The 135,413-nt window shown below is 33.1% G+C and overlaps 7 protein-coding genes, 1 long non-coding RNA gene and 4 pseudogenes across 9 annotated transcripts; 8 read left to right on the top strand and 4 right to left on the bottom strand.

Annotated features, from left to right (window-relative positions):
• Positions 1–10,827: 10,827 nt before the first annotated feature.
• LOC128185294 (eukaryotic translation initiation factor 2-alpha kinase 3-like) lies at positions 10,828–20,944 on the top strand. The gene is made up of 3 exons (XM_052854925.1): positions 10,828–10,870; positions 19,243–20,550; positions 20,861–20,944. The coding sequence occupies exons 2-3, from the start codon at positions 19,453–19,455 to the stop codon at positions 20,942–20,944; spliced, it is 1,182 nt and encodes a 393-aa protein (XP_052710885.1). The 5' UTR covers positions 10,828–10,870; positions 19,243–19,452.
• LOC128185293 (eukaryotic translation initiation factor 2-alpha kinase 3-like) lies at positions 20,876–25,540 on the top strand. The gene is made up of 3 exons (XM_052854924.1): positions 20,876–22,168; positions 22,690–22,762; positions 23,733–25,540. The coding sequence occupies exons 1-3, from the start codon at positions 21,071–21,073 to the stop codon at positions 23,786–23,788; spliced, it is 1,227 nt and encodes a 408-aa protein (XP_052710884.1). The 5' UTR covers positions 20,876–21,070; the 3' UTR covers positions 23,789–25,540.
• A 4,620-nt stretch (positions 25,541–30,160) lies between these two features.
• LOC128183983 (uncharacterized) lies at positions 30,161–40,640 on the top strand. The gene is made up of 13 exons (XM_052853232.1): positions 30,161–30,390; positions 32,444–32,584; positions 34,133–34,254; positions 34,563–34,655; positions 35,026–35,136; positions 35,455–35,559; positions 35,965–36,113; positions 37,346–37,583; positions 37,766–37,783; positions 38,410–38,661; positions 39,031–39,270; positions 39,603–39,671; positions 40,093–40,640. Exons 1-13 carry the CDS (start codon positions 30,323–30,325, stop codon positions 40,461–40,463), a joined length of 1,977 nt encoding a protein of 658 aa, XP_052709192.1. The 5' UTR covers positions 30,161–30,322; the 3' UTR covers positions 40,464–40,640.
• A 4,595-nt stretch (positions 40,641–45,235) lies between these two features.
• LOC128185291 (uncharacterized) lies at positions 45,236–48,636 on the top strand (annotated as a pseudogene).
• Positions 48,637–52,814, top strand: LOC128185290 (uncharacterized; annotated as a pseudogene).
• Positions 52,815–58,620: 5,806 nt separating this feature from the next.
• LOC128183984 (uncharacterized) lies at positions 58,621–61,076 on the bottom strand (annotated as a pseudogene).
• Positions 61,077–74,096: 13,020 nt separating this feature from the next.
• Positions 74,097–82,684, bottom strand: LOC128183987 (caspase-3-like). Its single transcript, XM_052853237.1, has 8 exons — positions 82,423–82,684; positions 79,055–79,290; positions 78,524–78,685; positions 78,318–78,398; positions 77,802–78,104; positions 76,451–76,673; positions 75,985–76,146; positions 74,097–74,474 (listed from the first exon to the last, which is right to left on the bottom strand). Exons 1-7 carry the CDS (start codon positions 82,515–82,517, stop codon positions 75,993–75,995), a joined length of 1,254 nt encoding a protein of 417 aa, XP_052709197.1. The 5' UTR covers positions 82,518–82,684; the 3' UTR covers positions 74,097–74,474; positions 75,985–75,992.
• Positions 82,685–83,565: 881 nt separating this feature from the next.
• On the top strand, positions 83,566–89,156 carry LOC128183985 (putative nuclease HARBI1). The gene is made up of 5 exons (XM_052853234.1): positions 83,566–84,242; positions 84,456–84,571; positions 84,749–84,860; positions 86,629–87,005; positions 87,999–89,156. Exons 1-4 carry the CDS (start codon positions 83,840–83,842, stop codon positions 87,003–87,005), a joined length of 1,008 nt encoding a protein of 335 aa, XP_052709194.1. The 5' UTR covers positions 83,566–83,839; the 3' UTR covers positions 87,999–89,156.
• On the bottom strand, positions 87,075–91,914 carry LOC128183986 (uncharacterized). Of its 2 annotated transcripts, XM_052853236.1 has the most exons (7): positions 91,666–91,914; positions 91,283–91,595; positions 90,556–90,623; positions 90,220–90,372; positions 89,180–89,242; positions 88,043–88,102; positions 87,075–87,478 (listed from the first exon to the last, which is right to left on the bottom strand). In XM_052853236.1, exons 2-7 carry the CDS (start codon positions 91,501–91,503, stop codon positions 87,297–87,299), a joined length of 747 nt encoding a protein of 248 aa, XP_052709196.1. In that variant the 5' UTR covers positions 91,504–91,595; positions 91,666–91,914; the 3' UTR covers positions 87,075–87,296. The 2 variants fall into 2 exon arrangements, with proteins under 2 accessions (XP_052709196.1, XP_052709195.1); XM_052853235.1 differs by having other exon boundaries at positions 91,283–91,914.
• A 1,824-nt stretch (positions 91,915–93,738) lies between these two features.
• Positions 93,739–103,078, top strand: LOC128185289 (uncharacterized; annotated as a pseudogene).
• A 13,157-nt stretch (positions 103,079–116,235) lies between these two features.
• On the bottom strand, positions 116,236–118,604 carry LOC128182887 (uncharacterized). The gene has a single exon (XM_052851655.1). It carries the CDS (start codon positions 118,570–118,572, stop codon positions 116,680–116,682), a length of 1,893 nt encoding a protein of 630 aa, XP_052707615.1. The 5' UTR covers positions 118,573–118,604; the 3' UTR covers positions 116,236–116,679.
• A 5,224-nt stretch (positions 118,605–123,828) lies between these two features.
• On the top strand, positions 123,829–124,859 carry LOC128185986 (uncharacterized). Its single transcript, XR_008243870.1, has 2 exons — positions 123,829–124,318; positions 124,552–124,859. It is a non-coding gene; the product is annotated as an uncharacterized LOC128185986 (long non-coding RNA).
• Positions 124,860–135,413: the final 10,554 nt, after the last annotated feature.

The raw sequence follows: 135,413 nt of genomic DNA, 5'->3' as shown, positions 1-135,413 counted from the left end.
AAAATTGATCGAAATGTAAATCTATTTGGAAATAAAATTTGGTCTTTAATAAACAAAATTTAATTTACAATGTGTTTGTTTTATTCTATTTTAATTATGGAATACATACCTTTATATCAAGAAGCCATCTTCAGAGTGATAACAGAATCGTGATATATTTTTTTTACAGCTCGACTGAGTCGAAGGCTAAAGTAATCTTTTCTTATGAAGGAAAAAAAGATAAACTGTTAATTGGCAGTGATTAGTCCTGATCATTGCTGTTGTAGGCTTTTCACATTTGAAAAAAACAACAAGTTTGTTAAATCAGTGAATGACAAGACCTTCTTCCAAGGAAAGATAATCAAGACTGAATGAAAACAATCTGATTAAAAAACAGATCTCTACATAAGTGCACATCTTGTGCTCTTATGTAGAGATCTGTATTTTAATCAGATTGCGGTTCAACATTCTCCGTTAGAATGAAAAAAAAAAAAATTTAATTGTTCTTTTTATGGGAATGTCTATTTAAGATTGAATAAAGAATCAAGCTTTCAAGTTAGGTAATTTTCAAGTAATCATCTAGATTCGGGAAGGGGATACATTTCAACATCTTTTTCAGAAGCATTTTATGGATAAAAAGGTTTAAGCCTATTTTCAGTAAGGAGAGATAATATATATATATATATATATATATATATATATATATATATATATATATATATATATATATATATATATATATATATATATATATATACGGGATCCACGTTGCCTGTACTGTAACTAAGAAAGGGAGGTGGGGGTAACAAAAATATTGCTGTAGAAAATGTATTTGAGACATGTTCATGAAAATGCTTTTTAGAGAGGTTCTTTTTATTTCAGTCATATTGTAATCCCTAGGAATATAGAAGCTCCAACAGGGGTGCAGATTGAGTTCATATTCATTTTAAAATTAAAAATGATGCTGCGATTCTGAAAAATTTGAATAAATACGAAGCAAATTCATTTATATATTTACCTAAAAGCCCAGAGAGAGAGAGAGAGAGAGAGAGAGAGAGAGAGAGAGAGAGAGAGAGAGAGAGAGAGAGAGAGAGTACAATTAGAAGTTTAAAAACAAAGATTTCTAAAGTGTTTTATAACAATCTAAATTGAGGCAGAGAAGTTAAGACGTCTTTAATTGTAACCTTTAAATATAACAGGTAATAGATTAAAAATGTTCATGTACCAGCTGCTATAAAACCATATGTTTAGATATAAGTTTTGTCTCTTAGTTAGATTAATTACACAATATTAATTGTAAAAAAAGTAACCAAACAAACAAACCGAAATGCTTTCATGTGAGAGGAATGTTAATAGAAGTGTGAAATATGTGTAATGTGTAAATGTTTATTTTTCTGGTATGTCATTACCATGTCTTTGTTATAAAAAAGCAATGCCTGTCAAAAAAAATAAAAAATAAAAAAGAGAATAGTTTTACAAGACCTCGAAGAGTACGGGTGGGTTTATTGTGCTGGAACCTCGCACATTAGTGGAATGTATGTGATGACGGGCTAGCTGTGCTGAATTTCCGCACGTTAGTGTCGATTTTATGTACAAAATAACATTGGACTGTCCGTGCTAGAATCTCCGCACGTTATTAATAAAGGTGTTCGAGAATCGGTTTTAACTGGAAGCCCATGTACTGTTCCTCAACCAAGTCACCCATGCGAATGTTATTGTCATTTAAATTTTAGACCACGTGGTTTTATTTGACCCTTTCAGTATCGCAGTAAAAATCGTGCCTCGTGTTTATAGTCTAGTTCATAGAATCTATAGGTACTATATAGTAGTCAAATATTAAATCTAGAGGTTTATTGATTTTAAACTTTATCTTCATTAATTGGTGAATAAAATGTGTTCTAGAAATAAATGTGACAATACAAAAAATAGTTTTTGTCAGCTGTTGCAACAATTAACATGTTAAGTAGACCCCCCCCCCCCCGAGGATTAGTTTTCTATCCGTGCCTGACCTAGTAATAGCATCAATAGTGAAACAGACTATACAATTTTATGCAGAATGTTCCTTGAAAATGACTCGATATACTAATTTTTTAATGCAAAACAGACATCCATTATTTTTCTAAAAACATGGTATTGCACACCACAAGCATCAAACATGGATATGATTTTATTAAGCCACGCAATGTTTATATTTTCAACTACTCAACACGTGGTTGAACACGAACAAAAACTCTGTTCTGAATATTATCGTTTAATATAAACAACCGCTAAATGGTGAAATAAGATTAACTTATTAAAAGAATTTCATGTTTTAACATAAACCAAAGTAGTCTACGATATGAAAAACGACCAGTACTTACGTATTTTGAGAATATTATCCGAACACTTATACTTCCGCTCGAAACTTCACAGGAACTGAACAAATCTCGGTGAAGTCTCGAGAACTTTCATTCGAGCACCTCTGGATTTATTACATACTTAGCAACGATAAAGAACACATTCCGAACACATTCGCAGGAGTGCAAGTATTAAATACAACTTGTTGAACTATTGTTTCATGTTGGAGCTTACGCGGGTTATGTATTTTTCCTGCAACGTCGCCACCTTCATATCCCAAATGAATCACCAAAAAGCATAATTACCGTTCGAATTATTGCAATTGGATTGGGCACAAGTTCTGAAACTCATGTTGCCATCTCCTTATGCAAAAATTGACAATACATTTTTTTTTCAAATGCATATAATCTCTTATATATGAGGATATACATGTATAAAGAATAAAAATTCAAAATGATTTACAATAAAATTTAGATAGCACATTTGGATACACATGCAAACACGTAATTGAAATCTTTTGGATTTTTTAGTGAAATTGTGAACTAAGGAAAGCAAGTGACCATTCACAGTGTTACAAGAAGACATTAATTCATGATTAAATCAATAGTAATTAGTATTCAATGTCAAGCAATTTGTTACTTCAAAACAACTTTCTTAAGATTAAAAAGAATGTCGTATTTATAATTTTTAGATTATTGCATTTTAATTTTATAGTCTCTTTTGATATGATATTCTTTGTAATCCGATCCAGGGCATCTTGTTGTAGCTATGCTGTAAAAAATATAAAATATCATTTATTTTAATGTGTAATGGTGAACTTTTGATATATTTTAAGCATTGGAACAATATCTGGAGTTATCAATAATTTTTGCTTACTTTTACTCGACCCCGCCGTTGTTTTCCCTATTTCTACTGTGAGAGATGTAGATGTAGAAAATGCATATTATATATATATATATATATATATATATATATATATATATATATATATATATATATATATATATATATATATATATATATATATATATATATATATATATATAAAGTAAGTCTATGAAACCTAAACAAAGAGGACTCACTCAAGATGGCCACGAGTGAGATGTGCGTGGACGATTCCATTAGAGAGGACAATATGAACATATGAACAAAGCTTTACAAAGTATGTTTGTTTCAAAAGGACTATTAAGAGCATATTGAAGAGTTTAATTATCGTTATTTTTCAAGACAAAATGCAAAAGTGTATAAGGAGGTGTCACAGTGATATTAGTCCACAAAACAGTTCACAAATATGTTACACTTGTAAACAACCAATGTAACACAATAATAATGGCTTAAGATCCGTGGCCTCCTGTATAACCTTATTACTGATCTATATCCAGTACAACAGCTTTGAATCATTCCATTCAAGTACCGTGTGATACATTCACAATTCTTTGATTACCTGGACAGCAGACGTTCACTGAGATAAGAAATGTTCTTTATTGTCAAATTGAATCTTAAACAAATATTATTCTCATAAATGTAATTTTTTGAAAACAACTTTGAGGTTTGGACATTATTATATTGTAAAGAATTATTTGAAAGGATATGATATGGTATAAAGTTTTTGTATATTATGATACTATATTGTAAAATATGATATTGTATTATATCATGTAGTATTGCATCACATGATATTGTATTATATGACATTATAATATATAATATTGTATCATATGATACGATATTGTTCAATATAAAAAATAAAATATTGGTATCTTATGTATAATATGTTTAATAAAATATTGTATCATATGTATAATATTGTTTATAATAAATATTGTATAATATGATTTTGTATTTATAATATAAATAGATTAAATTTAAATAATAATTGTTCATTAAAAAAAGATGCCTGACAACTGGCTGTTTTGACGTTCAAAAGATTACTCTCACTTTATCCCTCCGCGAGCCTTAATCAGTGCAAGTCAAAATGAGAGCATAAATAAAAAAAATAATTAAATAAAAATATGGTAAATTTTAATTGATAAAGCAAAACAATTACTTAGAGAATGATCTCAATTAATCATTTTGCATCTCCGTACAGCAGACAACGTTTGTTTACCTTCTAAGGCGGCGTAATAATACAAAGTGTATTAGACTTAAAACGCTCACACTGCTGTCTTACATTTGACAAATCGATCTTACACCAGTGATAATACGTGAAATTACTTTATTATATACCTATCAATTTTCCCTTTTTTGATACTGTCGATTTTACATCTAATAAATATCATATTTTATATTATTAGATTGATAAACATTGTATCTTACAATACCGTATGAAATGAAATGAACATATCAATATCATACGTTTTTATAACATATGATATACGATAATGTGTGAAAACAGTGTCCATGAGTATCCAAGATTAATAATTATGATTTTCATAAAATATGATAAAGGCGGTCTCATAAAGGTGAGCTTTGAAATCTATGAATGAAATGATTATCTATGTTTTTTACCTGTGAAGATTTCTTAATTTCCAACAGGAGGAAATAATGAAAGAACTTATAAAACATTGTACTTTACAAAAATCAATTTGATTCAATAAAATAAGTTGAAAAAAAATTAATTACAACAATTTGCTTAAAATTTATACCTACTTCTTTAATTGACGATGGGATGGAAACGTTGTTTTTTCTCTGTGTGAACAATCAGATCGGTCACAAGGTTATATCTTATTGATTGGAAACAAAACCGAAACAAAATGATTGTGATGTATATTGTATTTATAGAGCTAGTCTAATCTAGACTTACATGTACGATATAGTGTGTATCTCGAACGGTCACAGACACCAAATTGTTTTTCATAGTTATGGGGTCCCGTGAGGGGGCACAGACAGAATCTCCTGTGTTAATTCCTATAATACATTTGCAGAAAGTATTGCTTAAATAATGTTTAAATGACATTTGTAATATATTGATTCAGTTGTCATGTAAACTAAGTTTTGAGGAATTATTATTTATTTTCATTCACAAGTAAATGTACCTGAGCCTTGTGTGTCATAAGACATAGTTCAGGTAGCTAATGCATACATGTTTTTCTTACACAGCAAGTTAATACTTGCATCATATAATTTAATTATTTATTGACATGGTACATGTATCATTTAAATGTTGAGTACAGAAAGATAGATATAATTTTATCTACAGCACTTCATATTAATGTTAAATAACTATAACTATTTAAACAGGATGTACAGGAATTTAGTGGAATTGAAGAATGTATTGTTGAAAAAAAATGTTAATATTTCAATGTTGTAGAAAAATATATACTGCGTTTAATATTTGCATTTAAATTTACTATGTTCATGTGCATGCTATGCATGTACTTAACAATATGTGTATTAATTTATTTAAAAAAAAATGATGTTAATGATATGGTGGTGGTGTTAAAGAATAAATTTTTTTTATATAACTTTAATTTAATTTAATCTATATCATCTGTATATGAGAGCATGCAGTGAAATCACTTTTTGTTGTTGTTTAAAACAAGTTGTATTTCTAACAGATCTTGAAACATTTTTATTTATAACTAGGTAATTATAATATTGGTTGTCAATTTGTTTTATAAGGATATAATGTAAACATTTTTTCCTCTTTGTATATAGGACAATGTGGTTCTAAAATTTGATCGAAATGTAAATCTTTTTGGAAATCAAATTTGGTCTCTAATAAACAAAATTTAATTTACAATGTGTTTGCTTTATTATATTTTAATCATGGAATACATACCTTTTATATCAAGAAGCCATCTTCGGAATGATATTAGAATCATGATTATTCTTTTATAGCTCCACTGAGTTGAAGGCTCACGTAAGCTTTTTGTCCCCCGCCGCAACGCGGAGCGGGGACATAGAAATGCCGGGCGTCCGTCCGTGTGTCCGTCCGTCACACTTTTTTGTAAGCGCTCTCATGCCTACAAATGACGGATTTTCCTTAAATTTATACCAAATGTTTATACCACTATTACCTTGGTCAAGTTCGAAAATCAGCTTTGGTCGATACTTTTTGTTGGAGTGATGGGACTGACCACAAAAATGACTCCGTTTTATCCCAAAATTCACCTTGTAAGCGCTCTCATGCCTACAAATTTTGACGGATTTTCATTAAATTCATACCAAATGATTATACCACTAATACTTTGGTCAAGTTCGTAAATCAGTATTGGTCGATACTTTTTGTTGGAGTCATGGGACTTTGACCACAATAATTACACTACTCCGTTTTATCCAAAATTGACCTTGTAAGCGCTTTCATGCCTACAAATTTTGACGGATTTTCATTAAATTTATACCAAATGTTTATACCACTAATACCTTGGTCAAGTTCCTAAATCAGCCTTGGTCGATACTAGTATACTGCTTGACCGGCGGGGGACCCAGGAATTCTATTCTTGTCTAATAATAAAAAAAGATACCCTGCACATTGACAGTGATTGGTGTTCTCAGCCTTATCATTGCTGTTGTAGACTTTTCACGTTTTTATTGGACAACAATTAACAATTTCAACCATGTTTGGGACAATACAGCCTTCAGTAAAATGTTTTCAAGTTTTTTAAATCAATGAATAACAAGACCTTCTTCCAAGGGAAGATAATCAAGACTGAATAAAAATAGGATGCAGGGCTGTTTGAAAAAAAAATCTTCTTCATTATAGACCATATAACTTGTACTATATCATCTCCGCTTCCTAGGGGCATATGATTCACTTCTAGGAAGGAAAGCAGGTCATGAACCCTTTGTAAGCAAAGACTGTAAAAACTTAAACTCAAGCTTCCTGATATATGCTATCAACATTTGTGTTTTGTGTTTGTTCAAATCAAGACCCATAGGTGTCCGTGGGTAACCAACATTTTCCATGGTGCCTGGTGATGTAATTTTGTTGGTAGTAGGTCATCTTCAATAAATATGTAACAAATGCTTGTATACATATTAGTATGTTAGTTCGTGAAAATTCGTGGGCAAAGGTTAACCACGAAAGTCACGAACATTGGTCCCAAAGAACAAAATGATCCCACAGTAAACGAATTCAAAATTTACATGAATATGATGTTGACTATACAATATGTATTTCAAATTGACATTGAAAAAAAACCCAGCTTAAACTTACAGGGCCCATTTTTGGGGCTTTAACAGGTTTACAGGTTATAAACCAATGTACCTCTTCAAATCCATCACAAAAGGGTAAAAATGTATGAATTATTTATTTATTTCATAGTTCTCAATGGGTCAGTCGTATTATTTAACAAAGGAAAATTGTTTCCTAGAGGTTCTAATGACTACAATTTATATAAAAGAGAAACGTGTGTCCTGTAAGACTATGGGAAATATTACGAAGATACATACATTGTGTAAATCTGAAAACGTTGTGAACACACCCTCCGAGTTAACTTTCTTTGTCTTTAGACGACTCTTCAAAAACACAACTACCTTGCTTGAAAAAAAATTAAAAGATTCTTAAGTATTTATGAAACATTTGGGATACAATATCTTAATAGGCAATCTTTTTATGCCTGTAACTATACATATGTTCTGCCTTATGATCGTCTTTCGGCTCCGATCGTCTTCCAACCTTCACCGGATGCTTCAACTCTGTACTATGACATCCTCCAGTTGGTGGGTCAGCAGTGGTGGCCAATCCACAACTCGATAAATCACGACTTCCAGCACAGATCATCCCCACGGTGCCATATCCAACACGATGACCTTTCTGTCGTTTCACTCAGACTTGCTGTCTTTCGTGCTTTTCCTGATAGTCCTTTTTATGTGAGTAGCTTCCACATTGATTGCGCTGGGAACCATCTGCAACTGACGTCTACAGGAAACAGCCAAGCATTGCATTCTGCCATGAGGTCTGAATACTTGAGGGTTTTCTTCTCATGTGCCTCCTCACAATTTTATTCCCATGATACGGTCAGCTCTATTGCAACCAGCTTAGTCAACTGCTTGGAGACTGACACTGCGTCCGGTCTTAAATGTTAGGGAAAACTAACTTCCTATCTAGATCCTATTTAGATTTACTCCGAGATAATCCCAGCCATTTTCTTTGACCAGCAACGATGTACGTTGCCGCTCTTATTAATTGTGTCATCTGTAGATACACTCTGTCTCCCAAATTGTAGCTGTCTTTGCTTCGAGTCTGATGCTCGTTTTATTTTCCTCCCACGGGGCTTTGTCATGTCGCTATCTATATCTCCCCTGAGCCAGAGCTACTTGGCAACCTGATAGAATATGCGCCATGGCCCCACTCTTTCCACACAATTTATATTAATAGTGTGGGTCCCCACTGTTGCAAGTTTGCTGGATATGGTAGTGCGTATTTTACTTACCTCAAGAGGAATGATATCCCGAGCTGGTCTGTCCTCCACAGATCTTTCCAGGTTCATTCCTGTTCTGGTAGGCCCCACTTCGTCCAGACCCACTGTTTTGCAAATTCAATTGCTCTTGCTTTTCTCTGATCTTCCTGTGAGCGCCTTACTTCAGACTGAACCATAATGCTCCTCTCTGCTGCTGCTGAAGCTTTAGCCCACTGCTGAAAATGTGACATTCACACGCCTTGTCTAATGCTTGTCCAATGCTTGTATTGATTTTTATTTCAGCATTGAATCATTGTTTTTTTAGGTATTGTCTCATAACTGCAGCGGTGTGTGCATACAAAGATTCATAACACAAATATCTGCTGACCCCTACTATGTTGTAAAGCTTCGTGCTTTTATATACATTAACTTCAGCGCTAAAACTTGCTGATTCTTATGGTTTGAAAATATCAATAGATGATGTAAGAAACAAGATTATGCTTAATTTAAATCTTCATTTTTTTTTCACTTTTAACTGGGGCATATGAGTGCACGTGTACTTCTTGAGCATGTTTTAAAAGAACAAATGTAATATGCAAACAGTTCAACATATGCAATGTACCTGTACTTATTGTCAATACAAAACTACCATGTAAATAAATGAAAACTAATATTACTATAAATTAAAAGTTTATAATTTAAACACAAATTTATTTTTCTCCGTTCAGGTGAGTAACTAACCCCAGTGACAGAGGTGTAAGCTTGTGTTGTTTGAGGAAATGTGTGAATCAAGGTGCAGATAATTGTCCGATTAATTGTTTCTTCCTTATTAAGTTAATTTTATTGGAAATAAAGTACATGTTTACTTTTTCATACAAATATTAAGTTTCTAATGCTAGTATTTATTTTAGATAAAAATATTAGAATGTGTAAAGCCAGAAAGTAAGTATTGACCTTCTTGTATTTTGAGTCTTGAAAAGAATCTTTTAAAAGATTTTTAAATATTAACTTTGATTTGAAATAAGAGGTCACTACAAAGGATGCGTTGTGTCTACATTTGTTGTAATTGAACTCGTGGTTTCATATGAGAAGTCGAAAATGTTTAAAACATAAAGACAGGAAAACAGACAGACAAAATAGACAAAGGATTAAAAGTTTATATATAAAATTACAAAAGTAACTTTTTCTCGCAGCAAACATTTTTTTCCTAAAAATTACATATAAAAAAAGTGAATTATTATGAAGTTGGTCTCCCGCTTTTTTTGAGATCTGACAAACCAATGTGAAAATAAAGAAATTAACAGTAAAATTGAAGTAATGGGTATTTTACAGATATACCTCTCCCCCTCCCCCTCCACGGATTAGGATAATGATGTTCATGATTTGCAAATTAAACACCCCCTTTTTTCTTGTCAAGCTTTTCGGATGAGTCTGGCCCCTACTATCAACAACAATGCTTTATGCCTGTTACGCAATTTTTTTTGGGCAGTAAATTGATTGTATCAATTTGTTTTTTCAGCGAAGTCCTAAGCGATCGTTTCTTGTTTGTCATTTCCAGAATTTAAAAATGTAATAGATTCTAAATCGATACCGATTTCTTTTTTATTTATCTATTTAAACAAAGTTTTTGACACAATTGTTTTGGTACCTGATCCTGATTGCATGCAGGGGACACATGATCTTGACTCTTAAGAACTTTTAGACATTTCAGAATAAAACAAGTACAACCTACATATAGAGAAATAAATAAAATAGGTGGGGACGATTTCAATTTCTTTTGGTGTTGAAAATTTGCCCTTTTCTCACATTCACAACTTTATCAAAGTAAATCCGTTTCTTGCTAGTTCAGAAAGCAACAAAAAAGCGAGACTTAACCTATTGAATGAATGTTACACTTTTGGTTTTTAAAAAATAAAAACATTTCATGCTGAAAACATATCACATGCAAATCATTCCTTTAAAAGGAATACTAGTACTTATTATTTTTAACTGCAGTCCTTTTCTGCACAGTCATGCATTATATTCACCTTTAGCTTATTATAATATGAATTGGGATATTTAAAGCTCGGTAAAAATTGCATGACGTGAGACTATAAATACCTACTGTCTGATGCAAGATATAGAGACAGAGATCACATCTATATCAACCCAGGCGGTAACAACTCTAATAAGTATTCGCATGATTCAACCTTCCTCATGAACTGATCACTGTGAGTTTTTGAAAAAAGATTTTATCGTGATGTTTGTTTTGATAACACTCTTGCGTTCAGAAACTTTATTTAATTTTTCTACTTTCACTTTTTCATAATTTTAAAAAATTGCGTCCCTGTAATGGACTCATTTTTTTCTATTGAGATATGAAAGATAATATGCTTTTCGGTGTTCGTGCAACTGACCTTTAACAATCAAGGGAATCTGCAATGCTATGAAATAACGTTTTTTAAAACATCACAATGAATCCAAGCCCTCTTCCAAACCAAAGTAACCGATAAATAACCGTTCAAAATAATTATCCAAAAAGCCCTAATGGCAATATTCCATGAGTGTTAATAGAATACACGTTTGTAGAATAATTATCCTGTGTGCAGCTTTTCAAATGTGAAATTCTTTAAATTAATTTTAAAAAAAACCCCATTTTTTTCGAGACAACGATTCAAACTTATATTGAAGTAAAGAAAATGAGTGTTGATGTGTAATGTAAAAACAAATAAAAATAAACGTCATGTAAGGTAACAATGGACAATGTTCTTCTATTTTAATTTGCATTTTATCATGCAAATTTTACATGAAAAGTGGTCATACTTTTATTGTAAACATGTTAAGTTTTTGTCCCGTATACTTACCGCCCAACTATAATAAATAAAATGTTTAGATTTCACCACGTTTACAATTCACAAAAATACAGGTGTAGTTTAAAAAATAAATAATCCAGTTCTTAATGAGTCTTCTTTAAGTCCTCCATCGATATTGAAAACGAATATAAATCAGGGCAATAATTCCACATTTTTTATCCTTGTTTATACCGAAGATAATGTATATACGAGGGTTGTTCGGAAATTATTGAGACATTTTCTCTTATTCTTTTAGTAAAAAAGATAAACTCTTGAAATTTTACCAAAATGTAAATCAGGATAGAGTTTATCAATGTGAAAAGTTTCTTGTTCATGGCATGAATAGATCATTCCTAGTAAGCTGACCAACGTGCCTTCGTCCTGTAACCCGGCGCAACCGCAAACTTTTTGCAACGTCATTTTAACGCTTCTTATTGCTCCCGTGTTTTAAACACCTTACACACGAACTGATATAAGAATTATTCTTTATTTCTCATCTTTTGTTTTAATTTCAAGATGTCATCATTTACATTTTCTCTCATTCTTTTTTTTTTTTTTTGGAGAAAAAATCGAGTTATTTCTACCCGAAAGTCTAATTACTGTAAATGAATCCTACAGTCATTTTTTTTTTTTTTTTTACATATTTTAGAACTGTTGACAACAGTTAGTGTGTCAAAAGTTGTTAATTAATCCCTTTGGCCTAATTTTAGTTAAATAATCAGTGAAAAAAAATATGATGAACTGAAGTTCTGTTCCTTGTGTTGTCATCGTATAGTTTTTTACGCAAATGCGTGGCTTTAAAAGGTCTTCTTCTGAGATTTCCACCAGTTTAATGGTTTTCGTTGCGCCGCCTTCACGTCAAAATTCAATGTAAAGTCGCTGTCAGATTTTTATTGTTTGGTAAATATATGTGTACCATATCCGTATTTCAACTCGAACATCAGTGAAACTTAATCAACAGTTAGTCGCAAAGAATAGCAAAATGAACATATTTAATTTGATTTCTTTTATCATTAACTGTAATTTTACGGACACTTATAAAGTAGATGTTTAAGTTGTTTAATCTCCGAGTTCATGGCTGCGCCGGGTACCCCGACCACCGACTTGTTTATCTACTGTCGTAAACAAAATATTTAATATTCTTTTAATATTACTTTGTTTTATTATTTGTTGGTGTTTTTTCAGTGTCTATGCCAATTTTCACCAAAATTCGTCCCTTAGAAAAGAAAATAATCGATTTGTCTCAATAATTTCCGAACAACCCTCGTATAAGGGAAAATTTGTTCCGTCTTTAAATACTTTTAAATATTAGTGAGAAGTAACAGTATAAAACCAGAGCAACTTTAATGAAAGAGAAAAGAAAAATCTGAAATAAATAATCGGAATTGTTGTTTTCTCTCCTTCAAACCTACCCCCCCCCCCCGAAAAAACCAACTTATTACTATATCATGATAATTCTATTTCAACAATTTTGCAAATAATGAGCAGACGATGGGGTTGAGGTCCATCACGTCCATTCTGAAACAAGTCCTCGGGACCATAAAACATTTCAAGTAGTAAGCTTTTTATCCCAGTCTCACTTTTACGAAACGAATACAAAGCGAAAAATTAAATTGTCTGAATTCATTTGAATTTTAATATTCTATGTCCTTTCATTTTCTAAAATAAACATATAAGTGAAATGGTTGTATTTTAATTCCATATACTAAAAGCTTAATTCGTGCATGATTAAATAATTAACATTAGAGCTCTAATATTGATGTGGAAAAAAACTGCATGATTGCAGGGTTATGATGTCCACGAGCTCCTCTACCTACATTGTAAACCCTGGCTTAGGGGTTCAGGCCGCAAAGGGGGAGGCAATATGGTTAATATATAGTGTAAATGCATATAATATTTAAAAATCTTCTTCTCTACTCTCATGCATATGTAAGAAAACTGATTTCATAATTATGCCATCCAGGAAGTCCTCTACTGAAATTGTAAATTCCATGTCCCCTGAAGTATGGTTTTTGACTCAAGGACTGGACCAAAATGTATAGTGTAAATGCATATAATGTTTAAAACTTATCTGCTCTACTCCCACACACCTGTAAGGAAAAGTGAATTTATAATTTTGTAGACCAGGAAGCACTCTTCCAAAATTTTTAATTTCATGCCTGCAGATTTAGGAGTTCTAGGGTTGGGTAAAAAACATCATATAGTGTTAATGCATTGAATGTTTAAAAACAATCGTCTTTACTTCTGCTGATAATAATGTTACAATAAATTTAATTTCGAGCAATCTTTGTGTCAAATTTAAAATTTACCTTTTAATCATTTCCATTCATGGAAGACATGCAAATATAATAAATAAGTTTTTTTAAAGAATGAATTTGAACTTGCCAAAATGAACTTGGGTCAAGGTCTTGACACAATTCCATGTCATAAGCAATCTCTGTGTGAAGTATGAACTTCGAATATCTCTCCATAGGAACGATATGGACCGTACACAAATTTTGCACTTTTCTGCCAGACACCTTAACCTTGCCCGGATGACCTTTGGACAAGGTTATGATACACTCTCAGATTATGAGCAATCTTTGTGTAAATTATGAACTTCCAATGTCTCTACATAAAAAGATATAGACCGGACACAAATTATATAATCGTTCTGCCAGTGACCTCGTCCGAATGACCTTGAGTCATTAGCAATCCTTGTGTGAAGTAAGAACTTCCAATGGCTCTTCATATGAAAGATATTGACTACACACGAATTATGCAATTTTACTGCCAGTGACCTTCACCTTGCCCGAATGACCTTGTGTCAAGGTAATGACATAGCCTCAGGTCAAAAGCAATATTTCTCCATAAGAACGATATAGACCGTACACGGATTTTGCACAGACAGACGGACAGACGACGGAAGGACGGACAAGGTGATTCCCATATTAACGAAGTCTGGGGGATGGTTTAATAAAACATGTATACTAGCCACCTTGTTTTAGTTTATCTATGAATACATATACACATAAAACCCATCTTGAAAGTTGACAAATATGGAGAAATTATTTTCCATCACAGTCTTGCACCTTTTCAATATCAGGTCATAATTCTATTATAATTTTTAAGTTTTTCGTAAGATAATAGGTTTCATTGTCCTTTTTGAAAGATTTCAGGCAGGGAGATGGTCATCATTACAATATAATAATTTTCCTACTCCCGAATGAAACTTAATTAAATGCATATATGGGACTCCTCGATAAGTTTGTGTAGGGTCTATGGTACTCAGGTGACTGTTAAGGCCTAATGGCCTGTAATTTCATGAATCCATCATTGTTCGATTTATTTTTAGGATTTTATCATGATGTTTGTATTTATACCACACCTGCATTTGCTAATTATCTACTTTTCCGAATCTAGTTTCACTTTTTCAGTAAAAATGGTGTACCTGTAATGGACACAAAGGTACTTTTTTAGAGAATGATGTCTCTCTATTCAAAATTACCAAGATTCCCAACTCATCGCCCCTATTAAGACGAGTGCTTTTTATTTCATTATCATAATTTGTACTTAATAATCTCCAGAAAGAACTTTAACTAGACTCTTGTTGCTATAGCGGCAAAATAAAATTCCGTTCCTCATATATTAATCTTTAAAAGGAACTGCGTTCCTCTTGTAAAAAGAAAATGGATATAATATATACTGTGAAGGAGTTTTCCAGCAATCATTTCTATGAAAAACAAAACAAAAAGACAAAAAGTTAAAATTTGAGTACTTCTTGTGACGACCGTAAGTTACGCCGGATAAACAGAACATGGAAAACTTCTACTCATACATTTTTTAATTTTTTCTCAAAGTTTTGTTATTCAGTTTTTGTCAGTTTTGAGATCTCCTTGAGAAAAGTTCACAGGGCGAAAAACCATCTTTAAGCAAGTCCTTAAAGGTGGCTTAAATGTGACTTAAAGGAGCTTAAAGGCTATACAACCTTTAAGCCGCCTTTAAGTCACCTTTAAGCAAGTGCTTATAGGTCCTTAATGTCCAAACTTCTTTAAGCCACCTTTAAGCATCTTTAAGTGGCATTTACGCTCTCTTTACACTGCCTTTACACTGTCTTTAAGTGGCCTTTAAGTCAATATTGATCAAGCTGAACAATAAAAACATATATTAAATGCAAATTTAAAGCTCTTTTATAGGGATGGGAGGGGGTCATCCGAGTGATAATATAATTTCCAAGGAAGGGGGGGGGGTGTTCCAGGCGGTTTTAATCGTCGCTCCATTAAACACTGATCGCTATCATCAGCACCGCTCCGATGGACACAGATTGCCGTTGTAAAATTCTTTATAATTTTTGGGGGGTTTCAAAATTTTTGTAGGGGTGAGCGCAGTCTCTGTATCTTAATATGTGCATAAAACTAATAAAAGTATGTTTGTTTCCTATTATAAATTAATCGGTGAAAAAAATCTCTCTCTCTCTCTCTCTCTCTCTCTCTCAGTTCATCCGGTTATTAAACAAAATAAAGATAATGAACCAATGAACCAAAAAATGCATGATTTAATTTGATAATCGGTTTAAGGTTTGTATTTTTTTTTCAATTTTCATTATTTCTAACTCTAGATCTGTTAGATACATGTTAAAGATAAAAAGACTCTCAACTGCCTTTGTTATATCAGGCAGGATATTACTGCTTTGTTTGTCTAGACATAGTTTTGTTCGTTTGTGTATATCTAATTAGAGTCTATTGTTTGTCCAACTTTAGAAAACCCCTGGAACTAACACAGAATATTCAAGATATACACAACAGTTGTGTCGTGTGCCCAGGTGCATGTTTGTGTATATCTAATTAAAGTCTATTGTTTGTCCAACTTAAGAAAACCCCTGGAACTAACACAGAATATACAAGATATACACAGCAGGTGTGTCGTGTGCCCAGGTGCACGTCGGGGTTTCTAAAGGCGTTGAATCTTAGTATGTACGAGTATACGATAAGTCTAGTGAATAAAAGTTAATTTACATTTGTAATTCATTTTCAAAGTATTATTTCCTAGCTCTGGGTTTCAAAAATGTTACGTCTACAAATTAACGATACATGTATGTAAGAGTAAAATCTTGAGGCTAATTAATTAATGTACCGGTGATCATAAATAGGGGTTGATTATTTAAATATATGTATATGGGTAAATATGTCAAATATACCCGGCCTGGCACATCATACAATTGTATGTACAAGTCATTTGCAATTGCCACATGCAGTAAATACGTCACCGGTAATTGGTAATTTTGTTTGTTATAGAATTGATAGTTTAAAAATCATGTACATACAATTACATGTAAATATTTAAACATATTGGAAAGGCGCCGCGATCATGAAAACCGGGAAATTGCGGGAAATTGAACAAATAACCTAATAGTATCAATGCATTTAATAAAAGAAATGATTTCATTTTCTTTCTTACATTTTTATATCTATAAATTAGATGAACGTATATCTACTCGGTTTAAATTTATTAACTAAGAAAGCCTACTATAGTGCACCAAACGGTTTCCATTTAGGTATAATATATTTTTGTTCACTGAAGACCAAGTTCCGTATTTCATTCTAAATACATGCATGCATGTAATTTATAAATTAGATATAATTGATTGTTACAAACTGAATGGTTTGTCAAAATCTTTTCAAGTAAACACATTCAATACAGTGATTCAATATCCACTGATATATAGGATATAAAAACGCTCATATATATGTAAGTTGCCGTGGCGCAGAGAAATGTGGTGATGCTAGTAAGCTAAGGGTCCCGGGTTCAATTCTCGCCATGGCCGTTTTTTTTTTTGTTTTTTTGTTTTTTGCATTTTTTCTTTCTAGAACAAAAACCGTTTTAATACCTTTTCTTTCATAAAGTTAATACATTTTGTTGGAAATTAAGCACAATATTGAAAAAATTTTTTTTAATGGCTTAAAGGTGGCTTAAAGGTAGCTTAAAGGTGGCTTAAAGGTGGCTTAAAGAAGTTTGGACATTAAGGACCTATAAGTTGTCCTTAAAGGTGGCTTAAAGGTGGCTTAAAGATAGTCTTTAAGCTGCCTTTAAGCCATCTTTACGCTTTCTTTAAGCCACCTTTAAGCAACAGATATAGCTTAAAGGTGGCTAAAAGATCGTCTTTAAGCTACCTTTAAACACCTTTAAGCTATCTTTAAGGAGGACTTAAAGATGGTCATTCATCCTGTGGTTTTTTGTCTCGGGACCGAAAACGGAGAAACAGAAGTGATGAAAGGCATTTGAAGAGATACATTTACCTGCGATATACATACATTTTTACACTGAATAAAATAGTCAAAGAAAAAATCTTAACTTATAAAACAGCTTGATTTGTTTAAACCCTTTCGGTGTGGACCGGAAGTCACGGTCGAAAAATGAAACCCATGAAACACATCTTTAGTCAAATGTCTATCATCCGAGTTTCGTGTCTTGGTCACTTACAGATTCTGAAACAAAATTTGTTTTAAAATAGCTATCTGAGATATTTTTGTTATATCTCATCGGAGGTAGGATTGTTTCTGTTTATTTAACCATGTGTAGATGCTCTACTGTATTTCTATTACTAAAATTTTACTTCCATAGTAAATAACAAAAAAGAATTAAAAGCTCAAATTTTGGACTACCGGAAGTTACGCTAGATAAAACAAAATAGTGTAAAACCATGTACAAACATAGGTCTATCAGCCAACAATGTTTAGTTTCTCAAGTCTATACCATTTTTGAGATACACTGCATCTTTGAGAACAGGTTTATGTTATGGGACAGAAAACCGACAAACGGAACTGCTAAATGATAATAAGAACTGGCTTTTTTGAAGGTATTTTCCTACCTAATAAACTACCTTAAACTGTCAAAAACAAACAATTAAACTTATAAAAAAGCTTGATTTGTTTGAACCCTTTCTGTGTTGACCGGAAGTGACAGTCGACAAAATGAATCCCGTTAAACACATCTAGTAAAAATTCTGAAAGATTTCGTCAAAGTGAGTAAACGAGAAATGAGTTTTTTCTTCATCATTGAGAGAAGTTCAGTCAAATGTTTATCATTCAAGTAAGTTTAGTGTCTTGGTCACCTACAGTTTTTGAGATCTCGCGGGTACAAATTTTGTTTTTAAAAGGTTACCTTAGATAATTGAGACTCTCACCGGAAGGAGCATTTTTCTGTTTATATAACATCGTTTGGATGAAATATTTAAGGATTTTTACTAATATATTATTTCTATGTAAAATAAATTAAAAACATGAACAAATTAATTTTTGATTTTCCGATGACGACCGGAAGTGACGACGAACAAAACGAAATAGTTTGAACACGTCTGCACATACAGGTCTATCAATCCACAAAGTTTGAATGTTTATGACAGGAAATAAATTTTGAAAAAATGAAAACGTATTATCATTCTCTTTCATCTCAAAAAAATTCAGAAAAATCTATTCAGCTATTTCTGAGAAACTCCGACAAAAAAGGGGGAAAAATAAGAAAGAAAAAACCACTACAACCACTGTAAGGTCTTTCGTTAAAAATAGGGTCCTAATGAATTCTATATATATTTGCTCGAATATTGTTTTATCGGTTTATCTAGAATTAATTAGATCAACATCTGAATATTTACGGATTTTCTCTTTTAAGATGAAATACATGTACAAAAATAGTTAAGACACATACATTGGCTATAGTCGCTAACCAATAGTTAATATATTCAATTGTTTATTCACCTCTTTTTTTCTTTTTAGACTTGAAATATAAGATATGACATTACGTCAAAAAGGTTCCAATTTTCGGAGAATCTGGAACTCCAAGTGAAAATGGAAATATGAAACTTGATGTTTTGACTTTTTGGATCATTTATAATATAAATCAAAGGCGATCATGGTCAGTGCATTTAACCCGACATAGCATTGACAACTAAACACATTTTATTTCTTGTAACTTTCAATGTAAAAATGGTAACTGATGATGAAAATTCGACGGAGCTCGAGGAAACAACATCGTCCGATGGAGAATCTTCAAGTTGTTTTTTCAGTGAAGAGGAAATTGACAACTGTTTGGATTCCCCGCATATTGAATATAATTTTACTGATTTAAAAAAAATAGGTGCTGGCGGATTTGGGTCAGTGTATGAAGCCGTCCATACCATCGAAGACAAAAAATATGCTCTCAAATTTGTGAAAATATTTTCTTTAGATTTTGATAAACGGGAAGTTAAAATTTTGGCTTCACTTAATCATCCAAATGTCCTCAGATATTATACTTCTTGGATAACACCATTCCATAAATGGAGTTCTTGTTCAGAAGGATCTGGAAAAGAAAATTCCGATAGTATTGTATCTTTTGAAAAAGAAATTCCCCCTTCTGAAAAAAATAATGCAGTGGTTAGTACTGACTCTAAATCGAAAAATAGTAAAAGTTCAGAGTTCATTTATGATGCCTGTTTGGTTATTCAAACTGAGCTTTGCAACCCTAATAAAAATCTCGAAAGTCTAATCCATGAAGGAGAAATATTCACAATGAGTGATAAGAAGAGACTTAATCTGTTTTTGGATATCGTGTCTGGCCTGGAGTACATGCACAGTAAAGGCATCATGCATCGTGACTTGAAACCTTCAAATATTTTATTAGACATGGACAATCGAGCAAAAATAGGAGATTTTGGATTTGCCAGGAAATGCAAATTGTCTCCTGCAGGTAAAACATCTGAATATGAGTTATCTCAAAATGTGGGAACATGTCTATATGTTGCACCAGAAGTTAGAGATTCGACCGTCTATGATAAAAACGCCGATATCTACAGTCTCGGAATGATACTGTTTGAGATGTATCATAAAATGGGATCACGAATGGAAAGAATTAAAATCATGGCAAAACTTAGAAATCAAGAATTTAGTGATTTAAAAAATATTCCGGCCCAGTTTAGAAATGTTCGACTTTTGGTTAAAAGTCTTCTTAGCCACGACCCCCAGTTGAGAAAGACGTTAAAGAGGATAATAAAGTTAATGTCACCATCAGAACAACAGCGACGTTCTAGAAGGATTACAGGATATGTAAGTCTTGGTCATATTATATATATATATATATATATATATATATATATATATATATATATATATATATATATATATATATACAATCGTTGGAAATAGGGTCCTAATGAATTCTATATATGCATGTATTTGCTCGAATATTGTTTCATCGGTTTATCTAGAGTTAATAAGATCAACATCTGAATATTTACGGATTTTCTCTTTTAAGATGAAATACATGTACAAACATAATTAAGACACACATACATTGACTATAGTTGCTAACCAATAGTTAATATATTCAATTGTTATTTCACCTCTTTTGTTTTAGGCTTTAAATATAAAAAATGACATTACGACAAGAAGGTTCCGATTTCCGGAGAATCTGGAACTCCAAGTGAAAATGGAAATATGAAACTTGATGTTTTGACTTTTTGGATCATTTATAATATAAATCAAAGGCGATCATGGTCAGTGCATTTAACCTGACATAGCATTGACAACAAAACACATTTTATTTCTTGTAACTTTCAATGTAAAAATGGTAGCTGATGATGAAAATTCGACGGAGCTCGAGGAAACAACATCGTTCGATGGAGAATCTTCAAGTTGTTTTTTCAGTGAAGAGGAAATTGACAACTTTTTGGATTCCCCGCATATTGAATATAATTTTACTGATTTAAAAAAAATAGGTGCTGGCGGATTTGGGTCAGTGTATGAAGCCGTCCATACCATCGAAGACAAAAAATATGCTCTCAAATTTGTGAAAATATTTTCTTTAGATTTTGATGAACGGGAAGTTAAAATTTTGGCTTCACTTAATCATCCAAATGTCCTCAGATATTATACTTCTTGGATAACACCATTCCATAAATGGAGTTCTTGTTCAGAAGGATCTGGAAAAGAAAATTCCGATAGTATTGTATCTTTTGAAAAAGAAATTCCCCCTTCTGAAAAAAATAATGCAGTGGTTAGTACTGACTCTAAATCGAAAAATAGTAAAAGTTCAGAGTTCATCTATGATGCCTGTTTGGTTATTCAAACTGAGCTTTGCAACCCTAATAAGAATCTCGAAATTCTAATCCATGAAGGAGAAATATTCACAATGAGTGATAAGAAGAGACTTAATCTGTTTTTGGATATCGTGTCTGGCCTGGAGTACATGCACAGTAAAGGCATCATGCATCGTGACTTGAAACCTTCAAATATTTTATTAGACATAGACAATCGAGCAAAAATAGGAGATTTTGGATTTGCCAGGAAATGCAAATTGTCTCCTGCAGGTAAAACATCTGAAAATGAGTTTTCTCAAAATGTGGGAACATGTCTATATGTTGCACCAGAAGTTAGAGATTCGACCGTCTATGATAAAAACGCCGATATCTACAGTCTCGGAATGATACTGTTTGAGATGTATCATAAAATGGGATCACGAATGGAAAGAATTAAAATCATGGCAAAACTTAGAAATCAAGAATTTAGTGATTTAAAAAATATTCCGGCCCAGTTTAGAAATGTTCGACTTTTGGTTAAAAGTCTTCTTAGCCACGACCCCCAATTGAGAAAGACGTTAAAGAGGATAATAAAGTTAATGTCACCATCAGAACAACAGCGACGTTCTAGAAGGATTACAGGATATGTAAGTCTTGATCATATATATATATATATATATATATATATATATATATATATATATATATATATATATATATATATATATATAATAAAAAACTTTTAAAACACTGTTTTAAACAGTGTTTTAAAAGTTCTTTATTATTCATTGAAAAAGAGACTTTGGATATATATATATATATATATATATATATATATATATTTATATATATATATATATTTATATATATAAAGTTTTGATTTGTTTTAATTTGTACTATCATCTTTTCAATGTAAGTATAATGCATAAAAATGAATCAAAACATTTGTTAACGAAATCGAATTATAATTTATTTTTAACTGCTAAACCTAAGTAAAATTTAGCAACTGTATAGTTTACACTTTGAGAATGGTTTGTATAAGTGTATAAATACACAGGTGTGAAATAGTGCATGACGTGATTAATTATTCATCGACCGCACGGAACACTCTTTCTGGTCACATGTATACAAAATCATATTGAAATAAAGATACTATTTTGATTTCTAGGCTCAATCAAGACCAAGGGCTCTAAGAACAAATAAACCACCTGATGGAGCTCATGAAACGTTCCACTGGCAAAGTTCGAATTATCAATCGATGTAAGCAAAATATGCAAAACATTTTGATTATTAGATAATTTTTCTTTTTCTTTTTTAAAAGCGAAACTTCAAGAAGTATATTTTTTTAGAGATAAAAGCATTTATAATTTATTTACTATATTTTTTTTATTTTTTACCATTCATGAAGAAAATCATCGATATGAGTTTTAATTATAGTTTAAATCTGAAAAGAAAAATATTTTTTAAACTCTTTTTGAAATACCAGTTTCATAATTATAAGTCAGATTTATTTGTTGAACAATGAACATCAACAAAAATGCACTAAACATAATACTGTCTGTAAAAATTAAATTAAAAAGGGAAAGACTTTAAATTGCCCGTTTTCGAATAAATCAAAGTGTTCACTTTGCTAGAATTTACAGTTCAGATTCTTTAATACACTCGATTTTAGCTTTTGATATTGTATTTGTCTCGTTGATGAAAAATCACATATCAAATCATAACTTAATAGTATTTGCTTAATAGACATGACATCTTTGAACTAGCCCGATAGTCATTACCTTTAAATAAATTTTAACTTAAATAGTAATTGTATAGTCCCATGCTTGTGGAATGGTTTGTAAAAGTGTGAGTTAATCAACACACAGGTATGAAACAGTTCAACTTCATCACTTGATTAATTATTCATCGACGCATGCATGTAACATTCTTTCCAGTCACATGTCTACAAAATCATATTAAAAATGACGATACTATTTTGATTACCAGGTTCAATAAAAACCTAGGGTCGTCCAACAGGCCAACATTTGAAAGATCATACGAACATTTTAATAGTAAAATATTTTTTTTTAGTTAAACTTCTAGATCTAGAATTACATTTCTTTTATGTAAAATAAAAGCATATATAATATATTTACAGCATTTTCCGAGAAATCGTCTATCGTCGATTTGTATTGGAATGTGAAGAGTAATTGACGGAATACTAGTAAGACGGAAGACTAGTACTAAGAACCATGGGAATGATGGAGACAACTCATAAAAGCTGAGACGTGCTAGGTTAGCAAGGGACAGATTTGTGAAATTGAGAGTTGCTGTACTTGAAGGCTTATGAGTGTTGCTAAAATTCATGAAATGATTTTTAATGATTATCATTAGTTAGACTTTTGTGACTTGCTGAAATTGGTCTGCAATATGTAGGCCCCTTCTGTTAAGTACATGAGAATCAAAAGTAACATGCGAAGCTTGCGGCTACATGTATCACTGTTGTGTTAAATTTACACAGTAAAATTGCAAGTCACAGACGGGAAGTAAAATAACGCAAAAAGTAAGTGGGTGGATATAGTAAACTGTACATTGTTAGGTTTTTGAGTTCTGTGATGGTGCAACATGCACACAGTACGGAATGTCAACCCTTTTCAGGGAATTAGCCGGGGAGGTCTAAACAGCTGAAAAATCATGGAAAATGGGCATAATATGAATTTTAAGGGTCGAAATCTCAGAAAAACCAGTATGTAGAAAATTTTACACGTTCTGACTAGTAATTTTCCTCAGAAATAGGTTGTTGGCCTTATAAGTAGTAAATTAAAGGTACTTGTGCTGAATGGGAACTGAGGAAATTCTAGGTACAGAATTCCAAAGACACACATCCCCTGACTACAGTGAATTGGATTAAAATAACTGTCCCGTGCCACTTAAGATACATGTTTAATGAGTCACTTGAGGTATGCAGAAAAATAGAAAATAGTACAGGAATCTTTTGAAATACCAGTTTCGTCATTCAAAGCTGTTTATTTAACACAACAAATCAACAATTATGAATCATGCATAGTACCGTCTGCAAAAAATAAAGTGAAAAGGAAGGACTCAAAAGCCTGTTTTAGCATAAATTAATGTGTTCATTAAGCTTGTAATTTTTAGGTCAGAAGCCATTGTGAGAGTTCTCTAGAAATTGCAAACATTCAACGAATGACGAGGCATTTTTTTTATGGTGGAATCTATAGTTGCTCTAAATGCAGATATTATTACAATTATAATCCTCAAAGGAGTATGTTTGTAGAGTCTTTGAAAATCCCAGAAATGCATTCTGTATATTAATGGTATCTTTTGAATTTCATTACATATAAACATGTAGCTTAATAACAAGGATCATGCCCTTACATGTATTATATATATTTCGATGCAATTATCATAATTGTGTAGATATATGACTGTTAAATTGTTTTGTTGAATAGTGTGCTTTATCATTATTTTTTCAACATGGATTTGCATCCATTGTATTGTTAAAGTGATTCACGATATAATATGTTGATCAAAATAAGTCACGTGACAAATTTGTAGTAAGGCATTTGTATACAAAATAACAAAATGATTCATTCAAAGCTATTGATTTCATTGAAAGCATGAAAATTTATGCCCATGAATAAAAATAAAACCACAAGAGCAGACGGAATAATTAGATCAATTGTCTAGGACGTTTAAATTAATATATTATGTCAATTGCATATTTTAAAGTATTGTATATAGTCTATTTAATTCAAGAAAAAAAACCGGCATAATCTTATGCCAAGATAATACCGTATAAACACATTTAATGGATATTTTTATTGTAAAGAATAAATTTTACTCAATATTTTGATATTATATTCTGACAACTCAAACCTAGTGTAAACAACCTCCTTAAATGCTACATGTCCTAGTTTGTCAAAAAAGTTATATTTATCGTAACGTATTTGTTCCTTCGTCACAAATAATCAAATATCTTTAAAAAAAAGTTGATGATTATAAATTCGTTGTAAATAAAAAATTAATTGAAATATTAATATGAATAAAAGAGTTTGATTTATCGAATTGTTTTATCTGTTTTTATTAATTAAATCTTTATTTTCTTCTTGTGGAAATTCCATGTCACATACAATACAAATTACATATAATTAGAAAACATAAATATAATCAAAGAATATAGAACTACGCACAAAGGTAGGTTTTATATATTTTAGTTAACCATATACATATTCGAAGCCATTGCTCTATTTAAAAAAAGGCGATAGCACCACACACGAATTTTTCCCATGAACAAATGAAATCTTTGTTAGCGTGTTCTAATACTGTAGTTGGTTCTACCCCCCCCCCCCCCCCAAGTTATATGTTATACAATATATTCTCATTAAGATGGGTTAATTCTATTTATGAAAAAAAGTCAAAACTAATAATAGGGTTGTCGAAGAATGAGTGCTTTATATAACAAATAGGTGGTCACGCCAACACAGAATGCTGAAGCTGATTATAATAAACAGTGTGTGCAGGTTTCCTCCAAAGCGGTAGATGGAATAGTCCAGAATTTTGCGAGGAATCTAATAAATCGGACTTCATCTAAAGAATAGTTCGATTTCCAAATGCTAATTAGAGTTGAAAAATTCTAAAGTCTTGGTCAGTTTGTGTTCGAGTTCTCCATTCCTCAGTTTGGTGGTGACTGATAACTTGTTTACAACCGATTTCCACTCATTTCTTCCTAAAAATTGACTTGTTTCAATATACGTACGTAAATGTTGTAATAAATTATTCTTGTTAAAAATTCCATACAAGTCCTTCAGGAATCTAGAAAAAAAGGTCTTTTAATATTGTTTATGAAATATTAAAAAAATTCTTTTAATCAATTTTATAGGTTAATCGGACAACTGCCAAGCATACTCTCACACATATCCTAGAACTTGGAGATCTGACTGTTTCAAATCTTCCAAAGTTCACATCCATATTATACTAATATCCGATAGAGGTTGACAAGAATTAGTTGGTTGGTTTTGTTGGACAGATCGTTCCGAATACTGCGAGGTAAGCAGCTGTTTGTTGTTCGGTCAATAGACTTCAATCAAATGCCCTGATTTATTCCCAAATTGTTTATTGTTGTCACAAAATGGAATTTTCTCTTCACCTAATTTCCAAGTTTGCAGTGTTCGGGGTTTACCTTTACCAGACATTACGACATAAGACTTTTGAGCATTTAACGTAACACGCCATTAACATGAATACGTATATGCAACCTTTAACATTTGTGGTAACCCCATTGGGCTTAAACTAATACAAGCTATATCGTCGGCTAACGCCGCGTTCGTAGATTTCACATGTAAACGAAATTTAGTATCTACATTTCCTAGACAATTTAATGAATTATGGGCGGCGGAAAGGGTAAAAAAAGACGTCAATGCAAAACGAACAACTTATTTTTAAAACCTTGCTAAAATACGAAACAGACCAGCTTAAAACAAAACAACAGCCTCTTTTACAAAATCAAGAGACACTGGTGCAAAACAAACGATCACCGATGCAAAATCAACAGTCATGCACTGAATAAACGCTAGATGGCGTGCAAAGAAGTATTAGGAGAAATCGTACCTTGGAGAAATCGTAATCTGGAAAAACCGTAACCTTGAAAAATCGTAACCTGGAGAAATCGTAACCCGGAGAAAACGAGTGTTTTTTGGGGATTTGATATGCTTAGTAGTAGTTATCCCATATAACACCCCTGCGAATGTAATTGTCATTTAAATTTTAGACCATGTGGTTTTATTTTACCCTTTCAGTTTCGCATCAAAAATCGTGCCTCGTGTTTATAGTCTGTTTCATAGTATCTAGGTACTTGTGATCAAATATAAAATCTAGATGTTCATTGATTTTTTACCTTGATTTATATCAAATATGAATAAAATGAGTTGAGTAGTAGAAATAATTTGACAATAGAATTAAATATATAGGTTTTTTTCTGTTGTTGCAACAACTAACATGTTTAGTAGCGGATTAATGTTTGATCCGCCCCTGACCTAGTAATAGCATCAATCGTGACACAGACTTTACTATTTTATGCAGAATATTCCTTCAAAATGGCGCGATATCATTAGTTTTTATACAAAACAGACACCCATTCTTTTTGTTTAAAAAAGCATGGTGTTGCACACCGCACGCAGTAACTATGGTACAACTACTATTAGAGAAGGTTTAATCTTTTCGTCCAAGAATTTTATTTTAACACCAGTAAGTATCCTTAAACGATACTTTAAATTTCGAATCATTAGTATTAATATTTGTTTCATAAGCCATGCAGTTGCTTCATGCGTTCCTCTAATCTATATTGTACTGCTGTAATGCAGGTCGTCTCTGTCTCAAAGTTTTTAAGTTTTATAGATACGGCGCATTATTGTTAATCAATGCATGTCACTCTAGTTTCTAATTCTTCCTTCTATTAATTTTCTGATTCTCAAACCTAGCCAACTTTATAGTTTTCTCTAATGAGATAATCTTTTCTAACATTCTTTTTTCATTTTTATTTTTCTTATCAAAAGTTTCTTCAGGCTTAGTAACTCTCTCGTTCAGCTTGTGAACGAGGAGAGAGAAGCTGTACCCTAGTCATCGAGTCTATACGTGAGAAGTTCGAAGTTGTTTCTTGATCTGACTTTATTTTGCTGAATATATCTTGCATACCTGCGTTTCCTCTGTCACTAACTGTTTGTAATATATAGCAATCGGAGGCGCTCTTATTTGTACATGAGCTTCTATATATTTTTTGTCCTGGAGTTTATTAGCCACTCTTTTGGAAACCCCTCAATGAGCCTTGCTTTACTCAATAAACTGCTTCTATAAGTTTATATACTAGACTCCTCGTTGTTTTTTGTGATTGTGATAAAATTTTCTATGTAAGGGTCCTTATTTAGTAAGGATTTAAGTTGGGCATCAATACAATCGGCCCAGTTCTGACTATCATCGTCTTGAACCGAGAAGCTGTCTGAATCTGAGTGAGAACTCAGGATTTTAATATTTATCGATTCTCCTGTTATCAACAAATCAGACTTCTTAATTTTACCTATATAATAATAAATATAAACGAATACTTGCTGGATTTAAGAGTCTAGACACCATTTTGTTAGGTTAATGTGTGCTTCTCGCGATTTTTCTCTGATATTAATTTCTCGCGTTTACTTAAAATCATTCTTTAGAAAGTGCAGGTATGAAAAATCTGAAGAAAATTGAGGCTTAATTGGCATAAATAAATAAAATATGGGTTCAAAAAGCCGTTATAAGAAAAGTTAAGTTTCTCGATAAAGATTTAATTCAGTAATGTATACAAATATCGCACGCGCTTCCACAATTTTATAAACAACCCAACACCAACATATACAATAAAGCCTCCGAAGCTTCACTAGCTTTTCCTGAGTTATCGCTCTTTGTTTCTGGACGATTTTCAAAAAAAGCAAAGCAAGGAAAAAAATTAAAAGACTCCTAAGTACTTGATGTAATGCCCCTTTAAAGAAATAACTTGCAATAATATTAGAATTGTAGTTGAATACTTTTAAAATGTGTCCTAATATTATACAATGTTATATTAAAAATCAAGTTCTTTTTGACATACAGCAATTTGCTGATGTATGACTGTCTGCATTTTAAAATTTTCCTAAAGGGCGGACAACTCTATCAAAATATTTATAAGTGCAAAAAGTTCATTTAATTGACTACATACTCCCGAGTTTGGTTTATGTCAACCTCATAATAACATTAAAATACGTATTTGATGTAGTATAGATAAATCAAAATCGTTAAATTTGCCTTAGTTATGGATGGACTACCTTAAGAAGTATCATTTAAGTTTAAGGTAGACTTTAATTGGTTTTGTGCAGGGCGCATATTCCGATTCATGTAAGTGATTTCTGTGTCAGATAAAGAATAGAAAATAAGGCCAGAATTTAGCACACGTTGTTTTAAAGCATTTTTTTTTTCAAAACTCCAAGGCGCTTGTTATTAAGAATTCACCTGTAATTAAAAATAATTCAGATTCTGAATCAACAAGGTAGATAGCCTTGTAATTAAATATCCTAATGATAAAATGAATTTTACGTTGTTAAAGGTTTTCTCCCAGACCAAATAGATTTGAATGTTGTACTTTATGACATAACATGATGAACCGATGTTCTTCTTAATTGAATGCACATTTCTGTCAATGTCCCTGTAGATGTTTTACTACAGGATAAATACAGCTAATTTGAGTAAGCATATTTCTCTCTAAACTTTTGTATGTGAAAGCTAAAAATATTTTTTCCTCAATCTTAAAATATTGTTTTAAGATTTTTATGTTTTTGTCTTAATCCAGTTGTTTTACTTTTTAGGGGAAAAAACGTTATTCTTATTTTTGTTATAAAAAATTTGAATCATTGACTTAAAAAACCCCGGAATAAATGAACTGAATTTGAAATGTATCTTAATCATTGACTAAAAACGGGATAGATAAATTTAAATTTGAAATGTATGTTTATGTCACGAATTTTTACCTAATAATTTTTTTTAAAAACGCATATATAAATAGCACGGATCAATAAATCTTTTTAAAAAAGGAAGCTTAAACCTTGAAGTTATCTAATGTCCTGTTTGTGACTAACAATAATGTAGCATGGCCCGCTCTTGACTCATGCCTTGGTTGGTAAACACGTAGGTTTACCTGAAATCCTCAAACCAACTATCTACAGGCAGCGCCGTTCGTAAAGGGACCCTTATCTCAAATATTTTTCCGTTTAAATCGATTTGTGATTGCTAAAAACAAGATGGCGCTTAGCGGCGCACCTTTACTCCTGGGACTATCGTTAGTACACACTGTAGCGGGGTTGTCATGGTAAGACATTTTGTGATTTTTCAAAAGAGGGATTTATTAGAATACTTTTAAACGGGTTTTCATGACATTAATGTGGTTTCTTTTAATGACAATCTGTAGTACCATACATGATGGCCTGTAAGATGTTGTATTTTTTACACACCTTCGAGGATGCTGTATTTACATGTACTAGTGTCGTTTCTGATTTATTTTAGCAAATCTAATATACAACATGACTATTTTTTTCATATAAAAATACACTAAACTGATACAATTTTACCTGCGGTCTTGTCAGTATTCAAACCAGTGTAGATGCAAAATGGTGAAAACTGCTGAACAGTATATTTAAAATAAATCATGTAGCGATTTTTTCTTTACAAATCATCGATCATTTTTAGACAAAGTACTCTTCCATATAGCGTATATTCATAAAAAAAATTGTTCTAATTCCAGTTCACAAAAAATTCTGGCCAGTAGAAATCAAATGAAATGATTCGAAAATACTTATAGGGGTAATTTTTAAATTTGATTTCGTTAATAAAAGTAACACCTCCCCAATTTATTTTGTGAAGATTAAAACAAGGTTCTGTTGGGTTTTTATAATGAACATTATGTCCATGTTAATAAGTGGAGTGTCTGCACAGTATACATTTACTATAGCTTATTGTATATAAATTTTGATGTACATGTACATAAAAACAATTTTTATTCTCAAAAACAAAATATTTCCGCGTTCCTTATTTTCTTGATATCCTTGTATCAGTTATCTAGATGCAAATCATTCAACTCTGAAGTATCATCCCCATTTACAATATACATGTAAAACTTCCTTGTAAAGATTTCGTTTAGGGTACATGCATACCAGCAATAGATCGCAAGATCGTCTGGGGTTTAATCCATATTTAAACAGACATATGAAAAGAGAAGTAATGCATAAAAATTCTATATTAAAGATATGTTTAGATTTTTATTTCATAATTATTTTTTTAATCCTTGTGGGAATTTGTCATTTTTGCGTTATTTCCACTAACAATTTTTTTTCTAAAAATTGGAAACTTTGAAATCACACATATTTTAGTATTTTAAGAAAATTGTAACATTCTTTTCGAACATTTGACGACTTTATTTTCAATTTCATGATTCAGAAACCTTTCTTTTTTTAACTTTTTTTTGCAACTGTCGAATTAAGTATAATTATAAACTCAACATCAAATATTTCTGATAAAGAGATTTTGAACGTAAAATGCACAGGTGAAATTTTGCAGGTATAGTTTCAAAAAAATCTTTTAAATTTCTTCTGAACCCAGAAACGCTTATTTTGCTCTTTATGCATGTAAATGCAGTGAATTCAACGTAAGACGTGAGGTCAATAGAATTCGTCACTTGTATTTACTGCTGTCCTTATGTGATCAATAAAACCCCCTAGAGAGAGCCCTTCTCGCTGTGTGGTTACATGTAATTGTCCCCCGTAAATCTACCTCAATTTTAATAGAGAGAGGCAAACAAGTCGGAGATATCTCGGAGAAGGAAGCCGATATCCTATATACTAACCTATAAGTTATTAATAGGCAGTTTTATGACAAGGAAACGTGTTTTGCAATACATACTTAAAAGTTTTGATATATATTTGCTTAAGTAGTATAAATACTGTAAATACACAATATTTTTTTCCAAGTCAGGTTGGCATGCACAATTCTTTGTATTCTGTTACCCAAAACTCATTTAAATCACAAAACAATTATTCATGAAATATTTATTGTCAAATCAAGATCTTACGCGATTTGGTAAACGAAGAGTATATTAGTATTACATAAAACTTTTCAAGCTGGTAGGAATTTTTGTATCCTAACATTTGAATATATTTTCTATTACAATAACCAAAAATACGATTCAAGATCATTTATTTAATATATTCAGTGCTTTCAAACTTGCGGGTTATTCAAATGTTTTAATATTTTTATCAGAAGGGGGGTACGAACCATTGCTAATTAGTGATGGTATTCGGAAAAACTCTGCAGATATTTGTCACAAGACAAAGTAAATGATTCTACTATTATTGATATGACTTTTTTAGGTGGCAAAGATTGGCTCCACTTCAGCCAAACCATTGCCCATACTCTACAGAGGACAACGTTTGTTATGAACTGATCAAATCCAGCACCAACTGTTCCTACATCTGTGCTTATGCCCAGCCACTGGTTCTCTACCCCGCTCTGTGAGTAGAAATGCAAATGTATATTTATCTACCACCACAAGTCACAAAAAACATTTCCATTTAATGTATTTTATATGTGTTATTGAATATAATATTATTATACCTCTGCTTATTTTTCACGATATGAAAGTAATTCGATATATTTCGCTGTTTCCATGAGAATCGCCGTAAACAGACTGATTCCCTGCAAAAAGTCCAGTTCCCCTCAAGCTTGCTTATTTCCCTCGGCTTCGCCTCGGGAAGTAGACTTGCTCTCGGGGAACTGGAATCTTGCTGACTCCCTCAATGGTATACTTTAATTGTATACTGTCTTTCAACGTTACAAATTCATTGGTGCATGTATATTACTTGCAAGACCTACTTGGAATTCTCAGCGTTCCCCATTTCATAACAGGTTTTTCAAATTATTTCAGTACAGTTATCATACATATAGTGTAGATGTGTTAGAATTGTCCCGAATTCTGGTATCTTTTATATACATGTACCTCTTCATCTGAGTGGGAAAAAACCATAAATATGAAAGCAATTCGTATCTACATGTACTTAGTTTGTTTTTTACCATGAAAATTTGATAGTAGGATTTCCACCTTTCTGTCGTGAGCAGAAACTCATTGTACATATTGAGGAGGGTCATAAACCACCATAAACCAAATTTGTATTTACTGTGCGAGTCCGATTATTGATTTTGATCAGAGAAAAAATTCTAGAAATTAAAAAATAGAATGTTTTCGTTTTAACTTTCATGCAGCAAAATTTTATCAAGAACGTATATGTGGTCATATGCCGTACCACTTTTCTCTACGATCAACTACCTGTAATATAGGAACAGTTTATTACATTATAAAAGAAATGTACAGTATTTCTTCTGCATAGACATTCGTATTACAGGTAAAATAAGTTATGCACCCTAACACGAGATGTTTGTGACGTGGAACAATCGACCCGTTTCAAAATGCGGTGAATTATTTATGACTTTTTCTCTTGTTTTATTTTCTATGCATGCACGCTGTCGGATGTTGATAAGATAGATTTTAACAATGTAATTTTGGAAAGAAAAAAAACTACCTTTAATGTTCTACCGAAAATCGAGAGAGAGAGAGAGAGAGAGAGAGAGAGAGAGAGAATTGTCATGTTGTGAATTTTGAATTTACCGGGTGGCAGTAAATACAAAATTTACAACATGACAACTGTTGTCATGTTGTAAATTTTGTATTTACTGCCACCCGGTAAATTCAAAATTTACAACATGACAGAATAACGAATAAGACCCTTTTCAACATCTAGGAAAATAAGCTATACTAATAGGGTACGATACAAAGTTGAAATACACTGATATATTATATTAATAAGGTACATCACAAGGTATTTTCTTTTGATGAAAAAGTGCAATAAAGGAGCAAATGTTTCACCCATTTCATTAGCTGCAGGACTGTAGCTCCCGGTCTGCAAAAATTCGGATGGACGACCTGTTTTCAGACCGGAGCTACAGACCTGCAGCTACTTTTTTATTAGTAATACATGTATTAATTTTTTTCCAATTCGTTACAGCTATGACTTGTGTGGATATAACGATAGGGTTTTCTACGGACATGCCGAGTGTCACTTTTATGAATGTCAGAAAAAATGCTGCAAGGGGTGGTCCATGGATGAATTCGGAAAGTGTTCCATAGGTTTGCCACAGTTTCCAATTATTTCTCGAATCAGATTTACTGTTTTGAAGACCATAGCTCTGTCATTTTATAATAATGTTTGGGGGGGGGGGGGGGGTGAAGAGCGAGAGAGAGAATCAAAACTTCAATTCTTTTTATTTTCTTTAACAAAAAACATAAGGACATGAGTTGAAATTTCTATTGTTTAAATACTGCAAATGATAAAGAAAGGTTTTTATGATAAATGCATTTCTCTTGTGCAAAATCGAACACAATATGGATTCTCACTAAAACACTCTCCAGATTCTAATGTCGTTGATATCTTCCAGAACGCTCGGGAATTGATTGTTTAAACGGTGGAACACCACTCGGCGACCTCTGCCTGTGTACGAAACACTTCACGGGGAAGAATTGTGAAAGAGGTAACAAATTTTGATTTCCGATAAGCTTAATCTAATTTTTTTAAAAGGACAGTACTAAACAAAATCAATTTATAAAATTTTCATGTTCATATTAAATTTATCAATTTAATTATTTTTTGATCTTTTTTTTTTTTTTTTACTTGACTTCAATATTTAATGTAATTAAACATGTATCATTATTATTTTTTTTTAAATTATCACTTGTAATTACTATTAACACTGCCGAAACCAGAAGAATTGCACTTACAACATAATTATATTGTATCAACCTTGGCACAATTCTTATGTCTTTGGCCATTATCATGTTATTATGTCATCCCATTTTCTCTTTGATATGTAAAATACATTTCTACCATCTTTTTTTAAAAAGCTGTTTGCGATGGAGAGTGTCTTAATGGAGGGGAGTGCAGAAAGGTAGACCCATATCTGCCTCCAAAATGTGTATGTACCGCAAACTTCACGGGGAACTACTGTGAAAAGCGTAAGTATTTTAATACATTACTAAAGAATCAACGGATTTGAAATTTTTCTAAATTTTTTTACTCCATTAATATATGTGTGAAATGCAGAAATTGATACCTTGTACCCCCTCCCTCCCCCGCCCTCGAAAAAATACAATAAAGTCTTGGCTATAATTGTTTTGTGCATGAAATATAGTCAAAAGAATTCTGAATTCCTGATTCACATACAAGGCACATGTACACCATAAAACCCCCACAGTTACAGTGCTACATGTTGCATTCTTTGAATTTCAAATATATGTGAATGCACCTGAACCTGTCTTTTTCTTTATTCTTAGCTGTCTGTGGTGAAGGGTGCTTGAACGGTGGTACCTGTCTGTCTAATTATTACGGCGTCGTCTGCGCATGCTTAGAGGGATATTTGGGACCCCGCTGTGAACAAGGTGAGTACAAGGCACGAGTTGTCGTTCGTATAACACAAATTCCGAATATAATCGTTTTCATATGCAAGTGTTTTATCGAAAATATCATTAAGATTTTAATAAGTAGGAAAAAAGAAAACGTTTGATAAGCATGTGTATAAGAAGAAAATTGTTCCAAAATGTGTTACATATCATAATTGTTGAATTAATACAAACCTTCAGTTATTATTTTTTGATGCTAAATAGATATTGTGTCAAACGATTCACCACATATGATGATATTTATTTCTTCTTTTCAATGCTCCGATTTTATTAGCGTGAAAATCTCCGTTAGCCAAAAAAAAAAAAAACAACACAAAAAAAAAAAACAGTTAAACGCCCTGATTTATATATGATAATTGTTTAATTACTTTTCGTCTCAAACAGAGTTTGCTCCAAAACTTGACAGCTGCCGAATCGTCCACAGTTCCTATGACACTAACTGTGCCCCAACCTGTAAAAGTGACAAAGACTGCACAAAGGAAGAATCTTGCTGCGATCACGAGGGGAGAAATATTTGCGTTGTGCGACAGGAGGTATTAAAAAAAAACGACAAAACATATATTTATTAAAATAATAAAGGTTTAGCGACCGAGTTTGCGGACTTTAAGTGAGCTCTCTGTCAATGTCTTGTCTCGCGATAACTATCTTAATATAAACATGATTTTTCTTTAAATAAAATCAGAAAAACAAAGATTGTAGATTTTATGGACCTGAAGTGAGCGTTCACTCTTAATCATTTACATAATTCACTCCGAAATAAGGTATTTAGAGAACACTTTGTTAAATAATTATTTCAAAATTTCAGTACAAAATATACCTTTAAACAGGCATTTTGATTTTTTTAACTTCGGAATCCTGAACCCCCCCACCCCCCCCCCCCCCCAAAAAAAAATAATGAGAAAACACCTTTTTTAAAAATAAAGATATTGCTTTTAAAGGGGGCTCGTTTGTCGATTATAAAAGGGGGGGGGGGGGTCGGATTGTATTGATCTGATTAGCTGAAGAGCTCTTTATGAAAATATAGGAAACTGCCTAAATTTAAAAGGAAAAAATTATGGCCTCTTTTCTTTGCTTAAAGATTGTTTAAACAAACCATATTTTAAATATTTAGGTAGATCTGATGGTTAGTTTGCTGACCACCCGCCCTTCTCAACAGAACATTATTTTCGTGTTTTTAAATCATATACCAACGGTGCATGTTTTTGTAATGCTGATGTTGTTAATGATGAACTATTTTTATTTATTATGAAATGTTACATGTAAGCTGAAATTTTTTATTTAAACAAAGCGTAAATGTACATGTTTGCCATAATCCTTCCGTCACATCGCAAAATCAAAAATTAATTAATTAAGGCGATTTGATTCTATATTCTTGTAAGTTTGGAACCCTTAATTTCATTCTCTGAATAACAAATAGCTTATTTTATCTCAATTGCATGTGGTCCTTTCCTATACAGTCGGAAGTACACGTACATTATGCAGTCACTTACACGAGAACGGCATTTAAAACTGCAAGCACAATAAGACAGTATTAATATATTAACACATTTACAAAATCAAACTATTTAAAAGAGTTAAGGAAAAGGGTTACTAGTTTTTAACTATTAATTGTTCAATGTAATGAGCCCCCCCCCCCCCCCCCCCCCAAAAAAAAATCAAAACCCAAAAAACAAAACACTGTTAATGAAAAGATATTAAAAAGGATGAAGTTCACTTGATTGTGCCTTATTCAGTGTATTTAACTGTCTTGTTTTTTGGATTCCAGAAAGCGTATCAGACTTGTGAGTATGATGGATTTATCCCAAAGTCAAGGTTACGAGTCGGCCAAGTTGTCAAGGACGCGTGGGGTAAGACGTGCCGGTGCATGCCGGGATACGTGGACGGGATCGTTCATTGTGGAGATGATGAATGCGGGACATTCGACCCCGAAGAAAACACGTGTAAAAGCCACGGTGACGGGGTCATGTATGACGACGACCACGTGAAAGATGAGGACATTGGCGGTAATCATTATATTTATATCGATAAAAAAATGTTCAAAAGAATTATTTTTACGTCATCTATTTGTCCCGCGATAACTATTTAAGTGAAAATGTGTAATTGCTATATTTTTTTTCAATAAAGGAAACATCATTTTTTTTGGTTGCGTAAAAAATGTACCATATGTTATCTGTTTCTATTTTAGGTGATAAAGAATACCACCGTAAGTACAATGATAATTACGTATCCTAAGACCGAAAAATTAGTTGTTTTACTGTATTCACTAGTAAAGCTTTCTTTTCTCAAACGTAAATACATTAAGAATGCCGTTTATTCATTTACAGAAGACTAAATGACGTATTGATATAATAAGTACTCAACATGCAGCATCTTAGTGAGATGTGTTTGATAAGATCGTCCAGAGGATGTTGTGTTTTACAATGACAAACATGCACAAAAATCGCAAATAAAAACACGTTCAAAAACTTAACTGGGGTGTTTGAACGAAAATTTATCCAAATAAGATGCATATGATTTTGATGCATCTGATTTTTCCAAAAAAAAAAAAACCCAAAAAACAAAACCAAAAAAACCCAGCAAAACAAATTAGTATTTTCTCTAAAATGAATCATATACACATGTAATTATACTGATGTACATGTATATAAACATACCATTGTAAAAGGTGGTGATTTTTTGCATCAGATTTTTTTTCTAAAATAAACGATAAACAATAACTTAATGCGTGTACATAACCATACCAGGATGGTCTATCTTTGTGTATCAATTGGATTTACTATTAGCGATATAGCATAGAATGCATTAATTTTCACTGTCAATTATTTGCAGCGCCTAGGATGATCAACTGTCCCTCTAAATACAGCAGGGTCTTGGTCGAAGTCCAAGAACATTCAAACGTCGGTCTCCTGTACCACAGGTTCGGTGCACGTGACTATTTGGGGGAAGAGCTGCACGTGCATGTCAGCCAACAGAAGTTCTTTGCCTGTAATTGCTCCTTTGGTCAGCGAGTGAGAGCCAATGCCACGGCCGTGGACAGACATGGCGGGAAAAGCACCTGTTGTTTTACTGTACAGATTGTTGGTGAGATGTTTATAAAGCGGTCGGTTCTTAGTTAAATTTTAAGGCAATAGCATCTCCCGGATTACAAGAGTTATGGTTCTTGCAACGTTGACGGTATGTGAGCTTTTTTAAAATAGCCTGGATTATTCAGATATTATTAACTTTGCTAAGAAAATTCTAATGCATGCACATGTGCGAAAAACTGGTAGAATTATCTTTTCTAATTCTGGTCACACATTATTTATTTGTGAATAATATAGTCCAGAAAATTGGTAGAATTATTTTCCGCAATTCTGGTCATTTATAAATTATAGAATTTCCCTCTATCAATACCGGGAATGTACATGTATTTGCATTTTATTTTTCATTCTTTATACTCCATATTTTAAGATCGCCATCCACCAAAGCTGTCCCACTGTCCGACGGATATCTATGCTGTTGTCGGAGAGCGGATATCCTGGACCGTCCCAAAAGCCACGGATAACGTAGGTATCCGGGACCTTTGGCTGGAACCGAGGGTTTCCGATGGCTCTCGGATAGGTCCCGGAGATCACATGTTTCGTTACGTGGCAGAAGATTGGCATGGCAACAAGGCGGAATGCCGGTTCCTTGTCAGCGTCAAAATTTCAGGTAATTATACATGATCGTATATTCCGATGTACATGTCTTGTTTTAATTATTCAAATCAATACAGTATTTGTTTGTGAAAAAGGTGGTTCCACACAAATTTTGTACTCTCTCATCATCAAACATTCTTACACTAATTTAAAAGAATGTAATTTGAATGTATATTACTATTTAAAGCAAGCTTTTCTAAAAAGAACCGTATTATCCATGAAAAATTAATTGATCCACACACCTATAGCGACAAGATATTATTTGCATGAATCATGCGTATGACGCTTTCAAATCTAAACTTTAAGAATTATAAATATTTGAATTATAACGCCCTTTTTTCTCAGGGTCCCCAGAAAGTGGATGGCCTACCGAGCTGAAGTCCAGAATACAAACGGATACATCAGTTATAATCGGTACAGTATTGAACACCATTAATATGCCTTTTTGATTTTTTGATTTCATGTTGCAGTGGGAAACACTTGCCTGTACGGAAGCAAATTGAAAGGGGGTAGTCTTATTCGGAAATCTTCACAAGCAAAAAAAAATCCTCTTTGGTTATGGTTATGTATAACTTTGCAAAAAAGCTAAGCCCCCAGCCCCCCCTCCCCCCACCCCATCCCCTCCGATTCCGACGCCTATGCTGTATACATGTATATAGGACAGCCCACCAGTAATTTCATTGTAGCATTTTTGCACGTCACTGTTCCCCTTGGCAAATCTTGCTATGGAAAATATCCCCCTGTTGCATTTTTTGATTATTTCTAATAATCAAACAATCATTTTTATTTATTGATTTTTTTTTCTTAATTCTTTTTCTTGAAATCTCCATTTCAGGAGCATGTGTGGTTGGAATATTGGCCATCGCTCTCCTCGTCCTGATGGTAGTGGTGTTCCGGGTATGTAGACGGGCCAGGGTTTTCGAACGTCGTACACTGCGCAGCTTCCGGTCCAGTTTGTCCCAAACTCCAACGAATCAGATCGACGCATCTTTGTCCGAACCTCCGCCGTATGAGGTCGCTGCGAAAGATAAACTTCCGGATTACAAGCCACGTGACGACCCACCCGTGTATGACGACATATGTAAGGAGGATTCCCGTACTGACGAAATTGGCGGCTGCAGTAATCCTATTTATACCATCTCGGGATCTAATGAAAGGATCTACAGGGCTCCTGTAAATCCCAATACAACAACCACCGATGTTTGAAGCACAGAAGACAGTGCTTTAAAGTGTGTGCCAGTGGTTGATGATATATCATAATATGTGTTATAAAAATGACAGAAGAAACTTAAGATTGTTGTTAATGACATCGTTTTGTATATAAATAACTTTATATTGTTAATACTACCAATCAATGTCTTAACATAAAAATTAAGAAGTAATTATGATTGTTCTTTTATATGCCTGTAAATATTTCAATTACTTGTAAAGGCCGAATTTTTTAATCTTGATTTTTTATGGCGTAATGTCATTGTGATAGAAAATTTTTTAATATTGAATGAGATTTGTAAAAATAAATTATCTTTTGTATAATAATCAATTGTAAAATTCTTTGAACAATAATAAAAAATTATATTTATCTTAGTTTTATATACTGTGTTCATTCGATACTTACAAATAAAACCTGAGCCGATGTACACTGTGGACACTAATGACTAATACCAATTGGGGATATCATTGGCCGAATTTATATTATTGGTATTCATTTGGTTAAAAAAGAACTGTATTTTCTTCAAAACTTTCAAGTTTGGCCATGCCCCCCCCCCCCCCCATTTTTGACATAACAAATGTAGAATGGAAATTCAACTTGGACATGTATTTTTTTCCCCTGGACTGAAATATCACACTTTCATTGGTTTAAACATAGCACGTGATCGTCTCAAATATCTCCATGTTAGTTACGTGAGAATTAAGCAATATGGCCGTCATTTCATATTATCTAGTACAGAAACCGTATGCCGTATTAAGTTCTTAAATATTTGGAGTAGCTGCCCTTTGAAATTCTTTAAAACTAGAGTAGTTGCCCTTTAAATATTGACGTCATATTGTGTCTGAAGCAGAACAAAATGGCAGCGTTGAAATTTGCTCAAATCTCTGCAGGGGAAAGGAAGAAAACGTTTATATTGAATAGGAACAGAACATTGTAAGTTAACATCGGTGAAGCGAAGATTTTAAAAAAAGTATTTGAAAGATGAGAAAAATGTTAGGCGCCTCGCAATCTATGAGATTGATCAACCCTGTCCCAATATATTTCTGTAGTCATTCAGTAAGAAACCTATTTTTATAATAAGCCTTAAGTAATATTATTAGGGGCTTGTACAATAAAGAAATACATGGCATACACACGATGATATATATTTTTTTACAAATCCGGCCGGTAATAATGCCAATATACAGATACTGACACCCAGAGAGAGAGAGAGAGAGAGAGAGCAATCATGTTTGTTACATCAGTCTAAATTTACACATGCAATATGAAAGAGCTAGGTTTTCGGTGCTTCAGTACTTTGATTCAAAGCAGGAATTAAAATATCTTAAAATGGTAGCAATGTTATTGTTGACAAATGACACACACCATTCTGATAAACGAACGATTACGCAGGATACACGGACGATCCCTAACATATTGATTTTTTTACGAAACATGCACGAACGATCACGATAAAAAACGCAAACGAGCGATCCACCCCTGAAGAAACTCGTAGTGTATACTCAGTGGCTGTCTAGCGAATACTTGAGTTGCGCCCCTTGCAAATTTACATTTTTAATGAACACCTATATTTATTTTTAGCATAATGATCTTATGTTTGGTCTTGTAAACTAAAGTAAACTGTTACAGTGGCTTCAGCTCTGTAGCTCTATTGCTAAATTGTAATATGGAAGTCAATATTTCTAGTTTTCTACGTTTTAGTCTTATTTCAAAAATATAATTAATAAAAATCACCAACGTTATTTAAAAATCATTAACGTTACATTGTAAAAGGTATTTGCTTAAAAAGGAAAAAAATCGAAATGATTGATCTTTGACATTATGACGTTATTCATTGTGTGTTGTCATTCATTGTGTGTCGTCATTCATTGTGTGACGTCACAGAAGCTTTATTGATAGATGTGCTAAATGCAAACAAAGAGTGTTCACCTTTGAAAAACATCGATTTCGTAGCGAAAATGGTAAGATTTTTTTTCTACATGTATTATATACTGTTCTAACCTTAATCGATGCTTCTATCGTCAATTTTGAGGTGAAATTTTCAAGGCATCGATGTGTTTTGCTGAAAAAATCTAAACTTCAATTTTTGGCCGAACTGTTCTTGTCCTCTTGAAATTTTTATATTAACGTTTTCCATTCCAAGCCTCGCCAGATTGTTTCAATAACTTCTTTTGTAATCAAGTGTATACTATACATGTGTAGAATTAAATGTACTACAGTATATTAATTCATCTATTTTCGCTAATAAGTTCATTTCTATTTTACATGATTGTTTTAAACAGTAATTAGTTGTAAAACATTTTCCATCTTTTTGGCATACATACATAATTCAACATATGCGCGGATCGAGAAATTTTTCATTGGGAAGGGGAGGGGGTAAATTGGAAATTGGGTCCAAATTATAATAATATGAGAGCTTGTTTATATATTTTGGTACACATAAGTTTACTAGGATGAGGGTTTTTTTTTCAAATTTTTCGGGACCTTTCTTCTCTAAAGGTTCGCCGCTCGCGCATGCTAAGGGTTCATTAGGATTAATATTACTAGACTTTGACCCGTGCTTACATGGGTTGACATTGCATATCGGACATTTACGTAATAGGTACATCGACACAGTTTTTTATTGAAATTTGCATAACAAAGCTATAAGCCTACAATAATGGTATTAATTTCACTACACTTTCCTTAGTTTGATAAATCTAACTGTGTCTCGGGAAAGGCACTCCCCACAGTTAGAATGCCTCCCTTATACCCGTAATGTAGCAGAAAATTGCAGAATCGCTCCGGAACGATTATGGAGAAAGTTAATGAAGTTGCCTTGAAAATAAGTCACATTCATCACAACAAACCTTTTTCAGACTGCAAATAACTTAAGTTTTATCTCAAGAATTTAATCCACAGAATGGATGAATTCAACACCTTTTCATCAACGTACACGGATTTTTTTTGTAAAACTGGGTCCGTAGGACATTATTCATTTTTACGATAAAACATATTCTATCTTCACTCTAACAATTATAGTGTAACTTTTTTGCTTGTAATAAAATATTTTTTGTCATCACTAAGACAAAAGTAAGACTTTAGTACTTAGTTGAAATGTATATTTGTTATTTTATACTTTCTCTCTTAAGAAATCATTACTATATATGAACAGAATATATAGCAAAAGTCCAATGAAAATTTACCCGTATATGTACATGTATTATCATTTCTCAGTTTATTCATGCAGATGTGATATTGTGGAAACGTAAACTAGAGATCCCGTTAGCGTGAATGTATTGCGCAAGCGCAAGATTGTAAAATCAAAAAAATCCAGGTGATTTCCGGGATTTTTTGAGGAATTTTCGTTGATTATTAATTAGCGAAGCTTAACTGAGAAAAAATAAAAACAAATTGGTAATCTTCAAGTACCAATGATGTTTAAAATATATAAAATTCTTAAATGAATTCTTAAATGACTGTAAATTTATAATATAATTGATCATGCACATAATATAATATGTTTTACGGTGCGACCGTTGGGGCGAGCGCAGCAGGTGATCAAAAATGAATTATGATAAATCAATAAAAATACAAGTAGTGACGTAAAGTACACGTAAATGAAGAATGCAAAATAAAATAAATATACCAATTTCCAGTAAATTTTCATTATTCATAATTCATAAGATTTTTTATTTATTTATATACCAATCTGATTAAAATCAGATCTTAATAACGCCCCGAAATTCTGATAGTCGCTGAACAAAGTGTAGCGACATCAGAATTTGTCGGAGCGGATCAAAAATCTGATTTTGATCAGATTGTTTATAAACTGGTCGCACGCCAGTATAGAATTTATCTCAGATAAAATGTTGTTGAATAATAAAGATTTTAACATAATGTTTTAACATAATATTTCCTCTTTTCTTGCAGCAGACATTTTTCTTAAACAAATAAAAAATTGACTTATCACAGAATCCCCCCTCCCCCGTTTAAAAAGAAATCAAATTTTACGTATAAAAAAATTTGTTGATCACATAAGGAAAATGGATCCCCCGGTAGCATGTAATACCGTAAATAGTAGTGAAAATAAAGACACTTTTGAGCAGCTAAAGAGCTAAAGGCATACCACACACTCCCCATTCCTCACCCCGATTTGAATTTTCCTGATTTTGAGAATTTTATTTTTCTTTTTGCTTGTGAAGATTTTTTGAATGATGTTGCCACGCCCCATTTAAAAAAACGTTCCTGGAAATTACCGTAAATACAGTGAATAAAATAAATGTGAGCATTCATCCAAATGAGAGCAAGTTACAGCTGTTTCCTATCTCTGAAGAAATGTCTCGATTCGTTAGCTTTGCAAGATTTTGAGAAGATTTTGGTATTTATATTTCAGCAGATTTACAATAACTACTTAGAGTTGTTTCCCCTTATTGTGACGTCAAAGTTCACGTCGGTCAAGTGTAGTCTGTCTCTTTGAAAACACACTAGAAAATATTGATTGTTTACTTAAAAAGCATGATGTTCTGGAAATTACACAATTTATCTGTTTCTCAAAAGTTTTACTTTGATTCTCGCGAGATGGTATCCAGTCTAGTGAGATCAGCCGACATTGAGGAATTGCATTGTGGGTCGAAATTTACTGACTCCGAAAAATTTTATTTCGTAAACTGAAGTAAGGTATAATGATGTATACTTCCGCGTTTCCTCGATTCGCAAGCCCTTTAAAGTTATCGGGATCGAGATCCAAATATTATTAAAACTTCCTTCTTCCGCTGGTTTCGCTCTCGAGCAGACGTACTTTTTTCAGACGAAGTATAAAATCGGATTTAATCGACTTGTTTTATCGAAAGTTTTCGATTTTTTTTTGCGGTGCAATACATTAAACAGATAATAAAGGCACGTTGTGCATTTCCTTGACACGTTGTGTGTGTTTTTTGAGGCACGTTGTGCATTATATTGCAAAATAAATTGCAACATGAATGACTCGGAGAGTGACCCGTACGAATCGGGACAAAACTCTGAGAGATCCGATATCTCTGATGATAATGATAGTAATCAGGAAACAGAGTTGCATGACAACTCTGATGTTATTTCTTTAGAGGCAGAATCTGATGGAGAAAGATTTGATCCTACAGAAGGTGAGAATTCATTCTCGCTTGATGGCAGCATGGCTGCTTATTGTCAGAAATATTTTTATCAACATCTGACAGAAGACAGCATCAAACGTAACATTTTAGATGCTGCCCCTGTGCCTGCGAATGCTTTCTGCACACCTCCCAAAGTTGATGATTTTGTGGAGGATTTCATAGATTTTAATGCTATGAAATTTTTGAAAATGCAGGATAAAAGCCTGACATTTATTCAAAAGAAAATCGCTCAGATTATGGGGCCGTTGGCAAAAATCTGGCAGGCTGTAGATGGGGCACGGAAGGGTCAGGAAGAGAATTCAGAGTTCTCGACATGCTGAAACTGGTAGAACAAACAGTTGTTTTAGTTGGTCAAGCTAATGCCACTTGTTTGTACGAGCGGCGTGTTAATTTTCTGGCGAAAATATTGAAAGGTGTTAAGAAAGCGAAAGAACATCTTAAGACTAATGAGCATGATTTGAGTAGAGAGAAGGATGTGCTCTATGGTGAGACAGTATTTAAGGCTCTTGACAGAAAGAGCAAAAGCAGAAAAAGAGCCAGAGAGATCTCTAAAGAAATGCAATCAAAAAAGAGGCGCTTAGACCAGACATCCCAACCGCCCTTTCGTGCAGGGCCCTCACGTGGGTATGGAAATCGTGGGGGCAGACAGTCTACATGGATGTCAAAACAAGGTAGTCAGAGTAACAGAAAACCTGTGCAGTCTAACTACAAGATTCCAAAGAAACCAAGATCAGGAGAAAACAGGTATGAAAATTACCAATGGTATTCCTCTCGTTATGGAACAAATAACAAAAATATCAAGTCTGAACAACCTACATGCCTCAGTGACACATCTCAGGTTCAAAGAAATTTGTCAAGACAAAATACCCCTAGGGGGAAGATTAGAAGCATTTCGAGAAAACTGGGAAATGATAACAAAAGATCAAAACTTATTGGAGAGTATTTCAGGTTACAAAATAGAATTCAGTTCAGAACCAATTCAAAGATTTCAACCAAAACAAATAAAATTATCAGAACAAGAAATGCAAACTCTAAATTCAGAAATAGAGGAGATGTTGGTCAAACAGGCAGTAGAGGTTGTTCAGACAAAAACAAATTGTCAGTTTGTCAGTCATTTATTTGTACGCCCCAAAAAAGATGGGGGAATGAGACCAATATTCAATCTGAAAACTCTAAACCAATTTGTAGTATACAATCACTTCAAAATGGAGGGGTTTCAGGTAGTAAAAAACTTGATACAGAGAAGGGATTGGTTATGCAAAGTAGATCTGAAGGATGCATACTTTTGCATACCAATATGCAAAGATCACAGAAAGTATCTAAGGTTTCAGTACAAAGGACAGATGCTACAGTACAAAGGACTGCCATTTGGACTGGCATCAGGTCCGAGACTTTTCACAAAAATAATGAAACCAGTCATTGCGCTATTAAGACGCATAGGAGTCCGCCTTGTGATTTACTTAGACGACATATTGTTGCTAAATCAATCACAAGAAGGGCTCTCAAGAGACAGAGACACACTCTTATGGTTGCTTCACAATCTAGGTTGGTTAATAAACTGGAAAAAATCCGTTCTAACCCCATGTCAGCAACTAGAATTTCTGGGTCTAACAATAAATTCAGTGGAAATGGAGATAACTCTATCAGCAACCAAAGTAGAGAGTATCAAAAGAAAATGTACAGACATGATCAGCAAAACAGAAGTGTCAATACAAGAGTTATCAAGTTTAATAGGAACACTGAATGCTACAGTAGAAGCTGTCATCCCAGCCTCACTGTATGTGAGGGAGCTTCAAATGTTTCAAACAAAATGCCTGCTAAAATCAAAAAGAAATTATCAACAAATGATAATACTCCCACAAACTTCCAGAGGGGAGATAAACTGGTGGCTACAGCAGCTGGAACATTGGAATGGAAAACAAATTCGACTGTCCTCAAACCCGGACTTGGTGATAGAAACAGATGCCTCGAAAACAGGGTGGGGGGCAGTATGTCTCACTCAGAACTTAAGAATGGGGGGGCCTTGGAACCCCTCAGAGAAAAAATTGCATATCAATGTACTGGAACTGAAAGCAGTACAGTTTGCAATTCAATCACTGACCAAACACAAACAGAACATTCATGTTCACATCAAATCAGACAACACAACAGTTGTTGCATATCTGAACAAAATGGGGGGGGGGACCAGATCAGAACTGTTAGTACAAACAACAAAGCAGATTTGGACTCACTGTCTATCCAAAAAGATCATGATTACTGCATAACATTTACCCGGAATACAGAATGTTCAAGCAGACTTGGAGAGTCGTCAGATGAGGGATACCAGCAACTGGATGCTGAACAAAGGAATATTCAAACAAATAAATCAGATGTGGGGGCCATTAAACATAGATCTCTTTGCAGACAGGTTGAACACACAACTGGAAAATTACATGAGTTGGCGTCCAGACCCATATGCAATGGGAATGGATGCATTCCAGATACCCTGGAACAACAAAAGAGGGTATGCTTTCCCTCCATTTTGCCTAATAACAAGGTGTTTGTCCAAAGTTCTGAAAAAAAAGTCAGAAATTGTCATAATAACTCCAGCATGGCAGACTCAACCATACTATCCACTACTTCTGACCTTGTCAATAGACAACCCAATTCTTTTACCTCCCATGAAAAACCTGCTACTGTCACCAGAGGGAGTAGTGCATCCACTAGTCAGCAATCAAACCTTAAAGCTAGTGGCTTGGAAGGTTTCAGGAGACAAAAACAAGCAGCAGGAGTTTCGGAGCAAACTTCCGAACTCTTGGCTGCAGGTTGGAGACAAGGAACTCAGACAGCTTACAACAGCTGCTGGAGACAGTGGGATAGCTGGTGTCAATCAAAACAAATTGATCCATTTCAAACCTCTGTGGAATATGTAGCTGATTTTTTGGCAGAGTTATATGCAAAAGGCTATGAATATAGGACAATTAACAGCTACAGGTCTGCAATATCTGCATTCCATGCGGGAATTGAAGGCAACAAAATTGGTAAACATGACCTCATTTGAATGAATGTGAAAATAGTCCGAATTTTCTATTCACACACGCCTTGCCGGTAGAGCTCGCTTCGCGCCGGCGCTGCGCGCCGGCGAGCTGCGCTCGCTATTAGTTTGACATCGCCCATAACTGTTAACATGATTTTTAAATAATAGGATGAACAGAAAACCGATGACTTTGAGGAATTTTTTGACCTCAATCAAGAACAGGCCGAAGAATATGAGAAAAACGAGAGCATGAATGAGGATGTTGACAGAGGTAGGAAAAACCTAGTTTAATAATTAACGAATCACAAAAGCCAACAACAACGTAACGACCGGGTTCGTATTTCCGCTTCCGAGTCGCTTATTTCATTTATATCTATCCCTAACGAGTGATACAGGCACGTAGCATTAAAGGGGGTGGGGATGGCCTCCCACTTTTTTCGCAGCAACTAAGTTTTTTAAAATTACGTATGAAAAATTATCATGGAGTCCCCCCCCCCCCCCCCCCGCCAGTTTATGTGGAGTATGTAAAAAATTGGATTGAAAAAAGAAAATGAAGAGTGAAATTGAAGTTATAGATATACCCCCCCCCCCCCCCTAACAGATTTTGAAGATTTTGGAAAGATGCCTCTTTTTTTGGGGGGGGGGGGGGGGGGGCTTGTGAAGATTTTTTAGGTGAGGCTGCCCCCTTTCAAAATCGATGCTACGTGTCTGTGATATCACTATCTAGTAATCACACAGAAAAAAGAGTTATCACGTTTTTCAAAGAAGTAATAGCACAAACATTTGTAACAAACCTTTAAAATCATACAGCCAAATGGTGATATTTGCAAAACAGTTAGAAGAAGAACATGACATTGTACATATATATTCGAAAAGGTGAAATCAGCATTGTTTATGTATAATTATTACTTCATCAAAACATTTTAAAGATTTATCTCTTAATACATGCGTACTCAATTATTCATTAATATTACGCAACAGGCGATGACGTCATCTCATCCTCATCAATGGAAAGTTTATATGTCTCTTGTGACGAAACAGATGAGGGCAGAACAGGTAGGTTGAAGATTTCATCAATAAGTTTGCAATTCATTAATTAAATTCATTCCCTGGTGAACAAAGATTGAGAAAGTTTACTATAATTTCTTCTACAATGAACTTTTAGAAACTTGTATTGCAGCAGCTGAATGTGTTGCAGAAAACGAAGATGCCAAACAAATGATACAGGGCATTCTGAAGAGCAGCGAAGTCAACAACACAGTACGTATTTTTGTTTTGTTATTTACATTCGGTCGGCTTGAATCATTATATTCGTTAAACACTAATTTTTACGGCTTCCCTTGCCAAGTTCATGTTCATTGAATTATGAATGCACCTGCTAATGATTTTCTCCTTTTTTCCAGGTGGTTGAGGGTGACAATGCTAATGCCAATGAGGCAACACCAAAATGCGTTGAGGTACACCATTTCTAATAATTCTATTCAATATCTAATTCTATAATTCATGAATTTCAGTCTGTCAATCTATTTAATTGTATTATTGTATATTATTAATACACAATTTTCATTTATACACTCTTATCGAAAAGTATCAAATCAAATGAAATCTTCAAATTTCGGAGATTGAAAAATGATTGCGTCTGACCTTCAAGCATACAACTAACGCCTCAGTATAAAAATCAAGCATCTACTGTAGAGTTCACTTGCTTCTTTTTTGTGATTCATACTGATATTTTTTCAGGTACCCTAATTTTTTTTTGTTAGAAATGAAATATCCGATTATTAATATATACATTCCTCTAACGTTTAAAATTATACTCTCGTTTAGCTTACAAGATATAAACTATAATTCAAATACAATTACTAAATAATGTTAATACATCATTCATTGATACCTTAATTGTATTCAACTGTTGACTTTGCGTGGATTATTTCGTGATCGATCAGACCTTTAGCTACAAAGAGAGCACGGACTGCACGGGATGACGTCAGACTACAAAGTATCCGTAGTAAAAAGTTAGAAATATTGGAAATTTGTTGCATCCTGTATAAAGCGTGCTTTCTTTCTCTTATTTATAAAAAAAAAATTGAAAAAAAAATGAGAGAGAGAGAGAGAGGGAGAGAGAGAGAGAGAGGAGAGAGAGAGAGAGAGAGAGAGAGAGAGAGAGAGAGAGAGAGAGAGAGAGAGAGAGAGAGAGAGAGAGAGAGGGGGAGGCTATGATTGTAGTTAGCATTTATATTTACAGAAAACAAAAAGGTTAATTTACATAACGTTGTGTAAGTGAAATGAAACATTAATCTTTTTTACATTTTTTTTAAAACAGGAAACTTGAGAATCGAACATTTTGTACACCTTAGAAGTTCCGTTTAACCAACCACGGGAGGTATGAGTATTCAAAACAGAAATTCTTTACGAAATAATGATGTAAACCCCCATCTTCTTTCTTCACCATAACTGGCAGTATTGAAAAAGAAAGTTACCAATATTCATGTGATAGTACGCTCGCTTTTTGTGGGTCTCCCAAAATATTATCAAAAACTCGTCTGAAACAACTTGGTCTTTCAAACGTTTTATATATTACGTATTAAATACTGTGGAATCATTAATTTTGGTGGGGGCAAATTTTCGTGGATTGCTTAAATTTTACAAATTCGTGGGGACGTAATTTCAAGTATTCTCTCAAACATACAGAGGAAATATGACTTTATTACCCTAATTTATTAAATCGTGGAGTATGTTAATTCGTTGATGAGAGGTACCCACGAATTCCACGAAAATTGAGCCACCACAAAATTTAATGATTCCACAGTATTTTACTGGTGTAAGATGATAGTTAAATTATAATACAACCTTAATTACATGACATTGTAACATGGCATTGATTTTTTTTTAAAAAACAGGATCGGTTTACTACATTATCCAAGTATTTTGTATATGACTCCATAAAGCTGATTTATGATGTCTGTTGTTGCTCAGGTGAGCAATGCGGCCCATGGGTTTCTTGATTTTGTTCTGTTTGTTTTTAGAGCTGCTGGACAATAGTAAAGAAAAATATTCTAGATTGCATGTGTTGTTGCTGCACACCCTCCTCGTGTGTTGCGTGCAACACAAGGATCAGAGAACAAGCAGCTTCTCAATTCGTGTCAGTCCCTCAGTGCTGTACCACGCGTACTCCTGGGGGCAAAGTGAAAATTGCCATAGCCCCAGGAAAAACTGATATAACTCCATATATGGCTTCCATGGGGATCATTTCCCTGGAGGCCTATATGGAGTTGGAGGCCCAGAAGAAGGCCCGGGAAAATGTCAACACGACACAGGAAACCAAAAGAGCCGAGAGGGAGGCCGAATTCATGCAGGTATTTTTTTTGAACGACATACTAGCATAGTAAATTATTTATTCTAACTTGCATGGAAACATATTTTCTTTAATCCATCTTCTTTATTTGCATCTACAGCTCTTTTTTTTCTAAAGTATACCAATGTAAACTATACCAATCGTCTGTTGTTCTTTATTTCTTTCCTATCCAGATTATTGAGGATATTACACCAAAACGTGTAGAGGTAAGCCATTTCTAAGAATTCTATTCAGAATTTAATTCTATAATTCATTAAATTCAATAACGCAATCAATTTCTTGATATATTAGTTAGTGTACATATTCAATAATCAATTATTCTAATGGACAAGTATCAAATAAAATGAATTACAACATTCACTGCAGAGATTGAATAATAAATTGAAAAATAACTGAATTCGAAGATAAGTCGCGTCTGACTTTCAAAGAAATCAAATAATATAATGCCTTAGTACATGTATATAACTTATCAATCATCCACTGCAGGGAACACTTGCATTCTTTTCTTTTTCCCTTTTTTCAGGTGGTTGATGATAACAATAAAAATAAAAACGCAGAAGCAAATGGTGCAGCACCAAAACGCGTTGGGGTACGTCATTTCAAAGGATTCAATATTTAATTCTGTATTTCAATTAAGTCAATTATATATATATATATATATATATATATATATATATATATATATATATATATATATATATATATATATATATATATATATGATGTTGCATATTGTTCAGTTCTAGGGGATGATTTTGTTATTCAAATTTAACATTAAAGTTTTTTATTTCAGAAGATGAAAAGAATCAGAAGATTTCTGCAACGAGTTTTCTGTTGCAGTGGGTAAGTACTAGTATATTACAAATACACTGTACACTTGCATGTCGACATAATTAAGTTGCATGTCGACATAAAGAAGTTGCATGTTAACATAAATAAGTTGTATGTCAACATATTCATCTTGCATGTTAACATAACTAAGTTGCATGTCGACATAAAAAAGTTGCATGTTAACATAAATAAGTTGCATGTTGACATCATGGCGTATCTAGCATCATGGATGTCACATGGTGGCGATATTTGAGATTTTTTTATAACTTTTATTTGATTGCAGTTTTTTTGAATGTCAATATAGTTATGTTGCATGTTGACATAACTATCTTGCATGTCAACAGCTGTATCTTGCATGTTGACATAATTAATAGAAAAATAATTTGCACACAAGGGGCAGAGATATGCCACCATAATTTTGCAATTGGCTTGGCTGAAAATGAACACTCTAAAAAAAAATCAATGTTTTATATAAAATTATTTTATGTTTAAAAACAAGAACAAATTTAAACCATGATTTAGTTTTGTGGCAATATAATTGTGAAAATTTTACGTTCTTGCTAAATTGCAAGAGTTTCTATAATATAAAGAAGATAGTTAACAGCATTCTGCTCGTTATTCTGAAGATCAAACCAGTTAATATAAAATAACTAGATTCTCTAATAATTTGATAGCTAGAGGTAATTACTACTCTTCATTGTAAACAAATGATGCAATGTAGTACAATGAAGTCGCCAATTACGGGTCACGTCAGACTGTTTCTTTGATATTTTGCATTACAATAGACTTTTTATTATATATATATTACTTTTAGGTATCTAAGTTGCAAATATTTGCTATTCAAAAAGTCGGACCATGATAAAGAAAATAATTTCTTGCATTGTTTTCCATGTATGCAGTAGATGCTGCAGATTTATTTACAAACATTTATTTATTAATGAATAAATTAAGATCAGAAAATCATTCTTTGTTAAATAATTTAAACATAGATGGTATAGAAAATACTATGAATTTGAGCTGGTTTTTCACATTGAAAAAATGTGCTTTGCTACATTTGTCTTACTGGAATCATTTTGAACATTACTGTTTTTATTCAGTAATGTATAAAAAAAGGGTAAATAGGATGAAAAATGGTAAACAAATGCATACCGGTCGGGCTGACATATCAGTTTGATGTTCATCTGGAAATTGTTGTTTTATTGGTGCATATTACGGCGTTATACCCATCAAACTTTAATTCTTTGAATTACAAAACTTTAATGAAACAAATACATGTGTTTCCGTAAAGTTGTATGATTCGTTCAATATCAGAAGTATCTTGTTGAAGTTTAAACAATTTCAATTTCAAAATCTAAGTGTAACATGTGTAACCCGCAAGAAGTAAATCTTTCCTCATGTCTAGAATTCATTTATTATTTGTAATTTCAAGTCACTTTCGACGTCGACAATTCCGAAATCTGTAATTCGATGTTAATATTTAAAAAAAAAAAATTATGCACCAAACAGCTATGTGAGTACAAAAAGATTCTGAGAAGTATTATGTCATCCTTCCAAATGCTAACGTAGATACAAAACATGCATGTAAGAAAACAGCGCGATTTTAAATAATGCGTAACTTTTTTAATTCCATGCGTCTAAAATTTCATGATTTTTACTCTGTCCAAAGATATCCTCGGTTCACATTTCGCTTAATTACTCAATATTTGTAAATACCTCAGGGAATGTTCATTCAAAAATATGAAAAATTCCAACAGTTCTGCTAAAAAAAATTGATGTCTACGGGGATTTTATATTGCAGCAGACCCGGATGATAACGTTGTATAATTGTGCGAGGTATTTCGAGTGACTTCCGAATGGAGAAAAGATGTCAACAATCGCAATTATAAATCTTCGTAGGAAATCATTTTTTGTTCCTGTGAATCTTTACGAGGGAAAAATGATAATGTCTGAATTAAGTCATCATTGAAATTTTATCTCCCATCGATTTCAATTACACTTCTTTTTACATGTATGTGCAATTTTATAAACATGTGTCCGAATGTGCAGCGTAAATATCTTGTGATAGACTATAGTGTGTTTGTTCCTATTTCGGTGGTTTTAATTTCAATGATAATCGATTTTTTAAAAACATGAAATAGTCATGACGTTCTGAAATATATTTTTATGCGCAAAGAAAATCAATAGTTAATGAATTTCTATCCCTTGCTTTGTTAGTTATTAAGCATTCATTTTGTTTTTGAAAATAAATTTACGGAAACAATATTTATAGAGGCAATTCAACAAGGCATGGTTTCCCCACTTTCGAATCATTTTCGGGTCATGTGACTTCAAAGTGTCAGTAATGTCGGGTAATCGTCTCAGAACACATTTTTTTAAAAATAAATTTGCAGCATATAAAAAGTGATGCCGGTCAGAAAATATATTTACAACTACTGATACTCAAGTAATAGGGACCAATTTCTAAATGTAAATGACAGTCGTGATTCAGAATGAAACGATCGTCATTATGTCATCATTATGACAAAAAGAAAAAATAAACCTTAAGAAAAATAACAAACAAGATAGATAAAATGACACTTGAGCTTGATGGATCATTTATTCAATTGAATCTCTTTTTTCTCTCTTTCACGTTATTGTAAATCCGCAGAAAAAATGTTTCAGGTATAGTGACCCGCAATTGGGGAAATTCCTTCCGATTGAATAATTAATTGGTGTAAATTTATTTTAGCAGTTAACATTCTGAATAATTGTTGACATTTAACTGAATGCATGTGCAATATTTTTCATCCGTTAACGCCCTCCCACAACTTTAACATCAACCACGCTGCAGCGTAAATAATGAAAATAGCATGTCAAAGATGTGTGAAAATCTCCATCTCGAAAGCGCTTGATTTCTGAATTCGTTTCTCGGAGGGTCTGTAAATGTTAATTTTCGAATATCGTTTGATAATCAAAGACATAAAGGCCTACAGTTCGTGATCAATGTATTTATGAAGTTTTTCTATGCTTCAATTTAAACAAGGTGGCATAAAATACACATGAGTGACTCGGAACTGCAGACGACCCGGAATAGACGAATTCACTGTATATTATACAGCCAACTTGCTGAATCACCAGACTCACTTTATGTTGTAGAATTATTAAAAATGTTATGTAGATTTTACTTTGCTGTGGATTACACCAACTTTTAATATTTTGCATAATTTTTTAACAGGTGTTAACAGCCTCAAAGTCAGTGCTTTGACTGAATCCTGGATCTGTATGATGACCTGATCGCTTCCTTTATGAAAGGGTTAACTCTTTGTATGAAGAAGGGGGCAATACTATTGGGTCTTTGAGTTCCACCGAATTATAGTGACAGCGATAAATACTATGACTACCTCAAAGACAAGGCACCAAAGTTATCATCACTTGTAGTCTTGTGCAAAGCAGACGCATGGGACTAACCTACTCTATTCTTTTTAATGTGTTATATTCAATTTTTCAGAAACGGTTTATGAAAATTTGCAATGTTATTAAATTTGCTAAGGTTGCTGTTATTAATTTTGGTAAGGTTGCAGAGTGAATTGGATGGTTGTCAACATCATTCTGAGAGTTTTAAAGTGGGTCTTAGTGTAATTATTTCTTGTTTCCATCTAAAGTTATATATGTGATATATATATATATATATATATATATATATATATATATATATATATATATATATATATATATATATATATATATATATATACATGTATATATATATACATTGTCTATATATAAAATTACTGTTAATAACCAATTTTTATATCATTGTTACTTTTTTAATAAAATGTACATGATTTAAAAAAGAATTTCTTTTAGTTTGTTTATTAGTTTTACATGTCGGACTATAACCATTTAAAGCAGCTCTAATGTGGCATAAAATATAGCGAGTTACAACTATTTACATGTATTAGAATCATTCATGTGTAACTAAAAACGCTTGGGAGTTTTCAAAGATTTTGAAACACAGCAGAGATGATTACATTCTTGTAAAATGAAGGAAAGAATTATCAGGGGAGACCCGCTTGATGAATCTTTGAATTGCTGATGCAATGAATTAATATTAACGGAACATTTTTATGTGTAAAATTAAAATTAAATCAAAGTACCGAAGAACTGATGGGAGTTGATTTTATTAATGTTTATATATTTTACAATCAATGATATGTTATTTTGCAAGACAAGTACAAGTAGTTTCTAATCTGTATTTGAATTACGCACATATTTATTACTATGAATTTTGGACTTTTTCGACTCAAGAATGTTGATTAAACCCCATATGAATCATGTTAAGTAATATTTAGAGATAGAATAAATTCAATCAAACTATGTATCATTAATAGAAATATTTCTGGAGAATTTATGGATCCAAGCAGTATTTAACTCTCGTCTCGTTCAACCAAACGCTCGGCTATCGCCGTTAATCTCCGACAAGCAAGAGAGACTCTCTGCGGAGACAGCCGAGCGTCGAGTTGAACGAGACTATATTGAACTCTGGCGTATGAATACACACAACTACAAAAATATCTAAATTTTTCGTACCATTTTAAATCTGACTATTTTCAAGGTATTTATAAATATGTTTCCTTGAAAACAATGCTCTAGCATACATTATTTCGAATTTATCAATTATTCTCAAGAACTAATTCTTGTCAGCGGCAATGATATGTGCTTTGGTCCAAACACTGTTTCACTTTCGGTTTGTCAGAGTAACTGCATAGGAGAGTTGATTAAAATCAACTTCCAAAAATTGAAACAATATTCATGTAGCAATGATATTCTATGCTTATTAACTGACATGAAAAACTGTGCATGGACATGCCTATATCTAAGCAAGTATAAGAAAAATAGGGGGAATTGAATATCAATCAAGGAATGAAAAAACCAAAATGATAAAATTTATGTAAATGTTATTTAAAATTGTATTATTAATATATAATGATTATATTCAAATTCAAAGTAAAACATTATTCAATAATGCATATTTGAGAATATAAAGGGAAATGTAGTAGACCCCCAAAACACTCTGGAATGTGTCAAATGAATTGAATCCTAGTGTATATTCGCGAAGTAGAATTCTAATTCAATGCAGTTTAAACAAGTATATTCATCACATATATTCAAATAAGTAGAAAACTATACATTGTATATAAGCAAAAAAAGTAAGCACAAACATACAAAATACGTGATTTTGTTATAAGTCCATAGATCTTCTTTTGATGGTAATAAAGTGGAAATATAAGCATAAACAGTTCGCAAAACAATTGCGATTTCTTTAATAGTCCGTTGACGTTTTTTCGACGATAACTCCATATTTCTAATGGTTTAAATATTGACTCTAGAAGAGAAATATTTCCATATAAGTATCAAATCTAAAATACTAAGCCCTTGTTTTTAAAAGGTTTCAGATCAGAGTTTGAATCTTGATCGATTGACTGTAATCCCTTTATAAAGATACATTTCTCTTAAACATAAAAAGATACTACTGTGCAGATAACACCGACTAAAGCTCTTTATCTTCATGCGTGTCTAGACATTTTCTGTATTTAAAGATAAAGTTTTGGAGATTTTCCAAAAATTTGAAAATGAAAAAGCGTATGATTTAAAAAGTTAATGAAAATTCGTATATGCATGAAGCTATGATAATTTAAATTATACAAATTAACTGACATAAAAATACAGTAAATATCCATATTGGGTACATGTATTTGTAAAGTAAAAAAAAGGGGGGGGGGGGGTAATATAATTTAAAAAAATGTTAAAAAAAAATCAGAATGATAAAATTTACTCAATTTTTTATGTTTTGGTATTCTCTTTTGCATAAAATTTTGTTTAAAATCAAATACATCTTAGCATTATAATGCTTGTCAAGTTTAAAATAACCAGTATTTGATTAAATGAAAGGAAAGGTAGAGCAGACATATCTGAGATGAAATGAATAATCGCAAAACAGAATTCTACTACACTGCAGTGTTTACAAGCATGGTATGATCACCACAAACGCTTAAGTATAAAAAAGATACATAATGTTTGTGTATATAGGCATAAACAGTTTTTACAGAAAAAGTTGTTTTATGTTTTGTCAATATTTTGATGTTTAATTTCGACGAAAATGCCATTATGATAGTTTTCAAGGTTATAATCTTCACTCTAAAACAAAAGTATATCCATTTAAGTATCATAATAAAACACTTCGGACTTTTTCTTTGTTTCTCACAAGGTATCATACTCGGGTTAAAATCTTGAATGGTTGTATTCCCTTTTAAAAGAAATTAGTGTATTTAAAAAATAAAAAGCACTAATATGCGGTGAATCCGGCTTAGGCTTTACATTCCTGCGTGTTTTAATGCTATTCGTATTTCTATGGCCCATTCTTATAGATCTGAAAAATTTTGACTTTAGTCAAGCATTTGACGGCATCTTCATATTTTTGTTCTTCTACCAACCAAAGTCTGTTAACAGCATCTACACAAATTCCCCAGGGCCGGAAAATCGGGGAAATGGACGACAGAATGTGGGTGATAAATTGTCCATTACTTTGCAACATATGAACCAGATCATTTTCTACATCTGCAACTAAAATGTGTCCCTGTCCCGAACATGCAATTCCTCTTGGAGTAAAGGTTTCTGATTTTTGAATTGCCGGCAGAATCCCTGTGTAGCTGAAACGAAAATCTCCACTTGAAGATAAAACAATTACTTTGTTATCAAAATCTGAGACACAAATATCATCAGTCACCCTGTTTTCACAAACAAATCGAGGGTTTGAAAACAGCGGTTCCCCACTGGATTTATGCGAGTACTCACTTTCTGAACTTATTTCTGAATGGGTTATATTCAATGTAATCTTTACAACAGCGGCATAGTTATTTCTTTTGGAATTGGGAACTATGCATATCAGAAACTCTCCAGATTTGGTGCAATGCACACCCCATGCTGTATAACCTTTTTTATTGTAAATAATTCGAGCGTTATATTGAATTTTAACAACTGAACGTTGTTGGTTGGCATCAATAACGTGTGGCTCTATTTCAACGACACCGTTGAATCCGTCTGAATAAACAAGGTTACCTTTCAATCCAATCGCCAGCCCTTGTGGTTCCTTTGGAGTATCTAGTACTTCCATTTTTGATTCAACATCACGAACGTCAAGAACATTTTTATAGGTGTATATAGAAGGTTTGTTACCACTGATAAAAGCTCGTGACAACTGTTCACTGTATGTAATTTGAAACAGAATGTTGATGCAACTTTTGAATTCTTTTATTTGAATTGGAGATTCGCATATTCCCATCGCGTAGCGTTTCATGTTATCTGGACTCACAAAGGAAGCAGAGATAGGCCGCCTTTTGTGACTTCGGTCTGTGTGAGGTACTGGTATTCTCGGAGGTTGAAGCTCTTGACTACGAGGTCTGGGTTCAGCCGTGTATGGGCGGCTGGCTAGAACATCAGTCTTTTCTTCTCCAGCGTTTGTTTCTTCAAAAGACAGACACCCAAAGAAATTTATCATGTCATCTTCTTTAAAAGGTCTTGGATTAAAACGTAGAATTCTCAATCCTTCGAGCGCGCTGGTTTGATTCCAATTCATATTTTTCTTTTCATAAAAAGCTAACTCAATTGGACCCATCGAATTCAGATTATGTTTTGACATTTGTATTCGTTCTCCCAGATAGGCTCTCTCTCTTATAAGGTCGTGAACTCTCTTTTGGTGTGCCCCTTCAAGATTTTCAACCTATGCAAGAGATTTAGAAAGAATATTTTCAACGCAAGCTTTCAATTCGAGCGCTCTGCTTTCTAGTTTTACCTTGATTTGACTAAAGTCCTGAATGCTACCAAAAACTACCCCTTCACTTATATAGGAATTAACGCGGCACTGTCTAGCCTCCATCCGTTTTAAATTCGTCTTTACTTTTTTTCTTGCAGATTCACACACTTTAGCAATACTTGTATCTTTATGTGAGAAATGATACTTTAATTTGCATTCAGGGCATATTGGTGTATTGCAGTCTTTACATCCGGCATTGTAAAATTGGGAAGGATGTTCCATGCAGTGCTCTCCAGCGAACTGTCTCTCATTGTACAGAACAATCACATGAGAAGAAAAGCTAGAATGTTTTTTATGTTCATCATAACATTTTTGACACATCTTATCTCTGCAATTCTTACAGTAGTAGTCTGCCACAGAGTTCTCGCAGTATTTACATCGCACCACATCTTGCGCTTGGTTTGAACGTGGTTGGTAGGCTGCCATCACATTTGTTATTCTGTTTCTAGAAATGGGTTCAATATAAGGTATATTATTTTTCGAATGTTCAATAATGTTTTAATTACAGAGAAGTTAAACATTTTAGGATGTGTTGCACGATCTCTTTATTTGATACGAAATCGCAGTATGAAATATATATTTCAAAATTACTGTAAACTTACCAAATAAGATGTTCGTTCTTGTTCAATATCTCTATAGAAATGGAAAATTGTGGATTCTCTGAACTGTTTTATAGGTAAGAAGTAAAAATAATCACCTGCAACGACGTTACAAAAATACCACATTGGTTTCATGATCAATAATAGCTCCAGCTAGTTAAATACTTTTTGTAACTGCGTTTCATGTGTGATATCTGGTAGGCAAATGTAGTCTGACTATAAGAGAGATTAAATAAAGAACTTAGGAACACAAAAGAGTGAAGTTTGAAGGATTTTCAAAACTTTGGAATGCAACAAGCTCGAAGAAAATTAAACAAACATTATACAATGCAGCAAAAGCAAACATAAAATAAACATTTATTACCTTTATAGTTTAGTAAAGTTATAGGTAAATATGATGAAGTAAAAAAAACGGATTTACAACATATACAAGTTAAACAAAACTCTCTTAAACCAAATATCGTTAAAATAAAGGTATCTTGTGGATGGAATTATCAACTTGAAGGTAATATGAGAAGACACCTTATCGCACCCTCATTTAAATGAAGCATTTTTTTAGTATAACCCCTTGTGGGTTTTTTTTTTGGTGTTTTTTACTCTCTTATGTCTATTTTTGTTCCAGTTTGGTGGTCGTATATTTCAGTTTATTTTCTACATGTTATGGTTCCTTAAAAAATTCCTTGTAATCTTTCCTACATTTTTTTTGTTTGGATTTATTCCAAACATCAAACATTTATTAACCTTTTTGCGACATTTCAAAAATAGTTTTTATATCAAATAAGAGGGTGTAAAATAATTTAATTTTAAGAATGTCCTATTTTTATCGTTTATTATAGAACTATAAAGAATTTACCTGAAAGAACTTATGTTACGGCTACTTGTAAGACAACAACACCGATTTTTATTTGCAATATGCAGTTCTTAATTTTAATGAAGTTACTTCCTAGATATTCATTGAATTATGTTCAGTGTTTCTATACTCTATGATAGATTTCAATGTTTTTATCGTTTAATAAATTTAACTTTTTATGAAAATAAAATCGTTCTGCAAGAAGTAGGTTTATCTAATGTTTTATATTTACATTTTCATTGTATTGGATTTTAATTTTCATATCTATAAATTATCTCAGGAGTTTACATTTTTTTTCCATTGAAAGCTGTATATGTTTCTAATATAATAAAAAATGTATTTTTGAAGTGCTGTCTAGTGACACTGGTAACATTTTTAAACTATTCATTTGCCCATGAAGAATGTTTATGGTTACCTAGTTACCATGGTAACACTTAAACTATTCCCTTTCCCATGAAAAAATTAAATGGTTTAAAAATTCACAATATTTCCTTTGCAATTCTTTTATTCTGTATAGCTGAAACTGCTGACATCTTTTATATTTTGTGTTCAAAATAGCTTTAAGGTATGGCTATTCTTTAATTTTTTGCTTCTGTTACCATGGCAACCGGTCCCCAGAGCAACCGTTTGCTGAAACTACTGCCATATTTTATATTTTGTGTTCAAAATACCTTTAAGGTATGGTAATTCTTTAAATTTTTTGTTTCTGTTACCAAGGCAAACGGTCCACAGAGCAGCCGTTTAGGTAGGTCTTGCATCTCAATTCACCAATTCACCAATTCATGGTATCAAAATAGGAAATAAGTTGAAAATCGGTGACTAATGTGCAGTATGCGTTGCCACTGAATTTTGATATTTACAGAGATTCGATCTTTAAAATATTAAGAATCAGGCGAGATTAAAAAACCCCTATGGATATTCGAATTAATTATTCGAGTTCTTCGTTTATTATTGTTTATTAATGGATTTTTCATACAAAAACAATTAAGTTGGCTTTTGTTATACTCAATCTATAAACATATTTGAGTAAAAAAATCACTAAAATTTGAGCTTTTTCTCTCTTATTTAATGGTCAATATAGATGTTTCCTGTCAATTCATAATTAAATGAAAACATCCTCATAATATATAAATATCAAATTAAAAAGCCACTGTGTGGAACTATCATTTCATTTACGAAGAATTATACATAACACATACGTCCACTTTTAGACAAGCTTTGATGTTATCCTCTTTTTAACATTCCTTGATTTTTTGTATTAAAAAAATGACTTTCCCATGCCATAATAGGCGATGACTACCCCGCTATTAATTTAGTCTTTATATGCTAACTAACTTTGGCATCGAAACTAAACATATAAACATAAGACTTGTCCAGAAATTTTCAAAAGGGGGGGGGGGTATAAAAAAACAGTCTTTGCGTGACTTTCCACCCATTTTGTCAAAACTTTCATTTAGCAGCCGGTGCATTGTTTTAAAGTTTATAGCCGGTGCTAATTATACAATCCAGTATTTTAAATAGCAACCGTATCTTTCAAAATCCATGTGTATTCCATACATATCTTTTAAAATATACTTCATATGTTCATTAATTTTAGTATTTAATATGTTCATTTTTTTCGTCCTTTATTAATAAGAATTGATTTAAACATATTTTCACGGGCCATGCAGAACCACCACAATCTGTTTTCTAAATGAAAATATTAGCATAAAACTTTGTTTGATGTGCCTTTTGATTCGTCACCCACGGAAGAAATTTCTCTATATTTGGTTACTCATTAGGCTATTAAGCAAATTATATTCATTATCAATTACAATAATTTCTTAGTTCCGTGCACACAGATTCTTTTAAAATTTACTTGATTTTGGGACACTTTTCTTGATTTTGCGGCCTGAACCATGCAATCTATATCTGATCATTCAACTATAGCTAACAACCATTCAATTTTCGAAAAGAAACATCGAACGTCGTTTTTATCCATAGCAACCGTTTAGGTACATCACCGTGACAAAGGATAATATCTCATCGCATAATACACATGACCGGCTTTTATTTACAAACTGGAATTTAACCGTTTCCATGTGAATTTCAAATTTATCAATAATCTTCAAATTTCATGTCATAAAAAGTATGGTCCATATAAACATTACAAACTCGGTGCTAGATTTGCTTTTGCGCATCAACATAATCGGGTACTAGCTCTACCCCGCTCTTAGGCTAGATGCGTTCCATGTGGTGTACTTATGTGTTTTCGATATGCAAAATAAGATTAATTAACATGCCTATTCACCTTTCTTCTGTGGTGATCAGCTAAGGAATTCATTGTGTTCTAATTGGATTATCTTGTGTTGAACAATACAGGTAAGTTCATCTTATGAGACACCGGTAGACTTAAGTATTACTTTCACTTTTAAAATAAGTGATCTCCCTTTGCCAGCATACTGAATCATCTTCTTTTAATATTTTCATATTAAGCTTATTATCCTTACCTTTCCTATCGCATTTATTTCAGTTTCTCTCATTTTAATTGCATTTTTTTCTTTGTCAGACTCCATATTGCCCCTTTGAAATTTTGTTTTATAACAGGTTCAGTACAATCCCTTGGTTAGCTATATAGCTATTTATATGCAGCTAAAATATTCATTCTAAGAAATGGACAAAATAGCAATTCACTTAAGTTGTTACACCATATATTCGCACCACAGACCATTAAAAAAGTAGATAACATTGCAGTTTTTGAACACTTTTAAGAAAATAATATATTTCCATTATTTGGGTTTATGTTCACCACTCTGTTTGCATTAAGGCATGGATAAGAATAATTTCATCTTGTTGTGCTGAATTATTACAAATTAATTGTTCAATTATCTTGTTCACCATATTTGACCTCGTTTATATTTCGTTCAAGATGTAACTGTGTGGTCATGAATCAATTGCCCCACAACTCGTAGAACTTTTAAGTGCGAAGTCTTTTAAGGAGACACAATTTGATTAATAAACTTTTACATGCATTGCTTTCAGAACAATTCAAAGTTGAAAACTCTAATAAGTACTATTTTTATACATGCTGAAAAAATTATACATTTAAGGAAAATAAATGACAAAATAGCTGAACCAAGCTACTCTGAATAGCTTTTTTCAAGCTACATAGCTTTTCCAAGCTATATAGCTTTTTCAAGCTATTTAGCTTTTTTCAAAAAGAAATTTTATCGGAACTTTTAAATTTATGTATTACATGTAAATAAGCGCAGATACTTATCATGTTAATATGCCTTATAATAGGAAGGAAAGGGTCTTTATATTCTTAATGTACTATGATGCATCAAACATAATATAGGCCATGACCCAATGGGATTGTTATGACTCCATGAAACAGAGAAATACCAGATATCTATAAAAAACTTTTGAGATCCACACCACTAAACCATATATTTTCTTGTTTCAAATGCCATTATATTGCATCAAATGGTGCAAAGTAAATAACCCCAGAAGTTGTCTTTAAACCACATCCTATCATCTCTTCTGAAATAAGAAATGATAATATATTTTGTTAACTTTTGAGATCCCCATCCCTAAACTATAACTATTCTTCCTCTTTGTGTCATTGTGCATCAAATTATGCCCCCTGATTGTCCAGATGAACGTTATCTTGTCCATACATGCAAAGAGTGATTGACCCATGCTGGTAATTCCTAACCCAATGATTACCCTGCTTTGTTTAGGAGATTTTACAATTGCCCCGAATACATGTATAACATTTTGTTTATCGGAAAAAATAAAAAGCAATTCCCAAAACCTTAATCTGCATCTAGAGAAAAAAACAATGAAGAAATGATTTAAAATTTGGTATTGACAAATGTAAGAATTAAAAGACTCCAAATCTTTAGAACCAGGTTTGATAAGAGAGTGGGGCGTGAAGGGAAAAGTTAATTTTAACCATTTATTGCTATTTATAAGTTTAACTTGAATAAGTTATTAATCTCCAGGTAGAACATAGACTTCTGATCATATTTCAATCGATCATTTGTCAATTATATATAAGCAAAGTGCAAATGTAGGTTTTTTTTCAGAAAATATTTTTTACCAGTTTATAAAACTTTTTTAAAGACCTCGAATTTTATTTCGATTTGAATAGATCATTCGACAATTATGAAGAGTGTAAATGTAAAGTTTTTTCATTTAAAGAAAAAAAAGAATGTATAGGGCTTTTTTATTTCAATAAAAAAGGCATTTTATTTACAGTTTAAAAAGGGATAAATGTTAATTTTCTTCTACTATTTGACTTACTTTTTGATAATTGTCCTAAAATTAGACACAGGGAAGCGATGAATTAATTAAAAAAATTGTTTAATTCAGGTTTCCGATCAAAGAGTACAATACAATAAGTCACCAGGCACAACAGAAAGGTACAGTTTCCTCCAATATTTGCCCTAAAATTCAAATGTTGTTTAAATCTCATAAAAATACACATATGCCATCTTGAACATGTGTGTATATAAAGTACCAAGATATACACTTTTAAATAGTATCAAAAAATAATAATGACTTCAACATTTTGGCATACTTCTAAGACTTGGTAAAAAATTATGAAAAATTGCACATTTCATCATTGTTCTTTGTAGAGAAAATGTGTCCGCAGCTGTCGCCCACAACGAAATTAATATATTTTATATGATATTACATGATCAATTTATTATGTGAGTTTCATCGTGAGCGACAGCTGTGGACATATTTTTCTATTAAAAAAACCCACTAAGAAACTAGTGTCTTCTGCTCATTTTTATAAAAATTACGGGAAAATGCACTGTTTGTGACGCCACAATTGATCTTGTGAAAGTTCATAGAGGTAACTATTTATAGATTCTTAATTTATTGGTATTCTTGCGTAAATAAACGTTACATTTTAATTTCCTGGGATATTTTTAAAAACCACTCTTAAACAAGGCAAACTGTACCTAGTTCAATATGACTGAAACTGTACTTAGTTCTTATAAACAAACTGCACGAAGCATTACCAAGATGGATGCCGTAGCTTACCAAACATCGGTGACTAATAGAGTGATCAAACAATTTTTAAAATACTCCTTTATAAATAAAAAGCAATCTAAACATTCAAATTGCTAAATAACAGCTTGGGATTTAATGTATGGACAAATATTTACATGTATATATATTAATACAAGAAAATAATTCAAACTCATGGCCACTCAATAAAACATTAATTTAGCTAAATCATCCCCGTTTTAACAATCAGTCAAAGAAAAACTGTAAAACTTGTGATAAAAATTTTACGCTCTGCATTGTTATTGCCTAACTGGCTTTACTCTTTTCAAAATTTGTAGGATTAACTCAAAATATCTTATAAAAGACAATTACAGTAAAAGAATACAATGCAAATAATATTTGAAATGATGCGCTTTTAATTAGCTAGAACGTACATGTATTTAATAAAACAGACAAGAAATGCATCAATAAAAACTAAATAAAAATAAAAAATGATTATGAAATATAATAACACAAACACTTTTACCCAATGAAATGAAGAAACTAAGCTAAAATTTCTTTACTCAAGAAGAAACAACTAAAGAATAATTTTAAACAAGTATTCAAAAACAATTTTACCTGAAATTAGACACAAGAAGCGCTCAATTTGTTAACGATGTTGTTTCGTTAAGGTCTCCGATCAAAGTGGCCAAGATATGGCACACTATCTAAATCGGAAACCCGGGCATCCTTAGTAAATTTCAGCCAATTAAAATTGATTTTCTTTGTTCTAATAAAATTGCACCAATAAAATATAAAATGCCTAGATCACGTGACCCTTATCTATGGACACTGACATAAAGAAATCACCGAAAATGAAAGATAATCCCCTACCTTAGAAAACTATGTCGACACCTGAGCACATCTTGTTTTTGACACTAGTTAAAAAAGATAAAAGAAAGCCAAATCACATTTGTAAACTACGGGACACGTATACTAACGTCCGACTTAGTTATATCATCATTTCACATTTTTATGGGTATCGTCAAACACTCCTAACAGCTAGACCTTTGATAAGAAAATTGGCAAGATTCCATTACTGTTCAAAATCACGGACATTGCTTAAAGGTAACAATCTATAATAGCAATTATTCAAAAGAAAAAATATATAAAATATAACTCCTGAATTGAAATCCAATGATATTAAAAAAAAATGACTGACATTGCCTGTTATACAGTATATTGACTGTTACAGTACCTCGCTGTACTTTTCACTGACTGCCACTGTACCCTACTGTCAATTTCTACTGACCGACACTGTACCCCACTATACAGTTCTACTGAATTCCACTATACCCCATTGAAAGCCACTGTACAGGGCACTGTACCCTACTGTATACTATTGTACCATTAATTAAAAATATAAAATCTTTTTTTAAATTCAGTATGATATTTTCTGTGATATTCATATTCATTATGGTGTGTAAAGCATTATCGTTATGCACACATTTGTACATTGAGAAGAATTCAACTGGTCGTTAAATTTATTAAATATGTTTATTCTATTAACTTTTATTGTTATTAAATGTTACGATCACAAAAATGATATGTTCTTTAAGATATTTTCTCTAGCTAAAAGATGAGCATTCTTATTTTAGCACATTGAATCTGATTTGTAAAAATAAGCATGAATTTTATATAATCATGTTTAGTTTGTAACTGCCGGTGTAACGACGAAAAGTGGCCCCCGTAGAATATTGACCCGGGGGTCAAATTTCTACGGAGAAAACTGACTAAGGATCAGTATTCTATGACAAGTAGAGTCCTTTTTCTAATGTAGAAAACCATTCCAGACCTGTAGATCTACGAACCCCAACATGTTGAAAACCGACCCCTTAGAATTTTGACCTCACTGATAAACAACATAGAAATTAAAGAAATTCAAGCATTCATGTTTGACGAGTGTCGGGGGGGGGGGGGGGGGGACGAAAGCATATGAAAAATTAGATAAAACTAAGTATGCGTCTCAAGCTTGCCTTGTTGAGCCCCTTCGCTAAGCCTTTTTACATCACAAATACTAGATAAATCAATTTTTCTTGGTAAATGGTGGCGAATAGTTAAATCATTATCAAAGTGTAACAATAAAAAAAAGTACCACCTCCAATGAAATCAAATGGTAAAATACATATACACCCAGTAGATAAAGCATAAGAACTTAACAAACATTTTGCAAGCATATCACATATAGAAATAACTAATGAACCCAGGCTTCCACCTCAGGGCCCAGGGCCCCCCTCTCAGCATAGAAAGAATTAACATCACAGCCCAAAATGTTGTTGATCAATTATCAAATCTAAATATCACCAAACCTCCAGGCCCAGACGGTATCTCACCTAAGATTCTTAAAAATATCATACCTTCAATCAAGCATCCAATCGCTAAATTATTTAACCTTACACTTCAAAATCAAGAATTACCTTTTATATGGCAATTGTCACATATTACACTTTTATATAAGAATAAGGGCAACCCAGAGGACCCCTCAAACTATAGACCAATTGCAACCGTATGCAAAATACTGGAAAAAATACTTTTCAAAAACCTGCACAATTATATGAAGGACCACAATCTTCTTTTTAAAAACCAATCAGGATTTCAGCCCTCTGATTCCACTATCAATCAACTTACTGAAATTTATGATATTATAATATCTAACCTTGATAAAGGTAAAGATATTATGTTCATATTTTGTGATATATCAAAAGCATTTGATAAGGTCTGGCATAAAGATCTCTTCTTTAAATTACAAAAATATGGAATCAGAGGAGAAATCCTTGGATGGATAGAAAACTATATTACTGATAGAACACAAAAGGTTGTCATCGAGGGCTATTCCTCAGGAATTGAAACCACTAATGCAGGAGTACCCCAGGGGTAAGTGTTAGGACCATTCCTCTTTCTTATTTACATTTATGATATTGTTGAAAATATATGCAACCAAATAAGACTCTTTGCAGATGACACATCACTTTTTGTAGTAGTTGATGATAATGATAATAATTCAGCTAAATCATTAACAGCTGATCTTGAAAAAATCAAACAGTGGTCTAATCAATGGCTGGTGGATTTTAATCCAAACAAAACAATAAAAGTTAACTTTTCTAGAAAGAAAAAACCCATCCCCAGGTCTCCTTTGGTAACACTTTAAACGATATAATCCAAAAAAATAATCATTGTCACTTAGGACTTACTTTGCAATCAAATGGGGGATGGTCACATCATATCAAATATCTAAGAAAATGCATGCCAAAGATTGAACATGCTATGCATTCTTGTATATAAAATAAATAGGGAATCATTGATTAAAATTTACATTGCATTTATTCGCCCTGTGTTAGAGCATATTGATGTAGTCTGGGACAGTTGTACAGATGAACAAAGTGATTTATTGGAAAGTATACAGATTGAAGCTGCACGAATAATTACTGGTCTTAGACGAAACTCATCTAAACAATACCTATATCAGGAATTAGGCTGGGAAACACTTAAGAAACGTAGATATAACCATAAATTAATATTATTGTTCAAAATATTAGATAATTATACCCCTGAATACTTATCTAATATTATTGGTGAATGTTTCCCCCCACATACTACCTACAATCTTCGTAACAATTACATCTATCGCACACATGTTGCAAGAACAACATTTTACTTCAATAGTTTTATACAATCTACAATTATATTGTGGAACAATCTACCTCAAAATACAAAAAATATAACTACAGTTTTAGCATTTTAGAACAGCCTCAAAAATATTAATAGTAAAGAACTGAGTATGCATAAATTATTTAACCATGGCAAAAGATTAGAAAATATTTGGCAATTGTCAGTTGAGAAATAACAGTAGTAACTTAAATGCTGACCTTTACTCACACCACCTTATTGCTTCTCCACTATGTCAGAAGTGCTTTCTTGAAGTGGAAGACTCTAAACATTATTTCCTACACTGTCCATTATATGCCTCCCAAAGAAAATCTCTATTTGATTATATGAACGACAATTCCATACCAATCACAATTAAGAATCTACTTTTTCGAAGTGATAAACTAACATTTCAAATAACTTACTATTATTTGATAAAAATCATTTTTACATAAAAAGTGCAAACAGATTTAAGTATGTTAGGTAAAACTGTACACATTGTATAAAAAATGTATCAAAATGGGTACCACTGACTTTCCTTACACTCCCTTCTTTTCATTTTTTTATTGCTTATTTGATCTCCCCCTCATCCTCGCCCCCCCCCCCCCCCTCCCCCCAACTTTCCATTTTTTTCTACTCTGTTATCATTTTTTTTGTTATTATTACATGTTTTTTCTTTTCTTTCTCATTTTTTCTCTACACTACATATATTTTCAACCTTAGCAATTAACCATTATTTTTCTATTTTTTTTATTTTCATTTTCCTACTATAAGCTATTTTTTTGTTTATTTTTTTTGCATTGTACCTCCTTCCAATGCTATTTATAATATTAATCTATTATACAAAATTCAGTTGCAATATATAAGTATATATATCTTAAATAAAATTATATAATTACTCATATTATACCTTGACTACAGGAGAGAACATAAATAGGCATTTTGCCTGATGTTCAATCTATTTCAATGTATCTATATACTTGAATAAAATACTTCTTAAATTAAATTAAGCCTTTTTAGGGTTATGCCCCCCCCCCCCCTTCAAGTATTATGATGTGCTCGCATGCGCTCCCTTTTTGTATTATGCTCGATTTGCTAAATAGGCCCCATCATTATGCTTACTTTTCCTCTCCGTGCCCCAGAGGACGCACAAGGAAGTGCAAGCTACCTCCTCCAAGATTTTTTTCTTTTATCAGTTTTTGCTATTCTTTTGACTTCTTTGTCCTTTGGTCTATATTTCTATCTCTTAATTTCTCTCATTCTTTTTTAGTTTGATCTTCCAATTTCTTCTTTTGGCTTCCTTCTTTCGTCTATGACTTTGTATGTTTCGGTATTAAGCCAATCTTTATGTTTCCTTGTCCTCAGGTCCAAGATTTTTTTCCGCTGTTTCGTTATATATCTGTTTCACCTGTGTTCAGTTTTTGCTGATATCATTTTCTTCACCTGATAGTTGCTGGAACCTGTTTCTGATTTCAAGTTGGAATCCTCGGCATACCTTGTTATCTCTCCGTCTGTTGACGTCGTACATCTCCGATGACCATTTTTGCTGATGGTTTTGTATTTCTGCAGAGTTTCAGCATTACTTTCGTTATCACTAGATTGTGTTTTGAGTTGAATTCTGCGCCACGCATAACCCTGACATCGCATACTAATCTCCTGTATCTGCCATTTACCATTACATGGTCGATTTGGTTTCTATTCCTACCATTAGAAGATTCCCATGTGAGTTTATATATGTCAAGGTGTTTCAAGAGAGTTCCACATAGAACAAGGTTGTTTAAAACACACATCTCTGCTACTATTAACTCATTTATTGTGCCTACCTGCTTGTCCCATGACCCTTCCCCATCCTTCATTTTCAGTTCCAACTTTTGCATTTGCATCGCCCATTATTAATATCATGTTTTGGAACCTTAAAATTTCTCTCCGCAGCTGTTCGTAAAAGGTGTCTTTATCTGCCTCGTCTGCATCATTTGTTGGGTTGTATATTTGTATCATTGTTGTTCCCATTTTTATAGTAAATGATTTAATTGACAGACCGTAACTTAATGACTACGTACTGTATATTTTTAGAAGAAAAACCCAGAAGACAGATGTAAAATTTCGATAAATAAAGCTGATATTTTAATCTGTTTTGTTTAGCTACACCGAATGTCTGACACCGTCACACGAACAGACTTACCTTACAGATAATTCTGTTGTAACAGAGATCACTTTTTCGAGAACGGTGACAAAAAACAGCTGTTGTTTCTACTTTTAGAAACTGCTAAAAATGAGTATGATTGCCTGGGACACTTACTTCAGTCCAGGTACTGTGGGTAACAGTGCCGTACAGTGTGTGTCAGTAACTGTACTCTGTACATTAGTGTACAGTATGGCACAATGCAGGTCATTGAAGTACAGTGGAGTTCTGGGGATACAGTCGATCTGTACAGTGGCTGTGTACAGAAGGGTACAGTGTGGTACAGTGGCTGTGTACAGTGGGGTACAGTGTGGTACAGTGGCTGTGTACAGTGGGGTACAGTGGCTCTGTACAGTGGGGTACAGTGTGGTACAGCGGCTCTGTACAGTGGGGTACAGTGTGGTACAGTAGCTCTGTACAGTGGGGTACAGTGTGGTACAGTAGCTCTGTACAGTGGGGTACAGTGTGGTACAGTAGCTCTGTACAGTGGGGTACAGAAGCTCTGTACAGTGGGGTACAGTAGCTCTGTACAGTGGGGTACAGTGTGGTACAGAAGCTCTGTACAGTGGGGTACAGTGAGGTACAGTAGCTCTGTACAGTGGGGTACAGTAGCTCTGTACAGTGGGGTACAGTAGCTCTGTACAGTGTGGTACAGTAGCTCTGTACGATGGGGTACAGTGTGGTACAGTAGCTCTGTACAGTGGGGTACAGTGTGGTACAGTAGCTCTGTACAGTGGGGTACAGTAGCTCTGTACAGTGGGGTACAATAGCTCTGTACAGTGGGTTACAGCGCTGGTTAGCAGGTAGGTATAGTGCTGTCCAGAAGAGTAAAGTTGCTCTGTACAGAAGATGTTCCGTGGATTTACAGTAAGTACAGTGATTATACAGCAATGTCAGATAATATTAGTCAATTTTCGGGAATTGCAGTAGATTTTGAAGTCAGTAGTGTATGTTAAAAAAAACCCCTGACCCCCCAAAAAAAGAACAAATTTGAAAATAACGCTCTTCTCTACTACCTTATTCTAATACACATTCTAATGTCTAATAAAAAAAAATACTGGCATATGCATAAATATGTACCCAATATCAATGTCCATTAAAGCATACATGGTAATTAAATGTAACAGTCATTTCTTAATTTATTTATTTTCATAATTTATTTCGACAGAAAGCAACAAATATGCAAGCATGTACAACAAGACTAGTCTTCCACCAATTATAAATTCCGGAATTTCTGTAGGGATTTTACTAGTAATGTCCAGTCCAGAAAGGTTTGGGACGATTACTGGCATGAAATTACAAGCAGCATAAATAAGAACCACTGCACATCTCCATCGACACTCGGCTGTACTATAACCTGATCGACACTCGGGTGGTGGTCCTCTTTATGGTAAAATTACAGAAACCGGGTTAAGTCCAATCGGCGTTTCAACATTTATTATGGATCCCACGAGAATGATAAAGAGCGGCTGTTCGACTCCAACTGGTGTACAAAAGAATTTCAACTGTAAATAAAACAAAAATTATAAAGCAAGTGTTAAATGAAAAATCCCTAATAACACTACAAAGACAAATAATCCTTTTTGAAATTTTTAATGCTTTTAACTGTAAGTTAGCAATATAAAAATGACAGGACTGGTGAAGAAATTCAATTATCTGAACGCCTATGACATTTGACGTTTTTACTTTCATCAAATAACATAAGTAACTAAATGAGATTAACCCTCACAAGCGTTTCCTTACAATAATGATATTCAAACTTTGAGAAAATATTTTGATTAAAATCGATCTCAAACTTAAAAGACAAAAAGTAATACACATGTATGTAAAACAATTGACGCGATAGCCTGTCCTTCACAAAAATTTAGAGTATTAGGGATCAAAATTCTTATACCAGAATTCCTCTCTTCGAAAATAGTCATGTTGTATTTTTTATTTGTTGATTTAAATCGGTTTCAGAAAGGACAGATTTTATAACAAATCAATGTTATTTATATTCTAAAAATATTATTCATATTTCAGTTCCGTTTTGTATTTCATTTGGTCCATAATCGAGATCTATACATTAATTTTGTTTAAGAAACTGATTTAATAAATAAAATCTGAAAGACGAGCTCCATTGCTGTACTTTTTACTCAACGCCACCCTGCGACAGGACTGTTCTTTTATTCAAAATATAATAAATTATTTTATTAAAAATCTACAATGAATGGCATACATTTTCTACAGATACACTGAAATAATTATATTTCATGGTGTGATGTCTCTTAAAATACTCTCACAAATGTACATACAATAAAGGTAGTATGGGACATCTTTCGATATAAATATGGATTAAAGTATATTATTATTATTGAAGTACTTTTACCGGTTAAGAATTGCCGTATTTTACAATATTTAACCAAAAATAGCTTTTAAAGAATATTTGGAGTGCATGGTAAAAATTGTAAAACACCCAGCGGGATTCGAACTCTTCACCTACAGATTCGTAGTAAACCCTCTAACCCACTGCGCTACGCTGATAGGCCACAATTTGGAAAAGAAATTACTTATATAATTACACTTATTTTTATTTTTATGTTTTATTGCTTATTTCGATAAACAATACGTCATAACATGGAAGTGTCCAATACCACCCTAAACCAAGTTCAAATCATTATATTTACATCTACCGAGTATTTCTTAAAACTCATAGCTTTATAAAAACAGTACTGAAATCTACACGCTCCGTTAATTGATTGGTCGAAACCTACAGCGAAACGTGTAAATATGAACAATAAAATGCTTTCTTTAATGATTCATGTGGGTTATGAGGTTTGCGATCATTGCTGAAACAATTTACATAACCCTCTAACGCGGGTTATGATTTTTTCTGCAATGCAACCACCTTTATCACCTTGATGAAAAGAAATCATGTCATTGTTTAAATGACCCGAGGATAATATATGTATATGGCATAATTCCAAGTATTAGAAAATAAAACAGAACTATATATTTTGTCTGAGTTATCAGTACCGTTTGGTCTAGACTTTGCTATTCATAGGATGTAGAAAGAATTTCTTTGTCAGGCGAATTATGGATTCAGGAATCTGAGCAACATATTGTCCTTCTTCAGTTTTTCCGATTTTTTGACTCACGTCATGAGTGACTTCCACCAGAATGGATACGACATCCTCACTACAAAGTAGATGCAAATAAGTAAACGATCCATTAAAGACGAAATGTTTTAATTAATTAGATATTATAATCATTATTGCATATGTATTAAAGTTACATTCATAACGCAGTATGAGAATAATCTTCATCAGATCACAATTTTCTAAATGGTCTTATCTGTTAGGTTATGTAAATAATGATTTCTTTTTAACTTGTAGTTTGAAATTTTCCTTCATAAAGGTAAATTTGTGGAGATAAATGACATAAAAATATGCCAAGGGGAAAAGATTTGTGTCTCTTTTTAAAACTTTTCATATTTATTCACCTTGGTGAACGCTTTCTCAGAAGGTCTACAAGGGATTGTATAAAGAAAGACCCATTTCCATTCCGATAAGAAGCATATCCACGCATTGTGGCGAAAGCGATTAAAAAATCAGCCTCTGCTAAGAACGGTCCCCTATGTAAGGTCGGAGAATCTGTCACTTCCGCCTTGTCTTGAGTCAAATTGTAGTCGCCCTCCGCTTTCACAGCATCGGTTGGATGAAACACTGGATAACAGATTAATTTGACAATTTTGAAGAAAATTTTCATATACCTCAACTTATTATATTTAAATTGAAACTAATTAAATGATGTTTTCTAACTTAACTCTTTAGAAGGATTGTCTTTTTAATGAGCTTTAAATTGCTTGAAAAGACAATGTTCAAGAGGTCTAACAAATAATAGTTCAATTCTTTATTTCTTTAAAGCTTTACAGCTTATCAGTATAACATTTGTATAACATGAGGTGGTAGTGTATTTACAGGAGAACTTGTGCACGTACAGATAATAACATTTAATGTTACATATACAGGTTGAGAAAACAAAAGACTACAATTATGTAATACAGTTGTCCCTTAATAACATACTTTTTGAGATGAATTTGCCAAGATTACAGAGATCTTTAACATTGTCAGTATTAAAAAGTTGAATTAATTTAAACATACAAGGTTTTTTATAATAATATTCTTTCATGTATAATCTGCGCAATGTTCTGTATAGAGGACAAACAAATAAAAAATGGAATTCATCTTCAACACTAGATTTGCAATGTGGACAAAATCTATTTTCTCTATTTGTGTTATTATATCTACCAGTTTCAATAGCCAGGCGATGTGACGATAATGGGAATAGATTTTCTTAAATAGTATTGAAGATGTATACCATCGATAAGATATTTGTAAAAAGAACATTTTTTTGAATTTTCAACATTTGCAAAAATATCTTGTTTTGCCTGATCAAAAATTCTTTGTTTTACAAGTTGTAAAATACCATTGTTTATTTTTTGGTTAGACCATATATCAAAAAAACCGAGGTCAATGAGAATTTTCTTTACATCGAAAACCCAGTTTTTATAACCGTGTTCTTCACAATTAATATACATAACTTCGTAGCAATGTCTAATTATACAATTGTCACTAATTAAGACATTTTTCCAAAACTTAATAATGTTAAACATTCTATAATGTACAAGGGGCACACGGCCTAATTCAGCATATAAGTAAGCAGTATTTGTACTTTTCTTCAAATAGTTAACACAGCCAAGTGAATTGTATAATATGGAGCTATGAATAAGTGAAGAAAATTGATTTATCAATATCAACATGTTTACATGCAGTTTCATTATATTGTCATACCAATTCGCTGAGTTTTTTGTCCTTGACAAATCTGAAGTATGAAAAGTTTGGGTTTCCCCGACAGGCTTGGACAGCAGTCAGCGCGGAACGGGATCATTATTTCATCTATTACGAGATCCGTACTACAGGCACCCGTTACCGTGTTAAAGTCACCGTGACTCAGGATGCAGACTACCAAGGCTCCATTGTCCTTATGGTCTTTCTTTCGGACTTCATCTAGTAGGTGCCTGATTTCCAGGCACGTTTTATTTTCGTGCAAACCAATCTCATAGCCAAACATGGTAAACAGCTCGCGAAGTGAATCTGAATTTCATGACCAAAAACAAAAAATTAACAACATTGTCACATCATTTTTTTTCAATAAATTGTTAAATCAATTTAAATTATCAGAATTGATGAACAGTTGAAATTGTATGTAAAATTTAGTCATTATAATGCCCCTTTCAATGGCAATTCAACATATAAAATAAAAAAAACAACTCATCACATAAATTGATTTAAGAAAGCTAACATTACCACCATCCACATCTGTTCCACATCTGGGTGGGTGTTTGTTGCGGTCGAAAAAAATTTCATTATTGATGATAATGCAAATTCCTTGAACGAGAAAAAACATATATCAATTTAACATCAATTACAAGTGATATTTTGTCATTAAAAAACGTCTTATATTTTATATAAGTCTTTTGTATACATATGCATTAAACTACACACAAACTCACCTGCTTGTTTTCCAATTTCATAAGCCGAAAGTTGTGACTGCAACTGCGAGGTAGTTTCATTTTCTGTATCCAAATTGGTACGTTGGTGCACATGCTCAGCCACCTCTTGAGCGCGAGTCTCTTCTATCGACTGACCACCAGTCGCTCCCGCAGAGGCACTTCCTAATATTGATAAGAATTATACTGAATATGCTATAATTGTTGAGTTGTTTCTGCGAAGACCAGGATAACAAAGTAAATACCATTCGTTTGCCACTTATTATATTTTTGTAGCGCAAATTAACCTTAATTGTCCATTTCACCGTAGACCATTTACCCAAATGCACCCAAATGAACCCACAAATGATGTAGAAAAATAATTTTAAACGATTTTTAAAAATATTAATTGGGTTTGTCTAATTAAAGAAGATATTTCACCAAATTTTCTCCAGATCTGTTTGGGACATAAAAGGTCATTTGTTTTTGAATTGGGGTTACCGGCAGTATAGTACTCTAAGAATTATAGTATTTAAATAACCCCAAAAAACATACCTTTGGCAAAATCATCTATTATTTCTAGTAGGCGTTCATCTGTCGTATACACGGTTTTCAGAAATGGAAACAGTTCCGAGTCCAAGAGCCTTTCCTCCATGATGTCCAGACAATCCCAGACGTCCTTAACTGTATCCATTGTCCTCTTTCCGACCCTTAATTCAACGGTCAGAAGCGCTTTCAACTTCTTTAATTCATCTTGTCCGATTTCTTCTCCCACATTGTATAGCGTTTTTCTTAAAAACCAACAATACGTAGTTAGTAATACAAATTTTTCAACTAATTTGAAAATCAGTAAAAGCTCTAGGATTGTCAGTTCATTTTGAAATTTTGAGTACACTGTATTTACATTTTTAGTGTCTTTGTGATAAAACTTTAAGTCGAATTTCGGTTTAAATTTATCAACAAATTCATCATTGACATATTGCCTTAAATTGGCTTGTTCAACAGCATCTCGCAGTTGTTGTTTTTTTTCGCTGCGTGGTAATAACAGCCTACAATGCTTGAAAAATTGGTATTTGTCAACTGATGAACACTGTTAGGACACAAACGGGGTTTGCTTAAAAAAATACGTTAAAATATTAATCATTTTAATTGAATATACAATTGACAATGATGTAAATAAAACCATTTCTTTGACTTTCAGGGGGTGATTATTACAGTCGATACCTTATCAAATTCGGGCTTAATTAGATTTGATCACGTGCTCGACTGTAATGATAACCCTATAAAATTCAAAGTTTTACATGTATTAGTTATCCAGGTTCAATCAATTTAAGGGTTCTACGGGGATTTACTCAGAGTTGTATTCAATACACCCTGAGGCCGAAGGTTGTATGGAATACAAGATTGTAAAAGTAAATCCCCGTACACAATTGATTGGACATGGATAAGTTAACAATTTGCTAGTTTTTCGATAATGACAGTATAGTTTTTTTATTAGTTGCACAATTATTACTTATTATGTATAAATCAATTATAATATACGGACATTACCCAAAACGTGTTGAAATATCAGATGTGAAAGCAAGGTATTTTGTAGTTCATTGGCAAAATGTCTTCATTTTTAAGTATACTAGATGATATCCCGCGCAAGTGTGGGAATTAACACTTTAAACATTAAAATGCTTAATTTGTTGAAGTTTGAACCAAATTTTTTGTTCATTTTTGTATATATATTAGTACTCTGTCCGAATTCTTTCTAAATTGCTTTCTTAACCTTTTATTCAAAATTGAAATATAAAACAATCTGCATGGCTGGACATATATAAACTAGAGGTACTGTGAGCAAGCTCACAATTGATACCCCCCGCTAAGAAAAAAATCATAACACGTGTATTTTTGCTATTATAGAAAATATTGGATGAATCTATTTCACTGTCCATTTTCTATAAATAACAACTGCTTTATTTTTGAAAACTGTTAATTTTTAGCTTCTAATATTTCCATTAATACAAAACATGACACAGACAGAATTTAGCTTTTTTGAAACAATGACCTTGAACTTTCTCAATTGACCTTGGGTCAAGGTCATGACACACCCTTTAATCATAAGCAATCTTTGTGTGAAGTAAGAACTTCCAATGTTTCTCCTTAAGAAAGATATGGACCGGACACGAATTTTGCATTTTTCTGCCAGTGACCTTGACCTTGCCCAAATGACCTTGGGTCAAGGTCATGACACACCCTTAGGTCATAAGCAATCTTTGTGTGAAGTAAGAACTTCCAATGTTTCTCGATAAGAAAGATATGGACCGGACACGAATTTTGCACTTTTTCTGCCAGTGACCTTGCCCAAATGACCTTGGGTCAAGGTCATGACACACCCTTAGGTCATAAGCAATCTTTGTGTGAAGTAAGAACTTCCAATGTTTCTCCATAAGAAAGATATGGACCGGACACGAATTTTGCACTTTTTCTGCCAGTGACCTTGACCTTGCCCGAATGACCTTGGGTCAAGGTCATGACACACCCTTAGGTCATAAGCAATCTTTGTGTGAAGTAAGAACTTCCAATGTTTCTCCATAAGAAAGATATGGACCGGACACGAATTTTGCACTTTTTCTGCCAGTGACCTTGACCTTGCCCGAATGACCTTGGGTCAAGGTCATGACACACCCTTAGGTCATAAGCAATCTTTGTGTGAAGTAAGAACTTCCAATATTTCCCCAAAAGAAAGATATGGACCGGACACGATTGCACAGACAGACGGACAGACAGACAGACAGACGGACGGACAGACGGACGAACGGACAAGGTGATTCCTCTATACCCCCCCCCCCCAAACTTTGTTTGCGGGGGGTATAATAAAAGAGAGGACAGGGATGAAAAATCTAAACCGAAATGAATGATATATACGTGTACGTGGCCTTTAGTTAGTTCTTTTTGTTGCAGCTGACTGGAAAAAAGTAACATTTTTTTTTTAATTTTAAACCAGTGATTGGGTATTTATTGCATCGTTTCTTTAAATTTTGCTCTTTACTTCAATGTTCACTATGATTCACAACCCCCCCCCCCCCCTCCCCATTCATTTAATAAACCGTTTTATGCATATATCATTTGTTAATATAGCCGTAGAACACAATCTGTTCATTTTAAAATTAATGTATGAAATTAAAAAACACTACTGTAAGCATATTTATTTCCATATTTTAAACCAAAGTTGTCAGATCCAAAGTATCTGCCCGACGGTAAACTCGCCCTTCACTTTCCGTAATGATGCTAATTAGTCTACCCACGTTCTTGGGCACCCTGTTCTGGAAAGTTCTTTCCATCAAAACTAAAATCGAATTAAATTGTTCCATTTTATTTACTATCTTTTTGATATTAACCAAAGATGTCAGATTTAAGGTATTTGCTCGAGATGCATGATGAACTCATCCTACACTTTTCGTTAATTAGTCAACCCGCGTTCTTGGTTACCCCATTCTGGAAAGTTCTATCCCATTTTTACACCCGAGGTCGTGCTTCGCAAGCGAACGGGTTCCATCCATCAAAACTAAAATCTTCATTTATTTAAAAATATATTTACTCCTTACGTAATCATTCAATATTATTTCATTGCAAATATAAATTTTGATGCTGACTCCCACTGACATGGATCCACCAAAGCGTGTCCACCGCCGTATTCTCATTTATGCTAGTTTGGGCTAGTTTATCGAAAATGAAAGTTGGTTTTTAATTTATTTACAATAATGACTTATCATGATCAGGTAAAATTCGGACATCATATCACGCGTGTTGAAATACAAAAGATTTAAGCAGTTCTATAAATAAAGATGTGAAATTGGCCATATACACAGTAATGGGATTCCACTCATATGTAATTAAAAATAGATATAGAGTCAATAAAACAAGTTTAAACTTACCTTCTCTCGCTTACAAATGTCCATTCGTCTGAATGTTCCAACGGCCCTTCTCCAACTCTGGGTGTGATTAATGACACAAGATCTTTTCTTCCCATAAGATAAAACGCCTGCTCTAAGAACCCCAAGTTGATTTTTCCTCCCGTTCCGCATTTGATGACAGCCTTTTTTTCAAGATCATTGAATAAGTCAAAACAATGTTCATATTCCTTTCTTCTCTTGCCGGAAATACGGTCCTTAGCAAGAAAAGCAAGAGCTCGAAACTCGTCACCGTCAATTTCTTCTTTGATTTTCTTTAACAGCGTAATGCAGCTTTTCCTAGTGGCGGTCTCCTCCATTTTTGTTTACAAAACATACATATATACCGTACATATATATTTTAAACAATGACGCAACGTATTTAAATAACAAAAAGAAGATACGTTAACTTATGGAACACAATGATTGCCATCGTAATTATATAATGCTATTCAAATTCCTGTCATGTGGATAAGCTATTTTCGATAGTTTAATCACACTGTCCTTATGTTAAGGTGTGTAAAAAAATGGATGGAAAATGAAAATGAGTAGAAATATTTTTTTCAGGGCCAACAAAACAAACAACCAAACGCGCCCATGTCCCACCTACCCACCCCAAAAAAGAATCGTTACGGTAGAGATAAAAAAATTAAATGAACTCGAATTGTAACCATTTCAGCTTATTATTTTCGACTCGCTTTTCAAACAATTATATATCTTAAATGTCTGAATTTGAACTTCCACAATCGATAATGCAAAATAAATTAGAATATGAAATGTTATCTTAGAATATTCACTGAATCGTTAACATCTCGTAGGGGAACAGCGAAGCAAAAAAAATAATTATTTTGTCTCAGTTTCTATGGCACCAATCAGATATATGTTATTGCAGTCTAAATACAATACATGTACTATACCAATATTAATAATAATATGATGGCATTGATTCCAATATGACCGGTAGAAATACACAAGTCGGTATATCGAATACATAACAATTTAATAACGATTTGAACTTGTCGTTTCTACACGATCTATCCAGTCGGCATGGACAATAGGTACAGTCTTTTCAATTCAATTCTTTATTCACTCAAGACCTGGCTAGGAGGTTATAAACGCTAGCTCGGGCTCCAGCTCCAACTCTAGCTCGAAAAGCAAGTTTGGAGTATGGCTCCAAATAATTTTAGGTTATAAAATCTGGCTCGAGCTCTGTCTCCAAAATTGGCTCCAAAGCTGTCTCGAAAATTTCGAGCTGGAGTGCATACTCGAATTGTGGTTATAAAACTTTCGAGTACGGAAAATATACTCCAAATGGAGTATGTAAAGCTTAAATCTCGAGTAAGCTAAAGAGCTTACTCGAACTTTCAAGTTTGTACTCAGGGTGTCGTCTGCTTTCATAGAAATGGCTGCACATCAACGCATAGCCAACAGAGAACGCGTTCCGCGTAATTTTAGGGATAGGTCAAACCCACTGGAGGACTTGTCAGCTTCTGACATATTTGCAAGATATAGGTTTCACCCAGATACCATTATGGATCTCCTGAGGCAGCTCCCTGACTTATCTACTCATACAAAGAGGAACCTCCCAATTCCACCCCTCCTTCAGCTGCTTGTGACATTAAGATTTCTTGGTACAGGTGCCACCCACATCCTTGTTGGTGATGATGTGAAGATTTCAAGATCAACAGCAGGGCGATGTATAAGGCAGGTATCGGCCCTTATTGCAAATTTGGCACCAAACTACATCAGCTTTCCAAGGGGAGATCAGGCGCGCCAAGTGATGCTGGAGTTTGCACATATTGCAGGTTTTTACTAAGATAACTATAACGAAAACATTTACTCTGATCAGTACTTTTACTTGGAACATAACTTGTTTAGGAAATTATTACTTTACCCTGTTTATATACATCGACCCTTTAAATGTATGGGGGTTTGGGAGGAGTGAAAGTTCAGTGAATTTTTACCAGTTCAGAAAATTTGTTCTATAATTTCATTTACCTAAAAAATGTGCTTCACAGGTTTTCCAAAAGTGTTGGGTTGTGTAGATGGTACACATGTTCGAATAACCAAACCATCAGGGCCTCAAGAGGCAGATTTCGTAAACAGAAAACAGTACCATTCATTAAACGTGCAGGTACCAATAAATTAGCTTGAAAGCATTCATGCACAAGGCATTCAATATATTTTTTACATAACTAAGACTCTTGTCCAAATTCAATAACTGACTTAAATCTTGATATTAATTAAGAAATACATATATATAAGTCGTGTACCAGGTTAATTTCATCACCCCTTCCCTTTTCTCATGCAGATGGTATGTGACCCAGCTTTCAAAATTACAAGCATATGTTGCAATTGGCCAGGTGCAACTCATGACAACCGGATTTTCAAAATGTCTTCATTGTGCCATCAATTTGAACGAGGTAAAAGAAGTTGTTCGTTTATTATTGAGACCTTGACCTTTCAAACATGACCCTATTTAACAAGAGACCTATTGACCACATTGTTCAACTGATTTTTGAGAAAAAGAAATTTTTTAAAGATTTTTCTTTCTATATTCCTATGTAAAAATTCAACCCCCTGTGGTGGCCCACCTTACCCCCGGGGATCATGATTTGAACAAACTTCAGTTGAATCTATACAACTGGATGCTTCTACACAAATAAATGCTTCTCTGGCCCATTGGTTTTTTTAGAAGAAGGTTTTTTAAAGATACTAACAAATTTTTAATATTTCTCAATTATCTCCCTTTGAAAGAAGGCTTGGCCCTTCATTCTCACAAACTTAAATCCCCTCCACCTAAGAATGCTTTGTGACAAATTTGGTTGAAATCGATCAAGTGGTTCCGGAGAAGAAGTCGAAAATATGAAAAGTTTATGGACACACATACAGACATATGGCTGACAAAAAGTGATCAGAAAAGCTCACTTGAACTTTCAGCTCAGGTGAGCTAAAAACGATGTGTATCGAGTGAACCATAGTAAAGGATCAGTCCAAATGTCAGACTATGTACCGTTAGATTTAAAGCTACATGCGTATTACCGTATCATCAAAGATATTCTTTGTAAACTTGACCTTTGAAATACCCCGGTATTATATTAAGTGAAGGTCCATTGGCGGATCCAGAGGGGGGGGGGGGGTTCCGGGGGTCGGAACCCCACCCCCCCCCCTTTCTCTGGGACATGTGAATTTTTTTGAAAACTTTTAATGCCTATTTCAAGGCAATTTTCCCCATTTATAATATAAATACTGTAGTCATCTCAAATAAATGCTTTTAACATTGCTTATTTAAAGTCATTTGATATTAAAATATCGTAATTTTGTTCTTATATGAAAAAACCCTGTCGAATTTTTATCGAAATAATGTACATTGTACTCCCCTTCAGCATCCGATGTTTACTACACTGAGTAAACATGTGGAAAATTAAAGAAATACAAAACAATAACTTAAGCAGTATTGCTACAAACACAGATTTACAATAACATCTCCAATGTATTTTCTACTCTATTTCTTTAAAAAATCAATTATAATAGTTCATTTATAACAGTTTTGAACCGACAAGCCATCGAGTAAAACGACGTTCAAGTACGAGTACACGCATTCGTTTTACTTTTTTAAGCCGCTTTCAAATGTATTGTTAGTTTATTAACTTAAGTATTATAATAGATAAGTTTTACTTCGTTTCGTACGAAAAATACAATTTGAAAGAAAATTACATGACCCGCTTATTTATTGACAAATAATGAATTTTGCACGTATTGATTTTCATCAGTTGGAACCCCCCCCCCCCCCCCTTTTTCCAAATAGCTGGATCCGCCTCTGAGGTCATACAGTCTTTTAAAATACAAGCTTCTTGCAAACAACTAGACATCATTGAAGTGTTCATACTATAGGGCTCATTGGCGTCGGAAGGAAATTTTTTTCTCCAAATCATGGAATTCCTAATCCGGGGGGGGGGGGGGGGGGGGGGGGGGGGGTTACATAACTTCTCAATATTCCCATCTTTTCAAGGTAAATATATGAACACTTATTTTTGCTGCGAGAAAAATGGGGGGGGGGCTGAACCCTCTATGATGCTATGTGCCTAATGGTTAGGTTTAACTTTGCAAAAAAAGTGGGGGGGGGGGGGGGGCTAAGCTAAGAAAGTGTCATTCAAATTTTTCAGTTTGCAATGATGATTCTTAATTTAGGTGACCATGATGGGCTGTTACTGGGAGATTCCGGGTACCAGTGCCGTCCTTTTGTTATGACTCCGTTCATCAACCCTGTTAATCAAAATGAGAAAAGGTACAATAATGCATTGTGCAGAACAAGAGTGCTGATTGAGCAAACTTTTGGATTCCTTAAAAAGAGATTTCAATGTTTGAATTTTCTACGTACAAAACCAGAGGTGGCAGTAGTCTATATCAAAGCTGCAGTAACTCTGCACAACTATGGTATTGTAAGGGGAGAAGTTCTTGAAACACAGCAGAATGTTGTGCAGGAAGCTGCTAACGTTGAACCTTGTCCTGCTGGAGGTGATGGCTATGCCATGAGGGCACATATTGTGCAAACATTTTTCAGCTAGGTAAGGTGCAATTAATTCATAATTGTTAGACTACTGAACTGAAATGAATTGGATAAACAACTAAACATATAACAGTGTACATTAGTTTATATACATGAATAAACATTCTTAAACTTTAACAGTCCATATGTAAATAAAACAATTAATATTGTCCCACACATACCTTCTTAAAATATCTCTCTCTCTCCCCTCTCTCTCTCTCTCTCTCTCTCTCTCTCTCTCTCTCTCTCTCTCTCAAAACAGGGGACCAAACATGTATAACATATGGCAAACAAATAACTTTTGTTTCAATCAAGATTCTGACTGACTCATTTTCATCTCATAGAACTTCTGTTTTGTATCAATCAGTTTAATTTCCTTCTCAAGCTTTGTTATTTCTAATTCTAGCTTCCTCTGCTCTAGCCTTATTCTCTTTGTGTCCTCTGTGATGTTCTCTTTCCTTTCATCTATCTTCCTCTTCTCACTTACTTTACCTGAATATAAAGTATAAATAAAAGAACATACATTGAAACATTTTTTCCATTGTTGAATTCTTTTTTATTTACAAATAAATTTTAACATACATTTTTTTACATATAGCTAATGTAAAAGACAATTTAAATGATTTCATTAATTCAAATGTATTTGTATTTTCTGCTCTGATAAAACGCATTAATGAAGGATTTGTTTCAAATCAATTTGATCTTTCAAGGCTATAAGAAACATTTTTTTATCGACATTATGTATAATACTGTATTATCCTTAATAATTGCTCCAGGCACTAAGAAAATATTATTATTTTAGAGTTCAATAATCCTGTTGTCTAATGCATACAAAAAATATCAATAATATATCACTCTGTAAACTAGTAATACATATACTATACTACTTGAGTATATAGCTTATTTTATAACATCACTACTTGACTGCAATTTGGGAAGGGATTACATGGGCTTTGCCTGTTACCCAATCCATTTGAATTCTCAATAAAATATGTTTATATTAAATTAACAGGTTGAAAGATTCTGACCCAGACATAGAATACAAGTCAATCTTACCTCTGCTTTCCTTTTCTTTTGAATTGACTGTCCTCTGTGACACAGATGATGGAGCTGGTGCTGAAATAAAAGAAAGAATTGACTACACCTGAGGAACAAGTCGAAGGGTGTTGCACTCAACTTTCTTGTTCAAACTGATGAAATAATTAAGTTATTGAAAAATTAAAAAATAAAATTAATACACTTTATTGCAGACTTTTTTAAAGATTGAAGGGGTAGAGTTGTGTATTAAATGTATTTTAATCATTTTAAGGTGGCCCATTACACCTTGAAATAGTTTCTCAAATCAGCAGAAAATCAATTGACTTAAGGAATGAAATTCAAGTTAACTTGCAACAGACTGGTGTTCCATCCAGGGGAGTCAATGACTCTCATTCGCTGGAGATAAGCGCTGGCCCTATGGGCCTTCATGGCACGGAGAAGGATTTAACTTTTAACTTAGTCAGAAAACGTGTTACAACCAGACTTACATGTAAATTGTTTTGATAGATAACAAATGATGCATAAGAAATATATAAAATTCAAATAGGTGAAAATATATGCAATTTATATTAGGATGAAAATTATTATTTTTAAAAATTCAACTGAATAAATATGAACTAGCCCTGGGCCGATTCAAACTTGTGATCTGCAGTTCACAGATTGATACTTTATTACCACTGAGTTGCAATGATATTCAAACCATTCGATTGATACAAAAAAATCAACAAAACAATTAAATCACCATCTAATGAGGTAGGGTCTTAAAAAGCATATTAATGTAGTGAGGTACGGTATTTTAAATTATCTAGAGTTGATTAAAAATATATAAAATTTGTTAATTTTTTTAAAGAGCAATATATGTAATATAATTTTGGTTTTACCTTGTTATTTGATTGGCTATACACAAATTCATCTTTAATTATATTTTCATAACTTGCCAACTTCACGTCAAAAGATGTGCTTGCATAATGCATTAATCTGCTTGACATCAAGCTCGATTTTTGTACAGATTAACATCATTTTTAAAATCAGACGTCTTATTAACTGCAAATGATAGTGAATAAATTTGCGGTTTAAAGCATGAACTGCCCAAATTTATATGTTATACAAATATAACATAGGAAAAATTTATAAATTCATTGTAACAATACTCACCAACTGTATCAACTTGACTTCTATTTGTCTCTGTCTCTCTGTTAGTACAAGTGAATCTTACATCTAAAATTAAAACAAGGTTATCCATGTTAATTCATGTTAATCATTGGTCATTCAGCAGATAATTTACATCACAATACCCTTATAGATATTTCTCTAGTATGTAGTATTTTAAGAGAACTTGATGGCAGTGGCCATTATCAAACTGCATTTATATCCTGTAGTATAATTTAAGAGCTTGTAATAAAGAATTTGAAAATATCCAAATTTAAATAATGGTAAATCATATGAATTTTCCTTTACTTAGTACCGGTAATAATTTATCGCAAAACAAATCATCAAACACTTTTAGGTAGATCATTGACCATCCTCCTGACAGACTCACAATTTTTATTTTGGCTGGTCTGCCCACCAAACATAAATATGTAACGTCACTATATACCAGCAAATGATCAAAATGTTTTCATTCATCCATTCTGGTGGAATGGAATTCAATAACCTGTGATGAATGACTGAATGCTACCGGTACACATGTACTTAAAATTATACTTGCATCTAGCTGTATTGGAGGGTATAACAAAACAGTTATTGAATGGTATTAAAGGTCAAATGACCGTTTTTATCTACAATGAAGAGTAGAAAAATTAAATCATAAGCAATGAATTGGGACAGTTTACACTATATAAACCGCTTCAAAAAGCATAAACTGTTTCAAACCATTTTATATCGTATAAAACTAATAAATATTGAATTCATTGCTTATAATTTAATTTTCCTACTCTTCATTGTAGATAACAACGGTCATTTGACCTTTAAAATGACGTAAAATTGTACAAAATTCAAACAATACGTCAGGCGTATTGATACATTTTTGATGTTAGTCTTACTATGACGTAGACAACATTCTTTATACGATATAAAATAATTTTTTAGTCAATCAGAAAGCGCGTTACAACCAGAATTAAATAATATCGGTGTATGACTGTTTAATATTTTCTGTGAATTCTTATAAATTTAAATATTAGATTTTGCTTTCTCACCATCACTGTCAAACCCTTCTTCTAGACCAAAAAGACTTGGCCTTCCTTCTTGTCGCTCAAGAAGCACTTCTTCTGCTTCTGTTAATTCAAATTCCACTTGTCCCCCACCTGTCTTCCTGACTTCTCTCTTCAGGTAATCGATTTTCTCTTTGGCTGTTAAAAATGAAATGAAATATTTTAAGGTAAATTATGGGATGACGTATAAATGTTTTGTTTAAATCTTCTAAATATTTTACAGCCAGCCGTAGTAATTACACATGTGATATTCATGCCTTTAATTGAGTCTATACATGTACTAAATACATGTACATATATATGGTATTTTAATAAACATACTCCTTTGTTTAGCATTGTTGTACTTTTTTCTGCACTCTTCTGGGGACCTCTTGCTGCTGGTAAATTGTCTACAAGAGTTAATATGTGTTAATTTAAGCTTATTTTTTTCAAGTCATGACCTTAATGATTCATAATCAATAGATGTAGATCTCATTCTGAGTCTGTGTAAGAAACTTGTCCTCATTTGTCACATTTTCTTATTTTCTTAACCTTACCCAAAATATATCAATTTACTCGAATTAAATCCATAGCAAAATGGGTTCTAGCTACATGTGTACATGTATTCTAATTGGTTAATTAATTTCTGTTTTCTGTCAGGAAAATGTTAATTTTTTGATCGAACTTATGATTTAATCAAAACTTTTATAACTTATTGAGTGAAAGAGGTATTGTTTAGTAATTCTTTATTTTTTTTTTTTTAGGGAATCAAAATTTCAACGAATAACATCAAATATACATCAGTACTAGATTCACTAGATCATTGTAACATAACACGGTAAACATAATAACATTGATTAAAATTAAATATAATGTAGTAAAATTAATTTGCATATTTTGCTTATTTTATTTAGGCCTAATAATGTTTGCAACACATTATTTTAATATTTTCACCTGCTTTATAATTACCTCCAATGCAATCTTCATTAATATGATCAACTAGCTACTAATATAAGCATATGCTTCTAAAATAAAATCAGTGACCTTTTTTTTTTTTTAACTTTCTTACGCATTTATAGCATCTGCGACCTCCTCCCAACCCTGCCTCCTCTTAGCCACGCCAGACTTCCCCCCAGGACCCTTGAACTCCCCAAATAGCACATCCTCCCTGTCCAACACGGCAGATATAAGACACGTTTCCTCATCTGCAGACCACTTTGTTCTTGTTTTTTTATCGCTAAGGTCTACCCTTTCCTTTAAGCAAAGTTTCTCGATGTCTTTTTCTGCCATATTGCGATGAGTACAACTAATCCTATCGTCTGCAGGACACTGAGCAGCCGATGGCACAATTTCCCGGTGCGTTTTGTTGTCAAAAAGTACCTCTTAATGAATAAATATTTCGTGGAAAAGGATATTATAAAAAGTTTTATCAAAAGTATTGTAATAACTCACCGTTATATTGATTCAAGACATGTCGTCAATATAAACAGCAGGGCGCCGCCATTGCAGAAGAGTTCCAAAAAAGCCGCTTGTGCACATAAAAAAAAGTTAGAGTACGAGCTCGAAAATTGGAGTACAAACTCCCGGGAGTACGTACTCGAAATCTTTTATTACCTCAAAATTTGATCGCGTACTCCTAGGAGTACGATTTTGATTTCGAGCTAGAGTTGGAGCTGGAGCCCGAGCTAGCGTTTATAACCTCCTAGCCAGTTCATTGGTATTTGAGGTTCAACTGTTCAAAATCAGTATATACAAATGTACACGAATACAGTCAAGGATCACATGTACAGTAGGCGTAATAATGACAAAAAAGATTAAAATCACAATACAATAGGTTGTTAAAGTTGGTTTCTGGAAGAACAGACTTTGAAAATTTTCTTAATAAATATTGACAAGTTTTTTAGTTTTTCTACATCAAAAGTATTCATGAGCTCGTTAAATTTTATAATATTTGGGTTTTCATAATAACTCTAGGGTAAAAACATTTTTCTGTCGTTTACAAAATGTGTACATTCTAAAACATAATGAAATTCATCCCCAATACTATTAGAATCACACATTGTACATTTTCTTAAATGTTTTTCAATATTATGCCATCTACCTGTTTCAATGGGGAATCGATGATTACATGTTCGTAATTTTGTAAACGTGATCCGTAGATCTGTAGGTAAAATCAACAAGTACTTTTCTAAATTGAGATTTGTTCTAAAAATTCTATAATTAATACATTTTGGTGAGTTATCTACTATACTTCTCCAATCTTGTACAAATTGATTTTCTAATATTTCTTTAACTATTGACTTAAGCCAGTTATAACTACATATTGTTTGATTTTCCCATACATAAGACAACCCGCACGAGTTGAGTATATCATGTATACAATTTATCCATGGATGTATAAAAGATCCATTTTTTGTAACATCTATAAAAATAACAATAGATCACATTAGTGAGTTTACAATCGTGGGCTGTCAAAACTTTTGCCCAGTACATTATCATTTTAATTTCAACAAAGAGTGACAATGGATACCTTCCAGTTGCTCCATACACCATACAATTCGGAGTACTAGATTTAAGATTAAGAATAAATTTCAAAAATTTTAAATGTACCTTTTCAATAATATCTAAATTTTCGTAACCCCACACTTCGCACGAGTAAAGTAAAATTGGGTTAATGACCTTGTCAAATAGGTCTAACTGACAATTAATTGGTAGGCTAAAATAACGTATTTTTCGTAAAACACCATATAATGCCTTTGACGCTTGTTCTACTAAATGCTTTTTAGCATTATTAAATTTTCCACTTCTTGATAAAACAATACCCAAATAGCAAAATGAGTTCACGTTTTCAATAGTTACTCCTTTATACAAAAATTTACGTTTTGACATTGCACCTTTTGAAAAAATGAGGATCTTTGTTTTGGCTATATTGACATTAAGTTTCCATATATCACAATAATTTGCAAACACATCTAATGACTTTTGTAAATCAGGCGCAGATTCAGATATCAAGACAGTGTCATCGGCATAAAAAAGTAGACAGAGTTTCAACATAGCAAATAAATCATCCTGTATTTGAAGAGAAGGACAAGTAAAACCCCCTATCTGTCTATAGTCTATAGTCTCCAACTGATGATCAGTGCGGATTAATAGGCAAAACATACACACAGGTGTGAATAAATAGAGATACATTTGATAATCAATTTAAAGATTACTCAAGATTTATAATTAATTCAATAACAGGTCACACCTCAATGTCCGACGGTCAATGTCTGATTAGAATTTATTAAAACTGGAATTAACAATAGGACACTTGAAATAAGCCATTTTCACACGGTGACAATATCCTCTTTTATCACCATGTAAAATGTATATTTTTTACATGTTGCGATCATTTTCTTTTGTTTTTAAATTAGCTTGCTAGCAAGTAAACAAGAGTTATGGTTCTTGCAACGTTGACAGTATATGAGCTTTTTAAAAAAAAGTAAAGTTTATAACTATCCAGTAATAAACTTTACTTAGAAAATGCGTAAGTACTCAAAACTGGTAGAATTATTTCCACGAATTCTGGTCACATATACATTTGTGAATGATAGTCCAGAAAACTGGTAAAATCATTCCAACCCCCCCCCCCCCCCCCCAACTTTTGGTCATATATAAATTATTATAGTTAGAATACCTTTCAAGCAATACCGGGATTGTACATGTATTGTTTTTCATTTTTTATACTCCGTATTTTAAGATCTCCATCCACCAAAGCTGTCCCACTGTCCAACGGATATCTATTCAGTTGTTGGAGAGCGGATATCCTGGACCGTCCCAAAAGCCACGGATAACGTAGGTATCCGGGACCTTTGGCTGGAACCGAGGGTTTCCGATGCCTCTCGGATTGGTCCCGGAGAACACATGTTTCGTTACGTGGCAGAAGATTGGCATGGCAACAAGGCAGAATGTCCGTTCCTTGTCAGCGTCAAAAGTAGTTAATTATTTCGATGTACAAGTATTGTTTTAATTATTCAAATCATTATTTGTTTGTGGAAATTTTTTTACTCTTTATTTGTCAAACACTCTTACACTTATTAAAAAGAATGTAATTTTCATGCATACTACTGTTTAAAACAAGCTTTGCTAAAAAAAGACCCGCATTTTAAATGAAAACTTAATTGATCCACCACCTATATCGACAAGATTTTATTTGTATGAATCATGCGTATGGTGCTTTCAAATCTAAGCGTTAAGAATTTTAACTACATGTATTTGAATTATAACTTATAACGCCTTTTTATTCCCCAGAAAGTGGATGGCCTACCGAGCTGAAGTCCAGAATACAAACGGATACATCAGTAATCATCGGTACAGTATTGAACACCATTAATGTGCCTTTTTAGTTACATAGACACATTTGCCTGTATATAAGACAGTCACTAGTAAATTTCACTGTAGCATTTTTGCATAAATTGTCATCATGTCAAAAGAAAAACACGTCACTGTTAAGGCCATAAACAATTTTTTAGAGTTTTAAAAAAAAAAAAAGTGTTGTTCCTCTTTGCAAATCTCTAAAGAAAACACCCGTCTGTCGCATTTTTGCTTATTTCTAACTTTTGTGGCGTGACGATCAAAAAATAATTTGACACTAATGACTAATACCCAAATACCCCCCCCCCCCCCATTTTTACATAACAAATGTAGAATCGAAATTCAACTTGTACATGTACTTGTTTCCCTGGACTGAAATGTCACACTTTCATTGGTTTAAACATAGCACGTAATTCAATTGTCTAATATATCTCTATGTTAGTTAAGTGAGAATTAATATTAGGCAATATGGCCTTCATTTCATATTATCTATTACAGAAACAGTAGCCGTATGAAGTTCTTAAAATATTTGGAGTTGCTGCCCTTTGAAATTCTTTAAAACTAGAGTAGTGTCCCTTTAAATATTGACGTCATATTGTTTTTTCTGGAGCAGAACAAAATGGCAGCGTTGAAATTTGCTCAAATCTCTGCAGGGGAAAGGAAGAAAACGTTTAAAATTGAATAGGAACAAAACATTGTAAGTTAACATGGGTGAAGCGAAGATTTTTAAAAAGTATCTAAAAGATGAAAAATATATTGAGTTGATCAATCTCACAAACGCCTCGGCTTCGCCTCGCCATCTATGAGATCGATCAACCCAATATATTTCTGTAGTCATTCAGTAACAAACCTAATAAGTATTGTTATACTTTCATGTTAAATACTGAAATCTGATTGGTTAAGACGCAGTTAATAATATTTTCTATTACCCTCATCGTTAGCAACGCACTTAGCAACGGGTAACATTAAAAAATGTTACATGCGCGAAAATTATGCGCGTACGGTTCGCTGTAGAATTCACGTTATTCCTATATAAAAGCAGTAAAATTTTCTTAAAAATTAAGACATTCAGTATAACAAAATAAATAGTGCCTGTTTGGGAGGATAACAGTTGAAATTGACACCCCTCGAAAACCATTGTCAACCTCCGCTTCGCGTCGGTTGACAATGGTTTTCTCGGGGTGTCAATTTCAACTGTTACCCTCCCAAACAGGCACTATTTATATAATGTTAGTGGGGGCTTGCACGATAAAGAAATCCATGGCATACACATGATGATATTTTTTTTTCTTACAAATCCGGTAATAATGCCAATATGCACACACTGACACCCAGAGAGAGAGAGAGAGAGAGAGAGAGAGAGAGAGAGAGAGAGAGAGAGAGAGAGAGAGAGAGAGAGAGAGAGAGAGAAATCATGTTTGTTACATCAGTCTAAATTTACACATGCAATATGAAAAAGCCAGGTTTTCGGTGCTTCTGTACTTTGATTCTAAGCAGGAATTAAAATATCTTAAAATGGTAGCAACGTTGACAAATGATACACACCATTCTGATATACGAAAGATTACGCAGGATACACGGACGATCACTAATATATTGAATTTTTTACGAAACATGAACGATTACAAAAAAAAAACCGAGCAAACACTGGCGTCGGAAGCAAATTGAAAGTGGGGGGGCTAGACTAATCCTCAAAAATATTTAGAAAAAAGTAATTTCCAAAATCATGGAAATCCTAATCCGTGGGGGGGGGGGGGGGGGGGGGGGGGGGGGGGAGTACACCTATACTTCTAAAATAACCCAATTTTTTTTTTTCAAAATCATGAGATTCCTAATCCGTGGGGGGGGGGGGGGGGGGGGGGGGGGGGGGGGCTAGTATCCTTCTGATTCCAACTTCTCAATCTTTCAAGGTATATTCAGGACAATAATCTTTGCTGCGAGAAAAAGTGGGGGGGGGGGGGGGGCTGAACCCTCTTTCAAGCTATGTTTCTAATGGTTATGTATAATTTTGCAAATTTAGCCCCCCCCCCCCCCTCCGACGCCTATGGCAAACGAGCGATCCACCTCTGAAGAAACTCGTTGCGACAGTGCGTATTCATAGTCACTGTAGCTGTCTTGCGAATGCTTGAGTTGCGCCCCTTGCAAATTTACATTTTTAATGAACACCTATATTTATTTTACATCTAGGGATATTTTCAAAGTAATAAATGTGCTATTCTATCTAAGATCAAAATTGATAAAAATCAAATATTTTAAGAAAATATGCAGCATAAATATCTTAACGAGGCCGAGTACAGAACGAGTACGCACGCTTTCGCGCAGCGTTTCATTTGTATTGTGACGTCATCTTTTTGCTTGGTTGACGCCATGGCGTGATAGTTTGAACTGCAGATATTCAGCGAAAATTGTTGAAAATATCTCGTTTGATGCGTAAAAATAATGTTATATTGTGGAATAAACATAAATGTCTCGAAGTATAAGCTATATTTGGGCTCGGGTCGAAAACGAGAAGAAGGTTCAGCAAGCCCAGCCCTCTGTCACGTTTTCTTAACCCGCCTAAATATAGCTTAATTCATATATTTCAAGACAGTAACCATGTATTTTATATTAATGACCCTTAATATGTGATGTTATATATTTTTTTATTACTTAAATATGTCTAAATGTTTTAATAATACTATATAGATCACCTTTTCCGCCTTTGTCAAATAAAAAATAGCCATTATCTGACGAATCTGGGAAATTGGGCATACAAAAATCAATTTTGATAAGACCCCTGGAACAAACCAGGAAGTAAAAGGTTTTTTTTATTTGACCATTTGATGCCTTTTAGCAATAACTTTAATATGTAGAACAGAAAAAGAAATCCCTAGGGCAGAAGTTTTGAAAAAATGTAAAAAATATGCAAAATTGATACATTTCAAGCAAAATCCCATAGGGTCCTATGTTAAAGATTAACAAACTTTGAGATGACCCCCTAAACAAACGGTGTGGTAAATGTCTTATTTTTTAATCTTAAAATAATAATTATATCAGTAGAAATTCATGTTAAAAGTTTCATCCAAAAATCTAGGGCAGAACAAATTAGACCCGGCCTCGTTAAGTTTGGACTTGTAAACTAAAGTAAACTGTTACAGTTGCTTCAGCTCTGTAGCTCTATTGCTAAATTGTAATATGGAAGTCAATATTTCTAGTTTTCTACTTTTTAGTCTTATTTCAAAAATATAATCAAGAAAAATCACCAACGTTATTTAAAAAATCATTAACGTTACATTGTAAAAGGTATTTGCCTAAAAAGGAAACAAATCGAAATGATTGAACTTTGACATTATGACGTTATTCATTGTGTGTCGTCATTCATTGTGTGTCGTCATTCATTGTGTGACGTCACAGAAGCGTTATTGATATAGTGTTCACATTTGAAAAACATCGATTTCGTAGCAAAAATGGTAAGATTTTTTTTATACATGTATTATATACTGTTCTAACCTTAATCGATGCTTCTATCGTCAATTTTGAGGTGAAATTCTCAAGGCATCGATGTGTTTTGCTGAAAAAATCTAAACTTCAATTTTTGGCCGGACTGTTCTTGTCTTTTTGAAATTTTTATATTAAAGTTTTCCTGACTAAGCCTCGCCAGATTGTTTCAATAACTTCTTTTGTAATCAAGTGTATACCGTACATGTGTACAATTAAATGTACTACAGTATATTAATTCATCTATTTTCGCTAATAAGTTCATTTCTATTTTACATGACTGATTTAAAAATAATTAGTTGTAAAACATTTTCCATCTTTTTGGCATACATAGTTACATAATTCAACATATGCGCGGATCGAGAAATTTTTCATTGGGAAGGGGTTGGGGTTAATTGGATGTTGGGTCCAAATTATAATAATATGAGAGCTTGTTTATATATTTTGGTACATGTAAGTTTACTAGGATGAGGCTTTTTTTCAAATTTTTCGGGACCTTTCTTCTCTAAAGGTTTGCCGCTCGCGCATGCTAAGGGTTCATTAGGATTAATATTATTAGATGCAAAAGACAGTATTATAATCAAGAACGGTGCATACTTGCAGATTCGATTTTTCTGGAAAACGAACAAAATCGCTTGACATACTATTAGAAATTTGTATAAATAGACTTTGTACGATTTAGGTATTCACTTGAAGAAAATAATACATTGTAATCGTTTTCGGAAAACAACTATAATATACGAAGGAGGGTTGGGAAGTGAGAAACTCATAAATAATTGTCACTCGGTCGAATCCCCACCCCACCCCCACTTTCCTAAAAAAAAAAACCATGGTTCTGCGTATATATTTTAAAACTCTAAACATAGTCGAAATCGTTAAAATATCTACAATGATAGTGGACATTGTTGAATTCTTAAATGTCTGTAAATTTATAATATAATTGATCATGCACATACTATATTAGTTTGACATCGCCCATAACTGTTTACATGATTTTTAAATAATAGGATGAACAGAAAACCGATGACTTAGAGGAATTTTTTGACCTCAATCAAGAACAGGCCGAAGAAGATGAGAAAAACGAGAGCATGAATGAGGATGTTGACAGAGGTAGGAAAAACCGAGTTTATTAATTAGCAAATCACAAAAAACAACAACAACGTAACCAATCGCAGCTTCTCGGGCCTTTCCGGCAAGCTCGGAATTTTCCGAGCTTGTCGGAAAGGCCCGAGAAGTTGCGATTGCAACGTAACGACCGGGTTCGTAATTCCGCTGCCGAGTCGCTTATGTCATTTATATCAATCACTAACGAGTGATACAGGCACGTAGCATTAAAGGGGGCGGGGGCTGGCCTCCCACTTTTTTTTCGCAGCAACTAATTTTCTTGAATTTACATATGGAAAATATAATTATCATGGAGCCCCCCCCCCCCCACACCCCAAGTAAGTTATTTGGAGCATGTAAAAAATTGGATTGAAAAAAGAAAATGAAGAGTGAAATTGAAGTTATAGATATACCCCTCCCCCAACGGATTTTGAAGATTTTGGAAATTTGCTTCTTTTTTTTTTTTTTGCTTGTGAAGAGTTTTTGGGTGAGTCTGCCTCCTTTCAAAATCGATGCTACGTGTCTGTGATATCACTTACTTGTAATCAAACAGACAAAACGAGTTACCACGTTATTCAAAGAAGTGATAACACTTATTAAAATTGGTTACAACCAATTAAAATCAAACCAAATGGTAATACTTGCAAAACAATTAGTTGATGTTACTAATGGCTATTAAAATAAAAGGAAGTGCAGGGTATACGTATTACATATTCAAAAAAAGAGAAATCAGTATTGATTATGTATAACTATAACTTCATAAACTTTTTTTTTTAAGATTTATCTCTTCATAAATACAAGAATAATCAACTATTCATCAATATTATCATATACGGTTATTACGTAACAGGCGATGACGTCATCTCATTCTCATCAGAGGAAAGTGTGTTTTTCAGTTGTGACGAAACAGATGAGGGCAGAACAGGTAGGTTGAAGCTTTCATCAAAAGGTTTGCAATAATTATTCATTAATCAAATCCGTTCCCACGAGAGAAAAAAATTAAGAAAGTTTACTAAAAAAATTTCTACAATGAACTTTTGGTAACTTGTATTGCAGCAGCTGAATGTGTTGCAAAAAAACGAAGATGCCAAACAAACGATAAAGGGCGTTCTAAAGAGCAACGGTGTCACCAACACAGTACGTATACATGTATTTTATTTGTTATTTACATGCGGTCGGTTTGAATCATTATATTCGTTGAACACCAATTTTCATGGCTTACCTTAATTGCCAAGTTTATCTACCAGAACAAATGTTCATTGAATTATGAATGCACCTGCTAATTATTTTCTTGACTTTTTTCCAGGTAGTTGAGGATGACGTTGCTAATGCCGAAGCAAATGAGGCAACACCAAAATGCGTTGAGGTAAGACAATTCTAAGATTTCTATTAAATATTTATTTTGTAATTTATGAAATTAAATCTCTCAATCAAGTACATATTTTTCATTGAGATTACTGTGGAATCATTAAAATTCGTAGGGACCAATTTTCGTGGATTGTTTAAATTTAACAGGTTCTTTGGGAAGTGATTTCGTGTATTCTCGGATACTTACAAAAGGAAATATGACTTTACAGTCCTAATTTATTTATTCGTAGAGGAAGTTATTTCGTGGGTGAGCGGTGCCCACGAATTCCACGAAAATTGAACCACCACGAAATCTAATGATTCCGAAGTATACACTCTTATCGAAAAGTATCAACTCAAATGAAATACAATCCTCAAATTTCGGAGATTGAGAAATGATTGAAAATAAATTACGTCTGACCTTCAAGCATACAACTAACGCCTCAGTATAAATTTATCAATTATCTACTGTAGGGTTCACATGCTTTTTTTTTCTTTTTGTGATTCATACTTATATTTTGTTCAGATCCCTTAATTTTTAATTATTTTTTTTGGGGGGGGGTGGGATTACGCGATGGACAGTTATAAGTCTGTCTCAAGTTATTGCTTCCATCACTTTTTGATAATTTTTAATAAAAATACACATACCTGTGAAAGAAATATAGTTAAAATCGTTAAATGGGAATATATCCAAGATATCTTCATAGAACAATTATCATTTCTCACTCATAAAAGTTCACAGGAACGAAAAAAAAAATCTTACGGAGATTATAATGAGGAAATGTTTACATCTTTTCTCCATTCGGAAGTACTTGGGATACCTCGCGCAATTTTTCAACGTTATCATCCGGGCTTATTAATGGTTGATGCAATGCAAAATCCGTGTAGACTTTCTATTTTTTGGATGTGTATTGAAACCTGAAGCGATATCGGGGTGTTTCAAAACAGATAATCTGGACATTTTTCATATTAGTGCATGAACGTAGTTTGAGCACAAAGGTATTTATGATTATCGAATTATCAAGCAAAAAGTGGTGGAAGCAAAAATACGGGACAGAATATAGAAGTGAATTATCCGCATTTTAATATACACATTTCTCTAACGTTTAAAATCATACTTTCAAATTGTTTAGCCTACATATATGAACAAAATTCAAATACCATTACTGAATAATGGTAATACATCATTCATTAATGCATTGATTGTACTTTAACTTTTGACTTTGCGTGAATTACCTCGTGATTGATTAGAACTTTAGCTACGAAGAGAGCACGGACTGCACGGGATGACGTCAGACTACAAAGTATCCGTAGTAAAAAGTTAGAAATATTGGAAATTTGTTGCATCCTCTATAAAGCGTGCTTTCTTTCTCTTATTTATAAAAAAAAAATATTGAAAAAAAATGAGAGAGAGAGAGAGAGAGAGAGAGAGAGAGAGAGAGAGAGAGAGAGGCTATGATTGTAGTTAGTATTTTTATTTACAGAAAACAAAATGCAGGATTTACATAACGTTGTGTAGGTGAAACATTTTTTTTATCTGCAATGCAGCTGCATTAGTTTGTCCCCGCATGGATCTCCGAAAAAACCGTTTCACTGTTTAATGGTCAGTTGACAAATTCTTATAAAAGAAGCCTAAATATTAATCTTTTTTACATTTTTTTTTTTCAAAACAGGAAACTAGAGAATCGAACATTTTGTACACCTTAGAAGTTCCGTTTAACCAACCACGGGAGGTATGAGTATTCAAATTTACAGAAATTCTTTATGAAATAATGATGTAAACCCCCACAACTGGTAATATTGAAAAAGAAAGTTGCCAATTTTCATGTACTAGTACGCTCGCTTTTTATGAGTCTAGCTAAATATTATCAAAAACTGGTCTGAAATAACTTGGTCTTTCAAACGTCTCATATATTACGTATTACATATTTTACTGGTGTAAGATGATAGTTAAATTATAATACCATCTTAATTACATGACATTGTAACATGACATCGATTTTTTTCAACAACAGGATCGGTTTTACTACATTATCCAGGTATTTTATATATGAGTCCATAAAGCTGATTTATGATGTATGTTGTTGTTCAGGTGAGCAATGTGGCCCATGGGTTTCTTGTTTTCTTCTGTTTGTTTTTAGAGCTGCTGGACAATAGTAAAGAAAAATATTCTAGATTGCCTGTGTTGTTGCTGCACACCCTCCTCGTGTGTTGCGTGCAACGCAAGGATCAGAGAACAAGCAGCTTCTCAATTCGTGACAGTCCCCCAGTGCTGTACCACGCATACTCCTGGGGGCAAAGTGAAAATTGCCATAGCCCCAGGAAAAACTGATATAACTCCATATATGGCTTCCCTGGGGATCATTTCCCTGGAGGCCTATATGGAGTTGGAGGCCCAGAAGAAGACCCGGGAAAATGTCAACACGACACAGGAAACCAAAAGAGCCGAGAGAGAGGCCGAATTCATGCAGGTATTTTTTTTAATGAAATACTAGCATAGTAAATTATTTATTCTAACTTGCATGGAAATATATTTTCTTTAATCCATCTTCTTTACTTGCATCTACAGCTCTTTTTTCTAAAGTATACCAATGTAAAGTATACCAACCGTCTGTTGTTCTTTATTTCTTTCCTATCCAGATTATTGAGGATATTACACCAAAACGTGTAGAGGTAAGCCATTTCTAAGAATTCTATTCAGTATTTAATTCTATAATTCATAAAATTCAATAAGGCAATCAAATTCTTTATATATATATTAGTTAGTGTACATTTTCAATAAAATCTGAGCAATTATTCTAATTGACAAGTATCAAATAAAATGAATTCCAACCTTCACTAAGGAGATTGAATAAAAAATTGAAAAATAACTGAAAATAAGTCACGTATGACTTTCAAAGACATCAACTAACATAATGCCTTAGTACATGTATAGGATTAATCAATCATCCACTGCGGGAAACACTTGCATTCTTTTCTTTCTTTCCTTTTTCAGGTGGTTGAGGATAAAAATGAAAACGCAGAAGCGAATGGCGCCGCACCAAAACGCGTTGGGGTACGCCATTTCAAAGGATTCAATATTTAATTCTGTATCTCAATAAAGTCAATCTTTATATATATATATATATATATATATATATATATATATATATATATATATATATATATATATATATATATATATATATATATATATATATGATGTTGCATATTGTTCAGTTCTAGGGAATGATTTTGTTATTCATATTTAACATCAAAGTTCTTTATTTCAGAGGATGAGAAGATTTCTTCAACGACTTTTCTGTTGCAGTGGGTAAGTACTAGTATATTACAATATTACAAATACAATGTTCACGTATTATTAAGCACTGGTAATAGTGTAATAAATAGTTATACTTTTTTACCTATAATAACCTAATCTATAACATAAATGTAATTTGTTTAAGTTGTAGTATTAAGTTTTCATCAAGTAATATATGAAACCAACGGTTTTCCCTAAAAATCACGAAAGAAAGTTAAGATCATGTTTTTTATGTTACAATAGTCACAGGCAGCTCTTACCCATAAGGAATAACCAACTCTTTCAAGTTTATTTTAGATGCTATTCAATTAAGGTTTTGACTCCCAAAGTGACCTAGATCAAATGACATACAACTCAGTGTCTGCAGGCCTAAAAATCTTGCCCATATGTACGACGTACATTTAGCTAAGCTATCAGCATATGCAAGTGTTAACACACTTACGATTATTTGCTATCCCTTCCCTTCTCTCTATGTGATATAGTGGTGACATGTCTGCACTTGGTTTGCTTGGGAAGAATATCAGCACTGCTGTTACACAATTTAAAGCCCTATTATAAGAGCAAGCATCTTTCTTTTGCGAACGGGGTTTCTTTCAGCTCATTATAGAAAATTTGACATACTAAAAGCTATTTGTGCTCATGTTTGGGCACTTACAGTAAATTTTTATCATACAGAATGTATCTTCTTATGCTTATCCTAGTGTAGACAATACTAGTATACATTTCCTTGCATTCATCTTGGAGCCCACAACGAACTCTTTATGCCCATCCTAGAACACAGAATAAATTTCCTTGTGCTCATGTCGTTGAACATATGGTTTCATCCTGGAGAACACAGAGAGTAAATCTTTTTGTACTCAATACATATATAATGGATATCTCTTTGTGCTCAACGGTGAGCACTAACGATTTCCTCTCCCTATTTTTATGCTAGGACACACAGGATACTTTTACGTCTCCTTTTGCTCCTTGAGTCAAAGGAGCTCCCTTTTGACTATACACGTACAGCTTAGCACCGACAAGCGCTTTAACTTGAACCCATCCAAAACCTCCAAAGTTACCAATATCGTTACTCTACAATGGTTCCGGATCCTACCTCTAATTTTTGTAGAGGTCCATGTTTGCTCTGCTTCTGTTTTGTATTTTTCCTTTGGACGTTTGATTAAGAACACTGTTCGTTATCGCCACATATCATCTATATCATTTGCTTGTTAGGGTCTTCCGTTTCCAACGGAAGACCCTCTTGTTTTTCTTCGGTTTCTTTTTATTATTATTTTATTTTTTATTTTTTTTCTGACTCCTTCTCGGCTTTATATCTCAAAAAGTTTTCATCCGATTTCAATGAAATTTTCAGAGCTTTTGTAAAGTTACCGTGCCTCAAAGATGTTAAAGTTTCAGCATTTACGTCACTTCCGTTCAAATTTGGCGGCCATTTTTAAATTTAAAAAAGTGATTTTGTCCGGAAGAAATCTCCGTGAACTTTAAAGATATTGCTTTGAAATTTTTACTGATGATAGATGTATCAATTCTATAATGTACTGGGGGGTTTAAAACTTTGTTCATCAATTTTGCTCAAAACTGGAAGCAGTTCCAATTTTTGGAAATTTTCATTTTTTTAAACAAAATAAGACAATATTACAGTCTTGTAGAACTTGCCATGGTGAATTCAAATCTGAAATCCGTTTTAAAATCGGACGATGCATTACAGAGATATCGGGGTTTAGAAATTGATTTTTCCGGAAATTTTGATCCCGCGTCCTTGGTTTAAAAAATAGCGTAATGTTCAATGTAAAATTAACTCGTAGCAAAAAATTATTGTTAAGTCGTACTTGAACACATTCGGGTTTTTTTTTGTTAAGTCGTTGTTGAAATCAGAAAGGTTTTTGTTAATTCGTAAAATTATTTGGATTTTGTTAAGTTGTACCAGGAATAATTCGATTTTTTTCATCTTTTTATTTAATTACTCTTGTTATTGGTTTAAGAGCTCTGCTTCTTACAGGAACTTCCAGCTTTACCTCCGACATTAACGGAAGACCCACTCGTTGCTTTGCAACGAGCTTTGCTCTAGTTTATTTCTTTTATTCCAGATTCAGTTTTGTTGTTGTTTTTTTTCCAGAAGCAAATATGGACTATGTCTCTTTTATCAGAAATTGTACATTTCCTGTCTGATTCCTGAACAATTTTATTAGGTACAGAATAGATGCTATGAACAAATTCTATTTGCGAATTATTATTTTTTTTCACTTTTACTTTAGGTGCCAGGAAGATTAAAGAAACAACACGAAATAACGTTACGGAAGGGTCGTGGTGCATGTGTGATATAATTTATTTGGCATTGATTCATCAAATTTTTGCTGCATTGGTAATTTTTTCCGGGAACCCAATTCAACAGTGACAGATTCCTTTTATTATCTCACTGAATTTGTTCATAACGAAACTTTCAACAAGCCATCTGGATTTCAGGACCAGTGATAAGTATGCCAGTTCCGCGTTTCACATGATTTCTTAGAATGGAAATTTTACAGCCAAAAAGGAGATAGTTTTACATGCTGGTATATCTTTTACAAAGAACCCATCAAAAGATAGCAACAGTCTTCAAGAAGAAGTTTCTCATTGAAAAACATCATGTTCAGTCTGAATTAGTATGACTTATATAATTCCGATATACCATTGTGTCCCACTTTCATATTCAGATGTGAGCTGGAATAAAAATCTTTGGATTTATTTTAATGACGTTTTCGGATTCCAAATAGTCAAGTTAATCAATAAACCCCTCAGCTTGACTTCGTGTAAAAGATGAGAATACAGAAGGAAAAGTCCGTGCCAGTGCTAGCCATTGCATATTTATTTTATCCAAGAAGTCCTGTTTATGATACAGAATTCACACCTAATAACAACTGCTTTCCAAATAATCCCAAAAGGACATTATAGCGCCCCAGTTCATGGAGATGTCACACATGCACCTAGTGAAAGTTTTGAAATTCAACTCTTGTTGATTTTTACTACAGTTTGGCTGATTCTCCAAGGTTTAACTCAAATCCGTATTTTGAACTCTTTGATGTTTCCAAAGGAAGTACGTTGGTTCCATAAATGGAAAACAATGTTTTGCTTTTATGTATTCCTTTGTTCCCTTGAATCTTGATCATTGAATTGGATATGATGACCCCCCAAAAAATTAAAACAGAAGATCATGACTAAAATTTAAAAAAAAAAAAAACTCTCTCGGAAATCTAGCTACCCATGAAAAAGTTTTGTTTGTGTTGCCTCCAAACAACTTCCTCACCAAAATATGAATTCAGTTCCATTTCCTATGCCTCTTTTGAAGCCACAGGAACTGTGCATGATATTCCATTGTCTTTACATTATTGAGGACCTTCAAGTGTATATAGAAGGGGTTATATCTACCTGGAAAATGGCTTTACTCTGAATTATCAGAACCAGTGACTCGAAATATGCTCGTATGATTACTTCATTTTGAGTGACCAGCTGGTTTTATAAAACGATCTACGGAGCCACCCCTCAGGCCATGACAGACAGAGTTATAATCCTCTCTTTATCTTCTCCACTATGATGAGGCCCACATCGAGATTACTGTCACTGATACTGATGATATGAAAGCGCCTCAAGTTTACAGAGCCTGATTAAAATAAATGAGGACTTGTTTCCTGTAAACATTTCTGGAATAGTTTCTGCGTTGCTTAACACCAACAGCATAATTATGATAAGGTCAGTTTTACCAATATTGAGTTCTAGTTCTACGCTAGAAAAATCTAGGCAGATTGTTAAAAAGATTTAAGTTTTCTTTCTTAATCGAAAATTTTTTGGAAAATATTTATTGTTAACTAAGATTAATGAATTTTGGTTTATAATAAACATACATTTTTTATTCAGTATCCAAATTTTGTGAGCACTCTAATATAAAAAAAAGTGTAGGATCAATAAGAAAATCAAGCACTTAAAGATTTAGCCCAATTAGGCTGCTTTTGATTGTCAACTATTATTAGGGATAAATGACATCACTCACAGTATATGTAGATCTTGGTTATTGATAAAATTGTGTTTTAATTTATTTATTTCAACCATGTAAACTATGCTTTGTTTGAGTACAATGCATACAATGATAAATGATTCTTTTTTCCAGGCATTGCATGAACGTTTGACTCCTTTTAATATTGTATGTCAAATATTCTTAAAAAAATAAAAAAGTGATGTTTTTATTTTTTAAATTGTTACTGCAGACTTGAATTATTTAACAAGTAAACCAATAGTTGATTTTATAGAGATATCTCATGGCAAACAAAGACGATTTTATGGATGAAAAACTACCACAGACTCAGTTTAGGTGTTGAGTGTAAAGGTGCATAGACATTTTCAGCGTTGGGAAAGATACCCTTCACTGATATCGGAAGGAGTACGCTTCATGGTTAACCAATGCGGCAAGTTAGCAAACTGCATGTAGGAACTATGACATTGAACAGAGATGTCTAAAAAATTTCTACAAAGGATGAGGGTAGTGGGGCATGTGTCCTTTGTTGAGACCTTCAGCATGAAGAAAAACAGCCACTTCACTGATAAAGAATATGATGCTCACAGATCCCCACAGTACCTAGCTAACAAACTAACAAAATGATAGGCAATTATAGAAAGAGATCTGTGAAAGGTGCATCAAAAATTTTAATGTTGATGAAAAAAAACGATATCTTATCAATCCGATACAAAGTCGTTTGTAGGTCTAGGGACTAAACTACTGACTGAATGTTAGCCAAGAGATGAAGCCAAATGTTGCAAGACCCCTGAATATTTTTTAATGGACATATATCAAGAACAAAAGCATACGGAGATGAAAAGTAAGCATGACATCATGTAGCATCTTAGATTTAAAATTATTTTTAGCAAATACAAGAAGCAAAGGCACGTGAACCATGCATACATATCTAAAGTGTGCAATATTGGTTTCTGTAATTTTATAAGGTGATAGTGTCTCTTGATGGTTAAAACCAGCCCCCCTTGCCATCACACAGCACTCAAAGGAAAGGTCTATGAGAAGCATATGTCCTCTCCCATCCCTCTAAAAAAAAAAAGGCCTCTACCCTCTCACAAGAGAAAAAAATCCCTCTGCCCTTCATTAGGAAGATTGCCTTATACCTTCATTTACTGAGAATATGCCTTTATCTTCCCTTGACTCAAAATCAGTCTGGAAAAAATTAAAAGATTAGAGTTTGCAATATTCCAGGAGAGAAAAACTCAATTGCCCTTGTTGAGTTGTCATGACTTACATGAAATCATGCCATTATCATTCGTCCCGTAACGCACTGAACTGTATTGTAATCCATGGAACAGAAGCAGCGAATCTAAAAGTCAAGGGAAAAGATAAGAAAGGAAATTATACTGGATGAATTTGTATTATGGTAAATGTTTTCTTTGATTTTGCAGGTAGGAAGCATGTTATTAGTTATTGATGTTTGTTTTTTTCTGATTTGTTATTGGTGTATGCATTCATTTTTATATCATTCTCTAATTAAGCTCAATGAAAATTGATTATAATAGAAATTAAAGCAAAGTAGATTTAATAACCTTTCATGTCATAGTTATCATGACGAATTCTGCCGACTTTTAGCTCACCGTATGAGGGTAGAGCTGAACATGTCCTAAACTGTAGAGATTTATGGCATGATGGAAAACCTTTGCTGATATGTAACTAGGTATAAAGCTCACATATTCTCTTTTAGTACCCAGCTAGCAAACTAGATTGAATCATACCTTTGTGCAGATTAAGATTAAACTGGTACTCAAACTGTTTAAAGGAAAGAAAATAACTGTTCACAGGGTTATTTTCGCTCCGTGTTTTTTTCCATGTTAGTCTTAAATTTGTCGAGTGACAGCGGGGGCGAAAGGGGTAAAAACAAAACGGTAGTAAATATTTCCCCCAAAACAGTAATTTACTTGAGGCTCATTATGATATCAATTGAAATAGATGAACAGAAAAAGTAATATCAATCACTTTATAGACCAAAGAAAACGTTCGTAAAGATGTCACTGTTAATACATTTGAAAGCTGTGTATATATAAGGAACTGGTATAACCATGGAGAGGTTAGATAATGGGAACTTAACGAATCTAATAATTTATGTATTAAGATTGTAGTACCTGTAAATGAACTATTCTCACAATGTGATTAAGGTGGCTCAATACACCCACAGTTTCTTCCAATTTTCAATAGAAAACCACAAAAAATATACTTATCAAATATTAAAATGACGATAGGGATACTATAGGTTTTTTTAAAGAATTTTTTAATGTTTTTTCGTGTTTTGTAAAATATTTTTTTAAAAGACAGCTATCAACTAATTGAGAGAAATTATTTTGTCATATGATAGATATTTCCTTCGGACACATAAAAAAAAATATAACACTTCTTAACATTAAAAAATTGTATTAATGCATTTTTTTTAGTATTTCGCCAAAACATAACTTTTCATATTTTCTTACTCTGTTGACAAATCATCCGAAAAAGCTGCTTGATGTTAAAAGAAAATGTATTTTAATAAATGTGATATAAAAATTGAATGAAAACCATTGCAAATAAACACAAAAAATATTTTAAGTTTTATTTGGTATGAAAGTTCCCCAGGTAAGGTTTATCGTTCCTAAGTCCCAAGGCTTAAACACCATGGGGACTTTTCATTTCTGAGTTGAAGAAAATTTCCTAAATATAATGTTAGAATGATAAATACATACATATTTCATTATAGACTTTGCCCTGTATATTAAATGAATATATTTGCTTTAATGCAAAACTAAGTCAAATAAATAAAGGGGAACATTGACGAGGCTAATAGGATTTATGTATCCCCAACCTGAGAGAAATTCAAAGCAACCCTCTCATACCCATTAGGTGTCGATATTAATGTGCATTAAAGTATATTATAATTGAAATATTTTCACCGGTTTGGAATTTTATTTCACGGTATTCAACCAAAAAATACGTTCTAGAAATTTTTGGAAAGTTAAAAAATTTATTGTTCTCAACGGAAATCGAACTCATGACCTACTGGTTTGTAGTGAACCCACTAACCCACTGCGCTACGGTGTAACACATATCGATAATGGTAAAGAAACTCTTTAAAAATTTATACTTGATTTTATTGTTTATTTCGATAAATAATACCACACAACGTGAAGGTATCACATACCACATTACTTGTAAGTAATAAATTTTCCAATTATCAAATTAAATCTATTCATTTAACAAATTTTTCAAAAGAGCGGCTCCCATACCGTTCGCCTCAGTTTAAATCAGCCAGTACCGGAAATGCATGTTTCCAGATTTACTTTTTTGCGTACTGCGTCATCAAAAAGTGGTGTATAGAGCCACCTTAAGTATGTGTTGACCTGGTTTTATCTGTATAGCTTGTACTTTACCTTTACAGTAGTCCATCCATAACCACCATTTTTCATATCTAATAAATTGCAAGTTTTGTCACTATAATTTTAATGCGATTTTAAGTGCCTAATTGAATTAGAAAGATTAACCTTTGAAATTTTATAGAATTTTACATATTAACAAATTTATCACAACTTGAAGATGACATTGAAGTCTATGGAAAAAATGCTTTTTTGAATATATCGCAATTCTCTAACAAATCTCGGTAAAAAAAAATTGCAAAAGTTTTTCTTTTCTTGAAAATGACATAAAAGTTTATAATTTTCAGTGTCACCTTTATGTTGAAAAAAAAAATGAGATATTTTTCTCCATTTTTTAAAAGGGCTGAGAACTCTTTAAAAAGAGTTTTAGGTGCAAAAAGTTCACTTAACTGACAACATAGATACTACCGAGTTTGGTTTATGTCAGCTTTATAGTAATTTTAAAATGTGTATTTAACGTAGTTTAGATCAATCAAAATTGTTAAATTCACCTCCGTTATAAATGGGCTTTCTTTATCATCCTAGAGAGAATTTATATAATTGCTTATTGTAAACTATGTAGAAGCAACAAAGGCTGAAAGTGTGGTAAATTTGGTGTATGTCAAATTGTAATCCCTGTGGAGCAGTCTGAGTAAGTGTACACGTGTAATAAGCCCGTTAACCGTCCTTAAAGACACAGCTAGTCAGGTAGTGATAAAGGTTTGTAATATTTTTTGAAAATAACATAAAAAGCGCATTAATTAGTGTAAACCAACGTTTATTTGCAGCAACCATATTTTTCAATTGTTTAAGTTGAAAAGAATTAACTTAAAAAAAATCAATGTTATAAATGAAATTATTTTATGTTTAATACATGAACAAATTAAACCATTAATGGTCTGGTTTTGTGGTAAAAGAATTTTGCAACTATTACAGTCTTGCAAAACGGCAAAAGTCTTTAGATTACAAAGAAGTTAGTGAACAGTATTCTGTTCGTTATTCTGAGGATTAAACCAGTTTATATGACACGTCTGTTTCATATTTGGATATCTTACTGGTGAGGCAAGCTACTGACAAACAAGTAGATAAAACAGGACTATCAACAGTCATCTTTTCGTAAGTTCTAGTGTTGATACAACGACCTTGTCAGCAAATACAATCTTCCACTCGGTCACATGCTGACTGACGTTTTTCATACTAATTGTTAGATCATAATTAATCACCTTATTGTCTACGGACTTTTACGTTGTTTTCCTGATAACGCCAAAGAACACACGGCGGGTGTGACCGGTCAGCAGAGGATGTTCACCCCTCTCAGACACCTGATCCTACCGCAATCTTTTTAGAGGTCCGTGTTGCTCTACTTTTAGCGCGAAGCGAGCTCTACCGGCAAAGCGTGTGTGAATAGAAAATTCGGACTATTTGCACATTCTTTCAACAGATTTTTTTGGCGTCAGTAAATCGGACCAGTAATGCCTTGGTTTAATCGTCCCAGTAGTTCCCTATAATTATGGTTTCCCATTTTCACACTCTCACCAGAACAAGTACATGCATTAATTGTTACTGCTGACACAACGCAAATTCCATAAGACTAACGGAGTTATCGTCCTTGCGAGTGACGTTACAATGGATTTCTTGCACATTGATCCGTCAGAATTTTTTCGGCGTCAGTAAATTTCGACACACAATGCAATTCCTCAATGTCGGTCGATCTCACTAGACTCGATACCATCTCGCGAGAATTAAAGTAAAACTTTTGAGAAACAGATAAATTCTGTAATTTCCAGAACATCATGCTTTTTAAGTAAACAAAACAGTATTTTTAGCGGGTTTTTTTTCAGTGTGTTTTCAAAGAGACAGACGACACTCTTGACCGACATGAACTTTGACGTCACAATAAGGGGAAACTACTCTAAGTAGTTATTGTAAATCTGCTGAAATATGAATACCAAAATCTTCTCAAAATCTTGCAGAGCTAACGAATCGGGGCATTTCTTCAGATAGGAAACAGCTATAACTTGCTCTCATTTGGATGAATGCTCACATTTATTTTATTCACTATATTTACGGTAATTTCCAGGAACTTTTTTTAAAAGGAGGCGTGGCAACATCATTCAAAAAATCTTCACAAGCAAAAGGAAAAATAAATTCTCAAAATCAGGAAAATTATAATCAGTGTGAGGAATAGGGAGTGCATAGTATGCCTTTAGCTCTTTAGCTGCTCAAAAGTGTCTTTATTTTCACTATTTTTAATTACATGTTCCCGGGGGATCCATTTTCCTCATACGATCAACAATTTTTTTTATTCGTAGATTTGATTTTTTTTAAACGTGGGAGGGGGGGACTCTGTGATAAGTCAATTTTTATATGTAAGTTTAAGAAAAATGTCTGCTGCAAGAAAAGAGGAAATAAACTGCACTGTACATTATGTTAAAGTCTTTATTATTCAACAACATTTTATCTGAGATAAATTCTATACTGGCGTGCGACCAGTATATAGATAAATAAAAAAAATCTTATGAATTATGAATAATGAAAATTTACTTGAAAAATAGGTATGTTTATTTCATTTTGCATTCAAATCCATTTACTTTACGTCACTACTTTTATTTTTATTGATCATGATTTATCATAATTCATTTTTTGATCACCTGCCGCGCTCGCCTAAACGGTCGCACCGTAATACATATTATTTTGTATTTCGTATTGTGGATTTTTGAGATGGTTGACAGTTTGTTATTGTAATTTTTTTCGTGTATAACTAAATTATTGGTGATATTGCAGATTCTTTGAATTTTTGGCAGATAGAGGACATTAGTACTCTTCACTGTAAACAAATCATGTAACGTAACATCCCTCACTTAATATTTGCTGTAGATATGAAGAAAAACAGACAAAGAGTTATAATTCTGTTGTGCTTTACATCAACTTTGAATATTTTGCATACTTTTCTTATAGACAGGCGTAATTCAAGATAGCCTCAAGGTCAGTGCTTTGATTAAATCCTGGATTTGTAATAAGACCTGATTGCCCCACTGATGTGAGGGTTGGATCCTTGAATGAAGGAGTAAGAAATACCGTTGAGTATCTAACGTAACAGTAGTATAGTGACAATGCTTAAGACTAAAGTTACCACAAAGATCAGGCACCAAAGTTATCATATCTTGCAGTCATGTACAGAGCAGACACGGGGGGGGGGGGGGGGGGTATCCTGTCCTATTCTTAATTTTTTGTTGTATCCAATATTACAAAATCGGTTAATAAATATTTTTTACTAAATTTGGATATTAGTCATTATTCGGAGACTTTATAAGTGCGTTTGATTGCGATTATTGCCTGTTTCCGTCCAAAACTTGTGCAATATTCTTTTATCAATGAAATATTGGTACTAATCAATTTTGATTACAATGTTACTTTTCTAATAAAATGTACATGTTTTAAAAAAAGAATTCCCTATAGTTTGTTATTATAGTTTTACCTGTAGGTTCTTAATCGTTTAAAACTGCTCTGATGTGGCATAAAATATGGCAAGTCACAACTAATAAATAGAATCATTCAGGTTTAACAAAACATGCTGTACCTCTTTTGTGTGGGTCATGTTTTATTTATGAAAGGAATTGTGTGCAGGAAAGATTAGAATATGAAAAAACTTAAAAACACAAGAGAACATTTGAAAATTTTAAAAATCATCATGCCCGAGAATAAATATAGAGATGATAACATTCTTGTAAAATGAAGCAAAGGATTGTCAGGGGAGTCCCCGATTGATGAAAATGTGAATGGTTGATGCAATGAATGTCAACGCAGCACTTTTATGTATATAATTTTAAAAAAAAACGTTATTGAAAATGTATGCATTTAGCAATGATATTGTATGCTCATTAACTGACATGAAAAACAGTGCGAGGACATGATATATCTAGGCAAGTATAAGAAAACTAGGGGAAATTGAATATTAATTAAAAAATTGAGAAAACCAAAATGATAAAATTTATGATATTTTCATGTTTTGGTATTCATTTGCATGTAAATGTTCTTTAAACTTGTATTATAAATCTAAGTACATGGATAATCACAGTCAAATTCAACTTTTAAAAATAATACTTATTATGGCATATCTGAGTGAATTAAGGGAAAAGTAGTAGACCTCCGAAACATATACATGTATCTGGGATGTGTCCAGTCTAAAGAATGCTAGTATATATATTCACAAAGTAGAATTCTAATTCAATGCAGTTTTAACAACTACATTCAACACATACATTCAATTAAGTAGAAAACTATACATTGTATATATAAGCATAAACAGAAAGCATAAATATTCAGAACATGTTGTTTCGTTATTAGTCTGTTGACCACCTTTCGACGGTAATTCCATATCTTTTAGGGTTTGAATATTGACTCTTAAAGAAAAATACTAAGTCATTGTTTTTAAAAGGTTCCAGATCAGAGTTTGAATCTTGATCGACTGACTGTAATCCTTTTAAAAAGATACTGTGCAGATAACACCGACTAAGGTTCTTTATCTTCACGCGTGTTTGACATTATCTGTATTTAAAGATAAAGTTTTGGAGTGTTTCCAAAACTTTAAAATACCAAAAAAATTAGACTTGTTAATTACGCAGATGATTACATTCTTGATAATTGTAGCAAAGGATTATATCAATAAAAAATCTAAAAAGAATTTCGAAGGGATGTCCGATTTATGCACTGAATTTACGTAGTTTTATTAAGCGTATGATTTAAAGGAAACAGTTATTGAAAATTCGTATATGCATGTAGCAATGATAATTTATATTATATCAATTAACTGACATAAAAATACAGTAAATAGGCACATCTATATAAAGGTATGCGTTAAGAAAAAATGGAGTAAAATTAATATAATTTAAGAAATTGTGAAAAAATCAGAATGATAAAATTTACACTTTTTTTTAAAGTTTTGTAGTCTCGTTTGCATAAAATGTTTAAAATTAGATACATCTTAGCATAAAAATGCTAGTAAAATTTAATGTAACCAGTACTAGTATTTCTTTAAATGAAAGGAAAGGTAGAGCAAACATATCTGAGATGAAATGAATAATTGCAAAACAGATACGGTATGATCACCACAAATGCTTCATTAAGTATAAAAAAAATTTACATAAGGATTTCGTATATAGGCGTAAACAGTTTTTACAGAAAAGGTTGTTTTATTTATTATTAATTTGCGGGCCTTCTTTAATTTCGACGAAAATGCCATATTTTCAAGGTTAAAATCTTCACTCTTGAAGAAAAATATATCCATTTAAGTATCATATAAAGCACTTTGGGTTTTTTAGTTTGTTTTTCACACGGTATTAGATCCGGTTTGAAATTTTGACTGGCTGTAGTCCCTTTCAAAAGAAATTAGTGTATTTAAAAAATAAGAAGCACTAATGTGAGGAGAATCCGGTTGTGGTTTAATATTCCTGGGTGTTTTATTGCTTTTCGCATTTTTATAAACCTTCTTTATAGATTTGAAAGACCTTTACTTTAGCCAAGCATTTGACACCACCTTCATATTTTTTTTCTTCTACCAACCAAAGTCTGTCAACAGCATCTACACAAATTCCCCAGGGCCGGAAAATGGGGGAAATGGACGACAGAATATGGGTGATAAATTGTCCATTACTTTGCAACATATGAACTAAATCATTTTCAACATCTGCGACTAAAATGTGTCCCTGTCCCGAACATGCAATTCCTCTTGGAGTAAAGGTTGATTTTTGAATTGCCGGTAGAATCCCTGTGTAGCTGAATCGGAATTCTCCACTTGAAGATAAAACAATAACTTTCTTATCAATGTCTGAAACACAAATGTCATTAGTCACTCTGTTTTCACAAACAAATCGAGGGTTGGAAAACAACGGTTCTCCACTGAATTTATGCGTGTACTCACATTCTGAACTTATTTTTGAATGTGTAATATTTAATGTTATTTTTACGACGGCAGCATAGTTATTTTTTTCAGAATTGGGCACTATGCATATTAAAAATTCTCCAAATTTTGTGCAATGGACACCCCATGTTGTGTAGCCTTTTTTGTTAAATATGATTCGAGCGTTACGTTGAATCTTAATAACCGAATGGTGTTGGATATCATCAATAATGTTTTTTTCAATTTCAACGACACCGTTATATCCGTCTGAATAAATAAGGTTACCTGTCAATCCCATCGCCAGTCCTTGTGGTTCCTTAGAGACAGCTAGAACTTCCAATTTTGATTCCACATCACGAACTCCAAGAAAATTCTTGTATGTATATATTGCAGGTTTGTCACCACTGATGAAAACGCGTGACAACTGTTCACTGTATGTAATTTGAAAAAGAATATTTATACAACTTTTGAATTCTTTTATTAGAATGGGAGATTCACATACTCCCATCGCGAAGCGTTTCAAATTGTCATGGCTCACGAAAGAGGCAGAGTTGGGCCGTCTTGTATCACTTCTGTGTGTTTGAGGGATTCTCGATGGTTGATGCTCCTGACGAAGAAATCTTGGTGCGGCTGTTTGTGGGCGGCTGGCTGGAACATTATCCCTTTCTCCAACGGTTGTTTCTTCGTAAGACAGAAACCCAAACAAACTTATCATGTCAATTTCTTTACAAGGGCTTGGATTGAAACGTGGGATTTTTAATATTTGGAGCGTGTCCGTTTGATTCCACCGCATTCTTTTCTCTTTATAAAAAGCTAACTTAATTGGATCCATTGATTTCAAATTATGTGTACATGTTCGTATTCTATTTTCAAGATCGTCCCTTTCTCTCGTTAAGTTATTTACGTATTTGTGAACATTCGTTTGGTGTACCTCTTCAAGCATTTCAACCTCCGCGAGTGACTTTGAAAGAATATTTTCAACGCAAGATTTCAACTCAAGCGCTCTAATTTTGAGATTTTCCTTGATTTGTTTAAAGTCTTGAATGTTACCAAAATCTGTCCCTTCATTTATAAAGGTAGTAACACGATAATGCCTAGTCACCGTCTGTTTTAAATTCGTCTCCACTTTTTTTCTTGCAGATTTACACACGTTCTCAATACTTGTATTTTTATGTGTGATATGATGTTGTATTTTGCATTCAGGGCATACTGGTATATTGCAGTCTTTACATCCGGCATCGTAAAATTGAGAGGGATGTTCCATGCAGCGTTCCCCAGCGAATTGTCTCTCATTGTACGCAACAATCACATGGTTTGTAAAATGTTCCTTATGTTTTTCATTGCATTGCGGACACATATTATCTCCACAGTTCTTACAGTACATGAAGTACTCGACATGATCATCGTTCTCACAGATTTTACACCGTACCACATCCTGTGCTTGATTTGGCTCTTGTTGGTAGGCTGCCATCACAATCGTTAGCCTGTGTGTGTAATTGGGTTCAACCTGTGGTATTACATTTCGAATATTCACAAGTGTTCATATTATAGGGGGAAATGAAAATTTAAATTGCTTTGTACAATCTACCTATATATTAGAATTATAGTTTTCTATTTCGAAATTATTTGTTTAATGAAATGTATGATTACTGCATACTTACCGAATAAAATCTTCATCCTTGTCCAATTTCTATTTGGCAATGAAAAATCGTGGATTTTCGGAACTAATATATAACTAGGAAGTAAATAAAACCAATCACCCTTAACGACGTGACATAAAAAACCACAGTGGTCTATAGACACAAAGTGGTTTACTATTTGTTTGTGTGATTGATGTGTTGTCTGACAGGTACATGTAGCTAGGTATAATAGAATGCTTAAATAAAGATCTTGGATACACAAAAAACGATCATTGCTGCAAATGCAAACATGAAATTAGCATTCGTGTCATTTAAAGTTGATAATACTAAGAATAAGCAGAGTTAGGCCTATAGGTAAGTATAATGAAGTTGAAAACCGCGTTTACAGCACTTTCTTAAAAAATTTAGGTCTTTCGTTAAAAAAAAAATTTCCCTTATTTATAATTCACGCGGGTTATAAAGGTGCTGATCATTGCAGACAAAAAACCCCACATAAGCCACTAACGCGGATTATGTATATTTCCTGCAATGTAGTCACCTTAATATCTCGCATGAATCACTAAGAAAGCATTTTATTGTTTATATTCACATCATTTGTTTAACAAATTAATAAATTGTTTGTAAAAAGTAAGTAAAATTCACTAAATTACTGTAAATGTACACCAGTCAGCCAAATCGCCTCCTATATGGAAATTTGAGTTTGACATCATCATGCTTATTTCGTGCACTCAGTTATTTATCTTGGGTTGCTGTAGGTTTCAACCAATCGAGAAAAGGGCGTGTAGATTTTATTCTGGCTGTTTCTATAAAAACATGAATTAACTATAAGTTTCCGTAAGAAATAGAGGAAATCATATTTGGTAGATGTCAATATATACATGTATACGAATGAGATTTTCCTCAATAAATTATTAATGAAGTTGTGGACTCAAAAGAGAAAGAGGATGCTCCGACCTCCCAAATCCCTGGAATTATTAGGGCACTCTAAGTCTACTAGACATATCACCGCACCCTTGATCTCATATCTTTAAATAGGGAGTGGCTGTTGCTGTTTTTCTTGTTTTTTACACAAACATGACAACATGGACAATTTCCTTGTAACTTCACCTTAGATTTGTTCTAAATATTAAATCAAAATTAATATGAAATAGTTAATTAAACAAATTAAAATTAAATATTAAAAATATTAAATTAAATCAATTACAAATCACGAACTTATGTATAAAATAGACCTTTTCGAATATCGTCCTTTAGGATATTTTATTCCTGAGTTTTTGTATATTGAAAAAAGATATTCTATCAAGGCATGAAAACTAACGTGTCCCCCATACCCCCTATGTTTACTTTCAAACACAACCATAAAAAGATGTAGATCAGTTTATCTATTATTTAAGCAAGGGAAACAATCATAGAGCAAGTTTCATTTCAGAATCAGCAATATCGACTTATCACCTACATTACCCTAATGAGTAATAGTTTTGAGAAATGCTATAATGGGTTACATAACATGAATAGATCATTTCTGTAATTAAGAGTTATAGAACCCTGTGATTTACAACTCAGTACAGTTATAAAATAACAAAACAGTTACCCAGCAGCTGATAGTGCAAAGACAAGTTAGTCTATATTTTGTTTAATTTAAAAATCGGTATAATAAAACATCTCTTTCAGTTATAGATAACTTGCTATAAAACACAACCCAAGTTAAAGCCATTGAAGAAGTGTACATCATAAATGTTTTTCAATGATAATGAACTGTTTGAATAGTTGAGTTAATTATGTATACCTTGGCATTGATTTCGGCATACTGTAATTTCAACGAAATATTCACAGTATCCAGTGTCTTTGTGATAACAGTATGAATAGATTTTGTGGTGCACATGCAATTTAATTAATTCATATGACGTATTGTTTGGACCCAAGTCGGGTTTGCATAATTAATACTGTATTCTGATATTGATTTATTTATCTGATCCAATTTATCATAAATCCCATCAGGCTTTATTTCATTTGAACAACCCCGAAAATAACACTTCATAATACTCAAAGAAGGGTTCTTTATTTCTTAAATAAAACCTTTTTTATTGCTGGCGACTAGTATTCAGAATGCACCATCGCATTACGCACTCGTTTTTAAGCTAATGTATAAAACACACGTTAGCACTCTATTCATCAACGTTTTAAAGAAAACTATTTCTACAGAGACCAATTTTTTGCAAAGACAATCCCATCGGTGAATTAAAAGCCAACACCACACGATATCTGACAATTCAACTTTCTACGATTAATTATTCAGGGCGGAAAAACACTTATTACATTCGTGGAAATAGATTGTTTTGATCAATTTAAATAATCTGAAAGGGAAAGTAATCAAAGAGACGAACTGTACAATTTTTCAAGAGATTTTTTGTAGTTTTAAGTATGCCTTGTTTTTCCAGATTAATTGATATTCATTACAAAAACATAAATCGTTCTTAGAGGGACCAAATCAAGTTTAAGTTTATCTGAACGTTAATAATGCGCGCACACTCACACAGGAACACACACACACACACACACACACACACACACTATTTGGTAAGTTTTGATCTTTTTTAATATTTGCAAAAATAACTTTTAAAATTATATCCAACAATATGATGGTATATATTTTCCAGAGACTATCAAGCAAAAAAAAATAGCTGGACAATTTCGATGAATTATTTTTATTACTAACAAAATATATAACCTTTTATAATTGTTTCATAAAAATAGTTTGTAAACTGTATATTTTATTTTAATTTCCAAAAATGTCAATTTCGTGAAATTTTTGGAAGCTCGTGTGAAGAAAAATTGCAACAGTTTTTTTTTACATTTTCTATAAGAAATCAAGAAGACCTTTTAATTAAACTACTATCAATACAATTTCTTAAAGCACAACCTCACATTATGTATTTCTGTGCATAGCTCAATAAATTATGAGATCATGCTTCGTTGTGTTAAAATTTGACTGTTGAATTTTGGACCATGTTAGCTAAAGCTCACTGTAGGAATATAAATGTGCAAATGTATAAACATTTTGACATTTTTAAGTAAGTTTAATAGTGATTTTAACTGCTCAAATTAGTAAAAAGTTTGCTTTGACACAGTTGTTTAAAAGGCTTGCTAACTACACTTTAAAATGTACAATTTTGGATTTTAAAAAATGTACCTTTTAAAAATTTAATTCAGTAAGCATGAACAAAAGCCCCAGGCGTATTTGAACTTTGACCAGTGGAATACAAGCCTGATGCTTCAACCACTGAGCTATGACGATTCACAAAAAAATTTAAGGGAAAGTGATGATCCTCTCAACCACCTCTTTACATAGGGTCAAAAACGTTTTCCTCTCCATTCGGTTGACATAACATAGACATCTACGAAGAGACACGTAACAGTACGAACCAGTACGAACCAGTAGAAATAAGTCATAGTGGTGAGAGAATGTCTACTTGTTTACTGACGTACAAGAAATTGTGTTTTTTAATTGACGTATTGGGTTTTTATACTGCTATCTTCTTATATGCACATGTAAACCGACACGTAGACATATCTTTTATTGTTCCATTAATTATTGAGAAAAACAATTTTCGTATATTAGATGATTTTTTCGCCTCTAAAGATACGTAATTAGTGATTTCTCATAATATGTTTGGTATGTTTATTATTTTCGTATATTACTTTGATGAAGATTTGACCTCGTATATTGAACACAGTAACATCGAAATCGAATAACGATATTGTTCAGGGAATATTGTTGAAAACACGGTCTTAAGTTTTACTGTCAGTACTAATTTCACACTTCCGTTGGGGTTCCCCCCCCCCCCTTATATACAATTATACAGCCAGCTTTGAAAGTGTTCAAACAAAAGGAGTGTTATGCCCCTGCAAGTCGAGTATTAATTATGCAATAATAACGTGATCTCATTATGGTGTAATATTTTCTTGCATATTTATGTGTAGTACTTGGAAAAAGTAGGTGGGCTTGTTTTATCTCCATTAACAGTCCTCCTATGCGTAAACAATTTATGATTTATATCGATGATAAATATTCACAGTGATGTTTTCCCTACCGCACTGACAGCATGATGACTTAGTGTGGAGGTTCCCAGATAGCATGACTACGTTGGGCCAACGTTGGTAATTGGTTGTACCGTTGGTCGATGGTTGGCGTTGGGCACACAATGTTGGCCCAACGTTGGGCCAACATTATAACACATCTTTCATAGCACATTGATTGCTTTATTGGCATGACAACGTCGGGCCAACGTTGGGCCAACATAAGTAAAACATGTGATCTCTATTTGTTGGTAATGCACAGTTGGCCCAACGTTGGGCCAACATTTTACCATGCCATGAATTTCGACTAAGTGTTTGTTGGTGTAACAATGTTGAGCCAACGTTGGGCCAACATAAATAAAACATATGATCTATATTTGTTGGTAATGCGCAGTTGTCCCAACGTTGGGCCAACATAATAACATGCCATGAATTTCGACTAAGTGTTTGTTGGTGTAACAATGTTGAGCCAATGTTGGGCCAACAAAAGTAAAACATATGATCTATATTTTTTGGTGATGCGCAGTTGGCCCGACGTTGGGCCAACATCTTAACATGCCATGAATTCTAACTAAGTGTTTGTTGGCGTAATATTGTTGGGCCATGGGTGGGCCAACGTAGGTAAAACATGTGATCTCATTTAATTGTTGGTAATGTGCAGTTGGGCCAACTTTGGGTCATTATTTTTACATGCTACGAATTATGACAGAGTTAAAACAAACAAACAGATAACATAAACACAACCACAAAAATTTAAGGTATAGGTGAGTAAATAATGTGATTTGTTCTGTTAATTTTGATTGCAATTATAAGGAATTTATAGTGTCTTAATTATGTTTTAACACATGAAAATGTTTATTAAAAAGTTTGTATGTATAACTACCGGTAGTTGAGTATAATCTATTTCTCTTACTTTGGAATACATAACATCATCATGATACATTGTATGCATATAGATCTCAGTAATTTGGGTTGAAAGATAGTTAATATATGTTATTAATATAAAAAGTTTTAAACTGTCAAACGTTGGCCCAACGTTGGTTCGTTGTTAGATTTTAAACCCGACAATGAATTTTTTATTTTTTGAGAAATTTAGTGGAGCATTGTAAATTGTATTGGGCTTAATTATTTAAAACTGTTGGGCCATAGATGTTGGCCATTGTTGCTCTGTTGAGGGATGTTAATTGTTTATATAAATCTGATGAGCTGTATGTACACGTGTAGCTGGAGCGCCTATTGCATAACGAATCTTAAAGTGTCGAAATTAAGAGGCAGACGGAGCTCCTTTACTGCCCAAGTATCTAGGTCAGTGCTACTCACAGCATGGGACTGGCCAGTTTCCTTGGAGATCGGTCATCTGATATAACCAGGATGGTCAAAACTGCCACGTTTTATTTGGAATATATTGCAACCGTTGTGCGTGTACACCTATAGTAAATAGTGTTTTTTCTACTCTACGAATTATACATTAGAAGAGTGGGGATATATATGCTACAAAAAGTAAGTACATGATAATTTATTATATTAACTTATGTATAAGTAATAGTTTTCTTTCAAGAAATCGAATGCTTGTGCAATGTTTCTTTATACTATATAATGTTTGAATTGTCAATGAGTTAAATTAAAAAAATATAGAAGCATTCATAATCATAATATACATTCCTTTACAGTATAACAGATAACGTTAATTCATATTGCACAATAAAAATAACAACTAAAATTTACATTTTCAGCCGCAGTAAGAAAAAAACAGACTGTGTGCCTCTGCAACAAATATAGAGATAGGGAAGGACGGGTTCCGTTTTTCAAAGACCGTGAAGGTGAAGGGAAAAAAAGGAAAAAAGAAAAAAAGCAAGGAGGTAACCCAAGCCACTGAACATGCTGAAGCCAGTGACCCGGACAGTGATCAGACCCTACAGTTCGATTGTTACTAAGGAATTTACATAGACAAAGAAATATGCTAGCGATTCTTTTTAATTCTAAAAAGTGTTTAAATGTATTGTAAATTTTTACTAAGAAAAAATAAAATCTGTATACTATGTTTTCGTTGCATAGAATATTTGAACTCCTGCATCTTAATAGCCAAACAGCAAACAGGAATTAATTGAACAAGAGTGTTGAATTTAAATTGGGATTACATTGAATAAGTGCCGACATGCTACGTTTAGCCATTGAAAGTTTGATCGTTGTCACTACGTTAGCCCTCACCTGTTTACTAGGATGGACCAACGTTGACAGAGGACGTTGGGCCGATGTAATTTTCCTCGTAATCTTTACGTTGGGCCAACGTTGACCCTCAGTTGTTCATTAAGTTGGATCAATGTTGGCAGGCTACGTTGGGCCAACGTAATTTTGCTCATCGGCCCTACGTTGGTCCAACATGTTGGACCAACGTTGGCCCAACATGTTGGACCAACGTAGGGCCGATGAGCAAAATTACGTTGGCCCAATGTAGTCTGCCAACGTTGGTACAACGTAATGAACAACTAAGGGCCAACGTTGGCCCAACGTAGTCATGCTATCTGGGTTTTTAACACCGGAAAAAACTTGCACACTTGAAAGGACGAAAAACTGTACAACGACACATCGTTCATTAACAAATATGTCCATGCTTGAAAATATCTCTGCCAGTATGATGGAAGCCCGAATCCCAAGCATAGCCATATCCATGGTACTAATTCTTGTTGGAGTAAGTGGGAACGCGTTCGTAATTCACATTTACCGGAAAAACTCATCACTTCGTTCCCGACTCTTTTACTTCATTCCCTGGTTGGCTTTTTTCGATATCAACGCTATTATTACCCTTCTTTCTTTGGCATGTATGAATATAATAATTATAACAATATTGTACGTGATAATCGGACTAAAAACTTACAAAATGTCAACAAATGAGAATCACCAATCTTCAAGAAGAACTCCCGGGCTGAAATTTACTTTGATGTATATTACAGTGTTTGTTGTTTATGTTGTGGCTTACATTCCAGCCAATGTGATCATTGTTTTACCAGATGAAACAAAAACAGAATTGTTTCACACATTGGAGAACAAATCGAAGCTTATCGCTATACTTGTAGCTCACAGGATGTTAATATTCAGCCATGTCTTGAACCCATTCATATTCTACCTTTTTCATGCGAGATATCGGAAGGAAATTCAAAAGTGTTTCGGTAACTGTTAACATTTGTGCTATAACTAAAAAAAATAACCTTTTTTAATACAAAACGGTCAACTTTATGAATCAAATGACTCGCATTTTATGTCTTCGTAATGGTGTTTATCTTATTAAATTTATGTCCTGTCATCTAATTCAAACATGAATGAAATAAGATTCCTTTCATTGCAATTGGTTGTTTATTAAGCCAAACCAGAAGCTGGTTTTGAGTTATTCCCCTTTGAATAGTTTTTTAGTGGGTCTCGTGTACCTGCAAAGGCTCCGAGTTGATCTGTAGCAAGCAGTTTTAATTTACAAATCTTCAATGTAGACATCTAGAACGTTGTCCTTTTAGTTTTACATGTTTGATTTACCCACGTATACATGTACCTCTTAAAAAATTACATCGAAATTTATGTTTCAATATAGGGAATATTGCTGAAAACACGGTCTTAATTTTTACTGTCAGTACTTATTTCACACTTCCGTTGGGGTTTCCCCCCCCCCCCTTATATACAATTATACAGCCAGCTTTGAAAGTGTTCAAACAGAAGGAGTGTTATGCCCCTGCAAGTCGAGTATTAATTATGCAATAATAACGTGATTTCATTATGGTGTAATATTTTCTTGCGTGTAACGTATTTATGTGTAGTACTTGGAAAAAGTAGGTGGGCTTGTTTGATCTCCATTAACAGTCCTCCTATGCGTAAACAATTTATGATTTTTATCGATGATAAATATTCACAGTAATGTTTTCCCTACCGCACTGACAGCATGATGACTTAGTGTGGAGGTTTTTAACACCGGAAAAAACTTGCACACTTGAAAGGACGAAAAACTGTACAACGACACATCGTTCATTAACAAATATGTCCATGCTTGAAAATAGCTCTGCCAGTACCAACACCAATGAAACTGTTATGCGGGCAAGCGAAAGATGCAGAGTTATGATGGAAGCCCGAATCCCAAGCATAGCCATATCCATGGTACTAATTCTTGTTGGAGTAAGTGGGAACGCGTTCGTAATTCACATTTACCGGAAAAACTCATCACTTCGTTCCCGACTTTTTTACTTCATTCCCTGGTTGGCTTTTTTCGATATCAACGCTATTATTACGATCGGAACATTTTCCATACTGCAGGACATCTTCTCAATGTGTTTCCCGTCCTTATACCTCTGCCAGACGTTATGGTTCGGAGTCATTTTCTGTACTACAACTGGAGCATCCTGTTTACTTCTCATTGCGGTGCAAAGATATTGTTACGTATTTCAGAGACCAACGCTTAATCATAGTAAATGGCACCGTTTGTTTATCTCCATCATTGTAACATTTGCAGTAGTCTTTGCAATTCCTGTCTTTTTCATTGTGGATTTAAGAGAGATAAAAGTAACGGGTGTGAACGGTTCGGTGTGCGGTGATACTCTGAAAAAATCAAAGCACATATACAAATTTATTTATTTCCACATCCTTCTTTCTTTAGCATGCATAAATATTATAATTATAACAATATTGTACGTGAGAATCGGACTAAAAACTTACAAAATGTCAACAAATGAGAATCACCAATCTTCAAGAAGAACTCCCGGGCTGAAATTTACTTCGATGTATATTACAGTGTTTGTTGTTTATGTTGTGGCTTACATTCCAGCCAATGTGATCATTGTTTTACCAGATGAAACAAAAACAGAATTGTTTCACACATTAGAGAACAAATCGAAGCTTATCGCTATACTTGTAGCTCACAGGATGTTAATATTCAGCCATGTCTTGAACCCATTCATATTCTACCTTTTTCATGCGAGATATCGGAAGGAAATTCAAAAGTGTTTCGGTAACTGTTAACATTTGTGCTATAACTAAAAAAAATAACCTTTTTTAATACAAAACGGTCAACTTTATGAATCAAATGACTCGCATTTTATGTCTTCGTAATGGTGTTTATCTTATTAAATTTATGTCCTGTCATCTAATCCAAACATGAATGAAATAAGATTCCTTTCGTTGCAATTGGTTGTTTATTAAGCAAAACCAGAAGCATAAGCATAATAAATTTGCAATGAGTTTGCCAAATGTTCTGTTTGGTGTACGTTTTGAAAGAAAAAGTTAGGAGAATAGAGAGTTATTTTTTTTTAAGAAATCGCAATAATTTTAAAAAGGTTTCATAATACACACCAAAATGGAAAAAATAGAATATAAAAGATTTAATACTATTTATATTTACATAAATCATAAAAAAATGAATAAACAATTATAAATAAACAATTATGATATCATTCTTCAAGCACGTAATTTTTTAAATATTTCTACCTTATTTCATAGCATAAGGTTTGCGACTTCTTAGCAAAAAATGCTTGTATTTGTTATGAGTGTGTAGCAAGGGACTGATTTTATGATTTTTTTCCTAACGACCCCAAGTTCTTTCTGTTTCTTGTTGTTGCAAATACATTTACATTTTGTTATTACTTGTATTACGTAATGTTTGCAATAATGCATACTTTTGAATGAAAATAAAATTACTGTAAATTGCCACTTTTGAATAAAAAGTTCAAAATTAAATGATACTGCTCTAATTGCAACAAATAGTGTTTTGTTTTATTAACCGGAAACCGCATGCACCAGTCAGAGGGCGGCTAAACCTTCGTTTATATATAACTGAAACATTTCATAGCACAGCAATTTTTACATCTGACAATCAATATTACACTAACAATGATGTCGATGATCGGTACTCTTTGTGACAATGTCCAAAGCAATGATACTGCTATGTTGTTTTCGCATTCCAATAGAGAAATGATGAAGAAACGAATTCCCAATATGGTTATAGCTGTGGGACAGATTCTAGTTGGAGTAAGTGGGAACGCGTTTGTGATTCACATTTACCGGAAAAACTCATCACTCCGTTCCAGACTCTTTTATTTTATTCCCTGGTTGGCACTATTCGACATTCATGCTATAATTACGATCGGAACATTTTCCATATTGCAGGACATATTCTCAATTTGTTTTCCATCTTTATTTCTATGTCAGAGTATGTGGTTTGGGGTCATCTTCTGTACATCATCTGGAGCATCATGTTTACTTCTCATTGCGTTCCAAAGATATTGTTACGTATTTCAGAAGCCAGTGCTTACTCGTAAGTGGCATCGATTGTTTATCATCATCTCACTTCATATATCGGTATTTATAGCAATTCCGGTTTTCTTCATCGTGGATTTGAGAACAATGTCAGTAGGAGGAGTGATCCGGGAGGTATGCGGAGATACTTTATATGAAGAAAAACTCATTTACAAGTACTCATATCTTCATTCGTTATTTTTCTTGGCGTTTCTACTCATTGTTGTGATTACGATATTGTACGTAAGAATCGGGTTGAAAACGTTTAAAATGCTGTGTCCAAAAGAAAAACAAAGACACCCATCTTCCTTTAGGAAAGCTGGACTAAAATATACATTGATGTATGTCTCAGTATTCGTGGTGTATATTGTAGCCTACATACCCTCAAATGCACTTAGTCTGTTACCAGATGAAACAAGAACAAAAGTCTATCACGCAATGGATGAAAACAACTCTAAGCATATCGCCTTACTTGTTGTTCAGAGGATGCTTATATTCAGTCATGTATTGAATCCATTAATAATTTATCTTTTCCATGCAAGATTTCGCAGGGAAATGGGACAGTATTTTAGCCAATGCCAAATTAGAAGGGAACAATGTTGTTCTTGCACTGAACTGCTTAGATTTAACAGACTGTCGTTTATATAGCTTCCATTTTAAGGTCATGTTATATTTGCAATTGCTGATAAATATGGCAAAACGTTCATTGCGCGAAGAACAAAAATGAATATGATATTCTTAATTTGTGCTTATTTTGAAATAAACTGATATGCAGAGGCCAGTAGACGGTTTCTTTCGTTTTTCATGATCTTGAAATTGAGTACACGGCGGGGACGACCAGTCGGCAGGAAATGCTTACTCCTCCTAGGCAGCTGATCCCATCTTTATTTTTTTAGAGGTCTGTGTTGCTCTGCGTTGAATTTTGGATGGTTGACAGTTTGTTATTGTAATTTTTCATGGCAATATTCCAACAAAGTGAATCCATCTAACAACATATCAATAATTGATGGGCTAGATTCTAGATTTGCAATACATAACAGTAAATGACATTCTAAATTTCAACCTTCCAGATATGTAAACTTATAATAAACAAACCGATACAGGCTGTTTACATCCGGTTAAGTTCGATTTAAACGCTTTTCGGAAGGGTACTAAAGAATTAGGTATTATTGTCCATACAGTATAATACAGATAACACAACAAATATACTACTATAAGATTATTATTCATTTCCTACTGTATTTGACTTGTATTTGACAAGTCACATTCAAACATCTGCATAGAAAATGAAATTTGTTATCTTATTTACTCGTTTAAATTCTATTTCTGGCACACATTTTTGTTATTGAAAATTAAGTTAAAAATCACACAAACTTTTATTTATTTTACTTTACGCATCTAAGTTGCAAAGACCTGCTTTAAAAGGAGAGTAAACACAAACTTGTGTTTGTTTGGTTTTTTTCAAATATTCGTAGAATTTATTCAATAAAATATGTTAAAGTAGCTAACTAGAATAAATGTTTATTGATAATGCAAGTATATAACTTGATATTTATTTGGTAATAAACAATGACTTCGTATCAGGATGAATCAAAGTGTTCGGCTACATATATCTTAGAGATAAACAAATTAAAAACATTGTAACGTTTTTATGCACAATGTATACATTAGTACGCATACATTAGTTGCTGTTGATTTATTTAAGAACATTTTTATTAACAAATGAACTCAAATCAGAAATTTGTTCAAGCTCCATTATTCTATGTTAATTTAATTTAAACATAGATGGTATAGAAAATGCTATGAATTTGAGGTGGTTCTTCAAATTGAAAAAAAAGTGCTTAGCTACATTTGTCATACTGAAATCATTTTGAATATTACTGTTTTTATTAAGTAAGATATCTTTAGTTTTTAATTCAGTATATATTGCATTGGAAACGGGTAAATAGGATGCAAAATGGTAAACAACTACATGCCAGTTGGGATGACTTCAAATTTTTTAAAATTTACATGCATATGTAACATGAGTAACCCGCAAGAAGAATTATATATAATAAGTCTTTACTCATGTCTTGAATTCCGAAATCTTCAATTCGATATTATGATTTATTTTTTTATCCACCAAACAGCTAAGTGAGCACAAACAGATCCTTAGAGGTATTATGTCATCCTTCCTAATGCTAACGTAGATACAAAAACACGCAAGAAAACGGCACGATTTTAAATAATGCGTAACTTGTTTAATTTCAGGCGTCTAAAATTTCACGATTTATACTCTGTCCCAAGATATCCTCGATTCACATTTTGCTTAATTACTCAATATTTGTAAATATCTAAGGAATTAATCGACGTTCATTCAAAAGTAGGAAAAGTATCCAAGAGTTCTCCTTTGAAACGTCCCCTCTAGCTTAATAGGACTTAATACACGGCTAAAAAATGTGATGTATAAGGGGATTTTATATTGCAACAGACCCGGATAATAACGTTGTATAACGTTGAGTGACTTCCGACTGGAGAAAAGATGTCAGCATTCCCAATTATAAATCTTGGTAGGAAATCTTTTTTCGTTCCTGTGAATTTTTACGTTGGAAAAATGATAATGTTGGAATAAAGTCATTATTGAAATTTTTATTTCCCATCGATTCCAATGGTACTTCTTTCACATGTATGTGTAATTTTATTAAAATTTGTCAAAATGTGCAGTATAAATATCTTGGGACAAACTATAGTGTGTTAGTTTCTATTTCGGTGGTTTAAATTTCAATGATAATCGATTTTTTTAAACATGAAATAGTCATGACGTTATTTATAAATATATATTTTATGCGCAAGGAAAATCAATAATGAATTACTATCCCTTGTTTTATTTTTACTAAGTCATAATTGCCAAGTTTTGTTAGCAAAGAAGACAGGATTAGTAACTGTCCTTGCCCTTTTAATTGATGCGAAAAAAATATTTTTTTTTAGTACTATGAAGTGATAATTTCTGTTGGAGCGTGGTCAAATCCAATAAAGCCCGAAGGACTTTATGATAGATAATATTTAAGGAATGATTTCTTATTACTTATATTTATATTATTTTCAATATAAACAGATTAAAACAACATTTTAAAATCACTATAGTTTTCATGTAGCACATCTATGTATTTCTACGCGGCGCAGCCAATAACATGTCTCGGTTATGCCATAAGACACGCCCATTTTGTGTAGCTCATCCTTTAATATAGTGGAATAAAAATTTACATGTCCGCAGTAGTTGCTGTTGATTTGTTTAAAGAACAAATTTGAAATAATAAATGAATTAAACGCAGAAAAAAATGTGTTCAGGATGCAATTTTCCATCTTCAATTTATTTCAACATACGTGTACATTATAAAGAGTGTACTTTATAAATTTGAATTGATTTTTCCACACAATATAACATCATCGATCCAACTGTGATATTCACCCCACGTAGAATTATGATTTAACTGTGACGTACTTCAAAACTGATTTACGCCCAAAATGAAAAATTATTGTGGGTTTTTCAAATGGACCTAAGTGGTTTTATGGCTCGGCTTATTCCCCCACGTTCTTTAATAATTCTGTAAATTATCAGAACATCCTTTTGCATAAATTATGCAGCTGCGCTGAGACTGCTTTACGACTTTTAGAACAAAGTCCTAGACTCAGCTCGGTCTGAACTCGTCGTTTAATGTTGCAAACTTTAATATTGGTGTGGGTTTTTTTTAGCTTGCCTCGTTCAAAGGTATAATTAAAAAATGAGCTTCACTGCTTATTTGTCCGTTGTATGTCGTTGTCGTAAACTTTTTTACATTTCATTCTCTCTATTCAGAACCATGCCAAATCAAGCCAAACTTGGCAAAAATAGTACTTGGGTAATGTGAAATCAAGTTTGTTCGATTGAATGTCAAGGCCCAAATTATTAGAAATTGAGTGGATTGATCATAGAAACCACTTAGGTGGGGACCACAATAGAGTACCAAAAGTTACCACATGTTTTGACAGAGAAATATTTTGAAAGATTTTCTTTAGAAAAGCAAGAGAACGACTTGTCATATCCATGTTGAAGCATCCTAGTTTAGTGCACATTCAAGTTTGTTCATATTGTAAACCCAGGGTAAGCGTTGGCCCCGTTCTTTAACTTTCAACTGTTCTTAATTTTTTTAGCAAAAAACCCACAGGAAGTAGGGGTTTCTTCCTTCTTTAAAATATACAGTTTCCATTGATTGCCTAGGTACCTACGATTGGAATTCCCTTTTCAAGACATATTTTATCGAATTGTTTTCTGTCTTATGAGAAGTTAAAAGGCGCATTCAAGAAAAACTCCTCTGATCATGACCGGCCCATTCCTTTAAAAAAATAGTCTAATATCATGAAAACTTTCGAGATCATGAGCATCAAACCATATATCTAAGACTGGCAAATAATCACGGTGACTTTAATTTAATTATTTTCTCGATTTATAAACTTCCGGCGAAATTACACCCATTGTGAACAATATGATTAGTTTTCAGAATAGTTTCAATGCATGTGCTTTGATCATTGCGCCATTTCTTTCAGCGTGAAATTAAAACAATCGCAATTGCCTAATTTCTAGAGATCGTGAAATTTAACAAACGTATACGACTTACAGGATTTTCTTGATCTAAATTGTATTAGGACAATTTAACAGAACATACATATGCAGAAGAGTGCCCTTCACAATAACCTGTCATATGGTTCTGTACTTTCTTTTTTTTTTAATTGATAGAAATCAATATTCTGGAAAATGACAACGGCTAAGTTTTGTCCTTAAAAGTACATTACAGTAGTGACACATTGTAATGAAACAAAGTACTTATATGAGCGATGTGGTCTAAGGCATCGGACTCGTTTTTATTGGTTATGTGACGTTAAGACCGGTCGACAAACATTATATAATTCTTTTTAAACGGAAACCACAAGCACGTGAAAGATGATGGCAATCCTATAGTTTACTTGAAATTTCATTAACAATACTTTTACAATGATGTCGACGCTTGAATCTACTAGTGTCCATTTCAAACGCAATGATACTCTTCTGATGTTAGCGCATTACAAAAGGGAAATGTTGGAAGCTCGAATCCCAAGCATGACTATAGCCTTAATACAAATTCTCGTTGGAGTTAGTGGAAATGCGTTTGTGATTCATTTTTACAAGAGATTTTCTCATCGGCGTTCCGGACTTTTTTACTTCATTCCCTGGTTGGCCTTTTTCGACATCACCGCTATAATTTCGATCGGAACATTCTCCGTCTTGCAGGACATCTTCACAATGTCTTTTCCTTCTCTGTATCTCTGCCAGAGTTTGTGGTTTGGAGTCGTTTTTTGTTCATCGACTGGAGCATTTTGTTTACTCCTCATTGCGGTGCAAAGATATTGTTTTGTTTTTCAGAAACCCGTGCTTAATGGTAAATGGCATAGATCACTTGTCATTATATCCGTCCTATTTTCAGGGCTTATTGCCATTCCGGTATTTTTCATGGTGGAATTAAGAGATATTTCAGTAGCAAGAGTGAACAAAAAAGTATGCGGAGATACTCTGAATGAACAAAAACTGCTTTACAAGTATTCTTATTTCCATTGTTTGCTTTTACTGACGTTTATAAACATCGTTTTTATAACAGCGTTATACATTAGAATCGGGTTTAAAACCTTCCAAATGCAGAAACGCCAATCTTCCCTGAGTAAATATAAACGATCGGGAGTGAAGTTTTCTTTGATGTGTGTCGTAGTTTTCGGGGTGTATTTTGTGGCATATATGCCAACATATGTGATAAATCTTTTGCCAGATGACACTAAAACCAAACTTTTTAACACACCAGGAGATAACAGTTTAAAGGTGGTCGCCATACTTGTTGCCCACAGGATGTTAATTTTCAGCCATGTCTTGAACCCTTTCATTTTCTTCTTGTTCCATGCAAGATTCCGGAAGGGAATTCGGAAGTGTTTCAAATGTATGGATTAAGTGATTTTTATTATCAGCTGAACACAATATGTGCACTAAACCGCTAGGAACGTTGCAATTAACATTGTTATTGAAATGTCAACTACTTATTTCATCATTTGCAATACAGCACATTTATGCATATGTATAATTTCCTAAATGTTATGTCTTTCCACCTTACAAACTTATAATCAATAAATCATAAAACCCTGGAGAAACTTGTTCGTGTCGAAATTTCCTTTGGATAATGATTTTAAGTTTCAATCCTGCAATAACTTTGTTAACTTTTTGGAAGTTTGTATGTAACCCTAACCCCCTCCACCGTTGACAACTGCATGATTTTAATATTTGTCTTCAACA

The sequence above is a fragment of the Crassostrea angulata genome, chromosome 5 (assembly GCF_025612915.1).
Source record: "Crassostrea angulata isolate pt1a10 chromosome 5, ASM2561291v2, whole genome shotgun sequence".
Taxonomy (NCBI): domain Eukaryota; kingdom Metazoa; phylum Mollusca; class Bivalvia; order Ostreida; family Ostreidae; genus Magallana; species Magallana angulata.
The sequence above is the reverse complement of the archived record's forward strand: the minus strand, read 5'-3'. Positions and strand labels throughout refer to the sequence as shown.

Bases quoted from the DNA above. Each gene is read 5' to 3' on its own strand.
- LOC128185294 (XM_052854925.1), top strand. From the start codon at position 19,453: ATGGTAACTGATGATGAAAATTCGACGGAGCTCGAGGAAACAACATCG. The intron at 20,551-20,860 runs GTAAGTCTTGGT...CTTTTGTTTTAG, and splicing joins CTAGAAGGATTACAGGATAT to GCTTTAAATATAAAAAATGA.
- LOC128185293 (XM_052854924.1), top strand. From the start codon at position 21,071: ATGGTAGCTGATGATGAAAATTCGACGGAGCTCGAGGAAACAACATCG. The intron at 22,169-22,689 runs GTAAGTCTTGAT...TTTGATTTCTAG, and splicing joins CTAGAAGGATTACAGGATAT to GCTCAATCAAGACCAAGGGC. The intron at 22,763-23,732 runs GTTCGAATTATC...AATACTAGTAAG, and splicing joins TGAAACGTTCCACTGGCAAA to ACGGAAGACTAGTACTAAGA.
- LOC128183983 (XM_052853232.1), top strand. From the start codon at position 30,323: ATGGCGCTTAGCGGCGCACCTTTACTCCTGGGACTATCGTTAGTACAC. The intron at 32,585-34,132 runs GTGAGTAGAAAT...AATTCGTTACAG, and splicing joins CTGGTTCTCTACCCCGCTCT to CTATGACTTGTGTGGATATA. The intron at 38,662-39,030 runs GTGAGATGTTTA...CCATATTTTAAG, and splicing joins TTTTACTGTACAGATTGTTG to ATCGCCATCCACCAAAGCTG.
- LOC128183987 (XM_052853237.1), bottom strand. From the start codon at position 82,517: ATGGGAAGAAAAGATCTTGTGTCATTAATCACACCCAGAGTTGGAGAA. The intron at 78,399-78,523 runs GTGAGTTTGTGT...TTCTCGTTCAAG, and splicing joins TGAAATTGGAAAACAAGCAG to GAATTTGCATTATCATCAAT. The intron at 76,674-77,801 runs GTATGACAATAT...TCTGTTATCCAG, and splicing joins ACAAAAAACTCAGCGAATTG to TGTTTCATCCAACCGATGCT.
- LOC128183985 (XM_052853234.1), top strand. From the start codon at position 83,840: ATGGCTGCACATCAACGCATAGCCAACAGAGAACGCGTTCCGCGTAAT. The intron at 84,572-84,748 runs GTACCAATAAAT...TTTCTCATGCAG, and splicing joins ACCATTCATTAAACGTGCAG to ATGGTATGTGACCCAGCTTT. The intron at 84,861-86,628 runs GTAAAAGAAGTT...TTCTTAATTTAG, and splicing joins GTGCCATCAATTTGAACGAG to GTGACCATGATGGGCTGTTA.
- LOC128183986 (XM_052853235.1), bottom strand. From the start codon at position 91,503: ATGGCAGAAAAAGACATCGAGAAACTTTGCTTAAAGGAAAGGGTAGAC. The intron at 90,624-91,282 runs GTAAGAAAGTTA...TAACTCTTGTAG, and splicing joins GTCGCAGATGCTATAAATGC to ACAATTTACCAGCAGCAAGA. The intron at 87,479-88,042 runs GTAAGATTGACT...CTTTATATTCAG, and splicing joins AAAAGAAAAGGAAAGCAGAG to GTAAAGTAAGTGAGAAGAGG.
- LOC128182887 (XM_052851655.1), bottom strand. From the start codon at position 118,572: ATGGCAGCCTACCAACAAGAGCCAAATCAAGCACAGGATGTGGTACGG.